Source organism: Manacus candei, unplaced genomic scaffold, assembly GCF_025592945.1.
Source record: "Manacus candei isolate 608988 ecotype Guabito, Panama unplaced genomic scaffold, ASM2559294v1 h1tg000005l, whole genome shotgun sequence".
In the NCBI taxonomy this organism is placed as follows: domain Eukaryota; kingdom Metazoa; phylum Chordata; class Aves; order Passeriformes; family Pipridae; genus Manacus; species Manacus candei.
In genome coordinates this window covers 12,967,900-13,110,201 of record NW_026138053.1, presented here as the reverse complement: position 1 = coordinate 13,110,201, position 142,302 = coordinate 12,967,900, and the positions used below count along the sequence as shown (strand labels likewise).

The 142,302-nt window shown below is 40.5% G+C and overlaps 4 protein-coding genes and 1 long non-coding RNA gene across 18 annotated transcripts; 2 read left to right on the top strand and 3 right to left on the bottom strand.

The window, feature by feature from the left end:
* Positions 1 to 34,546: 34,546 nt before the first annotated feature.
* ZNF326 (zinc finger protein 326) lies at positions 34,547 to 69,041 on the bottom strand. 2 transcript variants are annotated; one of them, XM_051802753.1, is made up of 13 exons: positions 68,920 to 69,041; positions 68,348 to 68,422; positions 62,602 to 62,728; positions 60,147 to 60,552; positions 57,313 to 57,511; positions 55,548 to 55,582; positions 54,508 to 54,595; positions 52,145 to 52,262; positions 51,015 to 51,162; positions 50,596 to 50,695; positions 41,582 to 41,712; positions 40,564 to 40,659; positions 34,547 to 35,265 (listed from the first exon to the last, which is right to left on the bottom strand). In XM_051802753.1, the coding sequence occupies exons 1-13, from the start codon at positions 68,933 to 68,935 to the stop codon at positions 35,104 to 35,106; spliced, it is 1,701 nt and encodes a 566-aa protein (XP_051658713.1). In that variant the 5' UTR covers positions 68,936 to 69,041; the 3' UTR covers positions 34,547 to 35,103. The 2 variants fall into 2 exon arrangements, with proteins under 2 accessions (XP_051658713.1, XP_051658722.1); XM_051802762.1 differs by lacking the exon at positions 68,348 to 68,422 and having other exon boundaries at positions 68,920 to 69,014.
* On the top strand, positions 42,674 to 48,734 carry LOC127477867 (uncharacterized protein K02A2.6-like). The gene is made up of 2 exons (XM_051802898.1): positions 42,674 to 43,486; positions 47,298 to 48,734. The coding sequence occupies exon 2, from the start codon at positions 47,568 to 47,570 to the stop codon at positions 48,690 to 48,692; it is 1,125 nt and encodes a 374-aa protein (XP_051658858.1). The 5' UTR covers positions 42,674 to 43,486; positions 47,298 to 47,567; the 3' UTR covers positions 48,693 to 48,734.
* Positions 69,042 to 69,722: 681 nt separating the features above from the next.
* On the bottom strand, positions 69,723 to 83,590 carry LOC127477972 (uncharacterized). 5 transcript variants are annotated; one of them, XR_007907091.1, is made up of 4 exons: positions 83,129 to 83,590; positions 73,505 to 80,613; positions 71,717 to 71,780; positions 69,723 to 71,597 (listed from the first exon to the last, which is right to left on the bottom strand). It is a non-coding gene; the product is annotated as an uncharacterized LOC127477972 (long non-coding RNA). The 5 variants fall into 5 exon arrangements; XR_007907089.1 differs by having other exon boundaries at positions 71,717 to 80,613; XR_007907090.1 differs by having other exon boundaries at positions 69,723 to 70,052; positions 71,717 to 80,613.
* A 4,677-nt stretch (positions 83,591 to 88,267) lies between these two features.
* On the bottom strand, positions 88,268 to 140,131 carry LRRC8D (leucine rich repeat containing 8 VRAC subunit D). Of its 9 annotated transcripts, XM_051802412.1 has the most exons (5): positions 139,955 to 140,131; positions 128,525 to 128,664; positions 115,976 to 116,278; positions 108,122 to 108,183; positions 88,268 to 93,960 (listed from the first exon to the last, which is right to left on the bottom strand). In XM_051802412.1, exon 5 carries the CDS (start codon positions 93,956 to 93,958, stop codon positions 91,391 to 91,393), a length of 2,568 nt encoding a protein of 855 aa, XP_051658372.1. In that variant the 5' UTR covers positions 93,959 to 93,960; positions 108,122 to 108,183; positions 115,976 to 116,278; positions 128,525 to 128,664; positions 139,955 to 140,131; the 3' UTR covers positions 88,268 to 91,390. The 9 variants fall into 9 exon arrangements, with proteins under 9 accessions (XP_051658372.1, XP_051658383.1, XP_051658362.1 ...); XM_051802423.1 differs by lacking the exon at positions 108,122 to 108,183; XM_051802402.1 differs by lacking the exon at positions 115,976 to 116,278 and having other exon boundaries at positions 139,955 to 140,130.
* On the top strand, positions 140,076 to 140,901 carry LOC127477909 (uncharacterized). The gene is made up of 2 exons (XM_051802993.1): positions 140,076 to 140,457; positions 140,577 to 140,901. The coding sequence occupies exons 1-2, from the start codon at positions 140,076 to 140,078 to the stop codon at positions 140,708 to 140,710; spliced, it is 516 nt and encodes a 171-aa protein (XP_051658953.1). The 3' UTR covers positions 140,711 to 140,901.
* The last annotated feature ends 1,401 nt before the right edge of the window (positions 140,902 to 142,302 follow it).

Sequence of the window (142,302 nt, the reverse complement as noted above, 5' to 3'; positions counted from 1 at the left end):
AAACATTTCTTTAAGGCTGTGCCTTCCAGTGTTTTCCTGAAAAATAAAACACTTGTGTTTTATTGAAGGCACATGAAATAAAACATGTAACATTAAAAATTACTTTTACAGTCACAGCTACCAAATAGATACTCTGCCCACTGCAGTGGATAGGCAGTCATATGAATTAGCTTGAAGCCTCATCCTTCAATCCATCTTAGGAACATATTGATTCATAAGATGGGAGGTATCAGCATTCTATGCATGGGAAATAGCCAGATCTTGGCAGCTGCTTGAATTTTTTTTTCTTCCACAATACCAACATGCTGAGGATTTTCACTGCAAAGGAAAACAATGACAAAGAATGGCAAGTCTTCAGAAGAGCTGGCAAATCTAAGCGCATCCTGTTCTGAGTGGTTACCTCATACAACTTTGAGAGGTCTGCCTTTTAGAAGATGCTTGGCACTTAACTCTTGAAAAATAGTCTTCTTTCAAGTTTCTCAAATGAAATACTAGCCAACAGAGATGCATGAAGGCAGGGCAAATTTTGGAAACTATTGGTGTGACACCTTTGATTTTATCCTTCTATCTGCGACTGAAAAAAGCCATAAATGGTGGAAAAAAGCAACCAACAACAAAATCAACAAACTAGGAGAAACAGGGAGAAAATTCTATGTATGAAAATGGAAAATTTAAGTTTCTGTTCAGATTATTTCCTGCAGAATATAAATCACTATCACGTAAAATAATCTGCTAGGTGCAGATCCAGGCTTTGTATCATGCAAATAACTGTTGAAGGTGAGGCACAGAAACACTGCACTGACAATGACTGTTCGTTCACAACCTCCACGGGTCACTCAGTCCTTAGACCTCTGACATGACTCTGTTGAAGGGATTTTACCTATTTTACGTTTCTGTAAGAGTGTAAAGCAAGTACGGGAATCACTTTCAGTTTTGACAGAAGACTGCATTTTCCTTTCTTTCATCCCGCCTTCTAGGCAACAAAAGAGTTCTCAGTAACGCTCCTTCCCCAGAAGGACAGTTTGTTTGCTCTCCAGTGAATGTGTATATGACCAGGATTCAGGGACAAAGATGGCTGGCTGGATCATTAGCTGTGCTTGGTAAAGACCTAGTACTGGCAGGGAAAGCAAGGTAAAAAATGATCCATTGCTCCCCCAACACCCACTAAAAGGAATCCATAGACTGCACTGTAGACTTAAACAGACTTCATTATAGCATATGGAGATTAATGAACTCCATAATTTGTATAATGTGGAAAGTACCGGCATCCTGCACAATGAAGCAAACCTGAATAAACAGAACTTTGCTCTTGCAGAAAGACTCCCAACACTGTGGGATAGAATGCAACAAACCTTGGCTGCATCTTACCCACCTAAGTGGTTGGGTACAACTTGAGCAACACAATATGCAAGGCAACTAATCCCTAGTGCCAGTCCTTGTGATTTTATTCCAATTACATCAGTTTTAGATAATTTCTAGCCTGTAGTTCTCTGTCAGCACAGAGAGATCTTATGGAAACTGAGTCAGTGCCAAAATGAGGGCTGTGCTGGAAATGATTCTGCCCATTCTGTGAAGCAGTTCGTTAAAATCTGCCTCCAGTGAGCTACAGCCCCCTACCACTGCTCTCTTGACAACCAAGCTGTGTCACTTACACGTAACTTCTGCCAATCCCTCCTGCCGAGTCAGGCATGGATCTGCCCTGCCCATGAAACTTAGTGTCATCAGTTGGACAGGGGGGTCCTGGGCAGAACCATGCACCCAACTCCAATGTTCACCCTCCTCCTGGAGTGTGGGGTACTGCAGAAAGAGCTGCAGAGCAAGGGTTCCTAATTCCTCTGCTATTTTCTACACATTTTCTTATGTGTAGAAAATTTTCTTATCTGACCAGAACAAAAGTTAACAACCCAGTTTGTGCTGGGCTTCTGTGCTAGCCAGACACCTACTGATTCTATAAGTTCCCCATCCATGGAAACTTCACTGCAATTAGATTGTTCTTTCCAGAATGGCACCAATTACAAGTTACGTCACTGCTCACAGAAACACTGATTAGAGTTCCTATCCCACCACCAAGCATTCAGATACTTTTCATGTTTCAAAGGAGCATATCATAACAGCACTGGATGCAATTTAACTAATCTGGGCTAGATTCACACCAGCAGCCATAAAGTAGATTAATTTTTCTAAATATTTCCTTGAGAATAGTGTCAAATGGAACATTTCTCCACCTATATAAAGACAGCTTCCATCCTGACAGCTCTGGAGCGTGACCCAAATGAGGCTGAGAGAACTGTCTTCCTCCAAGACCTACTGTGCACTGAAATTGCACATCCCAGGCCTTTCAAGTTTTACATTTACTCAAGACTCCTTAACTAACCTGTTTATCCCTGTAAACACTGGAGATAGAACTTCCTAATCCATATGAATCTGAGAAAAGAGAAGCCAATTCAGGGGTTAAATTCTGTCTCCTGAATGTTTTGGTCAGAGATCCAAAGTACAGCAAAAGTTACTTTTTGCATACCATTTTGAAAGTTTATTTGTAAAAAACCTCTAACATTATGCCATTAGCTAGTCAAAAAACTTCACCATCCCTCCTCATATAAGGTGGATTTTGCTTACTGTTCAAAATGAAAATCCATGGTACATCTTACAACTGGCAGGATTCTAGCAGGCATGATACATACTTGGCATAGTTAGGAGCACAGTTCCTCCCATGAGTTAGGGTCATATGCTCTTCTTCTTAAGTTACACAAGTAGTTGGTTTAACTCTATTCAGACACAGCTTTAGGTTGCAAAGATGAAATGTATTTGTAAGTATTGACGCGCATGCATGTTTATAATACACACCTATTAAAATCATATAAAAATTCTGCAGGAAGTCTTTTTCTCCTGCAAAATGATATCTAAATAATAATCATGCAAATATCTATTTAGATAAAGACTAAGATAGTAAAATCATCACTGTAAAATAGCTACCAAATAGAGTACTGTATCCTACTTCCCCTTCAAAGAGTGACAGAACTCCCTTTGACTTCAGTAGAAGAAATTCCGACATCTAAAGGAGCTACTACCTGCCAAATATGTTGTTAATATCCTGCAAATAAAAAAAAGGAAAATAATACAAAACCAGCAATTAAATCTTATTACAGACTCTTCTTGGCTTTGCTTATTAGTCTCCATTGTCTTCTGAGACCTGTCATGAAAATGACATATAGTCATATGTTGACTGTTGTCCCACTTTTATCAAAGACAAATACAGATTTGTTTGAAAATTTACTTAAGAAAATGCTCCCAGGTTAAGACCTTGTATGCCAAGCTTCAGCCCAGAGTGAATTTTTATGGCCGAGTTATAAACCCTTGAAAATAAGAAACTAATACTGCAAGGATTTAAAATAATAGAAAATGTTTCACATAATATAAATCTATAAGCAGAGTATTATATTTAAGTCTTAATATCTACATAGTTGGATTATCTTATATCTTGACAATCATACTAAGTAATCTTGCCTCCTTTCCCCTTCTTCTGATTCAGTGTTTCATTCTTATGCATTAACAATGCTCTGGGCCATAAAATACTGTATTAATATTAGTTTGTCACAGTAGACTAAATTTAGAACAACTCATTAATATGGGAGAGTAAAAGGCATTCTGCCAGGAGTGTGAGTGACTCTACAAGCTCTTAAGGCTATAAGTTATGCAGATATGCCACTTGAACTAGAGAGCTAGCAATTCCTTTTGTTATTAATAAGAGATTCTATTAGCAGAAGCCGTTTCTATTTCTAATTAAGAAATGTGGAAAAAGGCAATTTTACCATTGGATGTATCTCTGATGTGTAGCCAGAATAAGCCATACGCCATCTTTCTCTGCTTTCTGGTCGGATAGGATTAGTGGCACATGTACAGAATGAATTTTCCCCTGCAGTACACAGGAAAAAATAAATCTACTACAGTATTTTCTTTGGTACAATCATAATCTGTGCATCAGGAAGAAAGTCCCACAACCAGAGCTGTTTTGAATCAGATCTCATAATGTTTAAAACTGCCCCAGTGAAGAAAGTTTCCATTTTTCACAAATACAGTCTTTCATTCGTGTGGTTTCATGCCAGTAATGCCTTCTCAAAGGTTGTCAAATATTAATTTTTTTAAATTTAGTCCCTTGCTAAGCTACAAATATTCATGTTTAACACCAAGTAGCAGTTCAGGGGCTGACAACAGTATGTACCTTTTGAATGATGCATAGAAAGCAGCAGTTAGCACAAAGACAAAGCCACCAGATTGGTCTCAGGGAAACCCAGTGTCTGAATTTTTCATGATTCCTCCAGCACTTAAAGAATAAGAAACTGGCTACTACTGTTGGGAGATCAGTGCTGTGAAGGTCAGAGCCCAAAAACATGCAAGTGAATCAGGTTTTGCCTGGGGAAAGTGAAAAGGGATTTAAGCTGCTTAAGAGAATTATAAAGATTTTTTTAATGCATTTTACAAACACTGTAGTAGCTAAACAATAGCTATAAAAATGAGGAGAATCATATCCACCTACCATTCATTGCCTTTAAGTCTCAAAAGACAGAGAAAAGACCTTTTCTTTATGTCCGAATGCTTAAAACTTCCAGACATCACTCTTTTTCTTACAGACTTTCCCTTACCCTTCTTTTGCCTTTTAAGAACTGCAACTACTTCAGAAGAAAACTGATAAATAGAAGAGTGAAATAAATTCAGTAATTTCTCTATGCCTAAAAAAATGCAACTGCAGTAAAGTGATGTCTTCATTACTCCACAGCCCAGTGTCTTGTGTATGTGTTTATTTTCCATAGCAGACAAACTTTACTTGATCTCATAATTATTTCTAGAAAGTATAAATTGATTCCAGAGGGGAAAAAAAAAAGAAAAATAACAGAAACTGCTTAGAAAAACATTACACTGTTTAAGCAACTGATGGCTTCACCTGTCATCTTCTAGTTAAGCTCTTAATGAGTTATTTTCTATTCTTGGTCACATCTGATTTTTTTTTTTTTTTAATACAAGTCCCTTTGAACAGCTGGGAGTTACAGCATCCTTTGATCACAGTATTCTGAATTTTCAGTCAAAATGAGGACATTTTTGTCCTTACTTGGACTATTTTTACAAGCGTATTTCTTCAAGTATGTTTTTGGACATTACATTGCAGGCATACAAGGAAGCAGAACAATTAATGTATACATTTTTACATAAATGTTTATAAATTTAGTAAAGGGAAAAAGCTTTGCCACAAGAAACCTCAGCTGTTTTGAAGGCAGTTTTCTAATGATGACCCTTGGCATGCTAGCCCACATGGGATTCCTCTGAGAAGAGTCTGATGAAAATTAGTCTATTCTCATTTCAAACAGAATTTTGCTGAAGTCCTGATCAGAGCATCAGCATGGAGTCCAGGGAGACAACACACGCTACTTGATTCACTCCGCAGCCTCCCTCTCCTGGTAATTGTTGCAGGAACACATAGTGACAAGACTATAGGATGTGAGGGGTCTGGATGTACTCAGGCTGTTACTCTCTGTTTAAAGATTTAAACCATCAGGGTATGATAAGGCTTTTTGATGTTCATTGAACATGGAGCTTGGGTACAGAAGAAGGGGAAAGGGCTTCACCGGAAGGCAATCATCTTTCAGAGCCACAGTAAGACTGAGAGAGGTGGGAAAATCTCAGTCTCAGCATAGACATGGAACAAAGGGAGATGAAAGGGCTAGGGTGAAGAAGGGGCCAGATCTGGCTGTGAGGCAGAACTTGCACTAAAAGATAGTTCGATGCCTTAAAAAGCAGAAAAAACATTTAGTGTTCTTGCTCCATTAACATACACTTTTGGCTAAAATTTAACTATTCTGCACATTTTTTACAGTTTATGTTGACACTACGTTTAAACAATGCCTCTGGCTTATTTTGAAATTATTTAATGAATGTACTTTGTCAGATGAACATCATTTCCTAATTATACAGAAAAGCATTAAATGATGAGTTATTTTAAAGAGTGGATACAATCTTTTCTTTCCTAAGGGACAAACCAAAACCAGGCTGGTGCCATACATTGCTGTATAATGTGTATGACTGGGGCGGGGGGTGCAGACACATAAATTTTCCTTCTCTTGACAAAGCAAGGCGTCTTAAGACAAACGTGAAGGGGCATTACCGTCACCAGGTAAGGCTGAAACACCACCGTTTCATCATCCAGAAGAGAATGACTATTTCCAAGGATAATGAAGGGCCTAATCCTGCACCATGAATGGTGATGAGCACTTTTGACTCTCATTAGCTTTAAAGGGAGATGAGAGGAATCAGTGGGTCACAGGATCAGGCTCTAAAATGAAAGAGAGATTTGAAGGAGTCATCTACACAATTTCATAGACTAGGAGGAGGAGAAAGACAGTTTGATCTGAGCATCACTTGTATGCTCTGGGAGTTTCACAGCACCTCTGCTGTACAGCATTGTAATTCTGTACGTCCAACAGGCATTTGCCAGCATTAGCTGCTCTGAAATAAGAAAGAAGGTAAAGGATTCACACAGAAAGCTGAGTGTTAAGCTGATCAAAGTTAGAGATACAGAGATTTATATGCACCTTTCTAGCTAAGAAACACTATCTGCTTTTTTATACCAATCTCAGTGGGCCAAATTTATCCTGATGCAACTCAAAGCATATCAGAAGAATTACAGCAGAGATAAAGCGGACCCACTCTCCCTGTGATGTTATTTATAATCTGTATATTTTGCTCTAAAAGAGCATATATACTTAGAGGCTTGCCTGACTGCAGTCACTTACAAGGGTGCAAAAGTCTATTGACTTCAGCAAAGTTAAGTCTGAGTTTGATGAAGGAGATTCACATCAAAGTAGTAACAAGGGCTATTCCTAAAAATGATTCCTATATATGCACTGATGTTCTTAACTTGGCATTAAGAGCTCCATTAATACTTACATTAGGGTGTGCAGTCCCCTTCAAATCTGAAGTCTGACACCCTTTTTCTAACAGTTAAATGCCTTCTATGCATCTGTTGTGAAACTTGGTCCTGCAGAGTGTATTGTGACCGGTCTGCTTCTGTGCAAGTGCTTAGCACACATTTGGTTGGCTTTCAAATCCAAGGCTGGCATTTTCAGAAGCATTTAAGAGACTTAGGCATGTAAGTCTTACTGAAAGTCAATGAGATTTGTCTTCCTAAGTCAGTTAGGTTTTCTGAACATTAGATCCTATAGCATTTCAGTGAGAGTTGGCTGCCTCCCAGCTAAGGCTTTGAAAAATCTAGGCAAAGTAACACTGCCACAAAATCAACACAAACAATAGACACAAGTTGTGTAAATTGAGTCTTTCCATGATCAGCCTACTTAGAAAATGGTAAGATACCTCAAAAACTATTACTTTGTATCCAGGACCCTCTCTAGATTTCATATGAGAAAAGGGATGCACTAGTTAATGCACAGATGCTCCGTGTGACTGTCCAGACAAGGCCCACTGTACTGGCCATCATCCTGGCCAACTTCCACTCAGAAAGGAATGAGACATTCTTTGCTGCCATTATCCAAAGCGGCACATGTCCAAAATTGTCCATCATCTTCCATGAGGATTTGGTATGAAGATTTTGGTTCATTCTGAAAAAGAAAGGACATGTGTTCATCTTCTGTCATTATTTTGAGCAGTGTGAAATGGACAGCAAACCTAAAAGCCTTGCAGAAAGCTACATATAAGACCAGAAGATGTGCCATTCAAGTCTCTGTAGGTGTATCTGATGTGGTGTTTACATAATAGCAGTTGCAGGAAACAGAAGTTGAAGAACACTTTTTTTGGTGGGCTTGTTTCTTAAAGGAAAATGTATTCCCTTTCTTTCATTTCCTTTAGTTGCTGCCATACAACATATTCATCTGCAGCCATCAAAGAAATTATGCACAGTGCGGTAGCTCACCCAACCCCCTGTGGCTTCAGCCGACACTTTAGAAGTTGGGATTCGAAGTGCAATCCTAGACCATGGATATCCTAGTTCTGCCATACAGCATTCCTTCCTCAGACAAGTTAAAAATGCAACTTTGTATGAACTGACAACCAACAGCGCTGAAAAGGGCCAAAGTTTGCATGATTCATTGCAGTCAGCATAAGTACAAAATTTATAGGAACCAAAAAAAGCCACAGTGAGATTCACAACTTCAGCTCAGGCTAAAAGAAGAAATTTCTGGAAATACAAATTTAACCTGAATTTTTGTGACACAGTCAATTGTTGAATAAATGGTATAACAGACATTTACTGCAACAAGAACAAAAATTGCACCAGCTGCTTTTATGTTGTTAATATTTCTGGGTGCTCTCACAAAAACTTTCCCCAGAAAAGTCACTACAGCAGATTGTGCCCAGCAGTCGCCCATTATAGAATTAAATCCATACCCCAACACAAAACAATGAAGAAAACAAAACTAACAAGGGATCCATTTGGCTTTGTTTGACTTTGCCCGCCAGAGAATGAGAGAATGCAAGGCTGGGTGTAATTTAATGCAAACCTTGGCCTATCCTGGTCATGCATATGACTGACCCTCAGTGCAAGACCATCAATTTTCTATTAAAGATCAGAGAGTTGACATATCAAAGTCAACATCTAGCTGAATAACTGCAGTAACTTGATAATAATTCTTTTGTGGATTTCAGAGTGGCTTTTCGGTAAAGTATCAGAAAGGTAGCAGTTTTCAATCCTGACCCAACAAGATCTGAATATGAAATAAAGGATTTGAGCTTGATCTCCCCATGATGTGAGGATGAATGTTCTGGTAAATGTTAACTTAGTGCTCTGAATAGCTCAGTAATAGATGGGTTTAGGCGGTAATAGGTTTAAAATGTCAACTTATTGAATAATAATTTCATGTTGTACAAATACTACGTGTAAGAAGGGATTTGTTTTGCAAATTTTGAAATAAAGGAATGGATTTCTGATGTCCTTCACTGTTCTGTTCAAAATGTTATACAAGAACAAAAATTAGTTTTGCTTCAAGAATATCCCTCGTTGTTTCCCTGCATTATTCTGAGTGTGTGTCATAACTCACAAGTGTTGTTTACTCCTTACCCTTAAGTAGCTTGATGTGTGTTTTGGCCCCCTGACAAGAATCATAATTATTCATTGTACAAATTAATAATAATATGCAAAAGAGAAACCTTAACAGATTTTTCTAAAAATTCTGCTATCCAAACCAAGGACAGTGTTAAAACACCTTTACTTCACTTACATCTGAACAATTCCTATTGAACTCTTACTGAAGAAAGTTCCAACACAATCATCACATTTCAAAGCAATCCAACACTGCCTGACTGCCAACACATGGATGGAAGCATTCAAGCTGCTCCCTTTTTCACATCATGCTATTTCAGCCATTGCCTCCTGTCTGGGCACTGATGTTAAGCAACCTGTAGAGTATTGCTAGCATACTTGGGAAGATGATGCCAAGCAATTGACCATATGGCATTTTGGAACAGAATAGCATTCTGGGGGCCTTTTTAATTTTTAATTATGTTTTTCTTTACTTATTCTCAGCTTGCTTCCATCTATGTACACTTTCACACTTACGTAAGTGATTCTCATTTTAGCTTACGTAAGTTTTAATCCACTATACTTAAACTGATACCAAATTACCTGTGGTTGAATCCTAGCAGTTCCATTTTTCTGACTGACTCTGAAACCGTTAGTTGATGTTTAACTTATTAATCAAGAACCAAAGATATAAACTGAGCCAAAGCTGTTCAGAAACTCATTCCTTATAAATCAGGAAGACATGGGATAATGAGGAGGGTTAGCTAAGCTTAGTTATTCCTTGTACTTTCTTTTGATAAGTGCCAATACAAAGAACCCATGCAGCTCGAAGCCCTGTCTTCCAGACCTGCTGGAAAACTGGCATTTGTACCTGCTGTACTCAATTATTCCATGGCCTATTTTGCACAAATAGCTTCATGCATTCAGATTTATTTAAATCTTCCAAAGAAGCACAGGACTTTACATCACTGGCAAATAACACTGTCCTAATTTCAGGTAGTGAACCAGACTTCAGATAGTCAAGAGATCAGTGCACACCTCAGTTAATCATGATACTGTTCTTTGCTTCTTGATCCCAAACTGTTGAGTAGTGTGGCCACAAGGATAAATAAGTTTTGTGGTATAGCCCAGAATAAGCAGTAGTTTGGGCAAAGTGATTCTATCTAAACTGTCCTATGCTGAAAGGACTAAGAGCCTAAATTCCTGAGGAAACATGCCCCAAGCATTCATTTGTGAAAGTGGCAGCTTAAAAGGTAGACCCTGTTGGAAGATGTAAAACTTGGGAGCATCCAGCCATTTCTATGGAACTGGCTGTGATACCATAAAACAAAAGGTGATGACTGCTGTACAAGATCAGACATAAAGAAGAGAGGAGAGGCTGAGCCATGGAAAGCAATTCTTCATTCTCATACAAATATCTTAAAGAACAATATAGGGATTACAGGAAATCATAAGCCAAGTAAACTGCTTTTTGGATAAGTATTTTCCGCTTACAAGGCTGCCCCAAGGCAAAAGTTGCTCTTTAAACAGAATTTGATTTTAAGGGCAAATTTACAATTATAATTAGCTGCAACAAGCAGACAAACCCAGAGGGAGGGCTGCATTCAGGTCCTAAGTACAGTTCCTCATGGTCTGGCAGCGTGATCAAGAGCCCCCCGCTTTGTCGCGTGCCCCCAAGTAACGCCCTCCAGACAGCTTGTGGGCCATGCTGACAGAGGGACTCCTGCCCTCCTAGAAAGAAAAGAGATGAGCTGGGGACACTGGTTGGAAATAAGTACATAAATAAATTAAGCATTTTAAAGCTGATCACAGAGGGAACTTAAGCTCTTGAAGGGACTAGCAGAACAGGGTAACTTGAAAAGTTATCAGGCCGAATCCCCAACTCTTGCTTCAGCTTTGCCTGGAGTGTCCTTAAGTCAATGCATATGTATAGCACTTCAAACTCAGGAAAAGAAGGAAGCAGGTAGCAGAACATAACCAAAAACCCAAACAGTAAAATACAATAAAGTAGCCCCGAGAGACTCACGGAGGGGTCAGTTCTGAGAAGACAACCCAATTTTAGTCCAACATATGAAAAGCTATACCTTCAATTATCATCTTGCAGAGAACATTAAGATAGTAACAAAGCCCCATAAGTATCTCCAGCACAAATCAAAGGTGGAAAGAAGCTTGAATAATTGATGCCACTGGTTCCAGGAACTTCAGCACCAGGATAACTCAAGGGAGATATAGTCATCTCAGTGAGCAAATTTTTACTTGGTTATTACTCTGGTATCACCCACTTCCCAAAATATTGCACCTTGTTTCTGCTTCTTGGTTACATTAAATGCTAAAATGAAGATGGTAAAAAAAAAAGTCTCCTCCTGTAAGCTATATATTGGAGACTTATTCAGGACTGTGGCAAGATAACGTGGGTAAACTGAACAGTTTGAGCTCATCCCAAGCCTGGAGGGCTCAAATGGCAAGCACATATTCCACCCACACAACAGTTTACATCACACAGACAGCATATAATATGTAGGTTAGGAGACACTATATATGAATCCAGTCACCATAACAGCCAAAAACACTAATGGTGTATGGCAAACTGGAACGACAGACAAGCAAGTAAAAATTCTTTGTGCTAGTGGTTCTGAGAACTTCAGTCATCCCTGGCTGCCCACTGACTTTATTAACCACTGTGAGCACAAATAAGCTTAAAATTTTATCCGAAATGATTATATATACAGTAGAAGTTCCAAAAAAGGAAAATTCAGAATACAGAAGCAAAAAGACCTCTTCTCAAAATCTATACCTCCCTAATTTGATCAAAAACTGTGATGGTTATACATTTCTTTGGAGTTTACAGCCGGAAATATAGAGATCTCTCCTAACAGTACCATCAGTGAAACCTGTTCTCCAGACCGCCTGTTTTAAGGGAGAATTTTGGCCAGGGATCATAATTTGGCTTCCAGAAGCCATCACCATCCTTCATGTAAAAACATAACCTGTAAGAGCACACAGTTTCCCTCAGGTCACTGGCTTGCAGGTAATGCCCTTCCTGCCCACATGTTCAGATGAACACTTCCTCCCCCACTCTACAAAAGAAAATACGAAGGTTCAGATCTTCCACAGAAAGAGTGTCAAGCTGGTATTACTGGTGGAAATAAAGTAAAAGTTTCTCCTTCTTTCCTTAAATGTATGAAAGTCAAACTTCTAGACAGAGAATATCACTGAAGAATCAGGTTAGTGGAAATACTATGCCACAAGAAGCTAAATAGCTGAACTTGGAGCAGCTGGTGGGTGAACCTTGGGGCAGGGGTGGCAAACGAACATGACTGTGACACTATCTGGAGTGGTCACATTAACCTCTCAAAAAGCCCTAACAGGTTTTGAATTTGGAAAGAACTTATGCTCTAGCCAGTGCTTTCTGAGAGTCCAAGCAAAAGGCTTGTATTTAATTCAAGTACAAAGACTAAATGATCTGAAGCTTTCTCTATCAGGATGAAAGTAGGCATGAAGGAGGTATCTGGGTGCTAACAGTACATCCCAAGTACTTTGCAGGAATACGCTCCCTGAAGTCAGAGACTGCTCTTGGAACTAACACTAGAGCTTGCACTATCTACAGAAAAGGCTATCTTAAAGCACAACGTAATGTCACTTCCCAAAGATCAATACTGCTCAAACAATTTTCAGCCAAACTTAAGAAAGCCTACCCACTCCCACTGACAAAAACATCTGGACAGTAGGATGTGCTTGGAATAGAATCTTTTACATGGCAGTTCAGCTAGTGTACAAAAAAATATACACCCTAGAAAGAGGAAGAAAATCAAATTCACATCATCATCATCATCAAGTCACAGCATCAACTCTTGTATAGAATAGTTTTATTTTTTCCCCAGGGTTCTGACTTTATTTTTTCATGTCAAAATGTTATTTTTATCCTGCTGGTAAACACTTAATTTTCCAAAGACTAGAAATTACACTCATCATATGAGAAAATATTCAAAACAAAGCCTTTTAAAAAAGAAGAGAAAATACTGTCTATGTAAGACAGTTAGCCCCAACAGCTCTGTGAGGCAGACAACATTCTCTGAGAATGCAAAATTTGGACCATGCAAGCTTCCCTGGCCACATCCTACAACCTCCACAAACACGCCTGTTTTGTTACAGAGCAGCCTGCCACTGGAAGGTTAGTTGGTATCCAGAGGCCTCCCTATATTCTTCATTTTGCATATGCAAGTCCCCTCCTTTGGCAGAATCTAACCTTTATTTTTTTCTACTCTTGAAAATAAAGCTCATGTCAAGAGGGCAAGGCCTGCAGTGTCATCTTCCTCCTCTCTGCCTACCATATGCAGAGCCTAGGGGAGCACTGGGAAGAGTCAAGGATTTGCCCTTACAATGCGAAGCACCAAAAAGCTACAAGGGCAGCCCCAAGGAAGCACATGTGTTGTTACAAGTGCAAGTTTGGGTACATCTGCTTCAGCTCTTGCTCAGTGAAGCTACAAGGCTAGCATTTATCTGTTTCTTTAAACAATCCACAGACATTAAACAGCAGCCTTGATGGCATATGAAAAGCAGGTACCAAGTAAAGCAGAATTTATATAGGATGCCACACAGCTACCAAAAGAGCATTCAAAATACAGAGGAACATAAATTGCACAGCTGAAATCATCAAGCCATATTTTTAGCTGCAAACTTGTTAAACCCACATTCATATGCCTCCACCAAAATATTTCATTCTCTTTGATTAACAAATCTTTCTTAAATGAGGTTCAGTCCTACACAAATGTAAAATGGATGTGTGTTTTTTAAAGCACTGAAACTGATTTGCATTTCAGCACATCAATGTATCTATAGAAAAACTTTAATAAAAAGGCTCAGCTCTTTCGGATTATTTGGTCTATGTGTTTGTTTTGCTGGTGCATATAAAATTATCTTTAAAAATGAAGGCGAACCAGGGATCCATAGGTAATCTAAGGAGCACAACATTCATGCTTGTTTATATCTGTATTTTCAGCTAGTACATATCCATGATTTATTTGCAAACAAATTAATTAATGTTTCAGCAGCTGTTTGCAGCCAGTCTGTGATCTAGTTTAAACAGAGATGACACTTTTTTTTATTCCACAGGGGCAATTTCAAGTACTCATAGATTATATTCTTACTATCAGTCCAAATGATGAAAGAGTAGTGAATCCTGAAACAGCATAGCTGACTTTATAAGATCACTGTGCTTCCACATATCCAGTTATTCCCTAATGCCATCTTTCCTGTGTTATCTTTTAATTAAGGCTGCATAATGCCAGTTTATAAACAAATCTCTAAGTAAGATCAAAAACTGACATATTTTAAATGTTTTTCATTCTCTAGTTTGTGGTCTCCTGGGGGTGTTATTCAAAAATGTACATCCCTGTATGAAATTACTTTTTTATCACATTGTGTATAATGAAATGTTTGAATATTGTTCTGTAACCTGACAATGAACAAACAAATGAAAGAACAAATGCTGGGTAGCGTAAAAGATAAGCATAGTATACAGTAGGTAGATAACTGCAGAAAACATTACTATACTTTGTGATTTTATTTCTCTTGTTAAAAAAAAAAAAAAAGAAAATTACAAGACAAAATCCCCAAAGCCTCACTAGGCTAAATTTCCTCCTTCTTCTTTGAACAGACTACACAGATTTTGTTGACTAATTGAGATCAATCCCAGTTGTAAATCGCCTTGCTATCCTACAGCTTTAATTAAGCTACCAGAGGGAGTTGTTTATCAATTAACACTTGTTACAAATTATTAGTAATTATATGGACTTTGCTTACACACTTCAGCCAGTAAAGACTAAGCCATACTTCCTGGTGATAGAAATTAATTCAGATATAGTGTATAATATTTTTCTTATAAAAAATCCCAATCAGCACAAAAACATATGGAAATTAGACTGGCGTAGGAAGACCTAAAGAATCCACAACTACTTTAAACTAAATGCAACAAATTTTAATGTATCTTGTGCATAAATGTGGGTAATTACACTAAATAAATTAAGTTAGTCAAACTTTTTAAACAATGACAGTGTTCTTTAATGGGTTGCATGAGTTTCCATTTTGAGTAACAAACATCTTAAATAAGGAACATTAGGTAAAAGTTGATAATATATTCAAACATTAAAGCTACCTATTGCTCTGTGCACTACATTCTGTGATAATTTTAATTGGCTTAATTGAGATGCACAAGTCTGATTAATGTTTAATTCCTTTATATTAAAAAAAGAAAGAGTCAAGTAGTTAGACATTTCTTCAATTATGTTAGATCTTTCTCGACTTCAAAGGAATGTTACAGTAGACAGCCAGATACTGGATGAACTGATTAAAGAATAAAGACTGCTCATTATAATCTAAGAGTACAAAATTGGTTTGTGTAGCCTTTGAAAGTTGAAATTAAGAGCTGTTGAGCTAAAACTCAAGCTACAGTAATTAACCCAATTTATAGCCATCTTCACTTACCTGGTTGACTAAGATTAGTCATTTGAAACGATCCACTAGATTCTCTGGTTCATTTATTATTCATTCCATGACCAGTGAGATACAATTTCATCCTGATGAAACCTTCATTTATGAGACAAAGATTTAGTGCCTCTACTTAATTTGTTTTTAATTACTTAGGAGAGAACCTTCCTCATTCACATTAGAGACTAACGACCTCTTCAAAACCTGCTGTGGTGGTTTTTGGTTAATTTTTTTTTTGTTGTTTTTTTTACTATGTAAGAAGTAAAAGATTACAAAATCTTTCAGAATAATACAAGCATTGCATTATAAAAATAAGTACATTACAGTACATTTTATAACAGTGCCACAGTTGCTCTTTGGTAATACAGTTTACTGTCAAGCAGAAAGGGTTAGTCTCCTCCTGTAGGAGGTGTATGGGTAACGCAAAACTATTGGGCATGAAAGGCATAACTGAGCTTCTACTGTAATATTAGAGATGGAGGCATTGAAGTTTCTTTAAAACTAGCCTGTGTTGGCAGGAGTTTTAGAGTTTGTCTCTATTGGCAATAAACACTGAACCAATTGATTCTAAAAAGTCTTTGTCTTTTGACCAAAATAACAACCTGAGATGCAACCACACTGCACTCGACTGAAGAGAGATTCACATAGGTCTCAGTTACTTACTACCTTCAAATCTTCATAAAGAGAAGAAAACAATCAAACAACTTTTATAATAATAAATGGGCTTATGAATAGAACTACACTACTAAATTATTCACAGAATGGAGTCAAAAAAGCAAGTGGGTAGCCTGTTTCATCAAATGAAATCAGCTGTGTTACAGACCATATCTGATCATCACCATAATGATTTGACCAAGACTGTTCTACAGCTGGGCTTACATGGGAGCCCTACATCCAGCAACAGGCATATGAACTAAAAGAAAACACTCCCCTAACTAACCAACTTAAAGGTCTGCAAAACCAAAAATGAGAGTTGAGGAAAAGAAGCTTTTCAAATGGAAGCAATACAGTGGCCAAGGGCATACTGCAACGCAATGCCAGAAACCTTTGAATATAGAATTTTTTGAAAATATCTATTAACTGTAACTTTTGACAATACCTACTAACTGTAACTGAACATAAAAAGAGAAATTATCAGATGTTGCTATCATCTGATGAAAACTCTCAGAGTTCTGGTGACGCTAGGTGGGGCAAAAATAATTTTTGCATTCTTAGAAAATATGCCCAGCAGTTCGTAGCTTTGTACCAGTACTTAGTTACATTCCAGTTTTAATTGTAGAGAAGTGTTGCCTTGCAATTATCTATTCACCACAGGCAACAGGGATTTTGCCTATTCCCCTTTTCCATACTAAACCAGAAGCTATTGTTCATAGACTGAAGTGGCCTCTTTCTGTAACATACAAGGTCCCTTTCTCTGCACTATCAGATTTATAGTTGATTAAGGAAAAGTAAATGCAAAAAATTACAGCATCAAACCTGGAACCACCCATCCCGCCATTATAAATACTTACTTAATTCTGTACAGAAATGCAAAAGTCAGGTAATATAACTCTTAAAAAGAAGGTTACCTTCATTTCTGAAGGAAAATGAATCAATACTGAGGCAGACTGACAGCCTCGAATCTCAACTATTGTAATAAAAATGCTACAGGACATGATTACTTAAACCAAATGATGTCTACAACAGAGAAGAAGGAAATATTTTTGACAAACAAATTATTTCAGGTAAAGTTTCTCCAACCTCTGGAAAACATCAGACTGAAAATTACTAGAAAGTTACTGGAACCTCATCTTGCCTGCAGCAATCTGTGGCAGCACTGAACAAGGAAACCAGCACAACAAGGAACTAGCTGTTTTTGCTGGAACAGTGTTCACCATACAACTGCACACCACTTGAATCTTTGCCTGCAAAGTCCCACAGCCACCCATTCAAGTTTCTGCTGCCTCTCACAGCAACAGCAGATACCACCTAAGATACAATTCCACAGTGCAATGTTACGATAGCACCCACTTTTTCTGCTATCAGAGAAAATGTGCTCATTGTCTCCCTATTTAAAGCTCTTCTCACACATTAGGATAACCTGAGATTTCCTGCCCTCTTCAATAATACTGCTATTTCAGCCCCTCACTCGGGAGACTATCCCCAAGCTCCCTGTATCGACTGATACTTTACAGATATAAAAGCAGTGGTCAGGTGGTAACCTGGAACAGAAAGACTTCTCTTAGACAGTTATGCTTTAACCCTGCACTGTGTAGTTCTACAAATGGAAGCCAGGAAGGCTCTGAAGACCTTTTTCCCTAATGCTCTTCCTACATATGCAATAAAAACATTCTTATATACATTTTAACGACATGTTCCTATAGCATTAATAGTATCTTATTAAATTACACAATAATGGCAGGGTTTACATTTTTCCATAATAATCTTCTTTCTCGCATGAAAGATACCACCATTTATCCTAGAGGCAGTTACATTTTATTGATGGGTAATACCAAATGCAGCAGTTTTTAAAGCACTGGGTATCCCTTGGCAAGTAAGATACTATTTGATAAGTTCATCAGCATCTACCCTTATTTTGTCACTGCCTGATCTGCCAGATTACATGCTGCAGCAATGAAAGGAGCAGACAAACTCACACCACCTTCCCACCTATCTTGTATGTTCAGCAGATAATGGAAAGCTCTTATAGCCTTAGGAATGCTCACCTGAATATACGGCAGAGAACGAGCAGCCTAGGTTACGGGTTCTGCTCTCATCCACCTGTGGCAGAGAGCTCTAACAGATTTCACGTCTAATTGTGAAGTTTCTTTATCTGCTCAAAAATGTTCCTGAACTACAGAGTACCTTTGAATTTTCATTGTTGGCTGAATCTGACAAAACTCTTGGTATCATATCTTTCTCTCACTCATCTTGAGCAGATCTTGTTAGTGCAGATTAGAACTTGTTAAAGATTAATTCTTAAAGCATCCTCAAGCTTTCTTTTCCAACAAAGGAAACATCAATTATAGGCTCACACATAAACTTTGCCCCTATCTTGAATACTTGCTGCCCTTTATAAATCTTAGATTTCTTCCCCTTGTGTGTGTTCAAAGGAGAGATTTTATTGCCTCCAGGGGTTGTTAAACTGATTGCAATACCACGTATTTAGAGCAGTTCAGTGGGAATTAAGCTGGTTCAATGCTGTCAGACCTAGAATATAGCTGTCAAATAGCATTACAAGTAAAACACCCTTGATAAGAAATAATGACCAAATGTCAATCTGTTTTTTACCAGCCGTACTACAGACATAGCCTTGCCAATGAAAAATGCAATATTTTGCACATTATAGTAGCTACGCTTTTGTGATGCTACATAGTAAAGGGTGTTTCACTCTTTCAATTCAGCTTATTTTTAGATTATATGATTTGATTAAAAAAATATGTGTCTCAGACCTACCCTGTCTTCAAAGTAGCAATTCTTGAAGTCTGGCTTTTACCCTCTTCACACTTTTCTGTTAAAAAAAAAATGCACAAAAACAAAACAACAATAACAGCAAAAAAAAAATCACGCATTAAAAATTCATTAATCATATTTCCTAAACATTAGCCATGCAGAAATTAAAACAGCTTAGAGCTGCTTGCTCCTACAGCATAAAAGTTCATTTTTCAAATATCTGTAGCTTCACATTACAATGCAACCCATTAGCTAATGTTATTTTTCTGATTTATAGATTGTTGGTTTTTAATGACTGCATTATGTACAAAATTACTACATTTCTTATGGGTTTTTTTGCAGATCCAAATATTTGTCACTTATATGAAGAATTAACATGCAATAAATATTTTAATACTTAAATACTCACTGTTCCTAATCCAATACTTAAATACTTCCTACTCCAATACGGCATTTACAAACGTGTATCCATTTTTGATAACGCTAAGACTTATATGAAATTGTTACCAAAAATAAACAATGAGACTTTAAAACCTAAAATAAAACCATTGCCGAGACACAACTTAAGGCTCATTTATCCCGACATGATAGAGTTCAAAACAACATGTCTGAAAATTTGGTGTAGATAAAGCAGGAGATATTTCAAAATACCTGCAATAATTTGGGATCAGTTTCAGCCAGAATAAACACTTCAAGATTTTGTCTGGGAGAGATACAAAAGGACAAGGAAAATCTAATGTGATGTCCTTCAAAAAGACATTTTAAAACTAAGTACAGTACAGAGTTCCCCAGGAGTCACTGATGAATGAACAAACAGAAGGAAAACAAAACATGATGCAAACTCGAAAGCACAAGACTAAGAAATGTAAAAGCCAAATTGTGCTTTCTATGGCATTCAAAGAGGGCACCTGTTGACAGCAGTGAAAGTCCCAGCACATAAGATAAAATTAATGCAAAATGTTTAAAACAATACTAGTACTTCATCAGAAACCTTCATCAGAAATAATAATTTTTAAAAAAAAAAATCAAGAGTAGTATTAATACCGTCTCACAATTAAAACCTGAAAAATACTTTCCATCTCTTAAATATGCAGTCAAAGTAGAAACAGCATCTTTGGGTTTACAGTCTTCAAACTAAGAATTCTTCCATTTTGTAAAGACTGAGGAACTACCCCTAATCTGACAGCTTCAATCAGACTGTATAAAATCTGAACATTTCAGACCTGGTGAGCCACTACAAGTCCTTACATACCTGCCGTCAGTCAATCTACATGATATGAAAGTTAACTCTGAAATGACTCAGAACATTTGAACAGAGGTTCAGGGTTTTGTTTTGGGGTTTTTTTGCAGATATATTTCAGAATAGGAAGCAAGTCACAGTAAAGTGTGACTGTTGCCAGCTTTTGACCCTGATCTTCCTTATCAGTCCAGGGCTTTGAGCTCAAACTCACTACATACTCATTGTACAGTAACAAGCAATACTAGTACCATGTAACAGTACTAGCTAAACAGTACAACAGCATAATCACTCTAAAAGATAATATATACGTTCCAATTATTTAACGAAGTAAATGCTACTTTCTGCATTAATGATCAACATTCATTATTAATGGCTAAAGTACTGCACGGGGTATTCCTTTTGGGTGAATTCATGAGAATTCACTTCCACTTGCAGTTTAATGTTTTTCCTGTTCCTCTTGTGAAATGTTTACAGCTCACACAGTGATGCTAGAGGAGTAACTGATTTCAAACTCAGTGCCATCGTTTCATAACTGTACTGAAGGAATCACAGGGGAATAGAGTGTCACCGCTGAGGAATATGAATAATTTCACATTGTGAGATAAATGAGGCAAAGATGGGGCATTTATCCAAAAATCAATCCACAGCCACATGCAAGATTCCCTTTCATTTATTCTTCTTAAGTGAAGTAGGAGATATCTGTGGGTGATGTCATTTGGTTTCCAATTATACAATTCAGCATGCAGTCTGTAATTATAGATTTTGGCACAAACCAGCACAAGTTTCTCAGTATGATTTTAAAAAGCCGTCCTTTAATTGGTCTTGCAAATGATTTTTTCCTTTATTGCAGCTATTTCACAACCAGTTAAGTTGTACTGTAGGTAACAATTTTACATTTATTTGTATTTTAGTAAATACTTCAATTGAAAGTTTTATATTTATTTTGAATCAGAAAAGCATCAAACAGTGCATCAAACTGACAATCACTATTTATCTGATAAAAACCACTTCAATTAAAAAATGGTTTGAACTTTACTTAAAAAAATAGAACTTTGCTGCCCTCTACCTGTCAATTCTCAGATTGTGGGAGAAGATAGAAAAATAAGAACTAGGTCCAAAGTCCCAGACTTTCCACAGAATTCTAAAAAGACGTCAGAATTCAGTTACAATTACATGATCTATCTTGACCAACCAGAAAATCAAAGTCACAATTATTATCCCCATTTATTGAGTTTAAATGAGGGAGCAGAATCATAGCATGGTTTGTGTTGGAAGGGACCTTGAAGATCACAGAATCACGCAATCACCAAATAGGTAAGGTTGGAAGGGACCACAGTAAGGTCATCTAGTCAAACTTCCCCACTCAAACAGACTCTTCTTACAGCACATTGCACAGGATTGCATCCAGAAAATATCTCCAGTGAGGAAGACTAAGGTCATACAGCTACAGTACCCTTGCCATGGGCAGGGAAACCTTCCAACAAAATACGATGCCCAAAGACCCATCCGGTCTGGCCTGAACACTTCCTTGGATGAGGCATCCAAAGCTTCTCTGGGCAAGCCATTCCAGTGCCTCACCACCTTCACAGTAAAGAATTGCTTCCTAATATTCAATATAAACCTACCTTTTTTCAGTTTAAAGCCATCCCCCCTTGTCCTATCACTACCTGACTTTTTACAAAGTCCCCCTACAGCTCTATTGGTGCCCCTTTAAGGTTGGAAGGTGCTCTAAGGTCTCCCCAGAGCCTTCTCTTCCCCAGGCTGAACAACTACAATTCTCTCTGCCTGTCTGCATAGGAGATTGCTCATTGCCCACAACTAGATTCACCCCAACAGATCCACGTCTTATGTTAGGGATCCCAGACCTGGACACAGTACTCCATGTGGAATCTCATCATAGCAGAGTAGAGGAGGAGAGTCACACTCCTTTTGATGCAGCCCAGGATTGGCTTTCTGGGCTGCGAGTGCATGTTGCCGGGTCGTGTTGAGCTTCCTGTCAACCAACACCCCCAAGTTCTTCTCCTCAGAGCTGCTCCAATCCATTCTCTGCCCAGCCTGTGTTAGTGCTTGGGATTGCCCTGACCCCGATGCAGGACCTTGCACTTGGCCGTGCTGAACTTCGTGAGGTTCGCACAGGCCACCTCTCAAGCCCGTCCAGGTCCCTCTGGTGGCCGCCCTTCCCTCCAGTGCCTCGGTCACACCACAGAGCTCAGTGTCACCATCAAACTGGCTGAGGGGGCACTTGATCCCACTGTCCACCCTGCTGACAAAAATGTTAAACAGCCAGTCCCAATACTGACCCCTGAGGAACACCACTTGTCACTGGTCTCCAACTGGACATCAAGCTGTTGACCACAACTCTTTGAGTGCGACCACTCAGCCAATTCCTTATCTGCTGAGTAGTTCATCCATCAAATCAGTGCCTGTCCAGTTTAGAGACAAGGATGTTGTGTGGGGCAGTGTCAAATGCTTTGCACAAGTCCAGGTAGATGACCTCACTTGCTCTTCCCTCATCCACCAATACTGTAATTCTATTACAGAAGGCTCAAAATTCATCAGGTATGATTTTCCCTTAGTGGAGCCATTTTAGTTGTCACCAATCACCTAATTTTCCATCTGCCTTTGCACAGTTTCCAGGAGGATCTGCTCCAAGATCCTTCCAGGCACTGAGATGAGACTGACTGGCCTGTCATGTTATACATGCTATATGAATGCTATAAAACTATTTGGGAAATATGAAAAAAAAAAACAACCAACCAGCTTATGATTAAACATGGAGTGCCATATGAAGTACCACTGAAGGAATGATTGCTAAATGTTTTTAATTATATTCAGCTGTAAAACACATTGTCCCAAAATCACTCATTTAATCATCCATTACTGAGCCTACCAGCATGTTTCCCTGAGCCAAAGAAACTCCATTTCAGTGCATGAAGGACAACAGCAATGTTTCTACCTCTGTTTCTCTCACAGTCCCTTTCCTTTTTTAGGCTATATTCCTCAAAAATTCTGGGTTTGTTTTGCTTCTTTATAAAAGGCAAGACCTGCAAAAGAAAGCAGGAATCAGTCTGTTTCATCAGTTTTTCTTTCTGTTGCACTAAAAAGTGCTGAACATCTATGACTGAAACCACTGAAACAAAAGAAAACCCCTCTTCTTCATTACTCTCCTTCTTTCATGAGAAAAGCAAGTTGCATTTGTGCTAAACACTCGTGACCAGAGAATTAAGACAATCATTATTGCACTCAAACACCGTTAATTTAGATGCCAACAGTTTTACTCTCCCTTTTTAAATCTGTACTTTGTTCCCTGGTTTCTCTTATTACCCACTTAATTAAAACGCTAGGAAAAAACCCCCTCCTCTTTGAATCTCCAGTATCCTATCCATCCTTCTCTCGCTGAAGAGTGGTAAGACCTTCCAATACATATTTCCCATGGTCCCAGCTGGTTCTATGAAATAGAGAGACTGATACGATGTCCTTAATAGCACAATGGTTAAAAACAAATAGAATAAATCAACATTTGCCTATATGAAATTAAAAGCTAAGGAGACACTTTCCACCCCCTGCCACCTCACTTTTGTTAAGCGAAGCCATCAGCCAAAAGTAGGCATACGTGGAATACAATGAACATCCACTGCATTTTAATGAAATGCTACATTAAGACAGATCACTCAACCTACATGTATCGCACACTACAGCACACCAGGTCAAACATCCAGAGTATGTCATTAACTTTAAAACATAATGAAGTGTTTGCATCTAGGGAGTATAAACACACAGGCTAGATCCACTTTGTTAATTCTACTTCCTGAAAGACAGTATGAAGTAAAACAAAGTGAGCATACCTTTTTAGACATGCTCTTGATTTACTCCAGAGAAAAGCCCTTCTTCACACAGAAGGAGACCCCATCAGTCGTTGTTCCAACATGTTTTATTCCAGTAATATTAGCAACCTTTCAGATCTGACTGTTACTAAAATCAAGGAATCGGGATGGAGAGAAAAAGTTACTTTTTGTTAGGGTTAACGGCAAAACTTCTGAGAGAGCGCCTGCTCTGTAAACCTTGTAAAGATGTAAGGAGAGCATGTACCATCCAGAGAGTGAGAGGGATTGAAAAGACCTTTTCTCGGTCATGGTCTAGGTTCCACTCTCTGACAAAGCTAACAAATCAACACTGATCATCTCAGGATTACACCAGGCTCTGCTGTCTACCACCGCAGAGGATAAAAAGCCTCCAAGTTCACTTGGGATCTCATTTTATTAACCACACTGCTGCACAGAAACTACACCAGTGGGCTCTATTATAAAGTCTAAAGACAGATAGCCAGACAGACTCAGCAATTCAGACTTTGTTGGGGTATCTTTTTAATCTTGAGTTTGTTTTAAAGAACAACAAACCAACTATTTTTTGTGAACTTCTCAGAAAAAAAAAAAGAAAAAAAAGAAAGAAAAAGGGGCAAGTCTTTCAAAAGGACCTGAAAACCTAATGAGTTTCAAATGAGAAAAATAACAATTTTTTTTAATGGAAACCATGGAGAGTTACTTTGGAAATGAAAGCATCTTCTTCAAGAAAAGAACACAGAGGTCCTGGGGTTACCAAGTCACAGCAGCAACAAAAACATGTGATTCTGTGGTAGACTCTCTCTCAGAATATCAAAATATTTTCAGCTGCTTTACTAACTTTTATAATTTCCTTATCCAAGTGAGAAGATTAACTATTACCAAATGAATTTCCACAAGACATCAGAAGTCTGTGCAAGAGCTAAATGCAAGCAGAGAACTCCCAACTCTAAGTTACTTCTAAAGCAATGCTTCACTGTCACATCACCACTCATTCAAAAAACATTTTTGGTGTTTAGTTTGGGGATTTCTTGTTTGGTTCAGGGGTTTGCTGTTTGGTTGGGTTTTGTTAACTACCAGTACTCCCAAACAGAAGCCAAACAAATAAGAAACTAGAAGGGCCACAACAAAAACTCTTCAAAGCCATTCTTTCCCCACCCATAAAAGCTCTCAAAATTCAGAGGTCAATGTAAAGGACTATGACTTTAAGAAAGTAGTTTATCTCCACTGATAGAATTGGAGCAACCTGAAGTCTGTTCTCCTGTGAATGGTTTTCTGTTTTCTGACCCACTCAGAGGAAAGGAACAAATACAAGAAATTTTATGGGGACAGTTAAGGATTTTATAGAAGTACCATCACAACTGTACTCCATCATGCAAGTTCAACAAAACTAAAAGTAGAAATGTAATATTGCTATTCTTGTTCTGCATTTTGAGTGTCTTAGTCCTTTAAAATCTCAGGCACTTTAGTTTTGAAATACAAAAGGTACACTGAAGTTAGATCTGTGTGAATTTAAGTGTTCAGTATCATAACTGCATCTGGATTTAAATATAGTTGCTACTATAAAAATATAGTAAACAAATATACAAAAGCAGTTATCCCTTTTCAGTATGTTCTTTCAACATACAGACAGACTTGCCAGTCTGTCCATACTTACGATTCCAGCAACATTTATCATTGATTCAAAGGAAGAAATAGTGAATGAACAACTGGGGGGGAAGGAGAGAAGAAGAAATCAGTCCCCTGTGAAATATCCTTACCACTTCGATGACAAATTAGAGACCATGAGTGGAAAAACCGATGTGATAGAGGAAGGAGGAATCAAGAGATAAAGACAGGAAAATAAGTCATTCTTGATTTACAACACTGACATCAACCTAAGTAATAACATTTGTTTAACACAGCTAATATGCAGAAAGAACTATTACCACAACTGGGTACTCTGCCACATTATGGCATCCTCCCCAGGCTTGAATCATAAAAGATTCTGAATAGAGCAAAAGACACTAAGAGAGCAGAAGAGCAAATGAAAAGATAATATACTAACAAATATGTAGGATTTAGTTGCCTCCGATTTAGTAAGCCCCAGCTTACTTCCATGGAATTTAAATATATATTTATTATATGGATGAAAAGAAGTAAAGGTTACAGCATCCAGAAAAACAGCAGGCAAAATTCACATTCTGAGGGGCACAACTTCTGTAAAGCAGGAAGTTGGTCACTTTTTGTTTGAAATAATGCCTTTTTGTAAGAATAAAACTTTCACCAAAAATCCCACTGCATTTAAAACTTCCCACGCTGTTATCTTCTACATTTGACATATCACATTTTGAAATATTTTTTTAATTCTCAACCATAAAGAAAAATGTTTCAAACACTGTTGAAGTAGTTCAAGTCTTTATGAGCATTTTTTGGTAAGAAACAAAATGAAAATCTGATTTTTTGAAAAATCTTTGAAATGGAAGCAACCTAGTTCTTTTCACTGAAGGTCTTTCCTTATTTTGGCCATATTTAATGTCCAAAAAATCATGTTGCCATGAACCTCCAGATAAAATGAACCTCTTGAGAGCAGCAAGGATAAATCAAATACATGTTAATGTTGATGCAAAGTTCATTTTAGCTAACCAAGACTACATTAATTACATAATACATTTACATATATATTGTAAATCTACTAATGTCCATCTTCTCAAGAAGTACAGTGCTTGGTTCTCATGTAAAAGTAATTAAGAAACCACAGTGCTTTCGCACAGAACTTTGAGTGCTCTTAACATGTACAAGTTTCTTGTACATGTTCTTACATTCACAAGGATTTTGTCCCTACCAAGTGTTGCTGCAGTTAAGTAAGACTAAAGAGATAATGATTATTTTACATTTGCTTTCAGAGCTTGAGATATCTTTTATTTAGATCGTCTGAAAACAGACGCTATCTCAGTTCAAATAGCCAACTGTAGTTTAATTATATCTAACTTAGTATAAATCCAAGTTTATTAGGGATGAACTTATATGCTTTGATATTTAACTTGGGAAAATGAATCCCTTGTTTAAAATAAAGGTTTAAATAGAATTTTCTCTCAGCCTTCCTGAATTCCCATCTGAGGAAGGATAGGTCAAGGACCAGAAATGTAGAGCTATCTGTACAAAGGAAACTGAAATACAATTAAAATATGACTCATGGTTTGTCCTCTGTAAGCTGTTCTTATTCCTTCTAACAGACCAGTGGCACATTACCTTTCTGGAGGAGTTGGAGAGAAGACTATCAGTTCTTAAAAATATGCATAAGAAAGTAATAGGTCACTACAGATGAAAAATAAAACAGTAAAAGATTCCATCTTTTCTTTATGGATTAGCTTTCACAGAGCTGGTATGGAATTGTATTTCCCTAATACGAGAAGAACCATCACTTTTCTAAGAGTAGCATTGATGAGGTGTCCAACACAATCTTACCGGGACAGGCTGGGTGCTGCCCTGGCTGTGTTGCTGTCATTGGCCTTGATGCACAGGGGCCTTTGCACAGAGCATACTACTTCTATCAAACATGTGATTACTTTCCATACACTGAATATATTTTTCTGGCAAATAGAAAATCACTAAACTGAAGTAGTTTAATCTCCTTTAAAGCTGCTGCAGAAAATAAAATCAGTCTGACAATTTTGTCAGCATTAAAGCGGCTTGGATACGCCGAGTGTAATCAAAGACTGACACCATGCGCGTAACACCTTGCATTTAAAAATAGCCCTTTACACTTCATTAATCTCAATGTTTAAGCAGATGATGGAGGTTTATGAAAAAATGAGTACTAGTTTTTCAAGCAGATCTGTTCTAAATAATTTATAGTTAAAATACATGTCGATGCTGCTACACAGGCATGACAGTTGCAAAAATCATATAGGTGAAGTGAATACAGCTAGAGATTACAAGGAGGTTGCAACAGCTGTAGGGCAAGGATCATCTTCTGTCTCTACTCTGAAATGCCTGCCAGGCTTTTAGGTGGTGTGAAAACAGAGTATAAAGTAACATTTTCATGAGGCATATGTAGTATAAAGGTCAATCAATCACACTTTTTAAACCATGTCTCTCTTTGTTACAACATGAATGTTGCTATTTCGCAAGAGTATTTAAAAACAGCTGTTATTTTAAAAACTCGATGCTGTATTCTCATCAAACCAGTAAAATACCCAGGAAATCCCTGGAATTAGAAAACCTATACAGCTGTCCTCCTTACCTCTTATCCATGTGACATAGAAATGCAGATTGTGACTGCATTGTGCAGATCTGAGCGGTGAATGCAGCCTTACAAGGTGCTTAGAGTGAGTCTATTTCTTCTCACTTAAAGTTACATTATGCTAGACTTAAGGCATGCTTTATTTACATGCATTCAATCTCTAGTGGGAGTTTATATACTGTGCACTGGATAATTCTCTAAGTGAACAACAGTCCAGCATCAAGAAGAGTTTCATACAGAATACTAATAGAAAGCATTAGACAACTACCTCCCAGGGACAGTGAGTTCCCCAGGCTTACGTTGGGGATGAGGATTGGTCGATCTGTTCACCCTCCGGGGCTGTCTGGAATTATAGATCAGGGACCTTATTGTCATACCCCAGCTGCTGCACAAAGCCACTAGAAGAAAGGAGATTTACGAGTATTTCAGCAGCACTGAACAAGGGATACAGAAGCTATACAACTGGGAGTACAGTGGCTCTAAATCTGTAGGCATTATGCAAAAAGAAAATGCAGAGTTCGGCATCAAGGGAGCTCTCCCAGAGCAATAGGACATCTTTGTAAATTCTCTAAAGAATAAATTTAACAGTTATTAAAGAACAACACCCTGTTATTGCAGTCACTGAACTTTACAACACAAGGAAAGATGCAAGGGATTTTCAGAAAGACATCTGTCATTTAACAGTGACAGTGACCTCAGCACTGACAAGCAATTCAAATCCCCAGTGATGGAAACAAATTAACTCTTTAGTACACAGTGGGTTGAGAACTCCAGCATTAGGACTGCTGTGCACTGTAACAGTAACAGGCTGCACAAGGTTTTACCTTCAGACAAGCAATAGATAGAATTAGGTATATTCTATAGATTATAATTTCTGTACATAAAAACCCACTTATGACATTATTTAAAAATATGCTACTGACAGTCTTAGAATCACAGAACCATTTAGCCTAACACTATCAAGTCCACCACTAAACCATGTCCCTAAGTGCCACATCTACATATCCTTTACATACCTCCAGGAATGGTGATTCAGCCAGTTCCCCAGGCAGACTGTTCCAAAGCTTGACAAACCTTTCAGTGAAGAAATTTTTCCTAATATCCAATCTAAACTTTCCCTGATGCAACTTGAGGTTATTTCCTCTTGTCCTATTGCTTGTTACCCAGGAGAAGAGACTGATCCCCACCTCACTACTTCTTTCAGGTAGTTGTAGAGAGTGATAAGGTTCCCTTCAAGCCTCCTTTTCTCCACACTAAACACCGCCAGCTGCCTCAGTTTCTCCCTATAAGACTTGTACTCCAGACCCTTCACCAGTTCCATTGAGCTTCTCTGGAACTGCTGCAACGTTGACCTGCAACCTGACCTGACCTCAACTCCTGGACGTAGTTCTAAGGAAATTCAGGGAGAAATACAAAATCTGATCTTATGTTCCAGACACTCAGCAGATGTCTGCAGGGAGACAAGAGGGACAGGCTAGAGATTACTCCATCCCGATGACTCTAGTAGTCCCTATGATACCTATGGAGAGTAGGACCAGATAGGAAACTCTAATGAGTAATGCTGTAAGACATTCAGCACTGCTTGACTCCAACTCTGATGTTAAGACAACTGTTAACTGTCCACTCCCATATGAGTAGTAGCTAAACAGCTTATCTTAGCTATGTTCTAAGAAACTCAAACAGGCTCCAATGTGTTTCAGTCCCCTCAGTGTGGAAAGAGGAAGACTGATTTACAGGTACATTTGAAGGAAGCTTAATGATTGATGGTTTAATAAGACAGCAACCTTACAGACTGACAACAAAAGAAAAAAAAAAGGATGTGGACCACAGTGTTATTAGCTGGTGATGAAGGACATCTGTCTTATGACCTGCCTGAAGTGAGAAGATTGAAACGGATTGTACATTAACCAAGATGTTCTTCTTTAAATGGGGCACATCGACACTTGTGGCTCTTTTCCTAAGTCAATACAGCTGTTCGGCTCTTAAAAATATTTGACAAATATTCACTTAAATACACAGTAGGTTGTACTTATTCACAATATATGCATTCCTCCTGCCACCATATTATCCATCCTTAGCTTTTTTGGTGATTCCCAAAAGCTCCTAACACCCTTGACTTACCTTCATAACTTTGGGTTTATAAAGAACTCTACAAAAACAGCAACAGTTTGGAATACGTATTACAGAGTCCACAAGAAAGATGTCCAGGGTAAACAGGAATGAAGTTGGTAAGTCTCCATAAAAAGAACAGGTACATTTGGTGTAAATACTTAAATCTTTCACTTGTAGGGGACCAAAAAGGTAAGCAGATTATTTATTCCTTGTTCTCCTATAACATTTGGTAATCTTCAATCATGGAAAAAAAAAGATCCAAACACACCAAAAAAACCCAACCACATTTCTGCATACAGGAAGGACTTTGTTTGAAATCAGAATCACAGGATAGTAGGGGGTTGTGGGGCCTTCTTAAGAAGTCCTCTCTTTTGCTTTTGCCCCAGCAGATTTTAATGCTCAAATTTACCCTCTGGGTATTTATTCCTTTTCCTGTAAGCATCAGCTTTGAAGTACCAAAGGATGGGATGAGGAGAGCTTAGATTTGGAGAATAAAATCAGAAACTCTTTTGTATTACATGTTGGACTTCAGTCTATACACAATTTTACTTATACAGAAAGCCTTATTATTATTCATTGGCTAACTGTACTTTAAACCAGTCAAAACTGTTTAAAGACAGCTGAATTGAGCTGTAGGACTTATTTTAAAAGGAAGTACAAGATTGTAAGCCTAAAAACTTGACACAAGTTTAGAAATTAATTTAAAAACAAATTAAACAATGATATGTTATTTATTTTTATACTTAAATCAGAATAAACATTCACTGCTAACAAACTGGATATAGAATTTTTATCCTCTCACATGATTTGAGGAACTTCATTGCAGGCTTTAGACTCAAGAGTATGTGGGACTTACCAAGTCTTTCCTTCATATAAGATGGGAAGAAGACCCTAGGAGAGACCCAACTCTCTGATGGCTATGGGCATTCCTTACAATAAAGTTTCTCCCTACAGTCTTAAAAGCTGAGTAGGTAAGGACTTCAGTTAGTGGAAGGATAACCAATTGAAGCAAAATTCTGGATCCTTTATTTTAGGGCTACTTAAAAAGAGTAGGAAACATTCTAGCAGCTGAAAAAAACATTTAAAGAAAAGCTTTTTTTGTAAAAGTCTGTTGACAGATGAGAGCAAGAAAATGTAAAACTACTATTCAGAAAGCTAAAAACTGATTTAACTCTTAACTGTAAGTAATACAGGAGGAGCCAAAGCAAGAGAATCTACATGCTTGTTTAAAGATTTCAATCCTTCACACAGCATGAAAACAAGCAGAGTATTGCACAGGTGTGATGCTAATTATTCTACAATTATACTGTGTATACAAAAAGCCCAGTGCATTTGGGCTGCAACACACATAGGAGTACACGTATAGGGCAGTCATTCACTATGTGTAAGTTCCAAGGATTAGTGCCCATATTACTGTACTGGCTACCTTGCAAGTCCAACCCTAAACAAAACAAAAAACACAAACAAAACCCCACAAAATATTTGTCAACATTTCTCAGAGCAAAAAGATTTAAGTTCTAGCTCCAGAAAGAGGTAGTTAGAATGTGAGTTGCATGTATTCTTCAGCACAACTATAAACCAAGAACACCATTCAGTACTCCTATAGAAGATTAAAAACACATCAGGATGTTTCCAATAGAAATAAAAATAGCATTAGCATCATTGTGCAAGTCAAATCCTGCAATTCTTTTGCAAATTCTCACCTGAAACATTCCATGCAGTTTTCACTACTCAGATCAGCCATACCACACCTTCTCTGTTATTCTACTCAAGACACTAAAAAGTTATGCAGCCCATGCACTGAAACAGGTTTAGAGAGATCTTGCCTGTAATATAAGGAAGCCATTTTTATTCCCAAAAGATGTTTTTAAACATCCTGAAACACTTTTCACTCAGTGTCACTTTACCATCTGCAAAATTTTTTCAACCCTCTCAATACTGCTTCCAGCATAAGATCTACCATAAACTCCCTCCAACTGCTTTTCCCTAATCAGCTGACTCTCCAAGAAACACCATTAGCAATCAGTTATCATCTGGAGTGTGAAGTATCAACAACTACATTTTAAGTCCAGTTTTTCACTCATCTTTCATTTAAAGTGGTCTTTAGGTATGCGGGATACAAACATGTTCTCAAATTTTTTGTGGTTTTATAAATGGTTTTCACTTGGTGTACTCAACATTCCAAGAAAGTTATTCAGAAAACCATCTAGGGAAAGGTATATCCTACTGCAACCAACACTTATAAAGAGTGAGGCAGTTGACAGCACATAGCTGGTCTTTGGGGAATTCAAAGGAAACTGTTAAAGGTCTTTGAGCAGAGATGTGTAAATCAGCAGGCACCTTTCTCCAGAACTGCATAAAATCGTAGTCTTTACTTCTGAGATTCTGAACCAAACAAACGCTATCTTCACTCAGTTTGGAACGAGAGGGTGTGTGTGTGTCTTACCAATGGTGTCACCTGAACAGGCAGCCAGAACTCCCTCTGAAATTATGTCCATACTTCACTCATCTAGGAAAATTAATTTCATAAAACGTTAGCTACAAAAGGGACCCAGGGACTCCATTAGAAGTTCCTTCTAAGCCTACGGAAAAAGGTAATTTTGTCCATTATAACCAGCAGTTGTTCCCTCCACCCCCCAAAATCTGTCATCCAAGTATAAGCTATCATTTAACACACTTCATACATGAGAACTACTACTGTAAAGAAGTAGTAAATTACATGTTTCAGGTAACAGTCAAATCACAAATGCTTTGAATTCAAAGATCCTGATGCCATCCCATATGGATAAAATGACTGCAGCAATGGAAATAAAAAGTACTGAGATTCTAAGTAGAAGGGCTTATCTTAGCTGAGTAGAAGCAATTTCATTCTCTCCAACTAATAAAGGAGCCATAGACAAAGAGAAAAAAACTCACCACTTGCAGAAATTTGGGCAGCATCTCAATTCTCTTAACTACTGCAAACAAGTTCTCATGCTAAAGCTCTCTCCAATTTCTAGAACACTGATACACTTCCTGTTAACTTGTCTGGGAAGAGATTACAAGATGCATCTTTCTCTTATAAGGCAAGAGACCTACAAGTAGAACACAAATAGCTGAGTGACCAGCTTGTAAGGCAGAAGGGGAGTTACACCTTAAAAGTAATGCAAATATCAATCCTGATCCTAGCCTTAAGACTGAGAACAGGAGAATGAGTATTTAGAGGTCTAGGGAGCCTTTTTGTTCTTATAAGCTTGCACAGCTAAAAGAGATACTGTTCAAACAGCTGCAGGCTTAACACATCTTTCAACCAACCCATGCAGCTTCTGGTTCCAAGCTGACACTTACAGGTACAACAATGTAGTCTACATCATGCTGATTTTTTAAAATAGAAATAAAAAAATATAAGGCCATAAATAGGAGGTCAAGACACCAAACTCAGCTCCCTCTCTTTCCTCATGGTGTTGTATCTTCTACTCTCAAAGTTACACTAAAAGGCAACAGCTAAATGACTGCAATGCACAGCATTCTTCAGAGATGATTGCTACTAGGTTGTTAGGTGGCCTAATATCTAAGTCAAGTACTCCCATAACACTTGCACACTTCCCCTCATTGTAAAATTCATCACTGAAAAAGCAAACTGGTTTACAGGTGAGGTTAGAAGTATTGTAATACCACCTCTATACAGTGATGACTATTAATTAACAAAAGGGCTCTCCAACAGAAATGTGCAACATTACACGTATGATCAGATTTTTACAAAACAATCCCCATAAAGACCACCAGAGATTGTACAGTTACTTCTGTTACATTACCACATCTAGGGAAAAATAATCCAAGTTACTTTGCTGCACTTAAAAACCGTTAAATCAGACATTTCACTTCTCATTAGTCAAAAGCTAGATTAGCAGGAACTGCAGAAAAAACACAGGTGTACTTAAAAGTAATTTCTAAGACAGACAAGAGTACACAACATGTAAATATACAGAAAACACACTTCCCCAAGATATGCTATGAAGGCTCAAGTCCTTATCTCTCTTTAGGTGGAGTCTGAATATATCAAAAATCAGTAATAAATAACAGAAGTCACTAAGATGCAACTACAAATTTTAAATAATTTCAATGACAATATCAATCAAGATCTAATTGGAAACCAATTTAGTAGTCAGCATAAGGAAATTCTTGAAATACTTAACTACAGACACTTTAAACAGTAACATTTCTTAAGTTTTTATTGCTACAAACTGGTACATCTTATCACAAAAAGCTACAAGGCATTATAAACACATACTCTATTATACAGAGTGCAATGCAGTTCCCCAAACAGCCACACTCAACAGCACAATTTTTGAAGATACTCATTCTGTACTTAGAGGTAAATATTAATAGCTTACACGATAAAGCTTTTAATGTATTTACCCCAGAGACCCACCTTTCTTTTCAACTGATTAGACCAAAAATTATTATTATATCCAACTTTCAATACACACACCAAAAAAATAGGATGCTTAAAAAAATATACAACACAATGTTCTGATCAGCTTTAATAGTCAGTTTTCTATAAAAAGCTCAACTAAAATAGTCTTAATTTCATTTTAAACAAAATCAGAAACACAGAGGAATTATATAAACAAGTTCTCCATGGAATGGAATGCATGCAAATGGTGGGGAATCTCCAACTTCATCTGAGACTATTAAAAAGTCTCAGCCACTTTAGAGCAGAAATAAAAAGCTGGCTGGTCCCCCCCAATGTATTTTTATTTTCTTGCACTTAGTTATCTTCAGTGTGGTCTAAAGTGAAGTCAGTTTGTTCTTCAGTTTCTTCCTCCTCTTCTTCCTCCTCTTCCTCACCCTCGGCTGGCTCATCAGCTTTGTCCTCTTCCTCTGTCTGCTGCTCTTGAGCCTGATCATTAATTTCAAAAGGATTTTCACCCTGAAGCAGAAGGTTGAAAACAAACACTTTGATATTTATTTCAAGCACAAAATAAAATAATACTCTTTTTCAGTGAATGAAAGGGGCAGCCACTAAGAAATGCTACAGTATTTTATACAGGTTTTTAATAGTTGGGGTTTTTAGCAAGAAAATTAAGAGGCTTGATTTAAAATTAGCAATACCACATTTTTAGGCACATAGGAAACTGGGATCCCAATAAAATCTTTTAATGCATGTAGAAATAGCATTGAGAAAAAGCCAAAGCATGCCAGTTTAACTTCCACTTTCAGAAATTAAAATTACATGGTTAAATTTCAAAATGCTTTTACTAAGAACTACAGCTGCTACCTTCTTCTCCCCAATTACAACCAAATTGGAACTGAACAGTTTTGTTCTGCTTTGCCTTATGTACAGTCTCTATTCACTCTGAATAATTCAATCAAAAAAGACAAACTCTTCAGTAAATGAAACCTAGAAATAATTACATTGAGTAGCCTGAACTTTATTCCATTGTTGATCTACAAAGATTATCAAATAGTTTTCTCAGTACCTCAAATACACTGGCATTCTAGATTCACATTTTCTTCATTTCATTCAGCACAAGACATACCTCAGCTTTCACTTGTTTCAGATGTTTAAGAACTATGAATAATCGATAAACAATGAAGAATAACAATAAAAAGCATTAGGAGTTTCTTGGTTAAAGTTCCTTTCATATTCAAACATGACAGAGCAAGTCTGATCTTAACATACCACAGCAACCACTAATTGCACCAAGACTAGGATTTTAAGAGTATCATTTAGAAGATACAAAAGAAAATTTGGGGCTAGGCCCCTTTTCCTTTTTTTTTTTTTTTTCACTTCAGTTACATTTTTAAGGTAGAATCTTTCAGGTGGCCACTGAAAAATTAAAAAAACTATAAAAATATTCAGCAAATGCCACTAAACAAAAGCTTGGTTTCAGTGTTATTCTAAAAATCAAGACAAATCCTAAATTCAGATTCAAATTCAGATTTAACCCAATGAAAGCAGAATTCTTTGAGACCATGTTATTCCAAGTCCCTGGATAATTCTATGCATGCACTTTGTAATGGCCAGCCTAGAGTATTCAGATAGTAATGTCTGTTGAGCCCAATCAACGCGTAGCATAAACAAAGACATAGCTTCCACATATAAATGGTAACATTTAAACTTCAAGAATAAGGTAGCATTTAAACTTCAAGATACCAAGTTTGGCTTTTTTGAAATTAGATGCTCATACATAATGGTCAAGTACGTAGAAAGCTGTATCAGATAGCAGAATTTACCTGAGCCCTACAGAAAAACAACAAACCAAACCCTCAGGTAAAGCTCACACCACTTTTAGATGATCCACTACTACTGACAAGCACCACTGGGCTATGAACACCAAGGGGTATTTCACACTACTTCAGGTAACAGTGCCCAACACTGAAATACCAAAAATACTGGCTCAGGACATTGTTTCATGAAAAAAAAAACCATACAGCAAAGCAAGTGCCCAAATGAATTTAATTCCAACATCTATGGAAAGCATTGTGAAACAAAAAGACTGAGGATCCAAACCTTAACTCAATTAGGATTAGTGCAACTCTCCAGAATTGCATTCATCTACCTTCCTTTTTGGACAAAAGCTAAATTACTGAGTTAAGAATACTTCACCTAGTTAGCTTCAAATACATGCTTACCGGGAGACCTTACAGAGAGAAAAAAGGTGTATTAAGAGTTTCATATGTCCTAACAGAGAGTATTGTTTCCTCAAAAAAGAAAAAAGGTGGCCTTTCTCTGTAAATGACTCACAAGGATACTGGAAGCCCTTTAACAGGTCTGATACAAAAGTAAAGATTTAAATCCTCTTATGTCTAGGCTAGGCATAATGACAAATGGTAGCTAAAGAATGCACTCTGAAAGGACTACTTCCTCACTCCTGCAGACAACTTCTGACTGTCCCTGTCTATTGGGGACAAGCTACAGAAAACTGTTACACTTCCTTCCTGCGGAGACTGTACATTGCTGCTGGCTAGCCTAGCAGAACTGGATTTAGCACACTACTTCTGGTTGAACAGATCTCTACACAATAGTAACAATGACAACAAAGTTGCCTTCTCCAACTGTTTAGAGAAAAATGCACTTTTCGAGTTCTCAAGCTAAGGAAAAAGTTACTGCCATCAAGGGGAAGATCCTAATGACTACACTCTTTTCCAGTGATGTAGCATTAGAGGCATCCAGCACAGCATGCAGAGCCAATTCTAATGCTAGTTGATTTTGACAGTCACACTGGTCCCAGATAGCATAAAAAAAAAAAAAGGGCACAAAAACCCCCCAGAAAACAAGAACACAGGCACAGTACTGAACTGCTGCAGAAAGACTTTATGATGCATTGAAAGTACAAAATACACCAGTAAGTAGTTTAGTCCCAAGAGATGTATTTTTGGGGTTTCTTGTCTCTAGCATATTTAAATTGCACAGAAAGCTTAAGACTATGAACTGGCATCTACAACCAAAGCTTTGGGATTCCCACGTCCCCAGAAACCAATCTATTTACCAGAGGTCTCTCCAACCTGATCCAAAAAGATACCGAAGTCTGTCCACCTAACCAGTAAACATTAAAATGCCTTCACTGTGATCAAACAGTCCTGGGACATAGTGATAAAAAATGTCAAACTCTATAATGGTTCTCTTGTGTAACATCCAAGCAGCTTTTAATCATAGACATCGTTCTGTCTAGGAAATTCTAAATGGGCCAAAATTAGATAGTCATGACTTCACCAAGCGATAACTTTTTGCCCGGAGAAACAAGATGGTCTTTTTTTCCTCCTTATTATAAAGGGACTTACTACACATTCACAAACTTTTAAGAGGATTGTTTCAGAGTGGCCAGAAAGTGGGTCATGGTGGATTTCTCCCCTTCACATTATGGATGCAGAAGAACAAGGAGAAGTGAAAATCTTTAAAAAAAGCACACAAAGAGTATATTGGAAGCATAAAGGGGTACCACACAAAAACAGCACCAGGGAAACAGGGCTCTTCAAAAGGTTGCCCAAGGTAAAAAACAATCCTTTCAAGGTTCTTTGATTAAAGTATCTATGATGAAAATATCAAACAAGAAATTAAAAAGTTCCTTGCACGTAAACAACAGGATGCAAACAATACACTGTTAAACTAAGCACTGAATTGGACTTTCAAATACAGAAATTGAAAAAAATCATGTAATAGATAGTGCAAAAGATGGCCACCAGAACCAATAGGATCATAAAGATCTCATGCAAGTTTTGACTGCTGGAAACCTCAGTGCTGGTACAGTAGTTTTCTGGAAACTGAATATATTGACAAATTTCCAACAAGGCAGACACCAGCACCAAAGCAGCAGCACAGAGAAGAGAAGAAGCATTAGAAGACATGTTAGAAAACTGAGGAAGGTAAAACTTGCAAGACTGTCTTCACAAGGAGACCACTGACATTTTCAGAATGGCTAGCACTGGTATTTTCTGGGATGGGTTGAATACACTTTCACCAGGACGTGCTCAGTGAGATGTATCTGGCTTCCGGTTATGCAAATCCCTTTCATCCTTATCCAAATGTATAATCAACCGCAGAGTGCAGTTTTATTATACAGCACGTGATGGAGCAGAGCACACACGCGTTTGGAGCCTGCCATCTTCCAGGAAATCCTTGTTAACCGCTGAAAACAGCTTGTTTTAGATGTAGGGCAGACTGTATGGGGATACACTTCTCCCCACCCTCCAACCAAAAAAGCCCAAAACTCAAACAAAACCAAACAAAAATCCCCAAACTCAACATTCTTTTGCAAAGTGTTGTTTACTCTGCATATGCAGTGAGGAGGGAGAAAATTCAGAGCGGGCAAGACCTGCAAAGCTGCCTAGTTTTGTACCAAGTGGCAAAAGTGGCTCATTAGTATCACAAATGCCTTTGACAAAAGTAGAACAAAATTTCAGGTCAGCAACATCCCTATTGATACATTTTAACACTAGCAGAAAAGATAAAAGATTTTTTTCTTTCTTATTACACAGCTTGGTTTCTCTATGCATATTGGGAAGTTTGTTCTTTTAATGTGTGCCCTGGAAGAGGTACATATCTCAAATAGAGTTGAATTAGGAAAAGCTCATTTTCTGTTAAGACTAGTACTTCCTGCTAGAACTACACCCTGTTGAGACTAGTAGTCATCCAACTCTTTACCACAACTAGTATTTGAGACCCACCTTGCCCCGTTGTGGTTTCCTGTGAAAAATTCTGTTTAGGTAATTTTGATTGCCCCCTGTCGACCTGATGAATGGCAAATTTCCATTCTCCCTTCTACCAGTCTCCCACTAGGGGGCTGTATGGGACAACACATGCCAGGCACAAGGAACACCAGAAGAGGTGGCTGGAAATACAGACAGATACTCCAGGCTCTGGTATTTGGACATTTGCAACCTTCTCATAACAGATACAGAACAGTTGTCTGAAACTGATTCACATGCTCATCCCTACATCATTTTGCAGCACACAGCTAATCTGACATTTTAAATCACAATTAACTTGGGCACTGGCTCATACCTTGCCATATTTACTCAAGAAAGTATTGCTTTGTCTTAAAGAGTCTATTGTTTGGCACAGGCAAAATCATAAATCAATTAAAAGTAATACCAGAAACAGCTAACAACAGTACTACAGAAAGAGTCATTTAGCAAAGTGGCCCAGTAGAAAAAACCCTGTATTTTGCTAAAATGAATTTACCTGTTTCTCAGGCCATGTATCTGCAACACAAAGCTGCCATGCCTTTTGAATTCTCTGATCTCATCAACTACTGTTGTAAGCTTTCATTTTTGTATGCTGCCATCAACCCTAGAAATTCTATGGAATAAAAAGTAGCTGAGTCTTGTGGGTGTTATACTTCAGTACAAAGCCACATGATGGAACTCTTGCTTCTAAATGTAAAGACGGACTCAATTGTAAAGTCATTTGTGCTCTACAGTTAGCATTAGAATAGACACTGCTGATGCTTTCCTAAAGGTTGACTTTCCTTTCTAGGAGCATCTAATTAAAAATTAAAATACAAATAAGTGCTAAATAACAACCAAAAGCTGGTAAATCTGAAGGTGGTAATTTTTGCTGCAAATAAATTTATCCAAGACAATGATTTTAGACCAGCAGAGTACATTAAAAGCATAATCAATCTGTGAGCTACCTAACAGAGCACAGAGGTTAAACTCCATCAACGTGGAGAAAATGGTGGCATAGCAAACATTACAAATTACTTTCTTTCCATTTGCATCTTACCTTCACATACAGCTCATATCGTGCCTTGACTATAGGATTATTCAATATACTGGTGGCAGTGAGAACACTCTCTCTTTTTATTTGTTCTCTGTAGGCCTAGGAAACAAATTTTACAGTGATTAATTATCACATACCTCTTACAATTGCCACATAAATTTGAATCCACGGTCAGTTTCTATAAGTAAAATAATGAACATATTGCAGCATGATCTGTTTGTTCTTAGCACTTACGTCCAAATTACATAATAAGTTCAATTAAGTTTAGTAGTGTTTATAGTTTGTTGCTTTAGCTTGACCAAAATATATTCTCATATCTTGATAAATAATGAACTGCAACCAGAGTTACCTGTTCTCATCTACAGACAACACACAGGCTTTTCCATCACACTGTTGAAGACGACCCTGCTCATTTGCAGGGTCCCTTCCAACCCAACACGTTCTATGATACTCCACAATCACAGAAGCTCATATATAAACAAAACATTACTTTGGCAATCTTGCTTACTATGATGTTCATGCTTCTCTTTCAGCCCTACTACCAGTCTTAAAAGTATATCATTATAAATTATAACAGCAACAAATACCACACTACTGCTAGTTCTAACCTGGTCTCACTTTTCTTCAAATTAAAAAGATAACAGACAAGAAAAAAAGAGGCACCATGTTTGTCATCTTACTAGAAACACATGTATTATGGTTTGCAATTTGAATAATTTTTCCAACATTTAAGTTCAGTAAAACAAATTCCCATAAAATAAAAAAGTCATTCCTAGTAACTTTTCCATGACTTGCTACTGTCAGTTCTTAAGCACACCAACATTTCATTAACCGAGGGATCCTAAGCACTGGCTACTTCATGAGATCTCATGCTTACAAAGTGAAATAAGGACATTCCAGCTTTCAAGAGGATAAGTCACATCAGTGAGAACTTAGAAATTACTTGTACCAAGAACCAAACACTTTTCACCTACTATTAGATTATGCTAGCCCTTTTGTTCTTAATAATGTCATATCTTACTTGTTTTCCTTTTATGTGATCAGGAGATTTTAAGTGTTGTTGAACAGAACTGTGCAATGCAGGAACGTACACACTGCAAGCACTGCAGTGAACAGTCTCAACTTTCATCATATGGTCATCAGCGGTAACCCCTGCCAAAGAAGATGCAACAGATCATTAACACAAAATGTGTTACTCTAGGCAAGTGGAAAAGTGGATTATTTATTTTATACTCAAAAATTAGAGCTCTCAGTTGTTAAACATGTGAAACTGAACCACAGGGGCTCCCTAAGGGCAATACTGAAGGAGGAAGTTTTCCACTCAAATTCTCCAACTCCACTTCTCCACAGACTATACGTGAGATCCAGGCAATGTACAGAAAGGCCATTGTGGTGGTTTCACTCTAGGCCTTCCTGGAGACCAACTTGTAACCAGGAAGGAACTAGAAAAGTGATCACGGAAGTATTCCATGCTATTCCTTTACGTAACTTGAGGTATAAATAAGGCCAGCGGGAGGCATCTCGCTCTCTTCCTCTCCGGCGAGGTTCGAGAACGGCGGGTCCCTGTTTTGGTCTGGTTTATCTGGAGCTGAGGCCTACAGTGACTACCGTTATCTGCCACGCGTGAGGGGAGAGCCTTGGGCCGTGTCTAGCCATCCTGCCTGTTCGAAGGGAAGTGGTGAGATTTTTGCTAGTTTGCCTTCAGTCGGCTGGTTGGCTTGTTCGGTCCTTGCCCCTTTTTGTCCTTCTCCCTTCCCCTTTCCCCCCCCCCCCCCCCCTTCTGTGTGTGGTATTCTCCTTTTGTGTATCTGTCTCATATGTAATATATATATATATATATATATATATATATTTGCTATAGCTTTGGCTGCTTGGTTTTTTTTTCTTTTCCCTCTCTGGGAGGCAGGTCCTTGTTGTCGAGTTTCGGGGACTTGGCAGGAAGCCAGCTCGAAACTTGCACAACATTTTTTGGTGTCAGAAGTGGGATATTTTGGTTAAGTTTGGCTTGTTTTGATAAACGTTTTTCCAGGAAGACAGCCAAGCTCGGTGTTGTTTTGCAAAACCAATCTATTGTTTTGGGAACAGGTCTGGGAACACTGCCAGAGTCTGGGAAAGCAGCCAAGGAAACTTTGTTTATATAAACAAAGGTTTGTTTTGGGATCAAGAAGAAATAATAACAAAAAACAATGGCTATTTCATTAATTTGTCTTATAATTCTAGCCACCTTTACACCTGTGTTAGGCTACCGTATAGGGAGACGTCCAGACCTTGAGGATGGATGGAACAAATTGCTTCCATCCTTTAATTTTGACATCGAAGGTTTGGTAAAGGAAATCCCCATGGTTAAAATCGGCTCTAATTACTATATAAATCTTATTGCAACAGTACTGTCATTGATAAAGGTACTGGAAGTGCTACTTAAACTTGGAAGAATGGGGTTCCGTTGCCTTCCCTCTTGTAGGAAAGATCACACCTCAAAGGGACTCGCTGGAACTTTGGAAAGGGCTGCAGACAGGCCAGTCCCCGGGTGGCATGGAGCTTGGGAAGATTTCGGTAGATTAGTAGGACATGTGTCACCCCCCATTAATTGGGAGTTCACACCAGAACAAATGTTTGATTCTGGTGAGATGGCCCACTGTTTGGCAGAAGGGTGTTTTTCCTACAAAGATCCGAATATGCAATTCTCCGCTTTGTGCTGGGGCCTGGCTAATGCTTATCGAGCTGCCATAGACCACCTTCAAAGGGTTAAGGTCGACACAGAAACCCAAACCACGCCACTTGAAACCAGTGATGTCCCTATTAGGTCCACAGAAGTTGGAGTCCAAACACAACTTGAAGTCAATGCCATTTCTACTAAGCCCACTAGAACCGGGACTCAAGCTAAGAACCGGAAGGTCATCATTGCCCCTGTGAAGAAGAAGAAGACGTGGGTAAGAGAGATCAAGGAACTTACAGACTCATCTCCCCAACCAGAACGCACAGAAGAAAGAGAAGAAGAAGAAGAAGAAGAAGGAACAGAAGAACCTATCCAATTCACTCAAGATGTAGTGGACGAAGGAGCGGCAGCAATGGGAGAAGGAGCAACAGCAAGTGATGAAGGCGCGACTGCGAGAGAGGAAGTAGTGGTTGTGACTGAGGAAGGAGCGATTGGAAGAGAAGAAGCAGGTACCAGAGGGGAAGAAACGGTTACACGGGAAGGAGCACGTCCAAGAGAACTAGGGGCACGCCCAAAGGAATACAGAACAGCATCAAGAGAAAAGAAAGCAACAGTACAAACGGCCGGTGGTATATTGTCGCTTGATGATTTATATCCTGACTACACATTCAGTGTTACAAAAGACGCAAAGAAGGAGCCAAAGCATCCCCCTCAATTGGAGGGGGAATTATCCCTACCCCTCCAGACCCAACCTTCTCTTGGAGGTGTGAATGATTGGAGGAAGAGGCCCTTATCTCACCACGTGAAAGATTACTCACTACCTCCACCTGCTGGGTATCGCGAACGACGCAGGAGTCCATCCCCACGGCGTGAATGGCATAGAAGTCCATCTCCACGGCGTGAACGACGCAGAAGTCCATCTCCGCGGCGCGAACAGCGTAGGAGTCCATCCCCACGGTATGAACGACGTGGAAGTCCATCTCCGCGGCGTGAACGGCATAGGAGTCCATCCCCACGGTATGAACGGCATAGGAAACCATCTCCGCGGCGTGAACAATATAGAAGCTTATCCCCACGGCATGCTCAGTCTCCACCTCCACATGAGAGATATAGGGAGGAAGTGGGAGCAGTCCCACGTAGGAGTGGAAGAGTAAAGAGAGAGGTGGAAAAGATTCTACGTGGGAGAGATGGACAAGAAATTATGCGAGAAAGCGAAATTACACAATCACTGACCACAAGAGAGCTTCGAGATTTACGGAGAGATTATATGCGCTTGCCTGGTGAAGAAGTCCTCACCTGGCTGGTGCGATGCTGGGACAAGGGAGCTGATAGTCATGTAATTGAAGGTGATGAAGCACGACAGTTGGGATCCATTGCTCGAGACCCTGTGATAGAGCAAGAAATGGGGAGGGAGAAAATGGCATCCAGTCTTTGGCTCCGAATACTCCACGCGGTAAGAGTGAAATACCCATTTAAGGAGTCCCTGAAGAGTTCTTCAAGAAGGTGGAGGACTGCGGAAGAAGGCATCCAATACCTACGGGAATTGGCCATGCTGGAGATCATCTATTCTGATCCAGATTATTATGATATCCAAGTTCCTGAGAATGTTCCCTGCACGCAACCAATGTGGAAAAAGGTAATTCAAGGTGCCCCTAAACCATATATTTCCTGCTTGATACCCGTATATAATCCAAAGATGGATGAACCAAGCGTGGACACTATGTGTGCTTGGATAAGAACCATCGAGGAAAATATGGAAGACTCCTTCAATCCCCTGTACCGACGCACCTACGATAGGGAAAGAACGGAGAGAGATTATGAATATTCCAGATATGAGGACGACCTTAGAGACAGAGAGGACAGAAGGTATAGAGATTACCAAGAAAGGCCAATGGGAAGATCACGGCGGGACCGACAAAGACGACCTCGGCCTAGACCTCGATCCTGGTCTCGATCTTGCTCACGATCCCTGTCATTCACACGTCGAAGGAAAGAGAACTCTAAGCGTGGGTCACGTAACCAACTATGGGCATACCTTCGTAGTAAAGGAGAAAACATGAAGAAGTGGGATGGTGAACCCACTTCTAAGCTTGAAGCTAGAGTGAGGGAGCTGAAGCGAAAGAAGACTGACAAGAAAGTTGTCTATGTAGTAGATGGAGATTTCTTAGAAGAGAAACTGCGATCGCCGAAACACGAGAAGATGGAGGTCCACTTCGACAATGGCAAAAAGTCTAAGAAGTCAAAGTCAAACTCTGACGACGAATGCTCTGATCAAGACCAGTAGAGGGGCCCTGCCTTCTGCCAGGAGAAGGAGAGGGACCAAGAAGATAACCGGGTTTACTGGGCTGTGTGGGTCCGATGGCCTGGCACATCGGATCCTCAGAGATACCAGGCCTTGATAGATACTGGAGCCCAGTGTACTGTAATGCCTTCGGAGTATAAGAGTACCGAGACTGTTACTATTTCTGGAGTGACAGGAGGGTCTCAAGAATTGTCAGTAGTAGAGGCGGACATGAGCTTGACGGGAGACCAATGGGAAAAGCGTCCCATTGTGACGGGGCCAGAAGCCCCTTGCATCCTTGGTATGGACTACCTAAGAAGAGGATACTTCAAGGACCCGAAAGGGTACCGGTGGGCTTTTGGTGTAGCCACGGTGATTGAAGAGGGGTCCAAGCAATTGTCTGCCCTTCCTGGCCTTTCAGAAGACCCTTCCATTGTAGGATTACTACGAGTTAAAGATCAAGAAGTGCCAATAGCCACAACAACTGTACACAGACGACAGTATCGGACAAACCGAGATGCTGTGATCCCTATCCACAAAATGATCCGAAAGTTGGAGAGCCAAGGGGTGGTCAGCAGAACCCATTCACCCTTCAACAGCCCCATCTGGCCTGTGCGTAAATCCGATGGAGAGTGGAGACTGACTGTGGACTATCGTGGCTTAAATGAAGTTACGCCACCGTTGAGTGCTGCCGTGCCAGATATGTTGGAACTCCAATATGAGTTGGAGTCCAAGACAGCAAAGTGGTACGCCACCATCGACATAGCCAACGCGTTTTTCTCCATTCCTTTAGCGGCAGAGTGCAGGCCACAGTTTGCTTTCACCTGGAGGGGCGTTCAATACACCTGGAATCGACTGCCCCAGGGGTGGAAACACAGTCCAACCATCTGTCATGGACTGATCCAGGTCACACTAGAGAAGGGTAAGGCTCCCGAACACATCCAGTACATCGATGACATCATTGTATGGGGGGATACAGCAGAAGAAGTTTTCAAAAAAGGACAGACGATCATCCAGATTCTCCTCGAGGCCGGTTTCGCTATCAAGAAGAGCAAAGTCAAGGGACCTGCCCGAGAGATCCAATTCCTAGGGGTGAAATGGCAAGATGGACGACGCCAGATACCAACAGACATCATCAACAAGATTGTAGCAATGGCTCCCCCCACAAACAAGAAAGAAACCCAAGCTTTTCTGGGAGCCATAGGCTTCTGGAGGATGCATATCCCAGAATACAGTCAGATTGTGAGCCCTCTTTACTTTGTGACCCGTAAAAAGAACAATTTCCAGTGGGGTCCGGAGCAACAACAAGCTTTCAGGCAGATCAAGCAAGAAATTGCACATGCCGTGGCTCTTGGACCAGTTAGAATGGGACCAGATGTAAAGAATGTGCTCTACTCTGCAGCTGGAGATAAAGGTCCCTCCTGGAGCCTCTGGCAAAAGGTGCCTGGCGAGACGCGAGGGCGACCACTGGGTTTCTGGAGCCGAAGCTACAGAGGTTCTGAGGCCAATTACACCCCTGTGGAAAAGGAAATCTTAGCGGCGTATGAAGGTATACGAGCAGCTTCAGAGGTAATTGGTACCGAAGCACAGCTCTTCCTGGCACCCCGATTACCCGTCTTGAGCTGGATGTTCAAAGGGAAGGTGCCCCCTGCGCATCATGCCACCGATGCCACGTGGAGCAAGTGGATGGCTTTGATTACACAACGTGTCCGAATCGGGAACTCGAATCGCCCCGGCATCTTGGAAATCATAACCAATTGGCCTGAAGGTGGGAACTTCAGTCTGGCAGAAGAAGAAGAGCCAGTGAGCCGAGCCGAGGAAGCTCCGCCATTTGATCAGCTGCCAGATGAAGAAAGGCGTTATGCCCTTTTCACTGATGGTTCTTGCCGAATTGTAGGAAGGAACCGGAAGTGGAAAGCGGCCGTTTGGAATCCCACCCGACGAGTGGCAGAAGCCGCTGAGGGTCAAGGCGAGTCGAGTCAATTTGCGGAACTCAAAGCCGTCCAATTGGCCCTGGACATTGCTGAACGAGAAGGTTGGCCGAGACTCTACCTCTACACAGACTCGTGGATGATAGCCAATGCTCTATGGGGATGGTTAGAGCGATGGAAGAAGATGAACTGGAGGCGTGGAGGAAAACCCATCTGGGCTGCTGACTTGTGGCAGGACATCGCTGCCAGAGCGAAGAGTCTGAATGTGAGAGTCCACCATGTAGACGCCCATGTGTCCAAAAAGCGAGCTAATGAAGAACATAATAACAACAGAGAAGCGGACCGAGCTGCACAGATAGGGGTGTCACAAGTAGACCTAGACTGGCAGCAGAAGGGAGAGCTGTTTCTGGCTCGATGGGCCCATGATGCTTGCGGTCATCAAGGCCGAGATGCCACCCACAGATGGGCACGAGACCGAGGGGTGGATTTAACCATGGATATCATTTCTGAAGTTATCCATGATTGTGAGACTTGTGCCGCTATTAAGCAGGCGAAAAGACTGAAACCCCTGTGGTATGGTGGACGATGGGATAAGTATAAGTATGGAGAGGCATGGCAGGTTGATTATATCAAACTGCCACAGACCCGCCAAGGTAAGTGCTATGTACTTACCATGGTGGAAGCAACAACGGGATGGTTAGAGACTTTTTCAGTGCCCCACGCAACGGCCCGGAATACCATTCTGGGCCTTGAAAAGCAAGTCCTGTGGCAACACGGGACCCCAGAACGTATTGAGTCGGACAACGGGACTCATTTCAAAAATGGATTAGTCACCACTTGGGCGAGGGAACATGGTATCGAATGGGTATACCACATTCCATATCATGCACCAGCTGCTGGGAAGGTTGAGAGATATAACGGATTATTGAAGACCACTCTAAAGTTATTAGGTGAGGGGACTTATAAAAACTGGGACAAGAACTTAGCCAAGGCTACCTGGCTAGTTAACACCAGGGGTTCTGTCAATCGAGCTGGCCCTGCACAGGCAGAATCCCTTCACATTGTTGATGGAGATAAAGTTCCAGCAATCCATTTGAGGGGAATGCTAGGGAAAGCTGTTTGGGTTACCCCTGCCTCAGGCCAAGACAAACCCATTCGTGGGATTGTCTTTGCTCAAGGGCCAGGACATACGTGGTGGGTAATGAGGAAGGATGGAGTCATCCAGTGTGTGCCTCAAGGAAACTTAGCCTTGGGGAAAAACTAATTGTATGTCCTAAGTTGTGTTTTTACAGGAAGCCAGTCACCAGATGAGAGAGAGACCTGAGCTAAGCTGTTGCTGGTATCCGGTGATGAGACAGTCCAGTGATGAAACAGCCATAAATCAGAACTGTAATGGTGACTGAGGAGACCAAAGATCTGGACTGAACTGACATCGATATTGATTTTCCAATGACGAGACAACTGTGCCGAGAGACCAACAAGAACTATATATATATATATATATATGCAAATGTGTATATATATGCGCGGGATGTAGACGAACGTGAGACATAGGTGTTACGTAAAGAAATAGTATGGAATAAGGGGTGGAGAATGTGGTGGTTTCACTCTAGGCCTTCCTGGAGACCAACTTGTAACCAGGAAGGAACTAGAAAAGTGATCACGGAAGTATTCCATGCTATTCCTTTACGTAACTTGAGGTATAAATAAGGCCAGCGGGAGGCATCTCGCTCTCTTCCTCTCCGGCGAGGTTCGAGAACGGCGGGTCCCTGTTTTGGTCTGGTTTATCTGGAGCTGAGGCCTACAGTGACTACCGTTATCTGCCACGCGTGAGGGGAGAGCCTTGGGCCGTGTCTAGCCATCCTGCCTGTTCGAAGGGAAGTGGTGAGATTTTTGCTAGTTTGCCTTCAGTCGGCTGGTTGGCTTGTTCGGTCCTTGCCCCTTTTTGTCCTTCTCCCTTCCCCTTTCCCCCCCCCCCCCCCCTTCTGTGTGTGGTATTCTCCTTTTGTGTATCTGTCTCATATGTAATATATATATATATATATATATATATATATTTGCTATAGCTTTGGCTGCTTGGTTTTTTTTTCTTTTCCCTCTCTGGGAGGCAGGTCCTTGTTGTCGAGTTTCGGGGACTTGGCAGGAAGCCAGCTCGAAACTTGCACAGCCATCTATTTAAAATCAACAATAGCTAATATCCTTAACAATACACATTTTGATATAACAAACAAAGCTTGACCAAAGCAGTTGCATTTACTTTACCTCTTATAAGAACAACTAATTTATTTCCTTGCCTCCCTTCACCATCAGGAAGAAGCACATGAACCCAATTCCTCTTGCACTTTTACATATTAGCTTGCTAATAAAACAAACATTCTCTTCACAAAGGCAAACAGGCCCTCCAGTACTCAAGGAAAGTACACAAGAAGAATTTGTGAGATTGTTAGGATGCTGGTTATATCCATTTTAAAATAGCCTTTAGTATTTAAATTTAAATTAAAGTAGCATTCAAATAAAGTTATTGCTTAAAATAGCAGCACTCAAAAGATGTCTCCTCTGGCTCTAGCACATATTTTCAAAACCCTCAAGAAAAGAACAGGGTGGGAGAATATGGTACAGCAAGGTGGGCATGCATGAAATGCTCTAGAAAACTGCCTGTACGGCAGCCAATGGGAAAAATACTCAGGCTGAGACGCATCTTGGGTAGCCAGGAAAGTGCTCAAACGTTTGCACTGCCCCTCAAAACCACAGCAACTCTCCTATTTACATTATCCAAACCCTTGCCATCATGTTTGACCATTATCACCTTACTGCTTTATTACACTCTTTCAATCTACCTGCAACCACCTGTTGTGACTCCTCTTGCCTTATACCGAATAAGACTGTGGCAAAGCCCACATAATTATGTTTGTCAAGTACCTAACACAATGTTATCACACCTTCTGACAAGGCTACCTGGATGGCAAACATAAATAAGGTTTGCTATCTCCTGCTGTGCTTACATTCCACATTGTGTCAGAAATGAAGAAAGGTATCCCAACCAGGTACAGAAAAGGTGGGAAAACTGACTATTTTAATCCATTTCATTAAATTTGAAGACGAATGAAAGGATAAAAAGACAAGGAGAGCCCCACAGTATGCATTTTCACATAAAGCACATCGCTCACCTTCCATTATATCTTTTTCAGCAGCCTGAGCATTTTCCGTTTGGTTACTTGTCTGCTGCTTACGCATAGCTGTCTTCTTGAATTTATTCACCATACACTCCTGCAGAGGATCACAAGAAGAAACTGTAAGACATCTGATCTACAACTGTCAATATTCCAATAGGAATTCAGAAGAGCTCTGTAACAAACAGCAATTAATTGCTGTCACTTCTTAAGGCACTACTTTCACTTTTTACTGTAAAAGTAACAGTATTTCATGGACTCTGAATTCGCTTCAACTTTTAGTAATATGTGCTGCGACAAGAGTCATCTGCAAAAGGAGTAACAATGATAAGTTAAGCATATTTTGGAAATGCATGGTAAATTGTAACTATATTCTCATACAGAAGTATTATATAGATCAAAAACAGCTGTCTTACATGAAGAAATTCCATCACTACTTTGTCAAACTTGGTTTGCTTCTGGATATGATCCAGTGTCTCCTGGTGAGCTGCACTCTCCAGATGTGCCTCAATTTCTTTTTCTTCAAACGTTCGAAACTTGCAAAATGAGCAAGTAAATGCCATTCTATTAAGAGAAATACATTAAATATTACTATTAAAAGTAAAACTCATCCAACACTATGTGGACTTGACACTTTTTTCAGAGAAAAAGAAAAGAAAAAATCTTGTATTTTTCCATAATAAAGGATAAGTGCTATAAGAATCAAATATAAATCAGGCCAGCGCCAGAGCAATTAATTATCTATGCAGAAGATAAAAACTGCTGAAATCAGAAGCCAGGCATTTAAAAGCCACATTATTCTGTGGGTCTGTCTATCACAGCTCTCTAGTTCATGTCACCTTTTGTAATACTTCTCACAGGCAAAGAATCATAGTCCAGTCAGGCCATGGTTTCCTAATTACAAGTAGTAAGAAGAATTCATTTAAAGCTCATTTTCCATACAAAAACTACATAATCTTTATAAAAAAATAAAACCTCCTCAGTACAATGAGAAAAAGACAGTAATGTTATGATATATACAGCACTGACATGGAACATTTTGTACAGTGTAGCCCACTGGGCTGAGGCAAAATTAAGAAAAGTTACAAAACTATGTACTTATTTTTGCCACAAAACAGTTGACCATATATACATATATATATTTATACACACACATAAAACCAGAATAAAGTCAACTTCTGACAGCTTCTTAAGTCAGTATGAACAAATACTTCAAAAGGAATACCATTCTAAGCTACTTCTCAAGTGTGCACTTCTGAGGGAGAAGGAGTGAGTAAACTGTGCATTTTCTGATACAACAGTGGTCCCATGAAATGAATTTGGGTGCCAAGTCTTGGCTTGAGGGGTTTTTTTTCCTTATTTGGGTTAGATTTTTCGTTTTGTTGGGGAGTGGGGGAAGCTAGGGGGTGGAAGGAGGTGGGGTTTTTTTTCCTCGTTTCTTTGTTGCATTTTATTTTCCTATATCAGTCCAAAAGGGCTTTCAGGAAAGAATATGAGGCATAAAGAAGTAAAACACTGCACACGACATAGAAGTTACAGCACAAACCTGTATCCATCACCATATTTTTCACTGTTTTTTTCCCTTCTACGCCTTTGCTTCTCTCTTCTGGCCTCGATTCGCCGCTTTTCTTCTTCCTCACTTTTACCTTCTCCTCCTTTGCCATCTTAACATGCAATACAAAGATTAATAAACAAACCCAAACCAAATAAACAACAACAGTTAAAGTATCTGTCTACCTTGTCTCCTCCACAAACACCTCAAAATGCAGAGAAAGATTATACACTGACATGGTTCACTTAAATGTCCTGAAATTTTACTGTGTTTTCCTCCTCTAAAGACAACCAAGTTAAACATTTGCTTTCAGCAATGTCCACTAAGTAGCTAAGGGTTTACATTCTGGGTTACAGTCATAAAAGTAAGGAAATTCAGAGTTAGAACAAACCCTTCCTTGTTGTGCCTAGTTATTAGAGGCCTCTTCAAGTGACTAGGAAAGGGTGACTGCTGGAACACAGGGAGAAACACATTATTTAAAACTCTCCCATGTTTTGAGAGAACCATTGCTACAATCCCCTTACATAAAAAGAAACTATATAACAGACTCTTCTGCCGAGAAGGCAGTTTACAAAACCAAAAGCAAAAGTTCTCATAAAGGAGAAAAGACAGTGTATCTCCAACATACAGTACCAAAAATGAACTCAAACAACTTTATCATTCTTCCCCACTAGACTTCACTTATTTCACAGAAAAACATTCCAAAGATTTTCAGCTAAAGAAACAAATCAGTTAATGAGGCAGGGCGGGATAGACAAGGACAGACAGACTCACCACACAACAAAAAACCCAACCAAACCTTCAGAGAACCTGATTGAATTACCACCTGGCATGTAAGTGTGAACAAATAAATGAACAGAAATTAGTTTTGCAACATTAAAGACTTCCAAGGACACTGACTTTCTGCATAAGTGCACTTGTGTTTGCCTTTCCTATGTCTGCTTTAAAACTCCACGGACAAATGGAAACAGAGTATTATTCGGTGAGTAGGTTTAGAGCAAGAAAAAGAGGAACACTTTGCTCTCTTTTGCAGTTCAACCTTAGAACAGAGGTCAGCCTCCAGGAAATCTACCTCCATCCAACCAGCAACGGAAAGGAACATACAGCAGCATAATGCAGAAAACACCAAGACTTGCAAAACACACTGTGGCTGTACAAGTGTCACTGAGTACTGAAAACATTTTCACTGACTAACAGCTTACACTTCACTCCTAATTATCCCAAGGTTTTTCATTCTGTAGTGAAGAGTTTCAAAATGTACTGTGATCCAGAGATGGCAAAAACTCCATCCATAAAATTAAAAATTCAAATTCAAAACAACAAACAACCACCCACTCCCAGAGGCAATTCCCATACTGACCTCAGGATTTGAATTTCACTTCATGCCCTACCACCAACCCTGGAAATGTGCAAATGGTCACTTGTTTCACTGCTGTAAAAATCATCTGGTATGACATTCTGTGGAGTGAAATGGCCTCTATCTTCTCCCTCAAACTTCCAAATTCAAGTGCCTGTCCTGTTAGAAGCTGAGGAATGGAAGCCTGAATCTACATATAAACTAAGATTCCCACTTTCTGAAACTTTGCTTATGCAAAGTTTTAAAAAGAAAGAAAACCTGTACAATTTAAAAATAAACTAAAAAATATTTACTATTATTTCAAGAAAAGAAACACTCATCACCTGGCTGCAAATTTCCAGCACTCCTTACTACCAGATTAGACTGTATATGCAACGGGACAGCGTACACAAGGAAAAGGAGGCTAAAAAGAGTTTCAGCCTTAACACTGGATTTCTTTATGTATGTGTCTGAAATTACCACAGTTAATATACACTTAACTGATTTTATGTAAACTAATAATAAACCTGTTTCATTAAGACTGTACATGAAACAGATCCCACATTCTTAACAGCAGCTCTCTGAGTTAACTGAATCCACTTTTATAAAAGTGACTCACCTAGGGTTTAAGGGTGAGGTTGATCAGCTAGTGGGATAAATAATAGGATATGGGTGAGGAACCAGTGGGATTAACAACATTCAAGCAACAGAATGGTAGTTAAGTATAAGACCATTTACACTAGTTTCACAAAAATTAAAACAAGTCAAACAACAACATACAGAGATGATCAGAGAGCATAAACAGTAAGCATGAGAAAAACCAAGTGATGGATGGATGATAGAAACAATCATCTTTTCCACAGCCTAAATTTATAAATGCTTAAAAAACAAACAAACAGAAATAGTCATGCTACTGAATAACTATAAGAGATCATACATACAGGCTTACTATATCTATTCACTCAAAGACTTACAAATACTATACCTACAATACCTTACCTGACAAAGTAAACTGACTTACCTCCAAAAGTCTGATATCCAAGATCATAAGCATCTCTTGTAAAGTCTTCATATATAACGACTGCACCACTTGTATCAACTTCAATTTCCTAATAAAGTCAAATCCATAAATTAAAAAAAACCAAAACAAAAACACCCCGCAAAACAATGTCACTCTAAATCCAGAAAGGTAGCATAAATTACTTAATTTTCAATAATCTATTACTTGCTATTTCTATCAAACATGGTAACGAAAGAAAGTGAATTGAGTATCTTCTTGGACTCGGTGAACAAAAACCTCTAGCTCTGCATTTCTCCTTAATGCCTTATAGCCTTAGTGAATTCATTTCACAGTCAAAATTGTCTTCTACATAAGTATTCTGACTTCCAATCCAGACTTCTACTTAGTTGAGAACGTGTTAATACCTCCACTCAGAAAGAAGGAAAACACCATTCCAGTATTTCAACATTAAACCAGGAGATATATATCTGTATACACACACACACACATGTTTAGCTTTCTAACACATTCTTATACAGTGTTGCAACTGTAGTGGAGACTAACCTTTGTACCCTGTCAGAGAACAACTTTTAACACTGGTTCTTCTTTTATTTACCCTCTCTCCTTGATGTGTCTTATGTCTTATCCATTCCTCCTCACTTCTGTTTAGCAATCTCCTTCGTATTTAATTTCTCAACCCACCCAGGCAGATCACAGGTGTATGAGTTCAAGCTGTCTACCTGTGGCAACCTGAGAAGCATTCAAATGAGAGCTTCTCTGTGCATTATGAGAATAGGGAGGGTCTAAAAATACACTTTAAAATTTATTTTCCAGGCTATCTGCACTAGCTGTATCTTGTCACTCGAAATCAGTAAGGCTTTCAGACTGGCATCAAAATAAGACAATTTTAGACAAAGTGAAGAAAAAAAAACCTGTTTAGAAAAGCTTATATAATTTAATGTTCAACTTCATAACTGTCGCTTAGCAATTATTTGCCTTAAGGCATACTATGCAAAGTTCTCAAAGGATCACAAACATTTTTCAATTCTGAGAATCTTTACCTCTATAGTAGAATCCTGGAAAGACGTCTTCATGTCTATTAACATAAAATGAGAAAGAATTCAAAAGCGCTGTCACTGCCAATTCATTTTAAGACAATAAGATATTTAGGAAAAAAACCATAATCCTTGTTATGCATGTAGGATGGTCTACATTTACAATTTATCATAGTTTAATAATACTACTAAATGTAAAATCAATTATCCTTAGAAATATAAATTAAACACTTTTAGAAGCAGTCACCTATATTTAACTCCAAAAAAGAAAATTAAGACTGAAAGGACAATATAATTTTGAGATATATTTTCATACATACATTGTATACCAATTGCATCATATCTTCTGTTAGTTGCCACCTGTTTTTTAGTTTTCAACTACATGATACGGTTTAGGGTATCTTTCAGTTCAAGTTTCAGAAACTGTGTTAACCACTCAACAGTTTCTTCCCCCTAATCTCAGAGCCTGCATTCTAGCAGGTGCTATCTGTTCTACTTCTTAAAGTAACTTCAATATTATGTAGTATATTGGTCCTCGGATTGTGGAAATCAGTGAAGGGGATCAGATAATAAACTAGAAGTGTTCTGTCTGAACACATCTTAGAAAAGGAGAATGTACAAAAGTACTGGAAGAACTCAGATGCATATTCTACATTTAATCATAACAAAACTAATAAGACCACCAATAACATTACCTATACAAAAGGCAGAGAAATACGTTCTATACACCCAGTGCCTGAAATCTGTACAGTATTCTTGAAGTTACAGTTAAGGGAACAGTTTTGTAATAAACAGTAATATATCCAGAACTACAAAATCAAAAATAAAATTTACACATGGAAGTTTCTGTCAAGTCTGTGCATTTACCTTGCCAGCTGTGAGCTACAGTAACTTAAAGCTATTTTCAGATGTGATCTGAAACCAAGCTATATAAAACACTGTAGATCCAAATTACTAGGAAATTACAAGCACAAAAAAATAAAATCTGACCGCTGTACGCACGGATCATAATATTTAATACTCAAGTTTACATTCCCTCAAAGCAAGTAATTTATTCAAACCTCATTAGTGACTTTTTTCTCCAACTCTGCCTGCAATATCAAAGTTATTAGAGTTGTAGGACATCTTTATGGAAGAAACCAAGCATCACTAATACAATTTGAAATTTATATTTACAGTTTGTCTATCACATTTAAGAGTTCTTCTTGTCATTACAGCATTTCATTTGCAAGTGGGAGCAAACTCTTTCTGCCTTTCATAAATTATTCTATAACAATGTTCAGTGTTTTCTCAGTTTGTCTCCCTTTCCCCCTCCTCTTGACCCATGCCTTAAGTCTTTATTGCAGCTGATGCACTACTTTTAATATCCAAAGAATTTGGACAGTGGCGCCCAGGCTCATGCAAGAGCACATTTTAATATCTGTCAGGCATTGTCACTTAAGACAACCTGAAATTTCAGAGACCTGAAATTATTTTCAGTGGTGAAAATTTGCCTCCAGGAAGTATCATTATGAAGTCTCAATGAGACAGTCTTCAACAGTACATATGTGAACACATCAAAATATTCAATGTCATTCAGCAAATTACTGTTGCAGTAGAAAAGTTAGATGAGTATATTCACAGAATCTGTTGTGGACTACTTTAAAGGTGGAAAATAAAGAATTACAAAACAGCACCTACAGCCCTCTTTCTGAATATTAAAGCTAAGTCATTTCTAATGAATAAAAACATTAGTAATCTAAATTTAAGAATTCTGGCACTTATTACTTACTAGGCGATTTTTTCTGGCTCAGCTTCAAAACAGGTTTTGTCATTTTGGGTTTCTTGATGAAAGTCCCACCAGGTTTGTTATACTGCTGTGGTATCATTTTTCTTTTTATTCCTCTTGCAGCAACTGCTGCAGGACTGGGTTTGTTATGATAGTCAACGACAATCCCAGGTCTGTGCATTCCTCCAAAGTCTCCCATATGCTGAAAATTTGCAAAATCAAGAGGAAGGTATTAGTATATGAAATCAATATAAATAAAACAACTACTTGGTACAACACAACTGTGAATGTAAGTAAAATCTGCGTTCTACACCAAAATGCAGGAGAAACTTAAGCTCCTGGTCTGATGTTCTGTTGTGCAATGGCTTTGTGGGTGTTTGTCCAGTAGAACGAATATGTCTGTATAAACTGCGTTTCTGCTTATTCAGAACCATTGTCCAGGCAATGAACATATCTATCAAAGTTCATATCTCTGCCTACTATCTTGGTTACTCTCTTCAGATTCTCTAGATGATGAAAGACATCTCCCTCTGGAAAAAACCAGAGCTAAACGACTCAGTTTTCAACACTAAAAAGGAAAAAAAGCTTCTTTGCTCTGCATCTTATGCCAAATGATATATCAGTTATTTGAAAACTGAGTAAAGAAGGTTGTACAGTGTGGAAAAGAGATTAACTGAAAGAAGATCATTCTTTCTTTTACTTATCTTTCCACTGAATTCAATAAAATCAAAATTTTTAAGTTGGGCCTGGAGAGAGTGACACAAAAACATGGCACCAATAGGAATGAAAATTCAGCTGAAAGACTAAACCTTTCTAATATTTCTAAAATTATGTACACTCATTTGTGGACACTTGTATATGAAAGTTACCTCTCTGAAGACATGGAATAAACAAGTAATCTGAAGAGGGAAATTTTAAAAAGTGCTAACATATTTCTTAATATTAACTCAATTATTTGATTAATAAAGGACAGAAGAAAGCCCACTGACTGGATGGGTGACTTGGATAAGCAGAAATATTTGTATTTCCATGAGAAGATAATTAATATTACACTGTCAAAAGAACATTAAAAGTGACTTCAAAATACTTGTGAAAAGTATGACTTTTTTAAAGCAAATTTTAAATGACAGATAGAATGTACCAAAGCCAGCACTTTTCTTTATCAGAAGTCCATGCACAAGATCTCCATGTTAACTTATTTAGTTGAGATAGCTATAAACTACCTAGCATGTACATTTACACTGGTCACATCAATTTGACATGAAGTACGCACTTGGATCATTTCAAGTTCAGGTTTTTTTTAAACAGACAATCTACCTATTAAAGGTGCAATGCATTTTACATATGGTAAGTAGTTTAGCCCTTACATTTTCCTTTATTACACAAAAGACTAAAAGGATAAATTTCAAAAGCAAAGTAAAAAAGAACTCAGTTGTAACTGCACAAAGCTTTCAGATCTAAATAAATTCTGAAAGGATGGAACTGAGGCTTAAGAACATAACACTTTCAGCGTCACAAGTAGAGAAACAAAGATTAGAATCTATTTCTCATACCATGCTACATGTTACCTAACAGCCATGTGCAAATCTGAGCTAAAATTTGAATATGACAACTACAATACTCAAGGATGCTGCAAAGTAGACGTTCTGGAACAAAACCACCACGCAAATAGGCATTTAAAAGACCCAGTAAAAAAACAATCTTCCTCTAAGCTTCAAACTACAATAAGTTGTATGGTTTAAAATTAAAGAATCACTTCCCAAAGAAATATAGCACGCTTAGAAATTTTAAAAGATAAGTTACACCTACAGGCACAGGCAGAAAAGTGTTCACTGAACTCTTCGTACTTTAAAAAACAGCCAGAACTGGTATTATAAAACCAAGACAAAGGGACACCATCAACTTAAAGTTAGTACTTCTGTCAGGTTGGTGAGGTTTTTTATTCTCTTCTATTGTGGTTTTTTCCCCCCCAACTCACTTAACATCAAGCATTACTTCTTCAAACTGCGATCCACTGTTTTGCATACAGTTAATCATGCTGTTCCTTGGACACAGTTTTTACATCCTACACTGGAACGGAATCCACTGAAAAGGAGCTATAACATAAATCTTCAAATCAAATTAATACAAGTAATAGGACTAGGCACACTATGTGGAGACTGATTTCAATTCTGTGAAAGGACCTGATTTCAAATTGATGATGTCCCTTTAACCACGCTTTAATTTTGAGAAAGAATCACTGTAACTGCTAACCACTCACCTTTGCCATTTTCTCCCCATCACCCTTCCAATATACAAGTCAGAGCAAGAGTTAAGTTTAAAAGAAGACTTGATGTTTAATAAAACATGTATTCAACACACTAAAGTATTAGCTAAACTTTGGCCTTTACAGAAAACAAAAACTACCCTAGCATTCACAACCTGGGTTTTATTTTTTGCTTATACATTGCACCTTTAACCTACTCAAAACTTCAAAAGACTTTGAATTCAACTTTTACAATATTCGAGAATTTCCCCACCAGCATCAGAGATGCTAGTGTTTACAAGGAAAAATGAAAGTCCTTTTAATCCCTTTTAGACCAAACCTACTACTTTTATCTTCACCTTTCAAGCAAAAGGAGAGATTTAACAAACCTTGTCAACTAGTCTTCTAGAAAGAGCGACTGGGTTCTACTTGAAGACAGCTTCAAAGGGATAAACAACATTGTCAACCATGATAGTTTGCTTGGACAAAACCCCCACACTGTACTGAACAGTGCATTCATTTTAAAGCAGTGGTCTTGAAAGGGTTTAAAAGAGTGTCTAGTGAAAAGAATCTGAAAAGATTCTGTACTTACTCCTCGGCCTCGGCCTCTGCCTGTTGATGGTCCTCCAAAAGCATCATAGTTTCTGCTTCCAAATCCACTTTCAGGATAAGCAGGCGTTCCTCTCCCCCGAGAGCCTACAGGTGCAGGCTTCATATGGGGTGAAGAAAAACTGCTGTAGGAAGAGTAACTCTCTCTTCCTCTGTCCTCCATAAACCCAGGCCTCAATTTTGAACGGGAGTAAGGTGCTTCCCAGCTAGACCCGCCCTGGTTTCTACCTCCGAAAGAGTCAAGGCTATTCCGGTAGGAGTTGTCAAATCGACCACCATAACTACCTCCGAAGCGGCTTTGTTCGGGTTCATTATAACCATAGCCAGATCTGTACAGATCTCGCCCACCCAGAGAAGACCCGGAGTCGTAAGACTCATAAGGTCCAAACCTGGAAAAGTTGCACAGTGAGGAGAAAAAAAAGTAAGCTTACTAATGTTACACATTACAAAAGACAAGTTATCAGTTGACATTTATCAACTAAAATCAATTTATTACTATACTGGTCCGTACAGTCGTGTTATTGTTTAATCTTGATTAGGGCTGGGCAATTGACACTATGACCAGACAGAAAGCTATCTGAGCCATTTTTGCTACAAACAATTCTAAAGTTCAGTATACCTGAACTTTGTTTACTTAAAATTTTCAGCAACATGTATTTACTAAAACATTATTAGAGCCCAGCCCTAGTCTCACAAAAATAATCACCTGCAGACATTCATAGGCTAGTCAAACTCTCCTTTCTTCGAAATCAAACCCTCACAGTCTAACAGTTAAACAGCAGTTAAAAGGCGGCTAAGTTCTGAACTCAGAAAAAAAGAAAATCTTTTGTTTTTTTAGTGGTACAGTTGTGAGTCTTAAGTACCCCACAGTTCTCATTTTAAAGGAAAAATACAAGTGCTCTTCCATTCACATTTGTAGGTTTTGGAAATTTTCTTCCCTGTAAAATTCAGTCTCCCAGTCAAAAGAGTTCACGGTCTTCAGTATATCCAGCTTTCACTTGCAGACCATTAAGTCTAGCAACTCAGGATTTTCGAAGTCTACCCAGTGCATGCACAGTGGACACAAACAGTCCTTGGAATTTTAGAGTAAAGTAACAAGGAGCTGAAATCTTTAGTTATGCCTGGGGTGGGAGCAGTGTCAGTCTGGAAATCATCAATATTTGTAACCACTTGGAAGGGAAACACATTAGTGTCCCTGGTGGGTTATAACAGGGTGATTCAGAAGGCTCTGGGAAAGACAATCCCTTGATTGATACAATGTAAACTAGGAGAGACTCAACTTATTAACTGTATCTATAGTAAACTGAATGCCTTAATTTTAAAATATGTTAGTCTCAGAAGACCCAAAGCTACACAGAAAATGACACTAGAAAACGACCATGCACAATAGTAACATAACATGGCAAGAGACATTTTGGTGTTCAAGTAGTCATCGGACCTCAATCATATGCAGATTACTATATGGTAGGTACAACTCATTCCTGAATCTGCTCAGAATTTTCAGTCAGCCTCAACGTTCATTATTGAACAAATTATACTTAACTAAAATGTTTAACAGAACCAAGAAGCAAAACACAATACTTCTCCAGCCTCCCTATTTTAGTACTGTCCTTTTCCAGTGGCACCACAGTGACTACAGACAAGAATCATACAGTAGTCTGGCTACAGCCAGATAAAAATTCAAGGGCGCTCACAAGAAAACCATCGTATTATCTAAGTTTTCTTTTCCCTCTATCCCCTCCAAGATCGGATCACTACTCTGAAAAGCATGCTTCTTTGAATACAATATTAAGACCTAAATCAAATCAGCTGCTCCCTACTGTTTTTATCTGAAAGAGCAACAGTAATAGAATCCTAGCATGAAATACACAACTTTAAGACCACTGCATCAGAATTTTTAGTTTTAGACCAATCCATCTTAAAAAGCAGCCCAGAACATGCACACAGTTTCGAGTGTAATCAGTACCTGCCAATGAAATAATCTGGACATGACTTTCATATTCAATACCAAGATCATTTGAGCACTCCACATTCAAACCAAAGAACACATACCCTAAATGTTCCTTGAAAACGGAATGTTGATAGATTCAGTCTAAGGCACTAAACCAGTCAGGTCTAGTCCGCTATGTCAAATATGGTATGACAGGCCAATCAGCTACAAGTTGCTAGTCATTACTGAAAAACAGAACTTTTGCTATTTTCATTCAAAGACGCATTGTTTCACTGTCAAACTTTTCCACAAAAATGCTGATTATTACCAGAATCCAGCTCTTACAGTCTAGTATTTGCCAGTATTTATCAGACATGAAGACTCAGAACGGAAGTGTTTGTACAAAATCGTAACAACATGCCTCAGGAACACTTAAGTTAGAAGACAGAATGATTTTAACCTAAATTGGATTTGATCAATTCTTGGGACAACTGAAGGATTATTTTACCTGTTACCACCACCACCACCTCCTCCGCCTCCACCTCCATGACTCTCCATCCCATAGGATTGGTTAAGGTAAGAGTCCATGGATCGTGGGCCACCATAGCCTCCATGCCCATAATCACGGTCCATGTCTAAAAAAAGAGCAGAAAAATGTTTATAAAGAAAGCAAGTGAGGAGTCTTATTAAGTAATCTAGTTTAAATTCTTAAGTAAAAGGTTTACTCTTTGCCATGGTGCTTACAAACAAAATACAAAATTACCAATTGCAAAACAATTTTGACACTGTGCTTAGAGAAGCCCTGTGTCTCTTATCATCTGAGTACGTCACAATTGGAATCAAGTTTGTATTTTTTTCCCAGTAGCAAGTAACTCAGGATTATTGTTCCATCAGCTGGAATCAACACAAGTTAAATTAAGAGAATTAAATGGAGACACCTGATGTAGAATATGACAGAAGTTTGTGGAGAATTAAGATCGCTTATGACCCTTTAAAAATACACACAACTCACAGGCATCTGTTTTCTCTATCCAAGGCCATAGAAAACCTTCACTCACACTGACAGAGACCTTGGGTCAAGGTTACAAGCTGTCTTGCTGCAGTGCAGACTCTGTATTATAGGTTACAGTCAAACAAATTAATTTTCTCCCAACTTATTCCTCAGCACTGGAAGTCCTATGTAAAAGTAAAACTCATAAATTCAAAGCACTAAAACAGTGTCACAAATCTGCATAATAAGTATGATCCGCTGTCTTTCTGGAACATACACAATTTGTGCTTCACTAGCATTCTAGAGGCCAAAACTGTTTCCCAGTACCAACCAACACTAACTTTTGGATAATACAAAGAAAACCTGGCAAGTCAAGACTCACACAAAAAGCAACACAGAGAAGGAAAATGGAATGAACACAGAAAAGACAAAAATAAATTTACTCTGACAAGAGAGAGTATTTTATACATTTCTCCACATGTAAAACACTGACTTTTCCAGGACAACTAGCTCACTTGAAGTCATAAGAAATTGTCATATTGAAAGAAACACAGTAATTCTGTGTGCATATCATTTCATGAAAGTAACTGTAGTGCTGAAAATACCTATTTAAACTATATCCCATTTGTACCTGCTTTTTATTAGCACCATGTCACTCTTAACTTACTTTCTCATGTCTGTCATCAAAAAAATTCTGCACATGGTATTGAGCTGACTGTATCAGTTTTACACAGATATTATTAGCATACCTGAATAAAGACTCCAACAAATAAAGACCTCCTGTTGATTTTTTTTTATTCTAATGATCATAGGTACTTCATAAAAAATTAAAAGATGATACTTCTGGAAAAAACCCAACTTTAAACATGGAAGTCACACTGCACCTTTTTATATGCTGAACGTACAATAAAGATTAAAAAATCAAAGCACAAAAAAAGCTTTTCAAAATAGTAATCATGTAGCACAACACATCATCAACTTGAACTGCAAAAAGAAATGGCTGAGGCTTCTAATAAAAGCAACTTATGTTCCTCTCTGGCATGACTGAATGATCTGCCACCTAATCCAGTACAATACCCTCAAGACCACATACATAAAGATGCAGGCCAGCAAAAAGAGGAAGGTAGTCAACAAAACAAACTCAGATTCCCAGAAATTAAGTTTAGATGATCCCGCGGTCAATCTCAGATTCAGGTTGTTAGTATTTTTAATACAGTATAACTAATCACTGACATTCTGAAAACTGATATACCTGACCTGAAAGCACCCAATAATTTATCTCAGCTTCACCTGCTCCCTATTATCAGCAGGCCCTAAGAGGACACAAAACCAATGAGGCTGAGTTGCAGAGGTGATTCTAATCATCCAACAAGGAAGAACACAACATTCTGTCAAGATCCCTCCCATCGCAATGCAATTCTACTACAGTGTAGTAAAGTAGGGACCAGTGTTGTCCATATGTCAGAAGTTCTGTATTGGAAAAACACAAAACCATTCACAGGCAAAGAACTCTTCCAAAAAATGGTTCGAAGCATAGTTTTGAAATAAATTTTTAGTCTAAAATGTTTAGCATCAAAGCAAATACTTAAATCCATTCCACAGTCACTTCTGACATCCACATTAGCTCAACACTCTCCTTACTTGTCCACAGTCCATGTTATATAACAGCAGCAGTCTTGCTGTAGAGCTATGCCAGTCCCTAAATCCTCAAATCACTGCCTTTAGGACATCACCACCTCCTCCCTAACAGCGAACAACTTTCTCATCCTTTCCAGACTCAGTGCACTGCATTTACCTACATTATAATATATTCATATTTGAAAATGGTTAACAGGGATACAAAAGTACAAACGTGAAGAGAAATAATCACTTGAATGATTTACTATAAGAAACTGGAGGTAGCAAATGAAACTTACAAGTAACAAGCTAAAGAGTTAATTAGATCCTTTTTCACAAAACATAGATACAAGTACTGGAACTGAGTAACAAGAAGTTACTAAAAATTTATATAGATTTAACACAGAAATTGGATAAATCAGCTGACAAGAAATTCAAAGTATGTCAAACACAAACACTATGTCTCTAGCTCAGAAAGTCGCCAAGCTGCAAACCAGTGAAGGCATATAAACATCCTAAAAGAGTACTTGCACCACTTGTTCCACACCCCCAAACACAGTGACATACGGGATATTGGTGAGGTGGGACAGACACATCTTTGATCTGATGTAATGAAGGTGACCTTGTGATCTCCTTCTGACTACTTCATGCACTATTCCACACTGCTGAGCAGTTAACCTATTATTCCAACCAGAGGCCTCCTGGTTCAGCCATCCTGTCATCTGCAAACTTCACCAAAGATTTCTAGATTTTATACTTCATGTCCAGAGCCTGACAAAGATACTGCATTCAAATTAACAAGCACAGTATTTCTTCAGGTATTAAACTTTTCTTTACTTTGAAAGTCTGTTCTCCAGATAAGCTTTACCCTAAAAAGGGAGAAAACATACAAGACGACAGTAAATATTCACTTAGATGAACCAAAATTAAAAGGACTTTAATTTTTGAATATAGTAACTTAATAATAATCAGTCACCACCAGTAGAGATATGCAAAAGTTCCCTGTCCATGCAAATTATTCAGACTAAATGTGAAATTGCTTCACATGCTAAGAGAACATGTGTTTAAGCACTAAAGAAAAAAGTTCATTTTATTTTAAATAGTAACTGTTTATAAAAGAAATTGTTGAAGAAATGTTATATCTGTGTATCTATGAATAAAAAATATGAAAAAACAGTGGTCCATATTTGCTTCTAAAGTTTAAAAATAGAGTGAATCTCTGAACTGATGAAGGCACTGTCAAAGTATCTTAAACAAAGAATTTATTAAAGGACTAAATTGGGTTTTGGTATCTGCAGCCTCTTGTATAAATACAGTGCAGATGAATGAAGTGTTGAACTGAAGTACAGAAATAGAACTTGCAAGAAGAACTATCTAGTTTTTAGTTTCTATATCATACTTAAAAGTCTACTGATACAGACAAGAGAGAAGAGTTATGTCAAAGGTGAAAAAAATATTACCTCTAAAAAAAAAAAGAATGGGACACTAAAAGACAAGTTTAATTTACAAATTAAGATATTAATGTACAAGTATTCCTTCAGATTAATTAAGAAAAAAAAAAAGAAGCCATATCTGGTAGAGAAATCATTTAAAATAGCTGTGAAATAAATCTCAATAGCCAATAAAGAAAAATCAAAATTTCCTTATAAAAAGAAGTAAGAAGTTAAAGACATAGTAGATAACACTCAGAATCTCTTGGCACAACGACTCTATTTAAAAAAAAGGTTAAGATCAGAGAAAATTGAAATCATATTTACAGTAAAAAGAGAAGATATCATTTTCAACAGTGTTCTCCATGTGAAGTATATGAAAAGGCTAGGAAAATGAGAAAGGAGAAAGATCTTTCAGCAGTAAATAATAAATTTAAGAAGCTAAATTTCACTATATTTTAAATTCATAATCCAAAATGACTGCAACAACCTTAAGGATCCACTGTGCAATAGGAAGCAGTATTTTTTCCAGGCACATTACATTTTCATAACACTATGTCTATATTAGGATCACAACCTTCTCACTAGGCCATTTCCCCTTCTAGATTAGAAGGACAGTAGTTGCAATAACTAAAATATTAACATGAATAGTTAATATTTCTGTTAATAATATTTACAGAATTTATACTGCAGAGCATGTCAACCCTGTCTCAGAGTCGTCAGCAAGGGACAACAGTGAAATTACAGAAGTCATCAGACATCCAACTAAAAGTGCTTCTCACTGGCTAAAAGTTTCCAACAGTAGGAACCTTGCCAAAAGCTCAAAAGAAAACTGGACAAAGATGAGAATTCCCAACATCCATCCTATGTTGCCATCTACTGGACCCCCACAAAACAGCCTTCAGCTCCCTGTGCAGAACTGGGGTAAGACTCTTTTTGCATGCCTTGCTCATGTACACACAGTGCATAAACAGTCATTGTAAAAGTCTCAAACCACATACATCATAATTAAAATTTTTTAATAAATACAAATAATAGCTTAATTATCATAATGAAAACTCATATTACAGAGGTACATAAAAGGAACATGCTAACTGTACAACACACATTTGATTAGTTACTTTCCATAGGATGAGCCTGGATTCACTTTAATACTACTGTCATTAGATCTCAGAAAAGCAGGTTCTGATTAACGGTTACAGTGAATATTCCAATAAGACATTTAAGCTGCCACTTAATAATAACTTTTTATAATAAAAATCAGAAGGACATTCAATTAAGAATCAATATAGAAAATTAAAAAACAGGGCCATAGATTTAATTCATTTATTTTACTATAATGAAAGATAAATGCAAAATAATATCACTGGGGGAAAAAAAAGTTAAGACTCAAGAAATGTATCACAAAAATGATTATACTGCAATCAAAGATGCATCTGTAATCCGATGTGTTATTTCCATCCAACAGCCAGCAAGAGCACCAAGAGATCCAACAGCAAGCGCTTATTTGCCAGCATCTGTAAATGAAGCTTGGGTACAGTTTACAGTAAAGGTTTTATATTAACATCCTTTTAGTACCTGATTGCATGCTAGTAAGAGATGTCAAATCATTTCTTGAGTCTTACTAAACTCACAAACTTAATCATCTTAGAAAAATAAGTGCATTCCTATTTGTTTTATCTGTTTGGTACTTTTGACAGTGCAAAAACAAGAGCTAACTTTTGGTGTTTCACATTTACTTTATATGCTTCCTATATTCCTTCCCAAACTGTTAGTTAAGGTAAATTTTATGAAAAAAAGTAAATAAATAAAACTCAAGTAGTTACAGGTTCTGGGATTTTTTCCATGTTTATATAAAAGAAGGGGAATATCCTTTCTTTTCAACAGAAGTAGTAAGAATCAAATACAGTACTTTGTAAGAAAATAGTTATGCAAAAAAGACATCATCATAAGAAAAGTCTGTATTTCCCCACCCCCACCCCCATCCCCATTCCTTGATCTCACAATTTTGATTTGGAACGTGCAGGAGTTCATGTTGACATGCCCAAGATGAAAATCGAGTCTCACTCCCAGACAGTTATAACTCCTCCAGAAAACAACATGTGCACTTAAACCATGTTATGCACTTCTAACAACCCGTTTGTTTTTCGTTTTTGTCAACACTGACTGTTCAGCCCCAACTCTTTTTACAGGTTAGACGTATTTATAGCTCATACCTGAGACTGACCCACTGGGCATGTTCACACCACAATGCATGGGGGTATCTGGGAATCTCCAATCTCTGTCTTCAGCTGGAGAGGATGGGTCAGTGAGAATGACTTAGTGCTTAGCAAGAGCTGGAGGGGAGAGACAGGGAGCCGCAACAAGAGGCGGCTCTCTCTCCTGTCGGATCTCCAGGCTCCTGACACGACCCCCTCACAGAGCTCACCCCAAGCTCCCCCGGCTCTGCCCGCGCCCCCCGCCCGCCGCCACCGCCCCCTCGCCCCCCGCTCTCCCCGCGCCCCAGGGCGCCTCGCCCCGCGGGGCACCGCCCCCGCCCGCGCCCCCCGCCGCCCGCGCCCCTCCCCGGGAGGGCCCTCCTCCCGCGCAGCCCTCCCGCCGCCGGCCGCCGCCGCAGCTTCCCCCAGCCCGGCAGTGGCGGCGCGGAGGAGGACGAGGAGGTGGGTGAGGGGAGCTCCGTCCTGCGCGTAACAAAGCGGCCGCTGCCATTTTGAGCCGCGGCCGGGCCCCGCAGCGGCAGCAGCGGCGGCGGCCAGGCCCTGCCCTTGCAGCGGGGGCGCGCCCTCACCTTCCCCGTAGTCCATGGCGGCGGCGGCGACGGCGGCGAGCGCTGCTCCCGCGGCTCCAATGGCGCCTTCCACCACAACGCGGCGAGGCGGGCTCGGCGCGCGGCACGCACGGCCACGGCGTGCGCCGATTGGTCCGGCTATGCGTCACGTGAGCAGGGGCCCGGAACGGCCGCGCACAGCGCTGCGCGCGGCTCCTGGACCAGCCGGGTCACGAGGGAGGCTGCGCGGCGGCCATTTTGAGCCCTGGCAGCCGCCATTTTGTGTTCTGGCGAAGGGCTCTGTCTCGCTTGAGGCCGCTGCAGGACGAGGAGTGGCAGAACATCCACACCTTCAGCCTCCCACACACATGCCCGCGGGCCCTGTTGAAGTGGCCGCTGTAAAAAACGCTCCCTTGAGGTCAGGCAGTGCCTGGCGGGAGTGAGCCCTCAGTGGCATCCCTGCAGCTGCACAGCCTCAGGCGTGAGGTGCCCTGCCAGCTCCCAGTGTGCGCTGCTGCGGTGTTGTGCAAACCAAGTGGCTTTACAAAATAAACCGTTTATTTAAGCAATGACTCTCCTGTGATGCTTCTCCTTCAACGAACATAACAATATCAGTTTAAAGAAGAAAGTCTTTACTGTGAGGGTGGTGAGGCACTGGAACAAGTTGCCTATGGACATGGTGGATGTCCCATCCCTGGCAGTGCTCAAGGCCAGAACATGTAAGGCCTTGAGCAACCTTGTCTAGTGGGAGATGTCCATGACTATGGCAGGGGGAGCTGGGACAGGATGATCTTTAAGGTCCCTTTTGTGAGAAGTATCTCTAATTAAAATTTAGAAGACGGCCAAATAAAGTGAAACAAAGAACTTTATTAACAGCACGCTGGCTGCACCGAACTCATGACCAGGTTCGAGCACACCTGACTGGGAGGGACGAGCCCTTTAAGACCCTTCGATTTGCAGAACCACTCCCTCACTCCTCCCATGCTAGGCCTCTCTCTTTTCTTTCTTAAAAGGCAATCTTCGCTTTCTGGTGCAGCCCATTGGTTGTCTTCATCCACCTACCAGGTTGTGTCCCTGCCGCAGGCCGCATGGTTCCCTGGCAGTGAGCCCAGGCTGGTCTCACCACCTTACATTCTTCCCTGCTCACCTTCGAACTGTAAAGCAAACAGAACAATAAGTAACAATAAGTAGCAGTAAGCAGGCAGAACTATAAGCAGTGCAATAGGCAACCCCAAGCAGAACTGTATGTAGCAGCAAGTAGGCAGCACCAATAAGCAACTTCAAGCAGAATCACAAGCAGTCCACTGGTCCCTGACCACAAAATAGTTCCCCAGTCCTTTAAACAAAATGGCTCCCAAGTGCCCCAGCACGAGGCAGCCATGGAAACCCCTGCTTGTAATAAAACATCCTATTTATTTCCTACACTTTCAATCCCTTAACATTCAATGATTCCATGATTCTATGATCCACCACTCCTGAGATAAAGTATTCTGGTGTCTGTAACAGGCTGCACTGAAAGAAACAGGCTAACATTAAACATAGACTTTCATTTTAGGTTAGTCGTAAGGTAACACTTTATTCCTCTATGCAGACAAAGATTTGAAGAAGAAAATGACTTTGCCCAGATATATGATCATGCAAAAAAACCCCAATGACCTATGTGAAGATCACATGCGGAGAAGTATTTCATTCCCTATTGTTTCTTAATGTTTTATAAAACCCTGACAAAAGGAAACAAAAAGAGAGAGGGAAAAAAATTATATGGCAATGAGCAGATCTGGTACAGAAAACGTGGGAATATGACTGTGAGGACAGGCTGTGGGTGAACTTTCAGGCTGCATGAGTAGGCAAAGCCGCTATCTCCTGAGGTTTGATTTTGCCCGGGAAATAGGGCTTCCTTGAGTCTTGGGTGGTTGGCAGGACAGCATCAAAAAATTACAGTTTCTCCCCATCCAAAAAGTAATAAAAATCCCATTGCAGGAAAGCAAAAAAGAATACAACAATTCACCGAGGTCAAGAGTCCAAGTTTTGCAATAGACTCAACCCTGAGCCTGGCAGAGCAGTTTCGCCCCCCGAGCTCTGGATGGCAGTAGTTGCGAACGAATGTGAACCGCAGATCCCGGCTCCCTTCTCACCCCAGCATCGGATGAGACATACATGCGGAGACAGTGGTTATTCCCTGCCAAAGGGAACCTTTCCTTCGGCTTTACCACCAACCTGTTGTCCAATGATACGTTATGCTTGGGCAGAGCAATGATTTCAATGTTCAAAAACCAAATACCCCTCACACAGACCTGTTTGTGTACCCATCCCTCTACACCCACACCCTCGTGCAGACCAGACAAGTTTCTTGCACTGAACATGAGATTCATGCAGTAGACATTTTCCTGAATGTCCAAGACTGTGCGTCTCGTGTTTGCAACATAGCACCCTCTTTTCTGCAGCCTTTTGTGCAGTAGTTGTTCGGCACTGCACAGCCTGATCTGCAGACTTGTGCTTGTGAACAGGCACAAGGACCAGCATCCCACTGCCCTGCAGATGGGCTGACCTGTATGGAGCAGCATCCCGCTGCCCTGGAGATAGGTGCAGGCCCACCTGTGAGCTGTACAGCTGGAGGGGCTCCTGCTGGGCATCTGCCTGGGCCAGCCTGTGAGGGCCTGGCCACCACTGCACCATAACCTGCACAGATGTTGTCACTTCTCAAGAAAAAAAGAAGAAAAAAACACAACATATTTGAAGATTTTTCCCAGGCAAGAAAACACACAGGCACAGCTCTATATGAAATAAAAAACCTGATGGATTAAACCATAGCATATACCTGTACAGAATCCGAAGGCTATCCTCAGTAGCAAGTCAGTACCAAGCTTGTGTTCTCAGATGCCCTAAAACACACAGCAGTCAAAACTGTAAAGTATAATCTCTGCTTGAGGACTCAATGCATGCTGCAGGGTGGGTTGCTGTGGAATGCACTAAGTGGATTCTCACCCTATTCCGATTCATCTGGTTGGGCCAAATGAGATTTTTAATGATAATGGTACTGAATAAGCAGCTCTGAAGGGAGTAAATAATGCAGAATAGATAGATTTGTGATCAGTGTAGCTAATGGTTATTCAAAATAAACACAAAAATCCAGAAAACTGGGTTCATCTGAGTCAATTGTCCCTAAGACTACCAAATCTGTTTCCCTGGTGCAAAACCTACTGAGAAATTCAACAATCGAAACTCTCTGGTAGGCTGTACAACCTAAGGGGACTATTGCATAAAGGAGAGCAGGATTTACAAGAAAGTGTCCGAGAGGGAAACACTGTGATTGATTAGGAGACTATTACAATGATACAGGATTATTATAAGATGTTTAGGGAAAAGGCCAAAGACAAGGAAGGGAGGCACAAAGGCAGATCAGGGAAGAGCTAAAAAGATTGAGGTGTGTTGGAGCAAGGATATAAAAAAAGGCCATCTGCATGTAAGTAGGCTGCTGGTCAGTATGTTTGTGTGACTGAGCCCCATGGCTAATTGCCACTGTCTGTCCTATCCTCTTTTTAAATTCCGTTTTTAACTACCTTCCGTGTGATTGTGTTCTCTATTCTATGCCTGTGCATCTGATCTGGTAATGAACTCCAAACCAGACCAGCTGGTGAGTCAAATGAGCAGTCTGGGAGACAGGTATTGGGTGACCCTTGAAGGGCTTTTATCCTGAGCATGCATTCTTACGAGCTGGATGGGACTATGCCTGCATGTGTGTTGTGGGTGTCTGTAAAGACCCAGGCTGAGAACAGATACAAGCATGTCCAAGGCACCTAACACTCCCCATTCATAGGATAATGATGCCAAGACATATTTTTTGTGAATCTCTCCACTATTTTCCTGAAGCATATTTGTTCTACAACTAAGCATATTGACTCATTAGAGCATACTAGACTACCAAGAGCCACAGGGTTAAGCCTCTGTAGTTTGTCATGTTAAAAACCTGAATTCAAAAGGTCAGAAGCAGCCCCTGAAGAGATGAATGATTGTTGAAATCAGCAGAGTTTCATACAGACTTCAGGAAGCTCTGAATTGGGTCCAAGCACATCACGGTAAGATTACTTAAAATTTTTATGCAACCTCCGAGTGTTACTATGAGAACTACCACCATCCTGTGTGCCATTTCATGATCTGAGGAAGTTATTGACAACAGAGATGGTTGTTATGGGGACAGCTGTCTGTCAAAGAAAAGAGAGTACATGACAAAGACAACATCTGATTATGATCGATTTGTTCTTATACAGAAAAGGAGGTGTTTTCACATGCAGCCCTGAAAACACATAGGTTTATTTAGGCTTTAAAAGTTATTGCCCCAGAACCAGAAGCTCAGGAACAAGCAACTGAATCTGGGGGCAGACCAAGACTACAGCAGGTATAACATAAAATTTTTTGGATTCAATACAAACAGGTCAGCAAAAGCGTATTATTTTAGACTTAATTATGATCAATGGGCCACTGTTGGTCTCAGACTTTTTAAAACAAAGGCTCCTTTTTCCTCCCTGCAGGACTCCAAAAAGGAAAAAAAATCTAAGCTAAGGAAAGTAAAACAAAGCGGAGACATAAGAATAGAAAGGGAACAGACCGGTATTGTACTTCATTTGTTCTCAATGATCCAAAACATGAATGTTTCAGTTCGGTGTAGAATCTCCTTGTGCAATCACATTCTGCTCTTGAATTCACGTTCCACTGCTTCCTTGAATTTGTTTTCTTAATGTTTTTTTTTGTAGATTCTTCAGAGCAGTACAGGGATAAGAGAACAATAAGTGATTTTTCCAAGAACAAACAGCAGCACAGTTACTATGAAATACAGCTCTTCTGCAGTTCAGTACCGTAACTACCCACACCCTCTCCTCGTTTTTCCAAGTGCTGTGTTTTCCTCTATGCTTTCATTTAAAGCATTTTCTAAAACCTAAAGAAATTCTGTAGAATAACTATCAACTGCTGCTAACAGGGGGTAGCAACCAGGTACTGACAATTGTGAAGGCCTAACACTAACACTGTTTAATTGCAGTGGAGTTGATCTAAATTGGGAGGGGTTCGTCTGGCCTTTGATGAAAGCTGTCTGCCTCTTAACCCTGTGATTGACATAGTAGGTGTGATTGACATAGTATTTAAATCTACAGGAGCACCTGTCTGCAACAGCACATCTCTCCAGTGCCATTAAAACAGTATTCACAGCAGTGGAAAAAAATATGTATTTTAATTTTTAACATACATCTCCACTGACACTTGACATTTAGCTTTCTTTGCATTTTAGGATGATGGGGAGTGAGGTAGGAACATGAAAATGACATTGATTCTTTATAAAACATGAATTCCAATTCCCTTTGTTTCTTCTTAGATATTAACATAAAAGCAGATCCTTCCATCTGAGGCTCAGAGAAGAACCATGGTAACCATCCAGAGCCACACTGATTTCAGTGGGCTCTTATGTCTGTCATCACAGCATAAATCAGAGCCATAATATGGGATTTCCAAAGGTCAAATATTATGGCCTCTGTAGGTATATATTGAGAATACAAGCATAAAAGATGCCCTAAAATTCAAAAGGAGGGAGTGGAAGCATCCTAATACAGAAACACACTAATCACGTTATCCTTTCCTACAGGGAAAAAAAACACTTAAAATATAGATCAAAAGTCAACCAAACTTAACAAACTTCTTCATATAGCTATTTACAGAAAAGACTAGAAGCTTTCAAATATGCCATAGCACAAACCTGCTGGAGCTTGCATCCTTCTGTGGCCCTGCTGGACCTTCGGTAGCATCCCACAAGCAGCAGCAGGTACTTGCCAAAGAGAGCCATTGCCATAACTCTTGGGTCACAGTAGAACACTGAAGTACAGGTAATAGAAAACCCATTTCGGGTTTTGGTTTGGTTTTTGGCATGATTGCCAATAGCTGGTTGGTTGGATATAGAGAGAAGATATCAGCTTCATTATGACACAGAAATTATCTTTGCAGAGCAACTTTCTAGTAATCACTAAATTATCAGTGAAGTACTTTACTTTTCTTGCATTGCTCTTTCCCTTTAAAATAAAAGCCACCATTAACTAGAATACTGTTACTCTGACTGAAGACAAGAAAGCCAAACGAGAGGTTGTGAAAAAGCACCTTCTAGGGAAAAAATACAGCTCAAGTGGCTGAAGACTTCACAAGTGTGAAGTTTCACCTCAACATTAAGAACTTCTTTATTTTGAGGGTGGCAGAGGGATAGAACAGGCTGCCCAGGGAGGTCATGGAGTCTCCCTCTCTGGAGACATTCCAAACCCACGTGGACACATTCCTGTATAACCTGCTCGCTTTAAAAGTTTTTCCAGGCTCTGATTCCCACGCTAGGCAGGCAGGGGGTTGGACTAGATGATCTCCAGAGGTCCCTTTCAACCCTAATGATTCTGTGGTTCTAAGACCAAAGATCTTGGTCTCTAGTCCTCTTATGGCTATGGTTTGTAGAGACAAGTCCTTGGGCTTGCTACAGAAAGAAAAAGAGAAGTCTGAAGAGGAGCACCCCAGATGGGAAGGGACCTACTCCAGGCAATACACCATGAGGGGGGTTCTTCAGAAACAGAAAACTCATCCCTGCCACAGAAGCAGAAGAAAACATACAGCAGGTTGCTGTGTACACTCTGACATTTTTTCTCTGTACAGTTAGCGGGACATGGTAAAGGGAAATGGGTAGAAGAGGGCATGCCTCTTTTTCTTTCATGCTGCAGTAAGCTTGGATATGGGTTTCCTACAGGATCTGGTCACAGAGGTACGAGGCTGCCCATGCTCCTGTGCCTTCTGCCTCAAAACTGCCGTGAAGTCACACAGAGTTTGAAAATAAGTTTAAAAAGAGAGGAGGAAAAAAAAAAAGGTTGAGGGTATATATATTTGCACTTGGAGGCCACTTTTCTGAGCCTTTGCTCTTGAGCTTTATTTTTACACTTTTCAGTGTGATTGAGTAATATTTTTCTCATTTTTAATTTATTGTTTTTATTGTTACTTATAGCTCAGGTTTCCAGGCTCTCTAGAATCAAACTGCAGAGGTGTACAGCAAACCCTGTTCCAAGACTTGTGACAGAATCACCAGAATGTCAACATATGATTTGACGTAACATTTCACATTTTTTTTTCTGTGTTTCCAAAGTAGTTCATTCCAGGAAAAATTTCTACGTGGTCCAATATATCCTGCCATGAGAGTGCTCAGTATTTTGTTCCTTAAGTTGTGCTATGTTGGTGAGTATTACTGAAGAAGCTAGTCTGCAGAAGAAATTTTCCCAATGTGCAGGAAGGGAAAATTGCCATGTGTTTTTGTTGGGTTTATGATACAATGTGTACATCATGGAACACAGTCAAACTTTCATGTAACAGTTTGTTTCCAGGTTACTGACATTTTATAGGGGAATCACTGCATAGTTTTATGAAAACAAGGAACATATGCAAAACCCTTTAAAATGTGTAAGAGAAGAAAACAGATACAGCTTCTTTCTCACACTGCATGCATGCTACTTCCCATGCACTTCAAGGATGATAGAAATTTCAGCAAACTCTTTACTGTTCAAGGCTCATAAAACCTACATATGCTGCATATGTTTCTGAATCAAGTTTTTGCATGTAGTGTGATCTGAAAATTTAATGCTGAAAATAATTATTCTCTGTGCTTTCCACTTGTTGTGCTTTGACTTAATCTGCAATGAGGAGCCTCCAAACTCCAAATCCTTCTGATTTCTGTGAAACATCTGATGATTACACACTCTGTTAGCTCAAGAATTGTGCTGGTAAACTCACTTTGGAGCCTTGGTCTGGAGACCACGTAAGCTTAGTAACTGCAAAAGGTGGGTGCTGTGCCACCCCCCACACCCTCCCACATGTGTCAGCCATCAGGGCAGCAGCTCCAGGGTATCAGGGAGATTCGTGCCTTGACAGTGATGCCCCCAGCTCTGCCCTGGGAAAGAAACTTCACTCTGTGGTCTGAAAAATGACTTGTGCCCTGGTAACTCTGCCTGCTCCGCTCCACAGAGCAGCTCTGCCTGCCTGGGGACAGCTTCTTCCGCTGAGGCCAAAGCAGCTCATCCAGAAAATGACAGAAAGCATCTGCCCACTATCAGCTTTTCCTTCCTCCTCCTCTTGTATTGCACTTGTTATGCTGGGTCTCAAGTCCTGGCACAAATGTAGAGATGCTCAATGCAGCCTGAGCATATTCATCAGTGTGAGTATTGCAGTATCTGTCAACATTTCCTCCACAATACTTGAGAGCACTTTGAAAACAGTGCTGGCTGCCTCTCAAAAATCCTAGTGAAACATGGCTTTCACTCAGCTCTGTGCTCCAAGGTCATATACTTCTTGGGCACGTGATTCCAGCAAGCCTCATCATCTGTGGTCCCAATCCAGAAGCACTTTAAGTGCAGATAACCTCATCTAAGCACAACTATAGATCTTAATATGGATGCACAACATGTGTTTTCTGCACAGGTTCACAACCCTCCCTTTTTGAGGGCTTTTCAAAATCTCATTCTTTCGTCCGGTTTATGTGCAGCCACACAAACAGCTGAATCAGCTCTCCTGAAAGGAACTTCTGAGAAAGGGCAGGAGTGAGTATTGTGGTGACGGGGGATTCAAAGGCAGGTTTTTTTCACCTTTTTTTGCTACCAAGGGACATGTAACCTCAACTTCTACAAGGTTATTAGATTCACCCCCTTCACCACTGAGATTCCCCTGCACAAATCCCAAAAGTATTTTAGGTAGCTCTGGGAGTGAGTCACGAAGACTTGTATTTTAACCTTCTAAGTGATGTATGTTATGCAATCTGGGACAGAAAGGGCAAATCACGATTCAAACAAAAAGGAAATGCATACATTCCCCCCTCCTGTCAACAATTTCCACCCAGCCCAGTCACCTCAAGCTATAGGTACTGGTGAACTGAGTTTATTCTGGGCTCTGACTCAGATCTGCCCTGTGGCTGAGATACACCTCTCCCTTTTTCCTCGTCCCTTCCCAGTTATGACTACAGCAACTACAGGCAAACTAACAGAAAGCTACAGAGTGAGAGATATCTGCTTATGTATTTTTCATGAGAGGCAATAGTAAATGCAAACATATACATCTAGCATAATGTTAGGCCCAGAGACCCAGGCCACCAGGACTAGCATTCCACAAAGCTTGCCTTGCCCCCTGCCACATTCCTGCATGCAAAATACCAGGCTTTGGAAAAGGATATACTGGAGGCAAAGCCTCACACTGGCACCAAGCACTCTGGTTGCCCAGCTCTCACACACATACAAAGGCCAGTTCCAGCTAGGTGTGGGTCAGAGACCACGTGTAAGTTGGCTGCCCTGGGAACAGACATGGGCTAGACTGGCTCCAGCTTTAGCCTCGTATGATGTACAAGAAATTTTTCCTGCGTTGCTCTTGTTCAGTGGAATTCACGTGCGGAGCCAAAGATTGCTCCACAACCACCTCAGAAAACTGTGATTCATCAGATGGCATTTGAAAGGGGCCATCCCACTGCCTGTCCCCTAAAAAACCCCCAGCTATGCCAGCAAAACTCTCTGGTGGCAGTGCTTGTACAGGTGGAATCCCACTCAGGTGGGTGTTCCTAGCAGACACTTGTACACTTACATTGTCTCTTCAGTGTATTACTACAAACACTTTTAATTTAGTCATCTAGAACAGGATTTCAGTACTACAGAAAAAAACTGGTTTCCATGTTATTTCTGGAAGCTTATATAATTTTTCCACTTTCTCCTTTCCTCTGGGCACCACCTCCCCTTTGCATAATTTCATTAAGATGTATAAACTGTCCAAGATATATATGGGGGAAGGAGAGTAAAAGCAGCAGTCACAGAAAAAACACCAAAATACCACTTTCCATCCAAGTTACACAAAAAAAATTGCAAAATCCCTTGGCACCAAAAGCATAGGGAATCAGAGCCACCTACCAGCAACTGAAGGTGGGGTTCCTGTGTGTGCAGTCAGGGCTGTGCCAGCAACATTAGGAAAGGTATTTTTACAAACATTTGAAGTAGAGAGTCTCAAGACCTCTTGCTGACATCCATGACACTGTTGGTCAGATCAGCCAACTTAAAGGCAGCACTGCAACACCACCCTCCACTGTGATCATACCCTGCCTTTGCATATATGTTTAACTCAAGTGAAAAGGTCAGAGACCTCCATGTATTTTTTTTAAATACAGAAACCAAATTAACTTGCTGTTAAATGTGGGACAGGGTCACCTAAGACATCAACTGTAGGATGTGGAGTTTTGAATCAAAGCTTCACATCTTCTTCACCTGAGGATCTGAGTCAGGATAAGGAAAGAGAAAATTAAAGTTGTTTATGAAGCCCTATAGCCCTGTAAGGCCCAATTCCTTCAGCAAATTAAAGAAATTTGTAAGCTGACCACAACAACCAAAGTAATGTCCCATCTGCCCAGGATCCATCCAGCCTCATGAGGGCTGTGCCAGAGCACCCATGTCTCCATGAACCTTCACCAGTTCCTTCCTGGAAGAAGACACAAAAGCTGTTCATTTAAAGCCACTTCCCAAATGCTCTAAGTCACAAGGAAAGCAAAGCTATATATCAGCAAGCATGGATATGGCGTTGTCAATTCTAACCCTTGGATTAAATCAATACTCTCACCATTCATGGGAAATGAAAATGAATTGATGGTGTTGGATCTTTTCCCAGCAGGCTAGTGTCCGCTGCTCAGTGCCACTGGAATGAATATCACCGTCTGGCTCTCCTCTTGAGGCTTCAGCAAAATACACAGAGCAGACAAAAGGAGTGACCTGCTTCCTCAGCCATATGTCTGCTCCCTGCCCAATTCTGGATCCAGGCGCCAGGGCAGGGCTGACCAGCACTCACTGCTATTTCCTTGGCTGAACCAGATCAGCAAATACAGAGACAACATAAAGCTTGGAAACTTTTTTTCAGCCAGGAGCATGTTTCTTTGTCTGTAACTCATGTCTTTGTAAACATTTATCCCCGAATGGCATCTGAAGATCCTTATTTGGTGTATGTATTTTCTTTTGGCATGCCTGGGACAGTGAAAATCAATAAAGGCAGTTTCACTTGCAGGAGTTTGAAGCCATGGTGTTTGCCCAATAAACATCTCACACACACAGTCCTTCATTGCTAAAGAGAACTGCAATGAAGTAAAAATATTGCAGGCACTTCTCCTGATCTTAGAGCTTGTAAAAGGATATTCTCACACAAGCTGAAGGGCTGGATTGTGCAACTTTTGCAGTACTGAGCGCTTACCTGAGCACAACCAGCTCATTGAAAAGGTCTGGCACAGAATTGTTCCCCACAAGTTTGTGGTTTCAATAAAACAGCAAATTAGTTAATGAAGGATAGCAGCATCTCCAAAATGGCCCTGAATTTTAGAGGGTGCTTTTTTTTCTGATGAAGTTAGCATAAAGGCACAGTAAAATCTTTTCAGGAAGAAAATGGTCTCCACATACTGATAGGGTGCTGCAGTAGAATCCTTCAGATGAATGGAGGTTTTGCACTAGATTTTATTAGGGAGGAAAGATTTACGCAGAATTTTTCCTGTTCCAAACTGGCAGCAAAAAAGAAGGAAGTGTTTACCTGAGTGATTAATTTCAGCAGCTCCAGGACAGTGTGTAGTTTCTTCCAGGGAAATAATTTGGATTCAGAAATGTATAAAAGACCACTCCAAATGGAGTGAGCAGTTTTCAAAAGAAGCATCTGGAAAAAACAAGTTTTTAATCATTTTGGATGTGAAGCCAAAAGAATTCAGAACAAACATTTTGGTAACAGAAAAACATTCTTTAAGGGGGATTAGGGCAGGAGCAGTTCATCTATACCCCAGCTAGTGATCAAGCTCTGAGCAACAACCAGGTTTTTTAGAGGATTGTTTCACTGGAGTTCATTTAACCATACTCTTTTTAACAACAGAGCTTCAGGAGGTGAGCGGTGAAGAGGCAGAACAGCCCTGTGAACAGTCAGCACATTGAACTGCAGGATTTCTTTGCTTTTTGTGATGCGTTAGGACCCGTTCCAAACTCCTCATAATCATTGCATTAATCTCCCAAGCTGTGCCTCACTTCGACTCTGCAATACTAGGAGCAGGAAATTTCCACCACCTCGGCCTTTGACAGCCACTTAGTGACTGTTTTTGTGTGAGACCTCATAGAGGGAAACAAACCTGCATTTCCAAATGTGGTGACTGCTCCAGGAGACAGCAAGGGTCTTGCTCTATGTACTCAGTCTGAAAAAAAGCTTTGCATTTATAAGTCAGCTCCAAAGAGCTCCAAAACGCTTGGCTTGCCCTGCCCCAAAATCAGCACATCCCCCAGCAACTCCTAGCATGCAGAGGAAGTGGAAGAGCCCCATCAGGGTCCTCTTTTGGACAGTGCTTTGGAGAGACACAAAATCAGCAAAAGCCAAGCACCAGTCATCCATCCCTTCCTCTCCTCCATGTGTCAGACCAGAGGTACATGCCTGTCTTTAGCACAAATCAGTGAGGATGGTGGTATCTGGCAGTCCCCTCTCCCCCTGTGTGAGCAGGAGTGGGACTCAAGTATCCTCTGCCAGCAGTGCCTGAAGCCCCATCTTTGTCTTCTGCACAAGGGCTGTACAAGGAGCCACAAGGCTGTACAAGCTCAGACCACTCAGGAACTAGCAAATGATGGGGCATCCTGCACATGGCAGGAAGGAGAGGGGTCGCTGCCAGTGAGAAGCCCCTAAAGAGGGCAAAGATGAGTGGCTGGGGCACATACCATGATTTGGGTCTGTTTGTGTGATACAATCAAATATCTATCAAAGGCTGTAGCTTACACCAAGGAGTAATGCCTTTCCCCTTTGAGCAGATAGTGCCTCTGTGCCCAGACAACAATGCAGGTCTGCCTGGAAAAACGAAGTGGGCATGTGCTCTGAAGGATGGATAAAAACAAGGCAGAGAAGGACAGAGAATCTGGTTTTTCTGTCACAGAAAGTTATCCCAAGCAGTCTGTAATAAAGATGCCATGATGGAGGAAGTGAAGCCATGCCCAAGGCTAGCAGCCATGCTGTGTGCTCTGGGCCGTCAGCAGGTGCTGTGGTTGCGGTGCCTCCGGAGGGGAGGAGGGAGGCTTGCACAGCACATAGCGGCCGTTTGCTCTCCACCAGGGCATTTTGTGGGAGAACATTCCTTCTTCACGGCAGCCAAAGGAGGTGCTGCAGATCATAGGAAAATCAGGACAAAAGCCAGGGCCATACCACAGGAGAGGTAGTTTCCTTGTATTTGCCAATTCTCCCTGAACTTCTCTCCCATGAACTTCCTTTGCATCCTCTTCAGATTATGAAAACTAACAGCATCCCCAATATCCTGTAGCAAGGAGTTTCACAGCTGCAAACTTCCTAAACTGCATCACACCAAAATACTTTTGGACTGAAACGAGTGTTTAGAGTTGTTTTTCTCCTGCAAAATTGTCCTTCACAGCTACTGACAGGAACAGAGCCAGCCCTGCAGGCAGTGACTTCTTTACCCCAAGTCCTTGTAAACCTGCCCACCCCACTGCACATCCCAGCATGGGGAACCCCTCCTGGGCACCCAGCCTGCTCCACCTTCATACACTGAGGAGCAGCAGCTCACACTGAGACCCATTAGCTGTTAAGTACTGGAAATGCTGTGGCCAGCAGGATAACAACTGGAGAATCAGCATCTACACACCTTTTTCCACATCACATAGAACTGGTATAGTTTTATAATATCCAGTGCCTAGTCCAGTTTGCATCTGTCTATTCATCCTTTAAGCTTCTTTGAACTCCAGTCTTGCACAGAGCTAATCACCCCACCAAGGCTGTGCTAATAATAACAGCAGCCGTTCAGTCTGTCAGGAGCATTGATTGCCACATAACAAAACCACAGTGATACTAGATCTCTAAGGTCTCCTCCATGCCAGCCCTTTCTCAGTCTGGTGAGGAGAGAGCAGCAGAACGTAAAGCTAAAATGCTCATTTTCAGACCCTCTGTGTCCCATCCAGGCTGTTCACCAGTGTTTCACAACCCATGCTGTCTGCTGCTGAGCTCCTCTGGGGGACTCAACAACTAGAGGCCCCATAAAAAATGTTAAAAGCATTTAATTAAACAAATATATTCAGAGTTAAACATGTTGCTAGGAATGATCAGTGCAAGAACAAACATAAACAAAGCTCCAGAGGCACAAGGACCTTTACCTGGGACAGTAACCCTGACTGCCTTCCTCTGAAGATACGCTTACCTTGTGCAGCAGGTGTAATTCTTCTGTGGGGCAACTCCTACAGAGACACCCTGGCTAGGAACATAACTGCTGTGCTGGGATAGGGGTGGCCAAGATTCTCTTGATTTCCTGATGGGGAGGAGAAAGTCAGGTTTCAAACTATGGTGCAGCACTGCTATCTATATGATCATTTTACAGTCGTTTAATTACTTCAGAAAAATTACTTAATTAAGGCCTCTTCTGTAGAGTTCTAGTTCAAAATTGCAGCCTGTCAGCTTTACTGGTCCTAAACTGAAAGAAGAGAAGGTCCCTGTGAGAGGACATGCTAAGGCTCCTTTGTGCAGTGCCTGTGTGGACTCCTGGAGCTGACCTCTGTCTTGCAGAGATGGCACTAGATCACTGGGATTTCAGATCACCAGCACCTGGGGTAAACACCCATGCTCTGGGTGAAGGCTGAAATTTGTGGTGAGAGGGACATGTCCTCAGCCATAAACAGCTCTGAAGGTCTGAGGAATATTCCCAAGTACTCAGTGAATTATTCAACCACACTAGTGCTGACTTGCAGGGACAGCGCTTCCACACACAATTTTAAAGCCAATTTACTTAACAAGATTTTAATACAAAGATAGCTAGAAACCTATTTCATTCTCCTGGGTCAGATCATGCTGGCATTTTCTTAGGTCTCAAATACACAAACCAGTATTGACAGTGATCAATTTACAATCCAGCTGGTCTTTCCCTTTTGTTAAACACATTTCACAATTTCAATAGGTTAAAACCCGAGGCCCTGAAAGGCATTCGGTTTCCAGCTCTGTCGTGCATTACAGCCCTACAGACCTGGGTACATACTTAGAGTCTCCACTTGCCTGGCATTTTACATCCACAAGACATCCTTGCAGCAGTGCAGAAGTCCAGAATAAAACTCTCAGGATAGCTAAGAGACTGGAGGGCTTGGAGACCAATCACCAAACTTGGTAAACTGAAAAGACTGAGAAGAGAGTAACAAGAGTTACGGGGATAATAAACACACCCAAACAACACATGGTGAAAGGCTGAAGGAAGGGGTTTTACCCAAGGCAGAGAAAAAAATGAAAGGGGTGGAGAAGCAGCACTCACTGCAGAAGGCAGCTGTGACAATCATCAGGTGTTCTCTGCATCCTCTGTGAACCGGGTAAAAAACAGACAACCCAATTTACAACAAAGATAGGGAAGGCTCTTAGGACACAGAACTACAGGAGCCATGAGGATGCCTATGGAAATTACAACTTAAGGACGTTATGGAAACCCTTTCCTTGGAGGGCTGCAGGAAAAATGTGGTTTCATCAGGATGTGTGAGAGCTGAAAGTGGGCAGGACCCCACTAGCCCCAGCATTTTCAGGCAGCTGGAAGGGAACTTCAAGCCTCCCTGTGCTGGCTGATACCCACTTGGGTATCACCTGCCAGCCAGAGGAGGGAGAATCCCTTCACAAGGGGAAGCTACAGTTCTAAGATTAGACTCCAGCCCTCGACAGTGCCCAGGCTTTCCCTGCAGAGCACTGTCAGGCATGCAGCCAGAGCAGGGGTGCAGTTCCAGGGATGAGCTATCATGGATACTTGCACAGGAGCAAGAGGGGAAGGAGAGCATGTAAGCAGCAGCTGCACAGGCACCCTAAGGCCCTCTCTGAGAAGCAAAGGGGACAAAAGTAAAGAAAAAAAAAAAAAGAAAAGGAAAAGCTGAGTTCAAAAGGCCAAGGTTAAAACCTGAAGGTTTGAACTTGGCTCTAGCCAGAAGCACACATAACTTACACTCCAGATTTTACACTATCATCCTAAAACTTCTGAAATTTCTACCTCCCCTCAGGTCCATTTATTACCTTTTTCTCCTCTGATTCTGCATTTCCTCCTATTATCACGATCCCCACCTTTCAGACACATGACATGGCAATAGGTTTCATTCAACAGTATTACCTTTATTTTCTGGTCCAGGGCACACTCTTGTATGGCATCTCCCATAGATGATGCCTCAGGAGGAGCGAGATAATTCTGGCTTCCTCAGCAGAGGGGAGCCTCCAGCCTCCGTGAGGTGCTGGCATAGCTGCCAGACCTTCTCCCACCCCAGCTTTGCCAGGACAGCTCCAGCAACACCCTCTGGGGTAAGCCAGCCTGCCCCAGGCCCGCAACATTGGGTCCAGAGATGATGCAGGATGGTGTCAGGGAAAAGGGTCTTAAAATCCATTTTTACAAACCATGTAAAACAGCAAAACTACCCAGAGCTGGTTAGCTGAACAGCAACATTTCGTGCATTTATTACTAATGGTCTACCCAACCCAGTCCCAACTTGAGATTTTATTGTTTATGGGCACAACATGTTCATTTTATGGGAACAGACCTGCTCTGTGCTGGGAGACTTCCTGCAAGCAACTGTGGTGTTAATTTAGAAGATGGCATTCTTCCCAAACAGTCATTATTAAACCAATAACCCTATATTACCTCCAGCATCAAGGGGCAATGTGCTGTTGGAGGCAAGACAGAACAAAGGTCCTAGCGATAGTAATTGCAGAAGGGCTTAGGGGCTGTTCTCTTCAGGGAACAGAGGGAGATGCAGCCTGGCCCAACTCCAGAGTGTGTGGTTTTAAAGATCCTCACTTAAGTTGTATTGTGTTGATGTGCAGAGTTAAAGAGCTGCCACTTCTGCACCCATGCCTGGCTGAGTTACAGGAACTATTTTCAGCATCTCTGCCAGAAACGACATCTCTCATGACTTTTATCATGGAATGGGTGTGTGTTTGTAATCAGCTTGGAAAATCTGTTTCTGAGCTTAATTCTAAAGCTTCATCTTTGCTAACAGAAACAACTGTACTCGGTAACACAGGCTACCCGCCCTTCAGAAGCATGGGGAATGATTTGCTGTCCTGGAAAATTGGTCACAGCATAAGCCCACAGGGTTTTGCAACCTCACTGTTTGATGCCTTTGGTTTAAGTGCTGAACACACTGTACAAACACAAATAGGCAGCCTGAACTGGGAAGTCTTCTACAGTGCTAAAATGCCAACCATTTGGATAACCCTGTACTCTAATCAGTAGTTCGTGCAGTAATTTTATCAATTCACAGTGGGAGGCAAGAGGTTAATGCCAAGGTCAAAAACACTACAGAATTCATGTCAATTCTTTCAGTTCTGGCAATCTTAAGGATCAACTTGAATGTTCCTGCAGCCAACTTGCTCAAGAAACATCTTATTTAAATGCCTTTGCAAAATGTCTTTGTGAACAAACCAACCATATAGGCTTTGCAAGGGCAAGGATGTCAGCCACCAGCCTAAGATGGGGCAGACCAGTCATAAATGCATTGCACAGTGGTTGCAGATAGCCTTGCCATCACTGGGGAATGCAACTGCTTACAGATACAGTGCAACCAAACTGATGGAAGCTGTTCCTCAGGGCTTTTTTCAAAGGAATCCCAAAATTTGGTCCTCCCAAGGTGCTTGGAATGCAACATATCCATATAGCAGTCTATCTCGGTCTGTACTTCTGCAAGCAAATGGGTTAATACATTTCCAATCATTTGGTTTGGCCTAAACAGAGTATCAGCAGTTTTTGTCTAGCTGTGTTTCTTCAACAGGAAGATCATTAAGTAAACAGTTTGCCTAGAGAGGCTGGAATTTCCATCACTGTCTAACCCATTCCTACATCTTGCCAAACATCTGGCAGGAATGAGTTAGGGAACCTTACTTTTCCATGAGGCAGGGTGGCAGGCTTAAACACATCTTGAGGTATCTTCTAGTCCTGCCTCTGATAGTTTGCTGTCTAAATCAAACTGTTCTGGGATCACACATTAGAAACGCATTGATAGGGCTCTGCCATGCAGCTAATGACAATGCCTAAGCCCCTTGAATCTTTCTACATGACATAATTTCTGCATGATTTGTGTATTTCACAATCATGAAGGCATTTTGCCTCCATTAAAGAATCCACAGCTTACAGACAGGAAATTGAAATTTTTTTAACATCCTTTACCCCAGGTGAGAAGGCTGTACCAAACCCAAAAATAGGTCTCAAGTCACCAGGCTTAGCCTCCCTCCTTGCTTTGGACTGAAGAGTAGTGCCCCACTCCACGATATCTTCGAGGCCAGTTGTTGCACAGACAATGATCCCATCACAGACAGCTGCCCAGATAAGCGACCCTCAGCCCACTGCCACTGTGCCCTATGGCTCTGCCAACAACACTGGGATCCCTCAGCAAATTCGAGGTTTTTGTTCTCATCTTTAGCACCCTCCTGGGTTCCCAAGCCAAAGACCCAATAGAAGTCTCGTTTTTCATGTTTACAACAAGCTGCACAAGAGTTATACTTGGGACTGTGAGGTTTCCTGCCCAACTCCCAGTCTTAAGAATCGAGAAGTCTGAAAGCCAAAACCTGTTCCTGCAAGCAATGAGAATGACAGTCAACATCACAGCTGTAGGACTTGACTTCAAGTGCAGGAATCACAGTCTAGCCCATTGCCTTCACATAACCATACACCACCAATTGCTGTGCACATCCCTGGAAATACAATATAGAGAACAGCTATTTCTGTAAGATTTTTATTAAAAATACAGTCCACAAAGCAGATGCCCCATTCTCAGACATGACTGGCAGTGTCTGGGCATCCTGCTTTGCTACCAGAGGGGGCAGCTCAGGACTGCAAAGCCATTTATTTAGCAGCAGAAAGCCTTTCACAAGTGTCAGCATCCTGCCTTATACCAAGAGGCCTGATACCTGCTCAGGACAGCCACAGCTCTGTTGCATCATTGGAAGCAGCTTCCAAAAGGTCAATTTATTGGAAAACTAAAGGATCTTCAGAGAAAGGAGTAACAGTGGCAGGAGCAAACAAAATGGGCAATTTCTTACTTCCTCTTGTTTGAACAAACACGGAAGTCTTTCTTCCGGGGCCATACAGACGTTCTGAAAACTCCATTAGCCAAATTAAAACAGTGGTAGGTCATGTAGATTGTACATATGGAAAAAAAAGAGAAAAATTATGCTGAAGTACTGTATCTTAGTTAGAAACCATACCTGCAGGATTTACTAGGAGCAGTAACTCATACCTTTTCCTTCTTAGATTACAGGCACCACAGAACGAATTCAGCATAAGGTACAGAGCTTTTACTATGCAAACACACTTCTCACCCATTAAAAAAATAGATTAGAGGAAGATATAAACATCTTATTTATTAAATCAAATAGAAATGCAAAATATATTTTACATGCCTTACATGGAAAAGAGATGAACTTCCAAGACTGTAAAAGCAAGACTGTGTCAGTTGACACGCAGGAAATAGGAACATTATAAACAGTCACAGAGAGGAGGAAGGACTGGGGGGAGATGACATGGGGATTATGGGCAGTTCCTCCCCACTCTGAGAAAGATTTCCTAAAAACAATAATGGAGTTTATGCTGAGCAAGCATTAGAAGCCTGAAATTAACTTTAACATACACTTATTTTGGAGGAACTTGTCTAAAGAAGTACAATCGGCTAATAACTAGTCAAAACAATGGTCTAAATTATGTATAACATATTCATTAAGTGGACACAGGTTTATTTTTTGAGTATACCATACTCATATGAAAGACACAGGTTTATTTTCTGAACATCAATAGGGTCAGTAGGAGAATCAGAGACACCAAAAAAAGCTTTTAAAAGCTAGATCGATACACAGCCACATTCTGCGTGACTCTTCTATTTCAGAAAAGGAAAAACGGATGATAAATAGAACTATTTTTCTAAATATTTTAATTATTTTGCCATCCTCCAACTCTTCCTCCCTCCTACACACAATTTCTTGGAAGCTGAAATTACACTCAACAACAAATACAAAGCATACACCAATAGTATAGTCCACAGTTTTTCTAAAGAGTCAATAGTCCAGCAATTTTAAAGTGATCTATGTGCAAAAAATAAACAAATTAAAGAGTTTCTTAAAAAAAAATAACCCATTGCAGCCTTAACTTCTACTTAAAAAAAAAATATATGAGGATTAGCACTAAGTTTCTCAGTGGAGGACAGATCAGTAACTGCAAGTATTCTGCCTAACCTGTGACTTGGTGTTGTAAAACTGTCAACATCCCAAGTTTACTACCTGCTGGCAAGTGGAAAACAGACCATATCCCCATGAGAAGTAGGAAAACCACTATTCATAAACTGGTCTTCTGATATACATAAACATACGGTGCAGGTATGTATTCAGAGACTGCTACCTACAGCTGAGAACAGTCCTCCCAGCATGACTAACAGTAAATTATTAACAATAAAATGTGCAAGACTCCTAAGAGCAGTATTTGAAATGTTCCTGCCTGCTCAATGCCTCTAGGCCTAAACTATCCCCTCATTAATAGTGGTGTGAGTCAGGGCAGCTCTGGTGAAGTTACAGTAGAAATCACTGTGCATGAGGATTTCTGTGAGAAGAACAGTCCCTTAAACTACAGACTAGTTCAGTCCTGACCACACTACAATAGGGAATTGTGTTTAAACCATGAGTAATCATGCAATCATCTCCCAGCATAGTACTTCTTTTCTGCACACATGGAATGTAAATGACCGAGATTTACAACTGATGATTTTGCAGATTTAATGGATTATATTTCTCTAATGGTTCTGGCAATGCAAACTCAAGTTAAAAAAACAACATTAAAAAAAAAAAAAAAACCAAAAAAAACCAACAACAAAAATCCCACACTCACTGCTGTCTGTTTTTTTCTTTATTTGATGACTGATCTAGCACACAGTTAGGGTTTGCTAACAGTGTGTAAGTGTTCAAAGACATCAAATTACTTGGGCTGGGGTGGGAAGAAGGGTGCTCTTATGGTAAAGTCCAGGTGTGGAAGACACCACAACAGGTGATAAAAATCATGTTTGAGTAAATCAAAAATCTTATGTCTGTCATTAGTCCAGTAAATGAAACAGACACCCCAGGTCCTAATCAAGGGCTATGAAAAAAAACCAATCAACTCATAAAACACCTCGAGTTTCCCAGATGAAAACTCAGAAGAGCAAAATATGAGCACCAAAGTCACTTGGTGTTTAATGACTTTCCAAGTCACCTTGCAAAAAACAGTTCAACTCTCAAAACTATCCACAACTTGAATGCCAAGTGGCTGTATTCTCCCTTTTACCACCCACTGCTGCATGTGACAGAGGAGTTATGGAATCTGAGGGGGAGATCAGTTGCAGGAAGGTGACCAGTCTTTGCTTGAGTAAAGGAGCAACACACCAGACCACAGAAGGAATCTCACCCAACAACATGAGGCCTTGAGGATGAAGAATGACACAAACCATTGAGGTACTGGAGCATGTCCAGAGAAGGGCCATGGAGCTGCTGAAGGGTCTGGAGCACAGGTCTTATGAAGAGCAGCCGAGGGAGCTGGGGTATTCAGTCTGGAGAAAATGAGGTTTGGAAGGGATTTTATTGCTCCCTACAACTACCTGAAAGGAGGTTGGAGTGAGGTGGGGGTCAGTCTTTTCTCCCAGAAGCAACAGGTCAGGCGGACACAGGTTCAAGTTGTGCCAGGGAAGGTTTAGATTATTAGGAAAAATTTCTTCACTGAAAGAGTGGTCAAGCATTGGAACAGGCTGCCCAGAGAAGAGGTGGAATCACCAGCCCCAGAAGCATTCAAAAAAAGCACAGACGTGGGTTTTACGGACATGGTTTAGTGGTGGATTTGGCAGTGTTACGTTAATGGTTGAACCTGATGAACTTAAAAGTCTTCGCCAACCTAAACAATTCTATAATTCTATGAAACCACATACCTTAATGCAGGGAAATGGTGGTTCCGGTGCAGTTCAAATCACAGCCAAACTGTTTTTATTTGCCAAGGATGGCTAAACACTAACAACACAATTCAGTGTGTGCTTCAAGTGCTGTTAGACACATACCATATACAACATTTAGCCTTGGTTTTCCTCCCCATAATGCACTAAAATAAAACCAGACCTTAAGGAATAACTTGCATAGTAAGAAAAGGTCATCAATTTAATCATTAACTTTAAGCAGGCAAGCAAATTTGTAAACATTCAAAAGCGGCAGCATCCAAGTTACAAACAATTTAAGGAAAAAAGAATTGAGATTATTAAGGTTCTTTATCCTCTCAAAAATTTTGGAAATGATCTTTTGAAACACTGCAAACATTGAACACTCAGTTATACCTCTTCTAATCCTGCTAGCAGTCCTGCCTTCCAACGAATTCTGCTTTCTAAAACACGTCTCACAATTGCTGTACTTTTTAGCATCTGCCATTTGGAAGTCAGTTATCAGAGCATTTCACCTCCGTCTAAATCCCATTAGCAAAGGGAATGCTTGTGTCTTGATTCAACACCTCCTTAACTTCTGAGGGCAAAGCATCAAAGAGGTGATCTTCCACTACCAGCCCACTTTTCCTGAGAAGCTGACACTGCCCCAGCGTAACTGGCAGACGGTCCAAGCAGTTTCCCTTCAGTTCCAGGTAAGTCAGCTGCAACAGCTGACTTACTTTATCTGGGATTGAGGTAATACAGTTTTGTCCCAGACTCAAAGTCCTCAATTTAACACATTTAAACAACTGTTTTGGCAAAACGTCGACTTTGTTTCCTGTGATGTGAAAATGTTGAAGATTTTGAAGCAAACCTATTTCCACTGGAATCACCGCAATTGAGTTGAAGCTTACATCTAAACACCTAAGTTTCTGTAAACTGAACACTGCGGCAGGTAAGGTTTCGAGTTTGTTATTTGAGAGATAAAGAGACTCCAAATTCTTTATGTGGGTAATGGAGGAAGGAATGCTAACTATTTTATTGTGCCACAGCTTTAAACAAGTCAGTCTTTTTAAATGCTGGAAACTGATGATTTCTTCAATTGTGCGTATGCTATTTGACTTTAAATCCAGTTCCTGTAAGTTAGAAAGACTGAAGATGGCATGGGGAATTCTCTCCAGTTCACAGTTCTGCAGTTCCAACTCCGCAACATTAGTCATTTTCTTAAGGCTATTGAGTACCACAAGCTTAGTGCCATCATTATGAATGACTAGTTTTGTCAGATGTGGTGCTACATCTGTGATATTGGGGGGAATTTTGGTCAAATTGCTCTTCACGTGGAGAATTTTAAGGTGTCTCAACTCTCTAAGAGATTCAAGCCCTATCATTTTATTGTTTTCAGAGTTCAAGTTGCCTATCAAGTACAATTCACGGAGGGTTTTGAGCAAATACACCCACGCAGGAATTTCTGCAACATCTGTGAATTTCACATGAAGGCATCTCAAGTGGTCCCGGAGGAAGCTGAAGGCCGTCTGCTCGACCTTTGCAGGGCAGTGGTACAGATGAAGCTCCTGAAGATTTGTCATCTGGGAAATTTTGGCTGTAATTTTTGCTTCAGGAATCAGCTCCAGTTTCAACACATCCAGATCCGTCAGATCAAACACTGCATCCGGGACCCCCGACAGCATGAAGAGGTGCAGCTCCTGCTTGTCCTGGGCATTGCGGGAAACATGTTGCCGAAGCTTTTCATAAGTCCATTCATGGTTTAAACTAATGCCACGTAGTTTGTTCTCGCTCACCTCTGACAAAAAGACACCAAATCGCTTAGAATACAGCTGGTCATACTGATCTACCATATGCAAGAGAAATGCAAAATCATTTTTGACATCAGGGATATCACTGAAGCTACTCTCTTCTCTGACCTTTTCAAAAGAATATTCTTTTAAAGGTATTCGGACCAGCCAGAAAAGTGTGTAGAGGCAGATAAAACCATACACACAAATGAGGGAAATATAGCTGATAAGCAGCTTCTTCAGCATATAAGCCATATTGTGTGTACATTCAAACTGTGTGTAGCCAATCAGATGTTCCACTTTTGGGTTGCAAATGTGTTCAAAACTAATGGTGTTGACAAAGTTCGCAGTATAGCAGAGTATAAATATGAACTTGACAGTCTTGATGACAGTCTGGCCAACATAGAGCTTATAAATCAGATCACTGTCTTCCACGTGAGCCCGGAACTTACGGACTTTCTCAAACAGTGCTTTGGCTTGTTCTCCATCTTTCTTATCTAAAATCGTGACGCTGGGAATCTCAATCATCGGCTTGTCAGCTGAAAATTTGAAGCCAGATTTGGTTATCATGGGAGTGCTAGCACTTGGGCTTCCTTCATCACTGCTAGTGGAAACATACTTGGGCAGGGACTGGGCACCAGTTAACCTCTGTTTGTTCTCCTCGGAGTCCTCACATGCCGTTTCGGACAATGCTTTTGTAGTCCAAGGGGACTCAAAACACTTCCCCAATATAGACACAAAATGCTCAATTTTTGAGCAAGTCTTGGGATACTTGAACCAAAAATTGCTACTGACTATCAAAATGATAGTATGGATGAGAACAAGATAGGGAAAATACTTTGAGTACCATGGAAGAGCCAAATGATAGCACATCTGGTTAATAAATATGTACTGCTGAAAATCCAAATTTGTTTTACGGCCTGAGGAATCTTTCTGCTCCTTCTTCAGTTCCTGACCTGATTCAGTGGATTGATACTGAGAAGAGGTAGCTCCGCTCAGAAAAATGTCAGGTCTTACAGTAGTACTTTCAAAGGAAACAGTTCTCATTGATGCTTCTTCTCCTTGACCAGTGGTTGTTTCAACAGTGGTAAAGTCAGCCTTTCCTGATGTATCAGGCTGCACTTTTGAATTTACAGTAGACTGCAAAACTGGCAAGCAGACCACCTGGTCTTTTGTCAGCTGCATGGTTCCAGCAAAAATGGCAACCATTAACATAACAACAGCAAGATAATCCATAAATACATCCCACCATGGTTTCAAGATACGGTAAGTTGGCTGGATGTCATTGAGCGATGCAACTTCTGCAAGGGTAAACATTCCTACAAGAGAACAAAGACAAAATCAGCATTGTCGACTGGTGAGATTATAGTATGTGAAAAGTAAAATGCTGTAGCTGATATGTATTAATAACAAGAAATGCAATGACAGACTATGCTGCACAAAATTCAGTTCTGTAAAAATGGCTACTTGAGTAGCATACTTGAGTTGGATGGAGCCCTGAACAACCTGATCTAGTGAGTGACATCCCTGCCCATGCCTGGAGCATTGGAACTAGATCATCTTAAGGTCCCTTCCAATACAAACCATTCTATGATTCTATGATTGCATCAAATGGTACTGTATGCGTTTTTCTCCTCCAATTAAATTCAACCCAGCTAACCAGGAAAAAAACCCCCACAACTTTCTCTTAACATAATGGGGAAAACATTTTTTCAGATTATCATCACAGCCCAGTGATCATAGGAAGCTGGTTAGTGCAAGTAGCACAGGAGCAGACTGCAAGGCTTTCACTTTATGTTAAACATATGCACTGTGAGTCAAAGCAGCAAACTGATCATGTGAGAATCCAAACATCTTTGCAGCTTTAAACTGATTGCTTTGCTTTTTGTTTTGACAAAATATAGAGGACTCAATTTATCAGCTTTTTAAAAAAATAAGCTTCCTGTGCAAGCAGGATGTGGTAAAATCATCATTTTAACTGCTGAACTTATGACCCAAATTTGCCACTTCTAAAGAAAAATATCTAGCTTATGTACACACATGCAACAGGGAAGAAGACAGGATGTACATTATCAAAGAGTACAGCCCCCTTTGCTCGGGAGAAGAAGGGCTTAGCAGAGCACAAGGAGATCAAAGCAGGCAGTACTAAGATATATTAGATTTATTATTTTTAACTTGTAGCATACCAGTTCATACAGAGCTGCACCTTACACACCCTAAAAGACAGTGTCACAGGCAATGTACATACAACATGATAATTATTTCTAGAAACCAGACATTTCTATATGCAGAACCCAAATATCAGCCTCCGCCTATATGGCCAAAGGCATGCACGAACACCCCTCCTTCCCACACCAGTGCAAGCAGCTCCCATATCCTCGTCTGTGGGAAAGGCCAGTGGTCCTCTTTACTGGCATGGAGCTCACGATGAAAGCATCTCCTCCAACACAGAGAGGGATCCTGGTCCCAGCCTCCCACACTCTGCTCCCAGAAGCTTTTACTACTTTTGCATACCAAGCCTGGGATCTGGTGAAAGCAGCCAGATAGGAGAGGGCTTTATCTCACTGCAGCACTCATCTCCATTGGTGCTCTTGGCGCAGTTGCCAAAACTTAGAAGTTAGGGCTCAGTTTCTCAGGGAACCAGCAGAAGGAGCTTCCAGCTCTCACTTTACTTTCCAGTGGGGAAATGAATGGCAAATACTCCTCCCTCATCAGTAATACAAGCTGTCGAGGTCTTACAGTTCTCCCAGCTCCACAAGAGCTTCCTCCCAGCAGCATGGTTCCTGAGCCTTTTCCCACACACCTCCCCAGGGCTGTAGTTGCTGTAGAAAGTGCTGAAGCACAGACCAGTAACACACCCTACAGCTATCAAAGCCTTGCAGTGCCTTACTTGGGAGTTAGCTACAAACTCCCAACTCCTTTAATGTCTCCCAGTGCTTACCTACACTGAGTCACAGCATGACTGCTTGCCCTAGAATTGTTATCTTCAACATTTAAGTAACAGTGTGCAAATGAACAGCATTAGTCATTTGTGCTAGTGTGAACAGATAGATATAAAGGATCCTCCAAACTCCTAAAGCCCAGCTGTCACCTGCTCAGGACAGGAGAACCACAAAACAGCAGCAGAGGTGACTTTTTTCCCTGCATGGATTTTTTTTCCTAGGAAGCTCTTTAGAAGGGATAGTCTCAGTCTCCAGACTATTTTTGCTGTGGTCTCACCTACACTGGCTGCCACAAGAACTTCTCACCCACTGGTTACTAGTGCAGTAGTTCAGCAGGAGAGCAAAAAGCCAAACGCATAACAAGGGCAAGTCCTGCACACACCCAGCTGCTCACACAGCTATGCCATGTCCAGGGAGAGGAGGGCAAGCAGGATGGGAAGGAGGAATGAGTTGACTGCTCTAACAAACACAGGTAGCTGCTACTGCATGTTCCTCTGGGGCTAGCCTTTCCCTCAACTTTGCACTAGCTAATTACGTGGGAAGTTACTTTGCGGTTTGGGGCACAGCCTGCAGAATTCCTTTCACAGAATAAAGGTGATTTTTTTGCTTCTGCCATGAGAACACATGGATAAAATACTGAAACCCAAGCAGTGCAGACATAACCGCTCTAAACAAGTGAAATAATGGACAGAAATAACAAAGCACAAAGTTGTTCCAGCTAAAGACTTAGAAAGAACAATAAAAAAAGAATCTAAAGCTAAAAATCGCCTCTACCAGACCTCTGTCTTGCACAAACAAAATGCTTTCCAAAAAGGTTAGGAGACACAACAGAGCCTGTGTGATCCTCTTTGTAAGGCAGTAGGCAGCATGGTGTAACAGGAGCTTTACACCAAGAAGTACCACATTCAATGTTCTCAACATGTCTTTTCTTTCAAGTTACTGATACTCACAGAAGAGCTGCTGTTTTGGCAGAGATTAGCAATTATAAAACACAAAAACCTCCTCTGTGGCATTACTAACACTGTGTTCCATAAAAGACAGGCAGACCTTTCTCTAGCTGGCAAAAATCAATTCCAAGAGCTGAAAACAGGTTTCTGTCTTCACATGTCTAAAATGTTTAAATGCTCTAAGTCTTTAAAACCAAAATGAAAAACTATAAACCTACACACAGTATAAGACACATTCTGACAGGCTGCAAATAAATCTGATATCTTCTCTCTTAAATCCATCATTACACGTAGTGGTGTTTGATTTTATTAAACTAATAACCATATAAGTTAACTTTTATTATATTTCTGCACATGCTTAAAAATCAAACAATTAAGAGGTACTCAGAGCAACGGGTCTGTACTGTATCATAATGGGTTTGGGTTTTCTTTATTCCACAGCTGAATTTAAACTATTCAAAGCTTTCTAAACCTGCTTTTAAACCCTGATGTCAGGAATATTCCTTGGAGTAGGTAGATCGTATTTTCATCACAAATTTTCAACTCTTATTTTAGAAATGCCAGACTGGGGTTTGGGTTTCATTATAAGCTGCAATGGTAACACAGAAGTAAGGAAAAAAGAAAGAAAAAAAGGATGCAAATGCCAGTCTGTGTCTGGCAGGCAGAGCCTGCAACACCCTGCCACAGGTGGCCCCCCCCAAGACTAGCGCATGGTCTACTCCCAACCCTGATACAGAAGAACTCTGTAAGCAGGTAGCTCAAACTGAAATGTTAACATTTCTGATGTCTCACGGTGAAAACATGCATTTATTTCAGCCCTTTTCCAAATGGACCCTGAGGCTCAGCAGAACATGGGGTCTTGACAAACCAAGATCCCAAGAGACTCAAACTAGAAAACTGTGGTTCTTGAAGAGAAATATTTTTTAATTCCCAACATGGACTTTAAGGATAGCCTCCTTTTTAAAATACCATATTTAGTTTAGTTTTAATAAGCACAGATTTTAATTCAAGCCTATTGCAGCCTATGATCCTTAGGGCTGCACAGCCACACAAGGACTTTTCATTTTAACAAATAATCTTTTCCTCCCAACCCCTTTGTCTCCAGTTCTGTAACTTGGATGATGTTCTAGCATAACATTAACTTCTCCAAGCTCCATCCATTAACTTTCTACCTACTGGGTGTATGCTCTCTCCTGAACAAAAAGAAACAAAAAAAAAAATCTCTAGCCTAAATAAATGCAACTGTTCTAAGTACAGCTGTTTCTTGCTACCTTCTAAGATTTCAGGTGGAAAAACTTGAAATTCTAAAAGCAGTGTGGTAGTTTGACCTGGACCTGTAGAATTAAACCCACTTTGTTCATTTTGCAGTTATACAAGTTACAGTGGGAATGGAATGTCAAGAGGAAAAAATTAACAATGACAATAAAATTGTTACATGCTCATGTTAAATCAGCAAGGGTAGCAACTAATTTCATAAATCATTCCTAAAAATTGTAATAATTTCATTAGTTTGAAAGAAAAATTACAATAGAAAGAGCTCAGAATATGATTAGCTTGGTGAATTTCTGACATATTTCAGGCTATAAATGCTGAAATACAAAATGGACATATTGGGGATATTTCCTAAGAAACTGTTCTAGCTTAAATACAGAAGTTAGCGGAAAAGGAAGCAGCAGACTGGTATGTCACTAATGTTTATTTACATCCTACTTCTTCCTGTACTCACAGATAACAACTGTCTGTCCTGTAAGTCACTGGCCCTCCTGTCTTAAAAGCATATTTAAAGTTAAAGCAAATTCAAAGTCAAAACAAACAAATAAAACACGAACTGCAGCATATGATCCACTCAATTTACTCTCAGGTTCCCAAGACTCTGAACAAGTCCACTTTGTTTCAGGAAACAAAAAGATTCCTGAATTCGCCTTGTCACTGCAACTGGTAAAGAATTTTCTAAAAAAACCTCAACATTTCTAGTTGAAAACAAAAAGTGCTACCATGAACAAAATTGTTTTCTCCCTTCCCACAGGAAATTAAGTTTTCCCATAACTAAAAGGCTGTGCTAGTTTGCTTTTGATCATGTGACCATAGGTTTAAATTTATTTTCACTGTATATTTTGTTGTCTCTTTCCACCAACCGTTTCTATTTCCCTTTTCTACCTCTGAAGGCAGACTATTAGACATTAATGAGATAAGAATGGATTATGAGATTCCTGTTAGCCAGGACCCTGCAAATATCAGTTGTTCCACACACAATCTGCACACGTCAAAATGATGGCATTATCTTTTTTTTTCTTTTCTTCTCCAAAGAATCAAGTGTAAGGAGCCCCAGAACCCTTGTGAAATTATGCATAAAGACATACAGAAAAGCCTACGAATGAGCATTCTGAGCATGCTGACACATTCATTTTTATAGTGTTTCTCTACCATATGAAGTGTTTTGCTACTTTTTCAGTGAGGAAAAGTACTGCAGAACATTAACACCAGAAAGCAAGGTTGAGAGTGGCTTATGTTATCAGATACTTCCTGATTGGTGCTTTTGTCTCTGAAAAATCAGAAATAGATTTAACATAAAAAGTTTCACAGAAAAAGATTTTCATTATATTTTTCCACCAAATTAGAATGATAAGAATTCCCTCTCACTGTTTCTTCCCTAAACATCTGACCGCAACCAAATCTACTCATTTTAAAATCAATCTGAAAGATCTAGGTTGATTTATTTTTGTTTGGCTATCCCATAATGGATGATAACTGAACAAGGAAAAAGGAACGAACACAAAGCTGAAAGGAGATTTCCTACAGAAAAACATGTCAAGTAAGTTTCCAATAGCTTTTATTTATAATTAAATCTCATTAGATAAATATATATGGAAACATATGATGCTGTTATTTGATAACACACTTAAATGATTAAGGAGGAATCATTAGCACTACTCATACGCTCATCATTTGAGAAACAAAATCAATGTAACAAAAAACTCCCACATCATCCATATCCCCAGTTCCCCCATCCCACTGCCCAAATTGCACAGCTATAATTTTGGACTTTCCCTTAAAGGGAACATATAATCTCTGATATAGTCTGCAAATACAATCTCCAGTTAAAGAATCAACACCTTCATGAGCAACACAAACCTCTCTGACAGTAACTTGCTAAATGAAAAATTATCAAAATCTAATTTCTCTCAGACTGCATACAGAAGTATTAGGCTTCAGTAAGATGGAGACAAAAAATAAGTTTCTTTACCTAATCAATGTCAAATTAGTACCACTTACAAAAATGAAATCTACAAAAAAACTTTTTTCTTTTTTTAAAATCTTCAAAAATTCTGCCCTTCAAAGCTGGGCTTTTTCAGGTTGTATAACACTCTAACTTACTTTTGGATGCTGCTATTTAAGTGTTTACATTGAATCTTCCTTGTTTACCAGCTCTTTGAAGGTCTAGTGCTACACATCACTCCTACACAGATGGTTTTGTAATCAATGTGATATTTAAAAAGCAGTATTAGCAGCCATTATTTCCCTAACAATAAACTGTCAAATCTTACCTCATTCTTGCCTTGCTGTAAATGACCAGAGAGGTCTGTTTAAGGATGATTTCCCAAACAGGAGCCCAATGTTATATTTCTGAGTAGCTCCCCAAAATACTCAAGGATTATTAACACTATTAAAGCTCCCCAAATCCCCCCCGAAGATTATTAACACAATTATCTGTGTATTTGCTACATCAAACTCTGTGTCTACAGAGCATAGAAAATTAGCAATTTCCCACTCTGCCTACTGCAGTACTCCTGAGATGCTCTTACAAGACAGCTGCTTTGACCAGAAGTCCAAGCTTCAGTTTTCACTGACATTTATTCCCAGGCTTCAGAGTGCAGTGAAGGCACCAAGGATCTTTCAGAATACAACTTGTTGGTTTTTGACCTTGAAAACCTCAGAGAGGCCCTAAGCTGAACATTCAGCAACACTTCTCCATCTTTACTTCTCACAGGTTAGCAGCAGAGACCAGAAAGAGCATGAAAGAAGAGATGGGAGAAGGAAATAAGTCTGGAGGGAGGTCCATGAGCATCCCTTCTCATGGGTCCCTATAGCTGGTAAAGAGATCAGTATTATATGTGTTACAATTGAAGTCAGTTAATCACATGTGATTTATAGTTATAAAACAAACCTCCCAGCAAGGCAACACGCAAGAAAACAAAAGAAATAGTTAATGAGGCTAAACCCCAGCAGGGTAAATCCTGAACTTATATGCTTTTCATACCTGTAAGTAACCACCCACGAACACCCAGGCATTTGAGGGGCACAACTGCCAGAACAGAAATCCTCCAGCAGAGTAGCAAGGACCTTGCAGATGAAGGCAAAGAACACACCTCAGTGTACCCTGGCACATGCGCTCCCAACCTTACACTGCTGTTACAACCACTGTTACTTATGCAATGCCAATTCATCCTTCTTTTATCTGAGGCAGCACACCCCCAGCAACCCAAGTCACACCACCAAGGCTGAGTGATCAAATTTCCAACAGCATTTTCTGTTTTACCTAGAGCGAGAACAGTGAGAGGACATTTTGTATCTCATTGCACAGAATTCCCAAAACACCCAGACCAGGAATACTGAAAAGACAGCCTAACCTGTGTGTGTAAGACTCCCAGTTTAACACCAAGAATTTCTATTCAAGTGTAAACACACCTGAAAGCTACTGCAGTTGATTCAACCTGTGTTGACATGGATGTACAATGCAATTAAAAGTTACACCGTACAGTTGCTTGCACTCGAGTGTAAACATTTAATCTCTTTGCCATTTCTAAATCTGCTGTTCCCGTATCTTTTAGGCAGTGAGGTTTCTGCAGTGTTTTCACGACCACTATCAGAAGTACAAGAACACACAGTAAACATCTGGCACTTCTAACCAGAGCACTTTGGGAATTTATCCAGTTGCAAAAGCAAGCTGCACCAAAATAAAAGCACATCTGGTAACTCTAGTCCCTAGAGGCTGCTTTTTATCACTAAAAAACTCTAGCAATACAATTTAAAAAATAAATTAAAAGGACTGGAGGAGAAAAAGGCAAAAAATATAGCAAACTTATTTCCATTTTAGTTTAGAAATCTGAAAAACAGAACAGTTAAAAATGGTTTAGATCCTGAGCTATTTATGTAAAAGCCAATTTAAATAGTAAGTCCACATGGCTATAAAGCTTGTTACATGCAATTGTTTTATCTCAGATAGAGATGATACTCAGCGACTCATGCAATTCCTCTGAAAAATTCTCCTTTCTGATCCACAGCCACACACACTGCCAGTCTCTGTCTCATCTTGTTCTGGATTCACTTGGAACCAGAGCAACTTCAAAGTGGTAAGAAATTGAACTTGGCATACACAGAGCTGATAGTTTGGTGATTTTAAGCCACAGAATGTAAAGATACAAATCTTATTACAGGATATATTTGTAGCTCTAACTACACACCCTAAACATACTTAAAGAATAGGAAGGAGTGCCTGTCACAGAGAAAGAAATATGTTGCTGAAGTCCACTTTGCTGTAGATTTTCATAGCCCCTCTTAAGGGCAAAATGACCTCTCCACCAGAAGTCTAGGTTTACTTAATTTCTAAACTGCATTCCCATCTGAATGGAAGCAGGTTTACCAGGTAACTAAAGTAAATTATTTTCAATTAATACTTTCCCCTTCTTTTTATTTTGAATGGACATTGTCAGCAACCTTGCATTGGAACATTTACAGCATCCTCATGGAGATCTAGAGCCAAAAGTAGACAAAAAGTTCCTTTAACTAAAGAACAGACTGTTGTTCCCTGTGTGAGCTGGTTCATCTCTTCAGCCAGCAAACACGGTGACTTGCACTGGGTTACACACTGAACAGAAGTTTCATACAAGATTTGCACACATAGGAGCTACTGTATTTTCCAGTATCTGCAGTGACACTGACTACATCCACTAGTTAAAAGCAACCTAGGAAAGGTCACATAAATTAAAAAATTAAAACAACAAAAGCAAATTAAACAAGTATATACACACAAAAAAAAGCCCCCAGTGACACAACAAGCAACATGTAAACAGGAGCCTCCTACTCGCACATCTGAGTTCCTCTGCTTCTGCCAAGATCTTTTCTGTAGCAAGAGCAGTGGGAAGGTGCATCAAGTGCAGCTGAGAATCAGGATATGAAAAAATATGCTTTAATTCCACCTTTCCTTTTACCCACTATGCTGGTTTGATAAAAAAATAAAAAGGTTAGCTCAATAAATAGGCTGCACCTCAGTTTTTCAAATACACACTCTCTCCAACTCTTTATGGGACAACAGTCAAACTGTGTTCCTACTTAAATGTCACGCAGCTTCTTTTCTCCCTAGAGAGAAGGGGATACTTCCTCACTCAAGCAAAGGGCTAGCTGTCAAGCCACCTCACAGAAACTACTCGAGGTAACAGCTAAGCAGCCTCTGACACCCCCCCCTTCTGTCTCCCCCCACCCTGGGCACACACCACACTACTGAGAGCCTGCTCCCAACCCTACCTGCTCTTTATCAAGCAGAGATCTCCTACGCTTCAGACATCCTGCCAGATGGGTAACAACGATGACTTCTCATGTAAAACTCTGATCAGCAGATGAAGGATGACTTATTAATGTTACCACACTCCTGCCAAGCTTTCAATAGCTGAATCTCCAGTGGTTTCATGCCAGGAAAAATGCCTGCAGCTGAAGCATTTATCCTCAAAGGGATTTATTTAAGTTTACTATACTTCTTTTTCCTCTTCTAAACTTAAGCTGCTTTCTGTAAGAGGTAAGCTATTTGCTTAGTCCATCTAGTCCCATAATTGGTTCAGGGTGTGTACTTCAGTACTTAAACATAAAAAGGAATTGCACTACAACACATATTTTGGAGGCTGTTGTTTTGAAATTTTGCTGATGAGTTCAGGTCACCTCCATTTTTATGCTTTATTTTCTCAAAACCCCATTCAAAATGTTGCCTTAAGGATAGAAAGAATGTTCCAAAAGACTTGCTGTCCTCACTGAGATTGCAGCATTCCTGCTCTAACAAGAAAACTTTCAGCTCTGCAAAAAGGTTCAGTAAGGCTCTGTTGTGTTGCTTGCTGCCATTCACCAGCACTGACAGATCCATACAGCCTCTAATTTAAATATTTACTATTAGTAAATTTATATTACTATTTGACCCAAATGCTCCAGTTGCAATTTAACCTCTGCACTGAGGGCTCTCCTGCAGGGAGTGGGCAGACAACCCTTGCCCCTGAAGGCTCACAATCTAAAAGTGATTATTTGTTAGGCAATGATAAGCATGTTTGTGGCTGTAAAATTCAAAGCAAGAAGCCAAAATCCCTCAGGCTTCCAGAAGAAGACAGAAACAAGGGGGATAACAGCATGATTCAAGTATAATCAAATTTAACATTTTAATACACTACTATCTTTGAGAAGGCTTAACATTATGTCCAGATAAATCCATTTACAGTTACAGCATTGCTATATACTTAGCCTTACTCCTTCCCACTGGTTTGAGGATGGTGCTATCTCAAAAATAAGGCACTAAACACAGCAGATCTTGAAATGTACCTTTCCAGTGAAACAGACAGTGAAGCTTTCCCTTACAGTCAAATTTGTTTCAAAACAGATAATGAAGTTTTCCAGTATACACTTCAACTCAAACAAAATAAAAATACAGAAAAGTATACATTTCACTCAATCTCATCTACAGACAGATACCCCTCCTGTTTCAGCACTTACGACCTTTCCATGATTACTATAGCCTTCCCCACACACCCACAATAAAGTTTCTGGCAGCCACCTTCACAGACATGCAGCCATGTACCATGTCTGTCTGACTTTTACAGCCAATGTGCTATCTGCTTGAACGGCCAAATCAGAAAATCAGTGCAGAGGCAGCTTCCCCTTACTGCAAGTGCTTGCCATTTGAACTTGTTTTAGCAAGTTTCACATCACTTAAGGGTAGCACAATAGCTGCTCCCCAGCTGCTACAGAAATAAATGCAGAGTTGCCCTCTAACTGGAAGAAAACAAAAGAGGTTTTGTTGTTGCCATTGTTTAAGTACGCAGCCAAATCAGGTAATTTTCACATTCTTCAGCAGGCCCCAGGCAGGTCCCCAGGACTCTCTGCAAGAGTGAGGAACCAGCAAGGCAAGTTCAGGACACAGTACTAACATCATAAAGACCTGGCAGAAGAAGGGTCCTTGCCTTCTTCTAAATCACCTTCTAGCCCTTCCATCAGCATGCCAAGATATCAAAAAACAGGGGATATGAGAAGTCTGAGCTTGTGTAAGTACACCACCACTGATTTCAGTACCTTGGTTCTCACTGTGACTTCCATCAAGCACAAGGCAAGGCCTTCAGAAAGAGGTGCAATCCAGCCTCCCTTGCTGCCCTCGTGTCCTGACTCAGGACTTGTCCTAAGGCAATTTCTTCTTTAACATCACTTCTGGCAGTATTTATACAGGCATGTGTGATGCACAGGGTATCACCTATTCAGACACACAAAGCAGGAACAACGGAGAAAATGCTGCTCTTATCTTGTAACACCACCAGAAAACAGCAGTTCCAGTGCAGTGGTGCTGCTGAGAGACCGGACAACTACAATGTTCCCCTCCCACAGGCATGAAGAGACCTCCATGCACTCCCCAGTGATCAGGTGGCACAGCCCTACAGGCCTCAAACAACTTCTCCTAGAACAGGGTAGTCTGGAAGCATCCTACAACTATCAGGGGACAGCAGCGTTTACTTGAGCTTTCGGTTTGCATTTCAAGTTGTTGACTCAACACAAAACAAAACACAACACAGCCACAAATTTCCTACACAGTGACCCGTATCGCGTCACAGCTGAATGCAAGTCATCAGTGATGCAGCAGATCTATTCATAAGTTTGACCGGCATTATTTTAACAAGGTTTTACTCAAGAACATTAGGACAACTAGCCAACCACTTTATTTATATGTTCCTGTTATCTCATCTGCACACTTGGGTTACTGCCTGTGTGGGGGTGTGTACAGCAATAATATACATATGACTACATACCCCTAAGTCATCAGTCAAGAGTTTAGGATTTGTCATGGCCAGACCAAAACGTGAACGCAACCATCCACTTAATTTAAGATAAAGTTTTGTAACAGCCTGTCTTTCACTAATAATTTTGCCTGCCAAACTGTGCCTCAAGTACATTTTTTCTAAATAAGAAAAATTTTATCAAGGTCTAGAACTCTATAACAGTTTTTGTTCCCTTTTAGACTAAACAGCAATTCTAATCTCTGTTTCAAGTTCCTCAAAGGCTAAAACAAAAACCCTTTCTCTTAGATATAAAACCACCAAGCGACTTTGGATTAACAGAGTTTAAGTAAATTATTCCTTTAAGCCTTCATGGGTTTCAGTTTCCCAAGAACAGACTTGCTTTAGGAAGCCAAAGTAAAGGACTGTTCTGTACCCCCATCACAAAGCTTGGGACATCCACGCACAGCACCAACTGACTCAGCAGGAAAGACCCGAAATGGTCTTTCCTTAAGAAGGCAGGTGATGTGCTACTGCTGTAAGCTCTCAATTCTTGCAAAAGGACACAGCCATCTCAGTGCTGACTGTGAAGAAGCCCCGGCTCAGAAGGCCTTTACAGAAATACCAAAGTTGAATCCTTGCTCACCACACATAAGCATGCATGAGATGGTTGTTATCTAGCATTTGAAGGCAAGAAAGAGTAGAGTCAATACAACAGCCAGCTGGCAGGAAGACAGACAGCATTCTTTAGGCTTGATGGAAAGTTGCAGCCTTCTCCCGAAACATGGGTAATGGCTTATTGTGCTGCTTGTTCTGTTACAAGTGGTAGAGCTACTGTTCAGTTAAAACATTCTATACATGACAGACCATTATGGCAATCCTGCTCCTGATTCAGTAGGGGCATCCTGTCTCTGTCTCATCATGCCATGCATCAGATGCTACCACCTTCCACAATACTTGAATTCTATGCTCTATGCTCCTTGCGTCTCCAGCTCCTGGATCTTGGTCAGAATTTCTTCACATTGAAACAAACAAAAAAGTTATTTTTGAACAAAGAACTAGACTCTGCTAGCACTTGAGACTTAAATTGCATAAAAGGTTCAATTTCCTACTCTATATCAAAGCCTTACTGCATTATACATTGTGTAATCCTGTCTCAAAAGGATTATGGTCCAAAAATTCAGTTGAATTGCATCAGATTTCATACTGTATAACACAGCAGTGTTTGAGGAAGGCAAAGTTTCAAGTTTGACCAGTTACAAAATGGAAGAACCTTTAAGTCTCTGCTGTGGGCTAGAAACTGGAATAAATGTTTTATCTTCTACATTAGCTAAACTTTGACCACAGGAGAAATCACAAAGTAAAGTCATACTAAAAAGAGTTTGCAAGTATTAACAGTGTATTGAAATTATTCCTTAATATGTGACTATTCTGAAAACTGATTTAATAATTATATCTTCATCAGGGAGTGTAACTGAGTTTTCAACATACAGTCAATCTGGATACAGCACTTAGTGCTCTGCAGAGACTTACTTGTTGTAACTGGCCATATTCACTGAAACTTGCTTTGTCAAATTAAGAGAAGCAAGTTGTAATAAAGCTTTACTTCCACTCCTAAAGAAAGAAGGAATGACTGGCTGTATATGTACAGGAAACAAACAAAATGAGTAATCATGAAGTGGCTTTAAAACAGAAACAAAGTCCCCACCAAAAATTCAAACAGTCATGGAGGTAAAGGCCAACAGAATTAGACTACAAGATCTCCAGTTATATAAATAAGAGCAGTAATGCTAGTGTGACTCATTTATTAGGGAATCTTTACTGCCTTCAGTTAACAAAAAAATAATGTGATGATGGCATGCTTGAAATTATCAAGTTACATAAAATGATTTCTTGCCTCTGAGTTGCTGTTTGTGAATAGCTGCAATTTGAACAGAAACATGAATAAAGATCCTTCTATTCACTCCCTCACTGTAACACGGACTCAAAACTTAAGTTTTTTAGCAATGAGCAAAAGTATAATCAGAGTAGCATAGAGTATTCAAATTTGCCCAGTGAGACTTGCACTTAAGCTTTTTATTTACGAGATCTACAACTCTATCATCCAAGGCAAGGGTCAGTAAGAAATTACCAACCAGGTAATGTCACCACAGACAGCTACTATAGTCTTCTGTAGTCCTCCTCTGTGACATTTTTCACTGTCAAAGCCACAACAGACTACAGGTCTGATCCTCCAACTCCTAGACAAGGTCTCCCTGACAACTGTAACACCATCTCACCAACCACTGCATGACAAACTATTTCTTCTTAGTAATTTTAAGTCACTGAAAACCCACAGGACATAAAATTATAAGTTACCACAACCATGCCAAAACCCAGCACAGCCAAAACATAGCAGCGAAGTGCAGCTATTTCTCTAGAGATGAAAGCTAAGGGATTTCTAGTGTTTTGTTTCCTCTAATGCACAAAACCAAAATGCCAGCAGCATGCTCCTTGGTAGAAGCCCAAAGACCACTTAAAAGTCTCCATTTTCAAGATGTCTTAGACTACATAACTTATTTCATTACTTTATCCCACCTCAAACAGAGTACAAAAGCAGCTTCAGTTTCCTCTACGATCCGCTCTGACTCTTGGAACTCCTGTGGGCAGACAAGAACACCACGAGTTATGAATGCACTTTGGCATTCACTGAACATCTTTAATTTATGATTTACAATTACATTACAAGATGCACATACACACAAATGTGTCTTACAGATCAAGCCATCTTTCCACAGTTAGCAAATGATGCAATTTATTCAGTCATCACAGTCCAGATCAGACCAGTGACACTGTAAGACATCACACAAGCAGTACAATAGCATGTACTGAAGAACTACTGAAACTCATTTAACAAATAAAACTCATCTCGTAAAAAAAATCCCATGGGAGTCTTTCGCTGCAGTATATCATCTGTGTTTCAGACTCAACATTCCAAAATATTTAGCTTTTTCTACAACAAAGAATCTAACTTGTGTTGGAATGACTACATGCAGGGAAAAATATGGCATTCATACAAAAGCCACAAAATATCACACTTTACTGCGTTTCTTCATGCAGCTCTTAGGAGCTAATTCATAGCATCTATGAACATAGTATTTTCCTCTGTTCAGAGTCCAGTATCCCTACGTGATGCTTTGCCAGATTAGTGCTAGATTAAGCTAGAAAGGCAGCCCAGGGAGGTAGGACCAATCTGTTCCTTTGACAGCCGTGCAGAGCTTCAAAGAAAGACCCACCTTTGGACCACAAATGGCATGACAACAAAATAACCATTCCCACCTACAAGGGCAGAGATGCTAAAATGCTTCATTTTTTTTGCACCTGCTCAAGTTTAAAACTTTTATATTGCATCACCATTTTTCTGATGTTCTTGTTCTAAGACTTCCCTCTCCTCGCAATTCTGCAGATTCATTTGCACCTAGACTCGGGCAGTGCACAGATGTGGGTCACAAGACACATCTGCGAGATGACTGGTTCCAGCAGGTACATGTGTTTCAGTGTGGACACAGTAACAAACACAGAAGAGCTCTCTGCTCTTCACCTGACATCTCAGGAGCATCCTGAAGTAGACATACTGAGGAGATCATGAAAGGGAAGCAGCAGTGAAACAATCCTCACAGCCATTATGCCTGTACCTACACTTCCCCATCAATACTTCCTGTCCACCAGATGCAATTCTCACACACAAATACAGTTGTGGGTGTGCCTGCTGGGCCTACATGCAACCTTGAGAGCAGAAAAAAGGAAAAAGAAAAAAAGTGATGAAAACTGCAACATTTGTAACTCTCAATTTAAGAACAAAGGGCAGCTTTATCCAAAACAAGCGTCAAGAGGTAGTTGTAAATGAAATTCAAGACTTTCGCTTGAAAGAAGCAGGTTTCTTTCCACAATTTAAATCTCCTTGCTCTGTTCTATTTCTCTCTCCTCTTCTGATGGTATCAATCTTAAAATAAAGACTGTGCACTTTCCCTGTAGATAAATTACTTTAAATACAACAGAGGAATACTGCGTAAGTATCATCGCCGAAAAGCTGAATGCTCAAAACCAGTCTGTTACTCTGATCCGTGTATATTCTGTTTGTAGATCAGCATGTATGCCCTGCAATCAGAGGCACAACGACACATTTTAGCATGCAAGGTGCGTCCTCCCTTTATCATCACCTCCCCTTCGTACACACACCCTCAGTGTTCCTTCAGCCCGAACTACGCTCCTTCTCATATTAAATTTAGAAACAGAACTCTGAATCACCAGTTCCTGTTGTTGCAAGTAGCTAGAAAGAGATGAAGCAAAAGAAGTTTCCTAGTAAATAGTTATAGAATAACCTGCCCACCTCATTGTTACAAAGTGCTTTATAAGCCTAGAACAAGAGATTGCATAGATTTATATGAAACTAAATAATTTCATTTCCTGGGTGTCTAATTCTTCCTAGAATCCTATCAATTCTTACGCATAACAGTACCGTGCAGCAACAAGAGATTAACTGTCCACTATAATACAGAAAAAAAACCCTCCCAAAAAAACACTCAAAAATATTGCTTATAAACTCATTGCTTGTGAGCCTCGTGCTGCACTTACTCCATTCCATCCTACTTTTCCTTGACACTTCTTTAGATGCACTTCTTGACTTCTTCTTTAGAAGAACAGAAAACTCTGAGTTGCTACTTTGCAAGAGAAGAGCAGCACAAAGACTCCAAAACTGGTTATATGCAAGAAAGATCAGTTCCAGAAAAAGGAGAGCAGAGTTCGGACAGCATTACACACAAGTTAATCTACGCTGCAGAGGAATGGCTTCCTAGTACAAGAAGAGTGGAAATGTACCCATGTTTCCCAGTTTTGAGTCCATGAGGAACCGTATGCATGGTTAGGAAACTCTTGACCACCATTTGTAAACTCCAGTTTCTTCCACTGCTCTTGAAATGGCTCTCTCACCATTACAAATGTGTGCCTTATTTCCAATTGCCCGACTGCAGCTCCCAGCCATCACTTCTGTGTCATGCCTGTTTCTGTGAGCGTTTTCGCCTCCAGCACGCTCTCCCTCAGAAGGTGCTCTCCACCAATTATCAACTCACTCCATTTTTATCTATCAAGAAACAAGAGATCCAGACACAGAAGGAGCTTTTCAAGCTCTCCTTGTGGTACCAGAACACCAATCAGCTTTCAAGTATCTCCTCTGACTGTTATCTGAACAGGCTGCCCATGACCCCAGCATCATACACGATTCATCTTCGTTTGCCCATTGTCCCTCCTACACCCAAAGTTATACCCCCTCGCTGCCCTGCAAGAGGGCAGTGACACCCAGTTGTTCACTCACTGTACCCCCAAGGAGTCTTCTCCTCAAACGCCTAGTCTGTCACTACGCTGAAGTAAAACACCTGCAGGCCCCATGATATTACAGATTATTGTAATCTTGATTGATACAGCTCACCAGGCTGCCCAAATTACTCCGTGCAAGCTGCCTCGTCCTCATTTACCACGCTGCCTAGCATGATATGGCCTGCCAACTGTATCAGTACAGATTCTGTCCTTGTCTCTAGGTACTTGATGAAAAGGTTCAATGGAATCTGGGCTCACCTCAGTCCTTAAAACAAGATTTCCAGAAGCATTCCCATTTGATAATGATTCACCGTAAATGACTAACTTCTAAACATCAGTTAGTCAGCTCTTAATTCACTTACTTTTGCAATATCACATAGCAGGAACATGTCAGGACAGGAGTTTCAAAGGGGCAAAGCAGTCCTAACTGACTGCCTCTGCTGTTGCTGAGAAAGCAAACCATAGACAGGACTGAGAAGGAGCTGGGGAGTGGCAGAGGACTGCAGGGGTTGGACTGTCTCCCTGCCCTTGCATCAGATGACTTTTGAAGACACAGCTTTACTATATCACCTGCAGTCCTGGTTGCTTTAACTTTTCCTATATTTTGACGACTATTAGAGTCAAGCTAGCTGGAATATGATTAAGTCAGTCATCCACCCTTCCCTTGTTTACTCTGATACAGTTAATTTTAGGAACCTCAATACCAACAGTTATTAAAAATTGTTTCCAGGCCTACAGAATTTTCAGCAAGGTCTTTAAAACAATCAAGTCACAGCGCTGCTAATTCACATATGTGCATCCCTAGAAGGAATCTTTATTCATTAAGACAGATTTAATTCTCTGTTGGAATTGCATTGATGGTATCACATTCTACACCTTCCCAAATACAGAACAGTATTAACAAATATTTCTACTTTTCTTGCACAAGCTACATTTATTATTTCTGTCTAGTAATTGGAACTATTTCTAGCATACTTCAGCTGCATAAAACATGCAGTTAATTCTCTAACTTACTTCCTAACTTCTAACTTGCGGTAATTTTCATGTATCCATTGTCCCCTTAATTACTGTTTTTACTTTGAAATTTCTAGATGTGTCCTGAAGCCAGATGGCTGTTAGTGTAGATGTCTTTTTTCTTTAAACCAGAATTTCAGCCTTTGGTATATTTAGTATCTTCTTACAGAGATCACTGTTTTCCATTCACATTTTTTTCCTACAATAACATCAAGTTCTCTGTGACGACAAAAGATGCTCTTTTGAAGCATTAAGTATAATTTCTTTGGGGCTGTTCTCTGTTTGTCTATCCTTTACATAACTGGGTCACACTCGATGGTCCCATGGCAACCACCAACTTCCAGCTGTGTGATACCAAAGTCCACAGTAGCTGTCTCAGCTGAAGAGCTGAAACAAGAACTGACCTGCAATGGGCTGAATTTCCAAGGCACTGAACACCTTCCCGTGATGCCAACAGGATGTTCAGCACTTTGGAATCAACGAAACTAAACAGAGTGCATAAAGGGAAACAAACCTGTAGGTTTGCTGATCAGTCATTTCGGACATCTCCAAAAAAGCATTTAAAAAAAGACGTATATTAATTTCTCCTATTCCTTTGACTGTAAAGGTAAGGTATGTACCAAGTAACCAACTCGGCAAGTCAACCAGACTGGACAACATACACATTCGGGCTCCTCCTCATCAGTCTGACCCTCACTCAGGTTAACTGCTTCTGCATACTTCAGCCATCTGCTGTTTGTTTGAGGAACAAGGCAAAATGAACCAACCTCAGTCCAATCCCAGTGGGACACTGCCACAGAAACTGCACTGCTCCTTGGCAAAGAAAGGCAGCGCAAAGCACATGCACTTGGAGTGTAGATACGACATCCCTTATGTGCCCAAGATGAAAGCATCTATGCTCTACCTAGATTTGCACTGCAGTCAATTAAACTTTAGTACAGAATCAGTCCTTAGCCTCTAGGAGCAAGTCTTTCACAGGGCAGTAAATCAAAGTATGTAGCAAGAAGACCACAGCAGTTGGCTTTGTAATTGCCTGAACAGTAAGAAAAATATTTGGAACCTTTCATTTTCACAACGTCATTAAAATAATATGCTAACTATTCATACACAGCAATCTGTTAGATGTTCTAGAAGCACAGCAGCAGCAGAGTCTGCAGATGGAATTCCGCAGCTCAACATACATGATGGACTTTTCCACATAATCCCACATGGCTGCTGAAGTACATACTTGCATGCATTTAGTTAAAGTAGAAATTCCTTATGATGTTTCACAAGTCTAAATTCAGTAGCTGAAAAGGAAATAACCTGGGTTCTGGTTGTACATCAGCCACTGCAACTTATTTTGCACAACTGAAAATGACTAAGGAAAAACACCTACAGTGGTTCAGTCATTAAAACAGTGTAACAGTCCATTAAAAAGCAAAGTGGAGAGCTGTGCCCATACCTTCTCCAACAAATTCCTCCTGAATTATGCGGCAAATATTCAAAACCGACAGGCTGCAGAGACAGTTCAGCCTGAAGTGCACAATCCCTGTGCTGGATTCCTCTGTCCCCTCCTCTCAGGTTTGAGGTAAACATAACTATGCAGGTTGCCAAAAGCATCAGATAACAAAACATTCAGCTTTTTTCTACTACCCAGATTTCGCTAAAGTTCCCTGCAACATACACATATCTAAAAAAAATTTTGTATGGGATGGGAAGAATTGCAGTTTGGGGTGGAAGTCCACAATTTGCTGGGAGGGCTTGTGTTCCTCTAACTTCCTTTATCCTCCTGCCATGAGCTTAGAAAATCTCAGAGTCAATCATCAGCTTTATCCATTTAAGAAGTGCATTCCATTCACTACAAAAGATTAAATATGTGAACTAGAAGTTTCTACTGTAACTTTCAGTCATCACACAGTTAATGACAGCTTTAAGATGCCATTAACAGCATTTCAAAGGCCTACTGCAAAGGCTGAAGTCAGTTCACATCCTCTCATAATTTCTGCTTAAGGTTAGCAGAGTCTGAAGGACTTACTTGAATATTAAATTCAGATGAAAGTACAGAACGACTTTAAAATACAAGTGCTATTCCTGACTAGTAACACATCTGCATCCACATAAACCCTCGCAAATCCTTAAGAAGAGCCTTCCCATATAACATAATCCACTTTGAGGCTTTGTCTGCGTAAGGCACTTCGGATTACTTAAGACAAAAACCATGCAAATTAAAAAACTGATTGATCAAACTGCTTGAGAACCTCTTCAAATGCTCCTTTCCAGATCAGAGTGATTCTCAATTATTCTGCCTCAAACATGTAGGGCAGTTGAAGCGATTCACTTCAAATTCACACCTTCGGCTGAGTTGAATAATTTCTTAATGGCATGTGAAGACAAGCCCTTAACTTCAGAACCACACACAGAATTTACTTGGGAGTAATTGTCCAAAATATCTCCCCTGGGAGACAGGCCCAGACAACACAACACATCAGGATGCTGGTTCAACACCAAACCATTCTAAGAAGAATGCAAGAAGCCACACAATCAGAAGAGCTTGAATTCTGGTAAATGAATTTCTGACTCTGTATTTGCCAGGTTTGTTTTAGAGAAGCATTTCCAGCAAGCACCTAGCTTTAGTTTGAAAAGTCTCTTATTCTGACACAATTATCCATGACTCCATCCCTTCCCTCCCCTTTCTCCACAAGCTGCATCCCCCAGCCGCTTTTTCCCAAACCCCAGCCTGTTGCCCCGACAGCTGACACATGGGGCACAATCTAACACAAAACAGCCCCTTGTTGAAAGATTTCAAGCATCACCTGAATACAATGTAAAGCAGCTTGGAACAGAAATTGCAGGTTCAGATCCAGCAGAGAAGTGCCTTGACTTCAGAGGCTCCCTCCCCCACAGCTAGGCTCTCATTGTTTTTTTCCTGGGGATACATTTTCAGATCAGAGCCACAGCCTGCTGCAGATATAGATCAGCTTTGCTCATCCCACCATTCTCAGTCACTGACAAAAAATAGCTCTAGAGGGAGGAGGAAGAGGTTTTCAGCTGTTTTCTTCTCCAGTCCTCTCTAGCCTCCCTTGCAATGAGGGAGAAGCCATTTTCTTATGTTCATGGCTTGGTGTCAGAGTAACTGTTTTGTTACTCTACAGAGCCAGTAAATCTCCAGATGTGCCTGTAAAAGAAATTTAATAGTAGCCACAACGTTCGGGCAGCACCCTCAGCAACACAATCACCACACTTTTCATGGAAGAGCTGAAAGAAGCTGGCTGGCACGTTACTTGTTTCCTTACGAAAGGCAGGGTAGAGAAGGAGCTGGAGAGGTACAAACAGATGCTTCTCCTAGGCACACTGATACTCTACAGGGTTCAAAAAAAAACACAGAAGAGGGACATTTTCCTAGACAGGATCAAAAATAGATGGCTGGAAAATATGTAATATACTATTCTTCAATTTTCTCATAAACAGTAACTTAATTCTTCTTGAAACATTGATTGACATTTGATCCTGTTATGAACAACTCTAAGGCCTCCCCCACAGAGCATCTAAGCTGCATCACATTAAAGCTGTTCCTTTCTCCTTGCCTCTAGCATATTCCTAACTTGTAAACAACTCTGCTGTGCACACAAGCAAAGGCACAGCTAGTTAGTGAAAGCTGCAGCACTAAGGGCACCATAGGAACCCATCCAATCTTAATAATCCATTAATTTCACAGGGCACTGTATTTATTAACTAGAAGCCAAATGCTATTAATTCAATTGTACATGTGAAAAACTGTCCCATTAGAAAAGCTGAAAGAACTATTACAGACTTATTTTTCATGGATGGTCATGTTTCACAGGCTTTGTTACCCCCATAACCCAAAAAAAACATGAAGAGTCAGCCTGAATGATGGAAGAATTGTGACAAAATAGGAGAAAGGCAAGTGTCAGGAAATCCAGCAGGCTTACTGTCTGAGGACTTCAGTTGATGTGACACCATATGATAAGTAACGTTCTTGTGGCCAAGCCTCAAAACCCATAGGGACTATTTCCATTTCAGCTTAAGAAAAGAAAAAAAAAAACAAACAATCTCACTTCTTACCTATTCAACAGTGAGGTAATTAGCAGGAGACACACAAAATATGTATTTAGGCAATCCTTCTGCGTTTAACTTTGGTAACTTTTGTAACAGTGTATTCTTAACTCTCGCTTTACAGGCTCTGGACCAAGAGACTCAGGCGAGCTGCCCTGGGGCAAGTTTCAACAGCCAGATTCATCTGCTCTGCCATGGAAGCCTCTTACAGCACCATTGCTCAACCCGCAAATCTCTCTCCTCCGGCAAGTCTGCTATGGTCTGGAGGAAACACAGGCCATCTCTGACCACTATCTCATCCGTCCAGGAGTCCTGCAAACACAGGAAAAGCAAATGTAACTGCAACTACTTCTCTTCAGGGACTTATCTGCATTAGAAGGTTTCCAATGGCAGGAATCCAGAGCAAAGCGGCTCTGGAGTTGTGAACTGAATACAGCTGCATTGCCAGGCTCCAAGATCAGGATCTAGAGCAGGCCATGGTGCCTTGGGTGACCATTGCATTTGCACAGTTTTTTGCCTCTTTGGCTGAAACAAAACCTGGTGATTTCTTGCTGTCCTTCTGTCCACACCTACTCTGCAAACTGGCGCAAATCAGTCATGTCCCAACACCCACTAGCTTCCTTGGGCTTATTTCACACATTCAAAAATGTTAAACTATGAATTCCAGACCCTGCTTCCTCCTTCCACAACATGAAGTATCACCCTTGTCACATATCCTTCTCCCCTCCCACTTCTTGTCAAATTTCACTGCCCATACTGACACCAGAGTAAGTTTATCTACTTCAAGCCGTGAAATCATCCACTTCTTCCCAGCACCCTTCAAGAGCAAACTGCTTTCCTGTCCTCCTCTCTCTACAACCCAGCAGGTGAACACCCACTCGCTCCTGCACATGACGTTTACCAAAGGAGGTTTTACTGGAGTAAAACAAGCACTCAAGGAGGTCTAGTTTTATAAATAAAATTGCGTACCCTTCCCGGCAGCCAAAATCTCATCTCCACATTTTCCATTTTCAGTCCTTTTGACACAAATTAAATTAAAAAAAGGCCTTCTCCTTCCATATTTTGTGCCCAGGTAAATTGTGGGTTTATTACAAAGGTCAAACAATCTCGTTTTACAAAACTAACTGGAGTTTAATGCTATCCTTTCAAAGCCTAAAAACCCTACTCACAGCAACTCCTGCACTACACAATAAATGTTATACAGAATTCATAAAGCAGTGCAACTAAATCTTAACTTTTGACTACAGTAAATTAAGGTTCACAATTAAAGGAGGCCAAAGTGTATCACTATCCGCAAGGTGGAAAATCTGGACAGATCTCCAGACTCAAGCCTTGAAGAGTGCAAGGCTCAGCAGCTGCAGCACCCTGCATATCTTACAAAATGCAACGTTACAAACTAACACCAGAAGGTTGTAGCTACATCTCAGTGCCAAATATCTGGCAGTCTTCTCCATCCTAGAGAAGCCTGATCAGAGACTATAGCCGAGCCATAGTTCACGATTTAATGATTAAGGGCATGACCATTGCACTGAAAATGTGAAGCGTTTCAGGTTTAAATTATGAATGATAGTGACAGCTCGAGTTAAAATTATTACATGTTTTCATTCACCTTTCAGGCTTATAAATAAATAAAAAAGAAAGTAAAGTTGGAGAGTGGCTTTTTGTACACTGTCAGCAAACAAATGCCTTGATGCATGTTCATCATGCACTAAACAGTCGAGATTCAGTACCAAAAATGCCCAGGACTGCACATAGCTGCTTTTAATTAAGAAAAAAGACAAACTCAGTTTATTACCTCTTCTAGGATCAGAATGGTAAGATCTACCTTGTCTCAAAGACCTGCCCCAGTCAGGAGCACTCGGTCAGTATCAATTTACACCTTAAAGGATTTCAAAAGGCTGCTGAAGCTTCTGTGCCTTTCATGAATTGGTTTTGATTGACCCTGCATCTCTGACCTACTGCTGTTGAAACACTCCTCAAACAGAGAATATTTATGCTATTTAAACTGGATTCAAAGGGCCCATTTGGAGTCATCCCTTCAGGGTCACACTGCAGTCTGCAGCATTCTTCACTTTTACCACTATCCCAGCATAAAGGCAGAAAAGCACCGTGGACCTAGGGCTTCCCATTCGACACCCAGCTCAAAGGCAAACATGCAGAAATACAAGTCCTTGACTGACAAACGCCTATTGAAGAAAAGCAAACAAACCTTTATGCAAGAGCACTGAAACACTGAAAATCAGGAATGGCATTACCCATGAAGCAGCTAGTATACCAGTGCACCTCAAAAAGGTTATGAAGCAAGTATAACCCTAAGACATCAAAATAATGGGAACATTTGGCTCCTTCAAAGTGCTGTAACCTCATCAAAACACTCGAACCTAATTTGACATTTATATCTCTATAAACAATCTGTAAGCAAAAGCAAAGAAAAAACAACATTTGCAGTTCAGGGAAAGACATCAAAACAAACATGTCCATAGTACTCAAATGTTAAACTACATGTGGGAATCTGATGATCTTTTGAATGGCTGAAAGCTAGGACAGAGGAGAGGGCATCTTGTTTTTCAATTAATTATTAATCAATCTTTTCAGCCATCAAATCCCTGCAATGACTCATCCACTTGCTTTACCAAAGTCTAAATTGTTATGGAAAGACTGAAATTCCACCGGAACATTACCCTCCTGAGTGCAATACTTAACCCTGCATATGAAAAAGGATTTTAGTAGATTCATTCCTCTCTCCCACAAAAAGATCAAATTTCCATTAAACCTGGAAAGAAAGATCACACACACGCACAAAAAAAGAAGAGAGAAAAGGCAAAACAGTATGTAGAATTTTACACTGAGAGGAACAAGAGAAGTTAAAGTCCCTCTCAGTTATTCATTTCAAAGCCAGTATTCTTCCAGTGACAGTATATGCTGCAAGCAATAAGAGAATTTACATCATCAGAAATTCTCAATAATCATGCCATTAAACAATACAATTCTTTTACGCTCATTCAGATAGTTCCTACTGTCGGTAAAGGAATTTAGTTTTATAGAATCATGGCTTGATAGGAGTTATCTTTTAAGCTTACAAAATTATGAACTTGATCCTACACCCCACATCCATGAAAACCTCTTTTCAAAGTTTAAAAGCTCTACTAAATAAACTAAGCTGCAAGACTGAGCTCAGTGGGTGATACCTATGTACAGAGCTTGCTCTTTTCCTGTGCTAAAATTATATCAGAACATTGCAACACATTTGCATACCTCCCACACGTAACTTTTTGCCAGCAGTAACAAGACGACATCAAGACTCAGAAAACGTACCAGACAGAGATAGGAGAGGATGGAGTTTCCTGCAGGAACACCCAGGCTGAAGTCCAGCAGCTCACAGGGAAGGTGCTGCCTTCCTATCATGCTCCCACTTACCAGTGTCAAATGTGAAACTCCACCCAGGAAACAAAAAGCTTCCTACTGTTTCTCTCCTCTACACAGCCTCCTGGCTACTATCAGAAAAACTGGTATCACTCCACCCTTTTTCCATAAGAATGTGGAGCTTTGGAGCCTTGGAGCTACCATGGAATAGGAGGAGGAGAAAAAAGAAGCCTCTGCTGGGTCATCTCCCCTAGTCTCTCTTGTATGGTTTTTCTGGAAGTATTTCTAGTGGCAGTCCACAGTGCTGCTGTTCATTTTAATCATGCAGAAGTAACATGAAATTCACATGACTATTGTCAGTTTTCCAGCCACACACATTTTGCAAAAACATCAATTAAAACAATCTGATCTTCCAGTTTTTACCTAGCAAAGCTATTAAAAAAAAAAAAAATCACAGACCTTTTGGACACATTGGTGCACCATTATTTTCAGAAAAGCTTTTTGTTAGAAAATAAAAATGCTGACAGCACTGAAGATTTCTGGCACCTTACTTCCTCATAAGATGCCAGTATAAAAAAAAAAAAAAATTAAAAAATTTCATTGAGCCAAGTAAAAGGAAGTAATAGAAAATTACTATCAATCACAGGAAAATACCTGATCCACCATGAATAAAGTGTTACTAAGGTGTGAGAAAGAATTTTAGAGATTTTAGAAGTCAATAATAGAATCCAATGTTATCCACAAGGTGTGCTACACACTAGAAATTCCAATGCTCAAATTGTATGGAGCCATGGTCTTCCCTTTGATTCTTTCCAGTGGCCCATTTTTACCAGTCTCACCCTACCATGACATCCCAATAGCAAAGCTCAGTTAAAATGCAAGGAGAACAAGACAATCTGAAATTCAGAGAAGTCTTAAATATTGCGCAGGAAAATTTGAAAATGAGCCCATACAAGTGAGACAGTGTAACAATAACTAAGAGTAAATACAATAACCCCCAAATCATTAACACACGTTTATTAATTAACATGTTAGCTGCAGGGAAAGTGCCTTTGTAACATAATTTGATGAAGACCCAACTGGAAATAAATGAAACAACCAAAAATTATTTTTGTTAGTATTAAATTAGGCCAAGTACACCCCACATACACGGGGATAAGGTACTACTCTAGGAAGCAGGCTTTTAGACACCAGCACTCTTAAGATCTAAATTACCATGGACCATGAAATGGAAAAATGCAGAACCACATGAAAGGAAGGCAAACCGTGCTTACAAAATAGCAGTGAGTCAGCTCCTGAGGACTGGCCTATGACTGCTTTGAAAACAAGACGCACACTCCTTATGTGCCCTCCAGTTGTACTGAATGAAAACGAGCCCATCCCCTAAATATGCTGTTAATATGGTAGATGACATTGCAGAAAAGATGTCAAGAAACATCAGTAACTCCACTTTACCCACTGGAACTTCAGAAAACATCTTCAACCAGCGCTGATCCACACAGCCTTTTAACCCTACACACACCTATTCATGCTTGGTGCATTTAGTAAGCACGAAACACTCATTTCCCTGGCCTCAGATCAATCCGTAACAGCTTATCTTGGGGACACCTCCAATTCTATAAGGTCCTTGAGATATTTTCTTACAGAAACTTTTTCTAAAATGCCATGACCCTTTCAGCCTGTCAAGTTCCATCATCTGTAATCAGACTATCTAGAAAGCCAAGAATAAAATTCAAGGCTTTGTGACAAGCTGTGAAGCTATTACTATTAATAAGCCATTTAATATCATATGGAACAATAAGTACTATGACTACACCAAGCATTTATTTGGAGAACACAACTATATTTGCTTTCACTCAAAAATCAAAGATAAATTGTGGGCTTTCATAACCCATTCCTCTTAGCAAGTACCCTTGGCTACAAGCAGCTCTCTCCTCAACTACACTATAGCTCATTTTGTTGTTATTGTTTAGGGACTATCTGGGGGCTTTCTGGTTGTCTGCCCTTTTTTGCTGTTTACAGATGTTATTGGTGACTAGGGCTTTTCATGGTATATTGATTACTTCTGAGAGGAAAAAAATATATACAGTCAAAGAATTAATGCAGCACACACGCACAGAAAAAAAAAGTCCAGTAACTCAGCTCTATCAATATTACTTTGTTGACAAGTATTAAGGTGCTGACCACTGAATATCATACCAGCATACTCTGAATGGAAGCACCCTGTCCAACTCCTCTGAAAGAACAGAAACCTTGAAACCAGCTCATTTCAGGGAAAGGATTAAAGGTTGTTTTTTCAGGTGTCCTTCTTGCACACTGAATCCCTCTGCCAGACATTGCAGTTTATCATTGCTAAACACTTACACTGCAGAAGTACCTAGAGGCCTCAAGTAGGTCAGGGCCTCAGCATGCAAAGTACAGAACTGATGCATAATACTTGACAGCCCTTGCCTCATCATATTTTTCTATTTCAAGCATTCATCTTCCCACAGCTATTTGAACAACCCACACAAGCAAAAGAAACTCAATGACACTGCAAAAAAAAATAAAAAAAAATCACCCAAGTTCCACTACCAATGTATGTAAGTGCTATCCAACAGAAAAGGAAAACAGATGTAGCTCTGCCCCTCATTAGAGTATTACACATAAGGATCTAGCTAAAAGTCAAAGCAAAGCAGGTTTGGGGCTTTTTAGGTTGGCATAGCTCCAACTATTCTAAGAAAGACAGAAGTGGATATTGAAACAAAATTTGGTAAATATTTATGGATGAGAGCTCCAATTCTCCTTTTCCCATCCCCTATATCCTAGACATACTCTTTTAGTGAAAGAAAGTTTCCCAGTTGTTGCCTTCAGACTGAATCCTAAATGAGACAGAGCAGGGGTGCAAAACCAAATGCAAAGAAAATTTACATAAGCTGCAGGGAGTGGAACTACAGCAGGGTTTGCATACCTTGAATTAGCTCCATTAAAGATGAAAAAATATGCAATAAATCTGAAATGAAGCTTAACAAGATAATGGAGTTCTTGGCAACCTGATTATTTTAACAAGTTAACAGCCAGTTATCACATATTATTTCAGTCTAAACACACATACCAGGACAGCACAATCCAGAGGAGTAGGCCAATATACTCCTATAAGATTAGTTGTGCTTTATGCTCCATGCTCTCCCTTCTCATACCTCCCTGCTTCATCACCGCCCACCTCTGTCTTCCCAAATATTCATCCAGATCCTGCAGAGCTTACCTGCAGCTTCCCATCCCATTCCCTCAGCTGAAAGGGAAAAACTGGCATTCCTGTGGACTTGACTGCAAGTCACCACCAATTAGCTGCTGCCCAGGGACTAGGGAGCACAGAGACTTGGGAAAAAACAGCCATTACTCATTAACCAAAAGGTGGTGTCTTGACAGGGGATTGCCTAGTTCTATCACAGCCCATTCCTTCTTGCATCTAAAGAAAAACCCATCTAACACCCTTATTTCAACAGCCCTCTCCATCTCATCCATGCCACAGGAATGCCTGCTTGCTCCCAACCTTTGGCAGCACTACCAGCATCCCAGCCCAGCATCACGGGAGGCAGCAAGTCACCACAACATACAACCTGCCAGAAAGGCAAAGCATGTGGGGCTGCCACATCCAACTGCAAACTGAACAGCTGGACCCCAGAGTGCAGCTCTGGTGCCAACAGCAATCTGGTTGGGGGGGTGGGATGGCAGTTGAGCTTTGCCTCTAAAGCCTCAAACCACAATGCTTCCTCCATCGGAAAGACTGAAACAGAAAAAACCCAAACCTGGGCAGTGCTCTCCTAACTACCGCAGAACTTCAAAACAGCACATGATGGCGTAGGAGGGAAGGGGCTGTACAGGGTTTTCCTTTTTTTACAAAATTTCTTCTCATGGAATTTTATTCCCCTCCCAGCGTTTCAAACATCAGTAATGTTAACAATCACTAAATTCCTTACATAATTACTTGAACTGCCCATAAAAATTATTTTGCAGTCTGCCTGAAAAAAACATTTTATTTCAAAAGGTAGCAGAATCGGTTTATAAGCAGAAAAAAAAAATCATTTTTTTTCCCGGCTCCTGCAGAACATAAGAGTTAATGGAATGGAAAAGAGACTTATGCCTTATTGATTAAAACAATTCTAATTATGCACAGAAGACCATTCCATGTTTCCAATAATACACTGACCAAAATGCATGAAATGCATAGTCAGATAAGCACAAAGTTTGGAGTTCATTGCTCAACACTGCTGCAACAAATGCCAGAATTTTATATATCCAGTCACTGGAGGCAGTGGAATGTTATTATAACTGCAAGCATATTCTAGGACGTGAAATAATAAATAAAACTAGAGAAATGTATTATTTATTTAAATTTAAAATTTTTCTAAAAGAGGCCCACGAAAAGTTGTGGACAGAGTAACACAATACTACAGCCAAACCACAGCAGCACTAAAATAATTGAGCAACAAAGAACAGTTTGTTCATTTTTTTCCCTTGCAAATCTCTCTCCCCCATTGTTACTGTCTGAGGTGCCAGGCAATAATGTCACCAATATCTTACAGTATGTCCTTTTTACCATCAAGTGCAAATACAGCATTACTAGACAACTTGTTAGGTGTTGGAAAGGCCAACTTTTCCCCAGCCCAATCTCTTCTGTGGTTTCTCAGTTGTTGGAAGTGTTTCACCTCTCTCTGAAAACAAATTAGGTACAGAGAAGGACAGACAGACCTTACTCTTTGATGCTGAACCTCACCATGCTGATTTAGGGCTCCAGTGTTCATAGTCAGCCTCCAAGAGAGCATGCACTCTGTGATGGTGCTCCCTTATCCAAGAGAATACCACCTACCAAAGACAGTGGATGAAGCTGGAGGGAGCAATGTGATGAATCTCTTCCCATCTATCCAAAAGACACCTCCTCAGATTCCAGACAATAACTGAGAGCAGGCAGATATTTCAAAACAACATCATATTGTGTCAAAACACACGGCTAAGATTACTGCTGCCTACCGAACTTGATACACATCCAGTAGGAAACAGGTCTATAACATGAAAACAGGCAACAAGGCATTACTCCACTGAAGGTTTGAAGAGAGCACTGCTGCCTTTTGACCCTGCTCAGATTTTTCTCTGCAACAGCAAGTTCGCCGACAAACACCCGTGAGCGCCGTCTCCTTCCTCCCCCGCGCTGGTGCCGCCGCCCGCGGCCAGGCGGGGTTCAGGCTCGCAGAAGGACAAGCTGGCTGGAAGCAGCTCAGCTCACTGACACATGGCTGTGGGGACTGTCTTTTGCTATCAGTAATGGACGACTCTCCTGTCTAGGCAAAGAAATATGAGAGCAAAAACACTGAAAAGGACATCAAAGTAGGGCTATTTTCCAGTTTCTGTAACTAAGGATAACATTGAAAATTCTACTGGGAGGGCAGGAAGAAAGAAAAGATAACCTGACATGAAAATTGTAACACTGGAGCAAGATACACAAAAGTTCTTTTCATTGCAAAGAAGCAGTCAAAATGACATCTATATCTACACCTAAGGAAAACGTTGCTTTTGCCTTGAGGTGGCCTTGGCAATACACTGTTGCAAGCAAAAAGCAGTTTATCATTTTGGAGGAAATTCAAATCAATTTAATTTATTTGTCAGTTAATAAACTTCTAATTTCTGCTTCTGATTTTGAAGACACACAGAGGGGAAACAGCCCTTGCCCTCCACTCCCCTCACCATACCTGCTCCTGGAAGTGGGGCAACAGGGACAGCACTTGGTGCTTCCTCTGCTGGTCACAGTCCCTGGAGAGTCTTCTGGCTCCCTTATGGCACACAGCAGACATTGTGTTGGTTGGAGAGATGGATGGAGCCTGTGAGGGGCAGCCCTGCCCTCCCTCCCTCAGCCCTTGTGAGCCCTTTGCCAACCACGTCTGACAGCAGCATCAGCACAAGTCGATATGTGAGCAGGCAGAGCTGCAGGGAGCCCCTAAACACGGCAGGAGCATGCCTCAGTATTGGATTAGAAGTTATCTGTGCATAAACACCAAGGAAGGTCTACCCTTTGAACACATCTGGAACCTTCACACCCCAGCCCAGGAGCTGGGGGACACTTTAAAACACACGGCTCTTCAGGATATCCACCTTTTGTCTGCCCTTTGGTAGCCATTGTCAAAAATTGATTTTCATAAGTGAGTTACACCAGGTCTCACCCTGTGCCACAAGCTCACACAGCTTAAACACACAAAATACAAAGGACCATCAGCACAAGCTACACCTGGCACTCACTCCATGAACAGATCAGAGCAAGCTGACAGGTTACCTCCTAATATTGACTTTGGTAACAATATATTTCCGTCATTAACTCAAGGAGAGCTGATATACAGCAATTAAATCCATCAGATTTGCCTACCTCTTATATCGCACGGAGGAATTACATGCCAGAATGCCATTAAGGCAGGACACAAAATAACTAAGCAAATCCACCCTTCCTTGGGTCCCTTCATTCCTGCTTCCAGAAGAAGGGTCAGCACTGCTGCTTATTATGTGCATATAGTAAACAAATAGCTTATACAAACAAGTTGTTCTTAAAACAAATCAAAAGCACATCAAGCGAAACATGATCTAAAATAAGTCAGCAATGTTTTAGGATATCACTGTTTCCCCTGGCACTTGAGGATGCTGCAGCTGCAGAAATTCCTCTAAAAAAATTCAAAAGAGCTTAAAGCTTATGCTCCCACAAAAAGAGGTTTTCAGACACAAATATACACACACACTCCATCACAGTAACCAGACCAGAACACTAGCACAGGAAAGCCCCTAGCCATACTTTAACATTTTGTTCATTTAACTGTATCAGCCAATATTTTTTTCTTGCTTCCCAACTATGCCAGCAAAAACCCTACTGCAGAAGCCCTTCTAGTGGCTGCAAAATGTTTCTGCCTGTGTAAGTTTCTTTCACAGGACCTGGTTTAAGCAGCACCAGCTAAAAAATTCCTCTTGTACCCATAGAGGCACCTCTGGAGGAAGTGGTGAGATCAGGTAATGAAAGCATGCAGGTGGGAAGTGTGAAAGCAAAGGAGAGCATTGCATCAATCGAGCTTACATCTGCAGAAGAAGAGAGGAAGCAGTAACTGCCATCACACCACGTTAGTGCCAGCAGAAACTAAACTGCAAAGTCACAACACTTCTACAAGAAGTAACAGCAAGAAAACACTGCAGCAGGTCAGACTGACCAACTTTACTTTGATAGAGGTGACATTTTGTTTTCTATTTGGATTTTTGTCTCATGTTTTGTGTAATGTATAATCTTGAGAAACAAACGTTGCCTGAAAACATAAGTGTAAGCCATTCCATTTATGTCAAGTAGATACTAATGCTATTCCCCCCAAGAGATAAAGTGTCAGTTGTGTTAACTATTTCACTACTGATAAGATGCTTAGCACCATTTCTTTGCTAAAACCTACCTCAACTCCAAACCATCTGTAAAAGCCTCTTATAAGCAAAATCATCCATGTATTCTCCATCCAGTAAACAACTTTTCCACTCTTCCTAATGAGCATCCTTATAATACAGACTCATCCTGACTACATGAGAAGTACTCAATACTAAGAATAGAGAAGTGGAGGTTAGAAAACAACAAGAAAATTTAAGACAGATTCAGTACACTTCTAAAGATGTGCTTGTCTGTGTTTCCACTCAAATATCAGTCTTTTTTGTACTCCCTCCCTTTGTTTTTTTAAACCCCAGATCTGCAGCAGGTTATCCAGCCCGCCACATCACATCAACACAGAAACCAGTAAGGCCTGGCTGCAGAATTTAGGTCAGCTTGTCTGTAGAGTACATAAGGTCTTGCACACAGCCATGAATTTCCTAGTAATGCTTCAATAATCCCTCTTCATCCTGCTATGCAGCTATTTCACTAGTAGCTGCTAGCTTTCCTCTAACTCCCCAACAAAGACTCTCCACAGGAGGGATGTTTGCAGGCAAATGAGCCACTATCTCTTCCTTGGGAAGCAGGAAGCTGGTTGTTGAATCAAATAAATGCTGGTTCTTATTTCCCAAGACAAAAAAAAAAAAAAAAGTGAAGTATTCCCAATGCCTGCTAGAAAAAGACTCCCTTTTTTTAACCACACAAAGAAAGATATAGTCAGATAGAGATGGAAATTACCACTAGAACATTAGGAATAATTTTCTTAACAGACTATTTAAACAAATCCTCACTGCTTCCACTTGGGCCAGTAAATAAAAAAATAACAAAAATGTGACTAATAAATTCAGACAGTCTAAGCACAGATGCTGGTATTTCTGGAGAGAAAGTATCACTCAAGGTAAAGAAATACTAACTCTTCAAAGAATTCTTCCCTCTAAAAGTGAATTGCATGCCACTGCCAACCCAAGTCCACATAAGCAGTAACCCGGTTCTTAAGGGATTTCTAAGGGTACATAAAAATATGCAAAATATCTTCAGAACATGGTCCTCAGAGCAGAAGCTCCATATAAACTGGAAGATAAAGTTACATAAGAAAAAAAAAAAAACACAAAAACAAATCAAATACAATAAATCAAAACCTTTAACTTCTCTGTCTTCATACAAGATGAGCCAAACTAAATCTTCTCAAGTATGACAATATGAAAGATATGAATGCAAGAATAAATACCAATTTCCATGGACAGTTATAGAAATCTCAACAAATAAAAACACTGTTAGCAAGCTGACAGTCAGTTCTGTCTAAAACCCATCAGGGCTGATATCTCTCTGTGCTCCATGGTTCCCACATAACATTGTGCTCCTCAAAAGCTGGCGCTTAAGTCTCCCTACTAGAAGAAAGAATAAAGCTGAGGAAAAAAAGTCTTCCCCCTCAATTGCTCTTCAACATTCAAACATTTTTTAAGAGCATTCCTAGTCCATTCTTTCCAACTCACATGAAGCCTAAAAATAGGTGTTTGCAAACACGTACTGAGGTGTACTGCACATTAGATGTGTAAATCAAATACCCCAGAAAACATTTCTTTATGTTTACCTCAGATCTGTTACAGAACTCGGACGTATAATATGCACCCATGCTAGGCCCACAGATGATGTGGTTGTCCTTACTGGGCCACTATTGCATCACACGTTAGCAAGACCTTTAAGGAACTATTTTTATAACTAATGATCATCCATAACTTCAGCTTGGCATCAGACAACTTTTGCCATTACTAGCTCAGTACCTGATCAGGCTGTGCTTCTCCACCTTCCTCCTCTGGCTTCAGCTGGGCTGAGTGCTGGCTCCTGAAGGCTCCAGTGACAGGAATACCAAGCCAGGCTCTGAAGGTCACTCTCTCATTTTGACAAGCACCAGAGACTCTTCCTGTATAAAAACAAACTGCTGTTAGTAAAACTGGCCAGATAAAGTATTTATGGTAGCAGGGTGTCAGAAGAATGCCATTCTGCAACACAGAAGCGAATGTTAGTCATACTTCTGCTGACAGCACTTCATCTCTGGGGAAGACTTAACACATCCCTATTTTAATAATTTCAGAACTACTCTAAATGAGTTGTCCTGTTCTTGAAGAGCATAGATCCCAAACCAGCAATTTGTCATTTCCCACATATTTTCTCAAACATATCGGCTTATCCTAACTTAACCAAGAACACTGCTATTTCTACATCATCACTTCCCTATACCACCACAAAAGCCAGACCCGAACCCAATGATGTGGTAGCTGCACCCTGTATGTGCTACACACAACCACTTTGATCACACTTGAAGTGCTGCATTACAGCAGCACGTCAGGCAAGCAGACCATCTTGAGTCAATGAGCTGCTTGGAAAAACCTCAGGAAAACACCTCTATCCTCCAGGGTGAACAAAACAGAAAAGGAATGGAATTCTGCCCCTCCCTCTTCAGCCCAAAACTTCCACCAGCCAAGACCCAGCATGGCTGCCTCCACCTCCAGACATCCAGAGGCTCCAGAGCTCTGCAGAGCCCGCAGATGGAAAGTGACAACTCAGCAAAATGAACAGCCAGCCTCCAGCAGGTAATTCATGAATATTTATTTTAGTTTGTTGCTTATTAAGTACACCTTGTTATAAATCAAGTATTTTACAGTAATTGCCTCCAATCAACAAACACAGGGAAAGCTGCTATGTAAACCAAATCTGCTCCATATCCAAAACGAGTCCCCTAGCAACAGGCAGGATGCTACAGGACTCTCGGTGCACAGCCAGCTGCCTTGCTGCCCTTCTTGTGTCTCTCCTGCCCTGGCTGCACCCCAAGGCCTTCCAAGCACCGCCAATCACAGCACGCTGTGCCAGGGTGCAAACACAAGCACAGCAGGTGCTCACTGCAAGGCTAGCAAGCCCCAGGTACACGGTACAGGTACAGAGGCAGCCCCCAGTGTGGAGGATGCTCCACAGCCAAGGCTCAAAGGCAGGGACAACCAGCTGCATCCCCTGCTTCAGCCCCCAGCCCAGCAGCAGCCGCAGCAGAGCGCAGGTCTGCGCCCAGCACCAAGTGCAGTGCACTCACCCACCCGAGCTGCTCCCTAATCACTGCAGCAAATAACAAAAACCAACCTCCTCCACACACATCTCACTCTTAAATTTTTTCTGAAGCTTTTTCAGGGCTGGCACCCATTGGCACTTAGAAGCGCACAGGAACAAACCCCGTGTCAGGCTTTCCACTGAGAGCATTTTAAAGGTCAGCAGGAACCTGCTGTTCCAGGTTTCTTCTTAGCAGTGGAGACCCAGGATGGGGAAGATACTGTCAAATCCTCAAATAAAATATGCCTCTTATAGAATTTTCTTCTTCAAAAGGGTCGGGGTGGTCAAGTGGTCTCAGGAGAAGTAAATCCCTTTATGCAGCATTCATGACCAAAACTGGAGTTTTCAGAGACTGTTGGTTTTTAAATACTTGGAGGAAAAAAGCTGTGACTAGATAATTTCCAGTCCGTTGCAAGTCAGCTTCAGAACAGACCTCTGGATGTTACTTATGCTCTCATAGCCACAGGGCCATTCACCTTGCCTTTTCCTACAGCTTTTTTTTTCACAAGGTCAGAGACCTACCTAGTAAGGGCCTAAACAAAGCTGACTACACCTTCCAGTCCCTCCTCAGCAGCCACCCCAAAGGCAACAAACAGTTTCTGAAAACAAGTCAAAGGCATTCCCACTTCCAAAGTAGGAGGGCCGTGTTTTTTGACAATGTATCAGCATTAAGAAAAGGTGTCAGGAGAGGCTAAACAGCACCACCATCACACTTGGTAAGGCATGGACGAACAGGACAGCTTGTCTTCAAGAGGAGTCACAATCTGAAAGACTGCTGAGGTCCAACACTACCACCCTTCCCCTCCCAGAGTAGGCTGAGCACACGGGATGGATCACACCTGGTGGAGATGGAGGGAAATAAATGACAAAACACTTATAAAATTTTGGTCTAAAACAAAACAAAACAAAACAAAAACCAAACCAAAAACCAGCCTAAAGCAGAAATTCTTACATAAATCCTAGCCAAGACCAGTGAGGGAGTCTCCCCCACAATTCTTGCCACAAAAATTCTCATGGATTTTGTTCCCAATCCCATTTGACATATTCTCACTTTATGCTACTTCTTTCACCTCCCTCTCCCTCAATTTATTAAAACAAAGCAATATCTTTCTTACGGGAACCTCTGCTCTGATACAAGAATACACAAAAACACACACTGGTCTAGTCAGTATGTGGAACAGTGGGTATGAAGGAGATAAAAGAGGAGTGATACATGTGCTCCTTATTTAAACCTAGTACCCTTTGGCACTCGTTCCCTTCAATACTTTTCTTTCAGGGCCCTACAGTATAGGGAAAGACTTAAACCCCATTCACACTGGGGTGTTGGCATAAACCAGTGCCAGTTTTATCTGAATCACAGCCAGGCACTTGGCACTTCAGGCCTAACACGTGCAACCTCCAAATGCCACGTCCTATATACTGTAGCCTACATGAGGCTGCCTTCATTTGTACAGTCACTTGATCAAACATCTTTTCCACTAAGGAAAACAATACTTCTGATGCATTTAACAGGGATTGCATTTAACAGAGAAACAATCATTGCTAACAGAGTGAAAAAAAACAAACCATGCACTTAGAGCAAATTATTATGAATTCTGTAAAGAAAGAAGAAGAATGGAAATCACAGCATTTTGGAGAAGTAGAGATTTGGGGGGGAAAAAACAAAAACAACCTCAGCTAATTAAATAAGTGAAGCAGTTCCAGTCATTAGAGGTTTAATTTCAGCACAATTGAGTATTCTACATGTATCTCCAAATACCTAGACAACAGCAGACATTTGACAATCACTTCAGTTAAAACACCATCTTCCTCCTTTGCTACTCCATAAGAAAAACAACAAACCACCACACAGGAAAAGTGTCATGCCATCAAGAGAGAAGAAAAACCTCAGCACAGAAATCTACTGTAGAAGTATTGTCAAAAGTAACCTAACCAGATAAATGTCAGATTTTGTTGCTATCTCTGAGTGAAGTTTTGCAGTCAGCTGAAGCTGATCTGTGGCCACCCTGGTACTTAACATTCCCACTCTCTCCCCTGGTGTGTGCCTGCGAGAAGTGTCTTGCCCAAAGCTGAACTTCCACTTTCAACAGTAGCACAAGCTCAAATTTGCTCCAGCTGGTCTTGAAACTACAGTCCCTTTGGAAAGCACCTTAGGCATTGCTCCTACTCCAGAGGAGCCTACAAGATCTGCCGAGTTCATTGCCCACTCTACAGCCTCACTGCAGCTTTTCACATGACACCCAACACCCCCTCTATTTCAGGAGCTCCCCGTAATTCCTTCCTTCTCTTTGCAGCCACCTCCTCTTCAGGAGCTGTGTGCAAACTTCTCCCTGCTTCCTCTCTTCTGCTGCAGAAGGCAGGAATGTAACCAAGACATCAACAAATCAAACCTTGCTGGTCAAGGAAGCAAAACTTCTACACATAACTTGGTGTTTGACCCACAGGCAATAAGAGAAGGGGCTGCTGCTGGTAGCTCTGGTATTACATTCTTTAGCAGACAGCAAGCCAGATCTAAGATCTTACAAGTTCAGACAGCAGGCAGGTAAATAATGAGACACTGAAGAGGTCTTAACACGGATGAGGTGACAGAAATCAGCAGCTATCAGAGTGTAGAAGGCCGTCATCCTCTCTTCATTCACAAAAGAGCAGAGGAGCAGCACTCTGCTCCTTGCACTGACCAGCTGCACGCTGGTTGTGCCCAGGCTGCTCTGGGCCACTGTCACATGGACAGACCACAATTTTACAATACAAATCAGGCACCGAAAGTCAAAACCAGGCTTATACCAATTCAACCCATAAGCTTTAGGTACCCATCACATTTGCTGTAATGAACACAGGGGTCTGCATTATTTTGCAACGGGCTTTCAAACTGAGTGCAAACTGGGAGAACTTGGCCATTCCACTCTGAGCATGAAAGCGGCGTTTCTAGGATGAGACGCTCTCAGTCAAACAAACAGAGTTCATACACCTTCCACGTGCAGAACAGTATACAGAACCTCATGCTTTATGATTTTTACATTTTCTCACATTTACCTCAACAATTTTATTATCTCCTTTTCTTTGCCACACTGTTACTATTTTCTTTTGTATTTTTGCATGCCTCTCATGTTTTTATTTTCAGGCTTTACTATCTTTGTTCTCCTGTAACTCTGGCCCTAGCGTTTCTTTCTTTAAAATCTGGTTGGGTTAAACTGATCAATGACAATAAAGACACTCTTAAATTCACCTTTAAATCTAGGTACATCCTAAATCAACTTACATTAAAAATAAACATAGTGTAAACACAGATTTTAAACACTGGAAATAGAATCTTGTCCAAACCAGTGTATTTTTCATCTTCCTGATTTATTATTTATACTATTTTGTCTCTCACTCAGTCCACTCCTTTTTCCAAGAGCCACTTTTCCTCTATTATTCTTCTGTTAGATACTTTCTTATCTACTTTCCATTGGAACACCAGCACTGATTAAACTCACATTTTCTGCAGCACCAACAAGCATTTATGTCTCCGCATTCCTCTGCTTCCTTTTTTGCAGAGCCTACAGATTTGTTGTCAGGATAGGAAAGGAGAGGAGCAGAACTATCAAGCCAGTCTTCCCTTGCCAAGGAGGTAAAACTGTGAAGAAATTTACTAAGGGTTATAAAATGGCAAACATTACTTTAAAAACTCAAGTGCAAAGTTTCATTTCCCTTTTGTTAGTTCCTCTTCTAAGCTAGGTACATTACGCTTTATTTCTTAATTTAATTAGTCAGAAAACAAGTACATAAAAGTTTCTGGATGGCAGCCATTGAGAGGAACCCTGTACGTAGACTTCTCAGTTTGTATTTTTAAACACCAGTCAGATTAACCGTGAAGTCTGGTTCCTCTGAGCATCTTTGATGAAGGCAATTGCTAATGCATGTGGAAAGTGTGTAACCATAGTGGTGCTTGGAAACAAAGCAAGCTACCTCTAACACTTCTCACTCAAGTTTCAATGCAAACACTGTCAGACCAAAGTAATTCCTACCCTCCCCTTCCATGATCTGTACACAAACTACCATTTACAAATATTCAGTATGGACTTCTTTTTTAATTATTCACTGACATTTGCATTGGTTTAGTGAACAAATTTATACTGAACAATCCAAATGACATCAGCTTAACAATGTGTTCCTCTGTGCAGGACTGCAAAGGCAACAAAATGTCTATTACATAACACTTCTGTATAAAATATTAATATTAGCAGAGGAAGCTTTTGAACTGAAAGGTCATTTTAAATGATTAACAAATCAGTGTTGTATAAGCTTGATTATTTAATCAGTGTATTTGAGACAAACAACGAACCGTACATTTTATTGAGAAAATATGAAAAAAATCAACTTTCTATGTGCACATATCAAAATATATCCATCTCTAGCACACACAGCTTCAGCAAGCCTGTACTAGAGTAATTGCAGGCATCAGTGTTTTTTATACAACTTGTCACACCAGCTGAAAGGGTGTAAGTTTCCTTTCCTTCCTATCCTGCAACAGCTGAAGAACAAATATTCAAACTCATATTCATATACACATACACAATTGTCTTCTTAGAGCTATAATCCCAGGTTGGAAAAATCACAACAGCAAGACTAAAGTGCTTCAAACAAAGTCCACATAAAAAACCCCATTGTTTCTAGCAATCATGTTGGTATCTGTGGCACTGGCCAGACCTGAAAACACTAGAGGTGTGGCAGCCCTGGCTTCTGTAGGACTCAAGGGCAATCAGGAATACCTTTTATAGAGAAACTTGTCTCAGTGCTGACTTGTAAAGAATGAAGTTCAAAGGAGGAAAAAAAGACAACCCTACATCTTGGCTGAGGCTTTGTAGCCATCAGGTTACATGGGGACAGGTAGGAGCCTGCTTTATCACAAGGGCTACAAAGAGCCTTCATGTTTGGCTTTTTCCTTTCTCTGTGTATCTTTACATAATGAATCCAGGGACAGGGTTCATCTAGAGTATCACTGGTCTCCAGTAGATGGTCTCATTGTATTTATAAGCTCCATGTGAGTGTCACAGGTGAGACATCTAATAAAGCAACAGACATCTGTATTTAGTTGGCCTCATCCACGGTCTAATCATTCAGTGGAAATCATCAGGAGATGTGACTTAGACAGAAAAATCCTGAGCAAGTGAACAGAGAGATTTTAAAACTCCAGTTAGGGAATTGTGCAATTTTTTTTTTCACATTTATATGCACAGCAAACAGTTTGAAGAGATATTTGATTGGAAAAAGGTAACAACAGCATCTGATGATCTGTTATGCCCACCCCTTGGGTCTGAGAAATCTTCCATTGCAACTTTGTGGTCTTCAAAGGAGACCTTCATAAGACAGAACACCTGAGATGACTAACTTTTGACAAAAAGACCATATACACAGAGGTGTTTTTTTTTAACACTAACAAGAAGCAAGGCAGATCACAAGAACCAGATCATTTCTTCTTCTATTGATCACGCAATACAAAATGGAAGACCACGATGAATAAAGGCAAATACTATCCTCACCCACTACTGATTGCCACATGCTTTCAGCCGGGTTATTTTTTTCTGCTTCTTAATCCGAGTTACCTTCAACTAAAAAAGACTCTCTGAAAAGAAAAAATCTCAGCAACAACTATCTTTCCTCTGCCTCTAAGGGTGGCTGTATTTCACACCATGATTGCTTCTCAAGTCTTGAATATCACAACTACTTCAATCTCAGGACAAATCACTTCCGAGGAAAGAGCTCAAGGGGAAAGAAGGAAAATTGGTTTTGAGGCTACACGAACAATGTGTTTTTGTATCCTGATTTATACTTGAAGAGGAGGAAGAAGAAAAATGAAGGTGTTTCTTCTTAAATGGTTCCAACAAATGACTCCTTGGTGCAGCCATACTTTCTTCCCATGCTACTGCTTTCTTCCAAGTGTTGGGCAAAAGTGGCATTTTGCTGGCTTGATTCCAAGAAAACAAACTTTCTCCTTCCAAAGATATCTCCCTGAACACTCTGGCAGCTGCTACATGAATGTCTTTTAGCTTCTCTTCCTATCCATCTCCTGAAGGAGGAGAGGAACCTGTTCTTGCAAGACTGGAAAAATACAACTGAAAGCAACACAGAAATAAGTGAAAAGAGCTTCAATTCTTTTAATTAAATAAATTTGCGGTGAGAGAAAGATTGAAGCAGTGTCAGTTCAAATTAACAATGTGGAAATTAGTACTACTGATGGTATTAGTGAGTGCCAACTTGACTTGTGACGCACTTTTCTTTTTAACATGCCAAACCCAAGATGATTCTCAAGAAGTTAAACACTAGAAATACTGGCTTTGTTATGTCCTAAATTTGTTTGGAATCTCTGAGGGGAAAAATCATTTGGCAAGCAATCAGTACCTATTCTTTATTATACAGTTAAAAGAAAATTGCATTCAATTCGCTCAGACCAAAAGATCTTGAGCCAAACCCATCCCCAATGCAAGCAAGTCAAACTTTTAAAAAATATAGCTCAAAGTGTTCTCAAGGTGAGAGGTACAGAATAACTTTGAAATACTAATTACAATCTCTTCTACAAAATATAATGCTGCTAACTGCTAGAAAACTGTATTTCACAAACAACCTTCTTCATATCTCAGCCCTGTGTAGGCCCACAGCACCTCAACATCACGGCCAACAATAAACACTTTCAAGATCAAACAACTTTACTGCAACCTTATGCATGTGTGTGTACCCATGAAACTATATATATGTGGAAAACTAAGCATGGACATAAGTCTCTGCATGGTGAAGTCCACAGACTTTTCACTGCTCGTTATGAAAAAAAAAATGTTTAAAATGTCAGTTATGCAAAAGCACAGACAAGTCTTTATATAAATGTAAGGTTTCTGCGGAAAAATATTTCCGTGTTTCTTAAATCATCAATAGCTTTTTATTTTTATGTTGGCTAGGATATAATCTTCCCACCACCAAGAGACATAAATTAGTAAATAAAACAGAAAGAAAAAAAAAGAAAACAAAAGGAGAACTGTGCAGCCTCATTTCAATGCTAGCAAGAAATGGAGAAATTTAAGCAGCAGAAACTGACATGTTTTGTTCTTTACACTTCATGTTATTATATGTAACATTTCAGTATAACATAAATACTGTTAATTGTGTTTTATGAATATTTAGGGATCTACAGCAACTTTATGAATTAATTGGAAGATAAAGACTGCTTTTTTGAAAGGAAATTAAAAACCTTCAGAGTTCATTATTTTGTAAAATACTAACTCTGAAACTCCCTTTTTTTTTTCCACTCAGTTGAGAAACTTGTTTACTGAGTTCTATCATGTTCCTCCATTTGTGACTCAAGCAACTTCTCAGCAAAACAGCCGTGAACAGCTACACACTGATAAAATGCTTTAAGCCTCAGAACGCAAATTCATCCTCAGTGATCACAGTATTCATGTACCTGTATCAAAACACTTCTCTAGCTCTTAGAGGTGCAAAGGGAGACCCTGGGCTGATGTGCTGAGTCAGCACTCTGCCGGTAAGGCATCCCAAGCCAACTCACAAGTACACCACAAAAGCAGGACCTGACACAGCAGCTGGTGCTATAAGAAAACACACCGGGGGAAAGAAACTCAGGCAGTCATACAGGGCCTGATTCAAAAGCCACTTACTCCCACTGGCTTTAGCAGACTTTGAATGGGACCTCAATACACAGAAGGAATGGGAAGACCTAGAGAATTTAAAAGAACCAACTTCAATGTAGGAAATTTCAATACAGTCACTTCTAACAAACTGCACCAAGCCACAACACACACAGCTGCAAGTGCTTCCTCCCTATCCAAGCACGCAGTCATGAAAAGTGTCCATACATAGGAGGCACAGTTGTCATACCCCTGTAGCACCACTTATGTATTGCTACACAAGAGAACGAGGCTTGTCTGAGGCAACAGGCACACAGGGCTAAGCAAAAACTGGATTACAAGAACGATATTTCATGTGTATAACTATGCGTCAGTGCAATGTACACTAGTTAATCTTTCCCGAGTGCTTTCACTCTCTTTGCATTGTTATTATACAGGTTGGGTCCTATTAATAATTACCTTCCTGTGACGGCAGCGTGCAGACTTTCTCCGTTGCTGGTACTGCTGCTTTAGAATTCTTTCTCCAGGTCTGAACACACTGGACAGATTACTGTCCCCTCAAGGATGTCAGGACTGGGATGGATATCTATTGTGCATACCTGGATCTTACAAAACAAATGACAGCTTAATGCTGCTCCTCTCCTCACATTATCTCACCTAGCAATCGTAAACTTTGAATCTTTGCATCAAAGTAATCACAATTGCAAATAACAGCATCTATTTATTATTCCCTGCTATTATGTGCAACACACAGCAAAAAACAGACAAGTGTTTTTTCACACTAGGCAAGATACAGGTTTACTATAAGAAGTATGAGTATACTATAAATGCAATGCTTGCCTAGAGACACAGGAGAAAATTGCGTATAGTAAAGAAAATATAGCCATGGCAGCATATTCCTGGGTCAGGACCTCATAAATCAGTTTCAACTAACAATAAAAGGCTTACAGGGAATCGTAAGGCACAAAGAATGAATAGGATCCTGGCCTCTGAGTAAGACTTGGTGAATTAATTTGACAATCAAGAGCCAATAACACAACACTAACCTTCTATAATACCAATCTTTACCCTAAGTTTGAAGAAAGGGGGTTTCCTTTGCCTGCAGGAAGAGGGGAGGGGAAAAAAAACCACTACCACCAATAAAAACAACAAACAAAACAAAACAGAAATAAAAAAGGAAGAAAATAAACCAACACAGAGAAAGGTACTTAGCTACACCATCTGGGAAGAGAGTGCTTTTTTGATAGCTCAGAGCTGTGGGTTTAAAATCTCAGCATTGTTTCTGCAAATTAAGCCCTCTCTCACGAACAAGGGGGCACAGCCATTCCCCACCTTCAGTTTTAGAGGCAGAAAAGATGATCCTTTTCTATCATGGCTGACAGGCATAATGCTGAAAAAACCCAATATGCTTCTCTAGTTTTGGGGGTTTTGTAAAGCTGTAACTGACTTATAAGTAGCAGGTACCCCAAAGTGCTCTCTGCACCAGCAGCTAAGTCAAGTAAACATCACTTTCAGCACCACCATTACAGGAAGTACTGCTAAGACTTATTCCACCAAACAACAGGCTGGTTACCACTACCGTCCTCCATTTTCAAGTCTGAGTAACCTACCTCATGGCTCTTACACACTGGGAGCGTCCAGATGAGAAACTGCCACGGGCTGCTGGCGTACAGTACACGTAGAGCCTGCATCCCCCCAGTGACCGCAGACCAGCTTCCCTAAAGGATGCTGGGCAAGTCACAAGCCTTCTGCGCCTGAATTCGTATTTGTTTAAGAGCACTGGCAGCACTTGTAACGGGGACGGGGGAGAAATGGAGGCTGCAAGACAGGAGCTGTTGTGCCAGGCTCAGGGATCCTAAAGGAGCAGGAGTCGGTATCGCCACGTACTGGGGAGCAGGGGGAAGGGAGGAGACGCGCCTCAACGAAACAGAGATGGCTATCTGAGAAGGGCTGGTTTTGTCCTGAAGATGTGCTTTATTGACTGGCTTGGGCCGTTTAATCTGCGTGTGCTGCAACACCAAGCACAGCTGACCCCACACAAAAGCCGCACAGCTGGCGGCCCCCACACGGGTCGGATCCCACCCCAATGGTCTCGAAAGGGGCTCGCTGTTCCAGCCACATTCCCCAGCAGCACGCTGTACTCCCAGACCCGCAGCCGGGCCGGCCCCGCTGTCGCCACTCGCCCCCCGCACATGCGGGCACGTCCTGCGTGGATGCGCATCCCGCGGGAAGCACCGCGACGAGCCGCAGCCGCCCCTCGGCGTCCCACCGGCAGCTGCGCCCCTGAGCTACACCGGCGCTGGCAGCAACACCAGCGAACCAGCCCAGGCCGGTCTGCACGCAGGGAAAAAAAAAAAAAAAAAAAAAAAAAAAAGGAAAAAAGGAAAACAGAAGCGTGACGGAAAGCGCGGGGAGGGAGCGGTGCGGGTGTCGATGCCGCCCCCTCCCCGCGGCCCCTCCGCCGCCTGCCCGCCCGCCCGCCCCCCGCGCCCGCCTCACCTCAGGGACGGCTCCGCGGGCTGCGGACCCCGAGAGCCGCCCGGCCGAGCCGAGCCGAGCCGAGCCGTGCGCACGGCGGGCGCGCAGACCTTCTCCGCGCGGTCACTGCCGCGGCGCTGCCATGCGGGCGGCGGCGGGCGGGCAGAGCAGGGGGCGGCGGGGCGGGCTGGGCTCCGGGCAGCTCCTACCAGCGCCCTGCAACGCGCACCCGCATGGCTCGGCGAGCGGACAGCACCGGCTGCCGGCGGCGGCGGGGCCGGGCGGGCGAGCGGCGGCCAATGGCTCCCGCGGCGCCGCGCATGTGAGGGCCGGGCCGGGCCGGCCCCGCCCGCCGCTCGCCCCCCACGCAGCCGCCGCGCTCAGGTGGCCGCGGGCCCCGCGCCCCCAGGGACGGGGCGAGCGGGGGGCGAGTCCCCGTGCGGGGACGCCGGGAGGTGTCCGCGGGGCGCAACGGGAGCGACAGCGCCTGGTGGCAAAGCCAGGCGTTTGTTTTCGTTGTGCAGGTAAATGAAACCTAGTGCGTGAGGTGAATAAAACAGCGACAAGTTGAAATTGCGCGGTTTAATTACTAAAATATTACCTGGGGGGAGAAAAAAGTTAATTTTCTTGTGTCTGCCTTGAGCCCTTGAGGGAACCAGAAAGTCGAAGGCGGTGTTAGCCCGGGCGGGGGGCGGCACCGCTGGGATTGCAGGGACGGATTCCTCCCCGGCGGCTCCAGAGGCTGAACACAGCGGGCTGAGGAAGAAGCCGAACTGACCCTGATCCTCACCTCAAAATCCATTAGAAACTTTTTTCCTCCTTTAACTGAAAAAAACCCACCGATATCCTGAAGTACTTGTGGAACACTGACCCGACAACTGACCAGACCTTTTTAACTAGAACTGGATGTAATCTATTATGTTTGAAACTACACTGGTCTTGACCAAGAATGGAATTAAAAAAAAAAAATAAAACTCATGTTTTCCAAATTTTATTTCCTTACCATGATTTCTAGGAACTGGAGGAGATGAGAACTGATCCTTTGGTGCTTGTTCAGAATAGTTTTATGGCCCTTTAAAGATTGAGAATCTCCTCTTTATAATTTTAGATGCATTTTTAATCAGACCTTCCACTCTAAATGACTGTTAGACGTATCTAAGGTTACAAATAAAAGCACTTCTTAGCAGCAATTCACTTCTGAGACCAGAGAAAATCAGGCCAGCTTGTCCTGCTCTCAGCTGTTCAGCACTATTTTCATACCAGAGTTTTCATCTGGTGAAGAATTTTAGCAGAGCTCAAATTTAGTCTAATGAGCTGTCAATTATTTTCAGCTTTGATTTTTAATATCTTCATTTGGCCTTTTGGTTATTTTCTTCCCTGAGATCATCATCACTTACGTTATTTTTGGCCAGCATTTTAGACCTCACTGTTTCTTCAATAAGGTGAATTTATTATCTATTTATTTACTTCTGCTCTGACCCAGTGGCCAAGACACATAGGGTGTGTAATCCTGGGGCTCCACAGTGAGGGAGGGTTTACAGAGATAAAAGCAGTCCAATCTGGTAAACATCAAGGCAAGTGAAAACAGATAATAACAAGAGCTGCTGGCTGGGAAATCCTGACTCAAAGGCAGCTGGCAGAGAAATTCAAGCGGAAGAAAAAGGATTTTTTCAGATGCCAGAGCTGGTCAGAGCTGGCTGAATCTACATTCACTTAGCAATCAAGACACTTTGCCAAGCTGAGGCACACCAGCAAAACAAACAAATAACTGGGGAGTTGAGAGAGAAGACACCTGGAACTGGGCAGATACAGATCCAATTAAGATTCCCTTTCTGACTGGGCAAACACAAGTGTGAAGAACTTACCTCCTACAGAACATATGCTGGGTTACTTGTTTGTTTTGGTTTCTTTTTTACTTGTTTTGATATGTATTTAAAGGTAATGCAAAGGAGTTTTAATTTAAAACTCTTTACATTCCTCCCTTTCAAACTTCTCTAACAAAGACCTCTCCCACTGTCTCGGGTTTGGTCTTCTCCGGGCTCAAGCCTGAGTGCTTTTGGGCAGCTCTTTCTCGATTGCTGTTTCTGGCTCTGATCACCTCAGACATGCTGAGGTGGGACGGAAGAGAGAGGAGGAAAGTTAATAACCTGAAAGAGCTCCACTTGGGACAAATATACATCCCAGCTGTTCTGTTATCCTGCTATAGTCTATAGGGTTGTTTCAGCAGAAGTACAAATCAGCCAGCTCCAAGTTACTTCATGTGATAAAAGAGATGCCAGAAAAACAGAGGCAGTGGGGGGGAAATGGCTTCTTTCTGCTTGCACGGTTTTGACGTTGGCCCTTTACAATTAAAATAAACTAATATTGTT

What these genes read in the sequence shown, in the direction of transcription:
- LOC127477909 (XM_051802993.1), top strand. Translation starts at nt 140,076, where the DNA reads ATGCGGGCGGCGGCGGGCGGGCAGAGCAGGGGGCGGCGGGGCGGGCTG. An exon ending in CGTTTGTTTTCGTTGTGCAG is followed by an intron (nt 140,458 to 140,576) that starts GTAAATGAAACC and finishes GTCTGCCTTGAG; the next exon opens with CCCTTGAGGGAACCAGAAAG.
- ZNF326 (XM_051802753.1), bottom strand. An exon ending in TCCAGGATTCTACTATAGAG is followed by an intron (nt 54,596 to 55,547) that starts GTAAAGATTCTC and finishes TGACTTTATTAG; the next exon opens with GAAATTGAAGTTGATACAAG. An exon ending in TAGTGATGGAATTTCTTCAT is followed by an intron (nt 50,696 to 51,014) that starts GTAAGACAGCTG and finishes GATCCTCTGCAG; the next exon opens with GAGTGTATGGTGAATAAATT.
- LOC127477867 (XM_051802898.1), top strand. Translation starts at nt 47,568, where the DNA reads ATGATAGCCAATGCTCTATGGGGATGGTTAGAGCGATGGAAGAAGATG.